Source organism: Corticium candelabrum, chromosome 7 (assembly GCF_963422355.1).
Source record: "Corticium candelabrum chromosome 7, ooCorCand1.1, whole genome shotgun sequence".
Taxonomy (NCBI): Eukaryota; Metazoa; Porifera; class Homoscleromorpha; order Homosclerophorida; family Plakinidae; genus Corticium; species Corticium candelabrum.
Genome location: NC_085091.1, coordinates 3961613 through 4105791, shown reverse-complemented (window position 1 = coordinate 4105791; position 144179 = coordinate 3961613). Strand labels below are relative to the sequence as shown.

Genomic DNA, 144179 nt, shown 5'->3' with positions numbered 1-144179 from the left:
ACAGACAGGCTGTCCCCTCTGATCTGGACATTCACACACTCGGCATACGGTCTGGTTGGGTGCTATTTCTTCAACTTTAACATCAACGAATGCATCTATGAAAGCCTCCACTTGTTCCTTAGAAGCATCTTTTAGCTGCTGTAGATCCCAAGCTGACCCATTTGTTTGCAATGCCAACTTAACGTAGTCTTCCAAGGTACTTTCGTGCCCTCCATCCTCCACAGCATATGCATTGCCAGGTTCACCAATGCTGTAACGACGAGACGATGAAGACTCGACTGCTTGTGAATATGATTGATTCTGGTAATCCATGCCCAACACATACTCGTCTAGGTCTGTCAATGTGTTGATGATGATGTCTTTGAAATACTGGTTGACCACAACATTCAGAGTAACATCATTGTCTATGAAATATTTAAGCATGTTGTCATAGTTAAGGTTGATTTGGTCTGGCAATCTATGATCAAGGTCATCTCGATTCTCATCTGAAATTAATATGATGACTTTTTTAGCATCACGGTCAAATGTGAAATTCCCGCTATTGTTAAACACTTTATACATGGCACTGTATCCATCCTCCAGTTGTCCAGTGTTTGTGAGATCAGCTACAACTTTTATGATGTCATCTGCACCACCTTTAACAAGAAATTCTCCTAGCAGACGGTTACTTGTCCCATAACCTACAAGGCAATAACGAACTTCTATTCTTTTGGCTCTCAGAGCATTATCTAGTTGTTGGATAGTGGTGTTGAGCCAATCATGTTCCTGTGTCATTGAGCCTGATTCATCCACTACAAAGCAGATGTCTGCCTTTCCAATTGCTTCCCCAGGATTGTCAGAGTTTCCAACAGTCACCTTGGTACGACTTGGTTGACAAAGCTCAGGAGAACGAGCTCTTTGACGACGACGACGAATGTGATCTGAAAGAGAAACAGTTGTCACTAAAACCTGTGACTTTCCTGCTTGTAAATTATGTGCTTTTGTGTATCATTTCTGATATATTGTCAAAAAAGGTCTATCCAATTTTTATCTATTTGCATGTGCGTTCTCTGCTTGCCCGTCATATCTTCCCCCCTCCCTCCTATGTGCCTACTATCATTCTACAAATTGGACTCCCTATTCAATGACTGCTACATCAACTTTTGAGTACTTTCTCCCAGCTTTAGTTTAGGATGGGTTCCAGTAATGGATGTCACGTGGATATGCATGGCCACTAAAGGTTGACTATTGGGAGCTTCTCATATTCAAAACTTTGGATTTTCCTAATGTATGGGCATATTATATGCAGGCTATATCAGACACCTGACTCTTCCTTCAAAATGAGGTGTGTTAAAGGTATGATCCACTGTATACAATTTGCTTTCAGGTATGACAACCAGAACTGAGATACCCCTACTTTAGTTCTAAGTTATGATTTCATTGGTTCTCTTTCCCAACCACACTAATTAACTAATCTAGAATAAAGCCCTGTCCACACTAGATCAGATTGGATCGCGATCCGATCGCGATAGCGAGCGTCCACACTGCACTTTGAAAACGCTACCTCCGCCTCAGTTTCGCTATCACGTGACTGATGATCGATGTGTACGTGTGGCTTCTTTGCTTGTGGAAAGTGTTGAAGGTGAGCGAGAACAAAGACGAGTGAGGAGTGCTAGATGTTCCGACTACACGCGTAGCGTACGTGAGGGTAACGCCCACTATTTCTAATTGGATTCAACCAATCGCGATCGAAACCACCTCGCAATGTGCATTGGATTTATCGCGACCATTTGCAAGTGTGGACAGCGTTGCGGTTGGATCGCGATCGGATCGCGATCCAGTTGCCAGTGTGGACAGGCCTATCTAAAAACCCTCAATACATACTGTACCACTAGCTAGTTGTTCAAAATTTTACTAATTAAATTTATTAGCAGGCATTTTCTTTATGTACCGTATTTAGCTAGTTTAATTAATTAATAGGCGTTGCGGTCGCCTTACCATCTCCTCCCCCGCGATTTCTCACAATGTTACTTTGCTTGTCAACGCGTTGTCTTTCATGCCCACACATGCAGTCGATTTCACTGAGCAGCGAATCTTGTTCGTCGTATTCACTCAACAGCATCGCTTCGCCTTTCTGGTACTCCCATCTTCCAATTTTGCACACTAGACAAAATGTAAATTAATTAGACAATCCCAGGCTATACACACAAATATGTGAAATGTGACACCAACTAGACTAACGACGGAGAGCTCTCTAGAGACACGCTTGACCCTCCGACTTTTGGGGAATACGCGAGGTAAGAAAACTGAATTTTGAGGTATTACGTGCGACTGCCTAGATTCAAGCGCCGTTTGTGTGTTCAACTACAAGAATCTAGCTGAGCAATGAATGAATCTGAGAATGCCGACCAGAAGTTGCCGGTTCAAGATTCAAGATTCAAGATTGGGTCTGCACGATTTGCGCGATTTCTCACCACAGACGGCCGACCCAGGGCTCTTGATGCACGGTGGACATTCGGTAGCGACCGAATCTGCAAGACATAATACACACAAAATCCTAGTTTCGAAGGCGGAGTTAGTGTGATTAGTAGTTTACTTGACGAAGTGAGCACAGATGCAGTAACGCTAACTGCTGCTAGAAGATGCAAAATGGCTTTTGCCATGAAACCGCTGCGTGCACACAAAGTCGCTTCTCGTCTGTTGACTGAATCCGTTGGTTGGAATGACCGATGTGAGCAGATAACTCTCCGGGAGACTGGAGGTGGTCACGCGACCCGCGGCACGACAAATCGGTAGTGACAGAAGTCCTACCGTGTGACATCCAGGTCGCAGGTCGCTCTATTTCTAATGTCATTGCATTGCCAAATTGCGTCCGTAAGCGCGAAATTCTCTATTTCATTTAACTAACACGCAAACACACCGCGCGCGTACAACAAACAGTGCACTCTAGAACTGCAAACGGAAGGCGTGGCAGCGTGTAATCTTTCGTCAGGACGTTTTCTGTGTAAAGACAATTATTTGGCTGCTGCTGTCCTAGCTTGGAAAAGTGTCGTGTGTCTCTGTTGACGCGCAGGAGGTCGAGTCTCCTACGCGTCTTCATGTGCAACCATTTCTACTGTGGTAGGAAGCGGGGCCTGGCCCCCTCGCTCGATGTAGGAATTGAGATTTCTTAACTTTGCAAATCTGTATATGGTCCGGCAAGCGAGGTAGTCTTTTTGCTTACTGATGGTGACATTCAGAATACATCCAGGGTACATCCACCCCATCTCCTCCGCTTCTGCATGACATCTTCCTACGCCACACGCCACTGATCTATGCATGTTGTACGGTAAGAGGGCGGTTAGATGTTGCTGGTTCTAAAACCGTTGCCATGCAACTCTATGTTTGGAGAATTCTCGTAGTAGACAGCAGACAATTAAGCGGTGGTAACGTCTAACGTTTGGCCAAGTTGTGTAGCGTTGTCTCCCACAAATCACGTGACTTCAGATTATCCTAATGATATGACGATTTGTTAGGTGTAGCAGTACAAATCACGTGATTACAAATTCTTCTAAACTATTTCGGTCTCTATTTCAATGTTCAAGTTCTGAGGAGCCTTTTGCTAGTTGTAGAAATTATAGGTAAGTACTTCGACGTCTAGAATAATTTGTACTCTACAAGACTTACCGATTATAGCTAGTGTCTGGCAGAAAACCCACATTCATTACTCACGTACTCACAGCTAGAGGACAGATGCAAGCAAACAGTGTTTCAAGTTCACATACTCAAACTCAATTTCTTGGACTTCATTACACCAAAATTGTATTAATTAATTACAAGGCAGGAATTTTACGCTATTGTCAAAATTTGAACACCTAAATTAAGAAGACATGCAACAGGTTAAGGTACGTAAAACCTAACATTTGAAATTTTATGGTAATAAAGTTGATGTATTATTAGTAATTGCCCATGGACAGGTTGCTGGTGGAATTTTGACAAAGAACCCAAATTGTGGCCTAAGAGACAATTCAGGGCCACAACTGTTGATATTGATATTAAATTAAAATATTTGTCATTAAATGTGGGTAATTTTTAATTGGCTTAATTAGGAACTTTAAAATACAGAATACTTGTATCCAAATGCATCTATATATACCACTACTCTGCTACAAACTGTTTAAATGATTTTAGTGTCTCAAAGTCATGTTTTGATCTGTTCTTGTATTAGCAATTGACATAAGGGCTCTAACATTTTTTACCGACGATGCCTTGCTGTGGCTTTGCCATACTTCAGTAGGCTGAAACAACTCTCTGCCTTAACAAAGTGTGCAGCAAGATGGTAAAGCAGCAGTGCTAGCTTTGCTATACTTCACTCTACATATTTGTCTTGAAGAGTGTTGTGGTGTATTGATGGTACAGCACATTCAAGCTTTCATCGAATAAGTACTTTGTGAACTGCTTTTGCACCAACTTTGGGTCAATTCACTTGTGTTGAAATTTATCATGTGTCTTGGTCAAATTCTTATGTGAACAGGATTTCATTCATGACATGATATTTGAAATAGTCAAGCTTTCAAAACTTTACAAACTGATAACATATACTGGTATTAATAGTTGATATGCCAGTTACTAGCACCATATGGATTACACGGAAACATGTACCTCTCTAGGACTTACCTGGCTGCCTGCTGCGTTGGTGGGCAAGTTGAGAATAAAGACCCCACTCACGGTACTGAGACAGTGATGACAACATATATAATAACTCATTCATTTTGTCGGGGGCCACACACAAAGTTTAGCCCGGGGCCACAATTTTTCCCCATCACCATGGAAATGGCAACCCTGACATTGGATTTCACGTCACTTGCTCTACATATATCTCTACAATAGCCAACTTTATAACCATTTAGGCAAAAACACGTATTTTGCTCTTTTGTAAACTGACAGAATTTGAACAAATCCAATTGAGGCTGATAAAGTAGAGGGGACCATAATGAAACAATTAACATGCATATACAAAGACATCTGGTGTGACAATGAAACTGCAGATAGCAGAGTCACCCGAATCGTTAGTAATATGCAAACAACGCCATGTTAGGTTATCTAACAGACTACATGATTTCTACAGGACATGATCCTACAAACCAAACACGTTACACTGTAATATCAAACCAGACAACAACAAAACTATAACATACAAATGCACTATCACAAGCAAGCTACTGTAGTTACCCAACAATGTTTCATATTACGGAAACTGACATGGGATTATTCACAGGGGAAAACATCAACTTTCTCGATGGCATCAGCCTCTAGCTCAACCTTTTTCTTGTTCACTTTCACTTTGCTGATACAGCCGGTTAGCGGAACAGCAACATCATTAATGTCATTACTGTTGGCCATACCTGTCAGGACAACATAAAATTACAAAATGAAAGAATAGTTACGTAGTTGTATGTGTATGTAAAGTAAACATATGCAAAGACAATATCAATCAGGTACTAACAGGAGCAGTTAGAATGTGTAATGTAGAATCCATGTGTGAGTACAACCAATGTATAGGCTTACCAAGGTACCACTTGTTGTTGGCTCTGAATGTTAGGGTTTGGTCATAGTTTTCACCGGCAATTAATTTAGGCCTCCTATTGCCATCCAATCGAAGCTCTATTCTGTTGCCTTTCCTATTGTTTTACAAAACTGATTATTTTGAAGTACATAATCAGTGTTATCTGTCTGTCTATTTGCATGTTCAGAACAATCAAAAATTTACCTCCTGAACATAATTTTATGCCATTGGCTGTCACTAACCACCAGATTATGTGTTAAAACTTTACTTCCAGCACCCAAGTTGACCCTACATATAGGAAGGAGAACGTCTTCAGTTACAGCTAAACAAAATTGGTTGACATGCCAGATCACCTTGCTTGAACTCTTCCACTCACTACTTGAATGAGAATGTGTGCTGGTTCTGGTAGCCTCTATAAGTATCTAACTCTGTTGAAATGTGTAGGAATATAAGAATCAATTGCTGTCAGCTTACCTGTTTTATCCATAGCAAAACGCCATCAGAATCTGATGTTCTGAAGCAGAATGTCACCACGTGTTTCCTGTTGTGTTGAAAGAAAATGCATTAATAGGCTGTTACACATATAAAATTATGTACAAGGTGACAGCCAAACAGTTTGACACACAGAAAGACAAATTGACAGAAAGATCAATTGAGTGTCTGTTTTACTTAGATCTTTGGAAAGTTTCGTTGGAGAAACTCAGTTTCGATGTTGAGGACAATTCAACTGCTCCTTTTGCACAAACCTTGCTCCAGTGTGTGTTGCGATTTGAAATGGCTGATGTCTGATCAGTTGGTAAACTCTTTCTCTGGCTATCGGGAACGTCTGGCTGAGGTTCCCCTATGAACACGATTATAGTAAGTTCCAGTGATGAGGTGTACATGGTGTGTGTGTGTGTGTGTGTGTGTGTGTGTGTGTGTGTGTGTGTGTGTGTGTGTGTGTGTGTGTGTGTGTGTGTGTGTGGTGTTGGTAATGAACAAATAGGTTGTTGGGTTCAGTTCCACGTGAATTACCATATTTCCACAAATAGAGCCCCACAGGACTGTATTTTCAATCATGCTGGAGGGGATGAATTATTATTTTGAGTACCGGGCACTATTAGAGCATGGGCTCTATAACTTCTTTCTCTGTGTTTGTATTTCAGGTAAGATAATGAAACCTTAGTGCCAGTAATAAGAGCACATGTTTGATGTCAGTCTTCTTCAGTGTCACTTTGCACTAAGATCATAGTCCTTGTAGTCTGTGGCATAATTTCTTTCTCTTCCTCAAGTAGCATGGTTGTACTGTTAGTAGTACCCACGTTTTCTCCTTCAGCATTTCCTGTCCTTCAGGTCAAGCCCAGTTGCTTTGTACAGGGCAATTTTTTAGCATGGGGCACAATGTATTTGAGCAAGGGGCTATATTATTATGCCTGAAAGTCTCCATGGGCTTTTATTTAAGCATGGGGCAGTATTCATGGAAATATGTATGGAAGTGGAAACATCCAAGGAGTCTTATAGGTGTTTATGATATCTACCAAGAGGTGATGGACAATCTTCGTGCTCCTGATAATTGGTGACACCGCTCATACACTGTTCTTTTGTAATGTTGTAGTTATCGTCTATATGTCCATCACATACTACCATTGGGAAAGCTGATCGACACGAGGACCAAGAACACCTAGGAGGTTCAGTGTTTCGCAAACCGCATTGGACATCACGAATCCTCTTGCTGAAATACTTTGTAAAGTCCATTCCAAAATCTTTATCGTCTGAGTCCGCTGTAAGTGTTTTCACCACATTGATGTCCCATGCTACTCCATTGCGATCCCATGCTAACTTCACATAGTCATCAAAAGTCTTAACATGTCCACTTTCTATCACGCTACGTCCATTTTTTGGCAATGGGTCATCACCATGGCGAAGAACAAATGCTGGATACTTATCACGAGACGTTCCAACACCTATTGCTTCCCTGCCATCCTCTAGCTCAAATGAGTTAGTAACCACCACATCAAGGCAAATGTTATTATCATCTAAGTGTTTTTTCAATGTTTCTTTAGTGAGAGTTTTTTTTACATTATCCCTATCTTCATCTGTTACCAAAACTATCAACTTCAGAACACGAGGTTCTGGAACAGGAGATGGTGATCGTTTGGGTTGGCGCAAGTAGTCAGCTGCTAATTTAATTGCCTCATATCCATCCTCTGTCTTTCCATTGCGATGTAACTCAACATTGGGAAAGTCTTCAGCCGTAACACTTGTCACAAGCACCTTTCCCATATTGTCTGGTTTTCGATCATGGCTTGCAAACACTAACAATCCAAATTTGTTTGGTGGGGATGGGGACATTCCAATCTGATAGTGTTGCTTAAGGAATTGGTCAGTTCGTTTAATAAAGTAGTTGTTCAACCAATCGTGATCACTTTCCATTGACCCACTTTCATCAATTACAAAAATAATATCAACAGCTGCAACACTTGGAAATGATCCACTGCTTTCTGGGATAAATGTCTTGAAAACGTACCCACCTTCTGGCACCTTCTTTCCATTAATACTGCATTCTGCACACAAACAAAAATTATGTATCTAAAGTCACAAACCCATAAATGACGCTGTCTGATGTTAGTAACCCCTCAATACAAATGAATAGAGCAATCTGTAGTGTAAATATTGTATACACTATGTTTTCGTACACACAACAAATTCGTAGTGCTTATGAATTGAATGTAGGGACAAGATGAACAATGCAAAGTTAATGGTGATCAAAGATTCAGATGCTTGATTTGGAAAGTTGAGATTGCGCACAATTTTGAATTTTCTCTACGCTATAACACGAGACATTACAATGCATGTCGTGATTACGCCATTTTCCAACAATACCACTTCATAAGATTGTCAAATCCAGAAGCAGCAAAGACTTGCCTAGGCTTCTGCAGTGCACATAAATTAAATGCAGACACAGTGATATAACAGTAGCAAGGATTTTGTCCGGCAACTGCCAGCTGTGCTAGTAATGCTGAGCAGCAGCAGCAGCTCTAATTGCTTTCGAGATTCTTAGCTATGATTAAAGCGCAACACATGGCCTAGTAGATTTACAAAGCTCGTGTACAGAGATACAAACCTGCATAGATGTAAGCACAGAATATACGGTAGAAAAAGCACTGCAGTAGTATATAGTAGATTAGATATGAACGTAAACGATGGACAAAACAACAATGAACTGATCCATGGTTAAATCATGGTGCAAATTGGCCATGAAAGAGCCATTTGTACATGCTGCACAAATGAAGTTACCTTTAGCTGTGACACATTGTTCTAGTGGTAGTGTTTCATCCAATGTACAGACGGGCTCTCCGAATGGATCTGGACATTCACACACTCTACATACAACTATTTCTTTAACTTTCACATTAACAAATGCATCTGTGAAGGCTTCCACTTGTGCATCAGAAGCATCTCTCAGTTGGTTCAGATCCCAAGCTGATCCATTTGTTGCTAATGCCAACCTAACATAGTCTTGTGAAGTACTTTCATGCCCACCATCCTTTACAGCATATGCTGCCCATGGGTCACCCACTTTGTAGCAAGGAGATGTTAAACATCCGAGTTTCTGTGAATATGATTGATTCTTGTAATTCATGCCTAGCACATACTCCTCTTCGTCTGCCAAAGTGTTGATGGTGTTGTTTTTGTCTTTGAAAAGCTGATTGACCACAACGTTCAGAGTAACATTATTATTTCTGAAATATTGTAGCATGGTCATATAATTAAGGTCAACATTCAACATTTCATCGAGGTCATCCCGATTCTCATCTGTAACTAATATGATAACCTTTTTAGCATCGGGATCAAATGTAAAGTTCCCGTTATTCTTGAACACTTTATACATGGCACTGTATCCATCCTCTTGTTGTCCAGTCTCCTGGAGCGTTTCTATGACAGCTCTGATTGCACTTGCATTGCCTTCAGTGACAAGGAATTCTCCAAGTAGATGCTCTGTTGTGCCATAACCAACAAGACAATAACGAACTTTTATTCCGTTTTGAATTGTCAGAATTGTATCTAGTTGATGGATAGTGTCATTAAGCCAATCATGTTCTTGCCACATTGAGCCTGATTCGTCTACTACAAAGCATATGTCCGCTTTTCTTTCAGTTCTTCCAGGACTGCCATCATTCCCAATAGTCACCTTGGTACGACTTGATTTACAAGAAGGACGTTCTTGACGTCGATGACGGATGTGATCTGAAACAGCAATAGTTGTCAGTCAAGCCTGTCACCGTTTTCTCTGCTTGCAAAGTCAGTCATTTTTACTAGACATTGTTCATCAATTTAATTAAGCTATTTGCAAGTACTCTTCTGCCTGCCTGTCACTTGAATTTGACTACTGTAATAAGGAATTGAGATTATGCCATTGGTGGATTGTGGATGGCCACTATTGGCAGCATGTCACATATCCACTGCAATGTTTCAGGCCAAGACACATGATTCGTAATGATAACCTCTAAAATAATATTACCTTCAATATGATGTATTGTACTGAAACCAAAGAATCGCACCTGACAGTACAAAACTCTGCCTCCACACAATATTTTCATAACTCTATCAATATTGACACCACTACAAGGCAAACACCATTCACCATCTAGCAATCTTTGCTGATATTAACGTGATAAGTGCACACAGTTCTACATGCAGTGAGGGCAATTGAAATGCAATATTATTCGACAGGGAAATGGTAACTTCTGCTGATCATTTAATAACAAGCAAACTAGGCTGAATGGTGTAACTTTGAGACACATGCACTGCAGTAACAAATTAAAAGTCAGAATGTGTGTACATGTATATAGTTGTAACAGAGGTAGGAATGGTATTTGTACCTGTTTAGTTAACAATAGTCAGTGTTATACGATCAAGGCACTACAATAAATTCTAGGGCTAAAGCTTTTTGTTTGAACTTTGAAAAAATAATTTCTAGGCTGCTATTAAATATCATGTGTCACTGGGAGGTACAACCTATCTCTATTTCAAATTGCTCTTTCTCTCCCCAATCTCGACTGCTAGTGGCCAAAGTATTTATTAGTAGTAAATTAATTAAGTCAAATCTGTAATTGTACAATACATCATACTAAATAGTCTTTTGCCAACGTTGCGGTCGCGGTCGCCTTACCATCTCCGCCGACGCTACTCATGTTTTTCCTGTCCACGCGCTGTTCCTCGCCTGCGCACGCGCACTCAATTTCGCTGCGCAACGAATTCCGTTCGTCGTATTCACTCAGCACCATCGTCTCTCCCTCCTTATACTCCAATCTTTCCAATTTGCACACTAACGAAGAAAGGATTTCTATATAGCTATTTCTCACCAATTATTAAATTACACACAAATCAGGGGCGTAGCATGCCCTCTAGCTAGAAATGGGGGCTAAACGGCTAGAACCTCACGACGCTACTGAACACGCTCACTTCTAAGCTTTCATTGGACTGATAAAGGTAGAATCAGTGGTAGATCCAGATTGGAAAAACGGGTGGTCTAGTTAATATTCTAGACAGCTTTCGTCCTCGCATATTTACAAGTTTATGACCACGCTTACAATATTAAATGTGATGAGGCCGGACTATTATTATTATACCAAAATTTAAAAGCCCGGTCTAGCCCATGCCACGCTACGCCCCTGCACAAATATGAGGAGATATGTGCGACGAAATTACACGTGCCACGAAATTAGATGCGCAAAGGGACTGGGAGTGCATGGTAGTGCTTGGACTCCTCCATGGACTCCTCCATGTCTGTGGGAAATTCAAATGATATGAGAGGCGACGTACAAAATATTTTAAGTGTACAGTATGAAAACACATGCAGCCGTCTGCGTTTTCGTGTTTTTAATTAAAAAATTAATCTCGGATTATGCCGACCGGAAGTTGCGGGTTTGTACAATTCACGAAATTTCTCACCACAGACGTCCGACCCGGCGCTCTTGATGCACGGTGGACACTCGATAGGAAACGAATCTGCACGGCAAACACACGGAATAATTTGTAGAGTCTAAAAGAAGAGGGCGGAGTAAGCGCGTTTGCACGTAAATCGTATACGTACCTGACGCGCAGGGCGCAGACACACTGACAATAACTGCCGTAAAAAACAGCTTCAAAATGGCTGTTGTCATGAGCAAAATGAGTGCAGACAGTCACACACAGTCGCCACTATACTGTTCACGCCGTTGGTGAACCTGATGTGACGTGCACGCGGCCTGTTTTTGTAATCAACTCTCCAGGAGGCTGGATGGTCACGCGACCCGCCATACCCGGTCTAGACGGCAACTATTTGTTTGGACCAGGCAGCAGAGGCTTTACGATATGTTCAGTTTAGCAATACTAATTCTAGTCTATAAACAGTCTCAAAATTGTGTTTCAATCACAGCAAATCCAAAAGCTGCAAAGTGAGGGCGTGGCGATGATGTTATCTTTGTAGTGTATACAAATGTAACGTTTAGTTTAGACATTTGGGAACGCCCTCGTCTTTCCCTTGCAAGAGATTATTGTGAAAGTGTGGATCTTTCCTGGCGTTTTCTGAGAAAAGGTTTTATTTATTTATAATATATTTCGTGAACGTATCTGGAGACACAGCACGCGGCAGGAGGTCTGCCACCGACGATTTTGAATCGGTGCTACACGGGTTTGGGAGGCCGAGGCTACCCTAGGCTTAGCCTCGTACCCAGGCCCTCTTGCGCGCCCGGAGAAGAGGGCCTGGTACACGTTGTATTCGCATGCGCGCATAAATTAGAAGGAAATCGTGGTAAGGCAAGCACGCATGCGGAACCGACGTTGTTTAGAATCTCGAGCCGATAATGTCGCGCGCAGTGAGACCCAATTTGGCAAATGGTGGATGAAGGCAGAGCTTCTGGTTTTGATATGGTGTTGCACTACGCTCTAGGCAAGCTTAGGCTGTGTAATGTCGAGCTGAAGGAGCAGCAGCGTGTTGTCGTAGAGCACATCTACAACGGAAACGACGTCTGCAGCTGGCTTCCTACAGGATACGGTAAATCGCTGTGCTATCAACATACACCGTATAGGGTTGACTGCAAGCTAGAGAAATGTGGTGAAGAAGATTGTGGATATGTCGTCATTGTCGCGATCGTGTCTCCTATAGTATTGCTGATGATAGAACAAGTCAAAGATTACGCGAACTCGGAGTTTCACTTGACCTTGGGTCTAGATCTAGGGCTTCATCACTACTGAACACGGAAGCTGTTTCACTGTCGATTGCGCGCGACATTATCGGCTCGAGATTCTAAACAACGTCGGTTCCGCATGCGTGCATATATTACCACGATTTCCTTCTAATTTATGCGCGCATGCGAATACAACGTGTACCAGGCCCTCTTCTCCGGGCGCGCAAGAGGGCCTGGGTACGAGGCTACCCTAGATCTAGAGGGCGGTCCGACGGTGTTACTTGCTTCACGCTTCTGTTCTTCTTGTCAGTCTGTAGTGAGAGGCTGGGAACGCAAGATCGTAGAACGAAATGAAGGCAGACACTTTTTAATTAATGTTGCTCACCTCTAGAGTACACTACTACAAACCACGCGACTATCTAGGATAGTAGTATACACTCTACAAAACCGCCGTTCAAACATCAAATCAGATCCCTTATGCTTCCTTGCTCGTTGTATTGCAGACCCGTAGTCTGCTTAATTAATTAATTCAAGAATGATAGAGGTAGAAAACTAATCTTGTGACGTCATTGGATGCTGTTGGTGACTAATACATGTATATATAAATTACTGTAACCATTTACAATTGTATGAATTAATTAGTTAACTGCATCGTGAATCCTCAGATTACTAGAAGACACATCCGTACACATGCAATCTAGCCAGTTCCGTTTGCAATTGTTTGGTATGCCAATTTATTAATTATTTAAACTTTATTTTACCTTTCAGTTTGGACTGTAATTTGCCCAAAGAAAATTACGGTTTTGTGAAAGTACTGTATCTACATGTACAGTTGTCTGAGACGCGTACATAATGCATACATGCCTATACTTTACATCTAGAGGGTGGTAGTAAATATGAGTTAGGTATTTAATTAATAAATATAATAAAGCGAGAGGAGTCGTTCTCATTTGAGCTTTCGTGTATTCATTCGTGTAGCCGCGACTTGGCGCATACAAAAGATGAAAAAGTTGGAAAAATCGATCGGTTCACACATTCTAATTTCTTCATGCATGGGTACGTCGCTTTATCAAAGTTACTGTTTAGCTAACCAGATGTTTTGAGGGCTGGTACCTCGGATACTGGATTGAAAAAAATGGATGTACACACGAAATCAAAATCTTGAAATCAGAGAAACTTAGTAAGACAACGTTGGAAGGACCACAAACTCTATACCGCATACAATTGTTGGACTTGTGCTGTATCGCGAGTTTGGACTGCGCTCAAACAGCAATCGATCGCGAGAGATAGCTTATTTTACTGATCCTGCGAGTTATGAAAACAGCAGGAGTTATGAAACGTCTGAAATGCCGTCCAGAAAGTAAGTGTTCACAGCGGTGTTTGTTCGTGCACAGATCGAGTGCATTCAGGACAAAAACGGTGGACGAGTGGACGCAGAACTGCAAGGACCGTGACAATGTTTCTACGCAGAAGATGTACAGCTAAAAAGAATGCTTTCACATTGACTGTGGTTACTTTAATTTAGCGCCTATGCAACAATCGTGGTAGATGTGACTACGTGATGACTACACCTAGCACTAGCTAGAGTATCGTGGTACAATCCGAATATCTACACATTCAGATTCTGTAAACTGGACCGCCTAGCAGCTAGAACACACGCCACGCTATTTCTTGACTCACAGCCTCCCGTTCCCGTAGTTCATTTAAAAAGTAAGAACTTGATTGCTACCTTGTTATAATTAGCTACTTAGCTATTATTGTACACTTAGTCTATTGTTGCATTATAACATGTCTTTCAGTGGTAGTAGTAGTGGTGGTGGCGGTGGCGGTGGTAGTAGTAGTGGTGGTGGCGGTGGCGGTGGTGGTAGTGGTGGTGGTGGAGGTGATGGTGGCGGCGGCGGCGGTGGTGATGGTGGCGGCGGCGGCGGTGGTGGTGGTGGCGATGGTGGTGGTGGCGGTGCTGGTGGCGGCGGCGGCGGCGGTGGTGGTGATAATAGTAGTAGACATAACATCTACGCAAATCACAGAACCTCTGACGAAACTTATCCTACAACCAGAGTATCATCCGTCTGACGCAAACAACCAACAAATTTTGCTCAAATTAACCTTCGTCGAAGTAAACGAGAAATAGAGAAGCTGACAGCAGATTTGGTAAACAGAGATTCGACCATTCAACAAAAAAGAGCGACTGAACCAGCAAGCGAAAAAAGGCATCAAATTGGCTTACCGTACTTCCACTGCAACGACTAGTCTCGCGTAGCCAGACCCCTTTCACCGCGGCCTCTCCGGCGAAATGGGGTCTGGTGTACAGCCTTTGATGTCGCTGTGTGCCGCGTAGCCAGAAATCGGCTATCTAAAGACCGGATTTTGTTTCTTAAACGCTTCACTAAAGACGAGACTGGTATGCACGCAATGCAATCCTATCTCAATAGCTTCTCTTGTTTCGTAGAGAACAACTCGAAGACTACAGCTAGAGTCGTTGCTGTTTGTGAAATCTGCATGTCTACGGCAGCGATTAAACGCGGCCGCGGGGTCGACAGGCTTCGATTTCATGCAGCCATGATCGACGTCGTACGATCTAGCGTTGTGCGCTCGTGTCACAACGGAAACTGAATGCGAACGTACTGGATGGATGCGAACGTACTCAGTGCTGTTTGCTGTACCTTTGACCTTCCAGTGAAATAAATAACTGCATGTTGTAATAACTGTCTAGAATTCTAGATCATGTAGCGCTGCGTGCATATCATAAATCATGCAATAAAACATAACTGTCTGACATGTCGACGTGCTTTTGTGTTTGATGAAACCACCAGATGCTATCACCTTGTTGAGCAAGAGAAAACAGTTGGATGGAAGTAGTCTCCCTGAAGCTCCACATACTCTGGAAGTTACGCTGCAGAAACACGCGTAATATCTAGCTCTTCCAAACAACACATCGAATCTGTACCATCTTGGGACGTCCAGGATTTCTGTCAACGTGGTCTCTTCCTGGTTGCTACTGTATGTGTTCACCAAATCAAAGCACAAAACACATGAAATGATTACCCAAACACAGAAAGACGACTCATCTTGTTTCGATGACGTCATGCAACTCCAAGCCCTTCCAGATATCGCTCACTCCGGACTGTCTGCGGTCGCTTTAGACGTCAAAAAACAGCAAACAGCACTGAGTACGTTCGCATCCATCCAGTACGTTCGCATTCAGTCTCCGTTGTGACACGAGCGCACAACGCTAGATCGTACGACGTCGATCATGGCTGCATGAAATCGAAGCCTGTCGACGTCAACGTCCCCGCGGCCGCGTTTAATCGCTGCCGTAGACATGCAGATTTCACAAACAGCAACGACTCTAGCTGTAGTCTTCGAGTTGTTCTCTACGAAACAAGAGAAGCTATTGAGATAGGATTGCATTGCGTGCATACCAGTCTCATCTTTAGTGAAGCGTTTAAGAAACAAAATCCGGTCTTTAGATAGCCGATTTCTGGCTACGCGGCACACAGCGACATCAAAGGCTGTACACCAGACCCCATTTCGCCGGGGAGGCCGCGGCGAAAGGGGTCTGGCTACGCGAGACTATGCAACGACATGGATTCCATTTAGACAAGACCTCATTTAGACAAGACCTCATTTCGTGACGCACTTTGCTTACGCTATGGTTGGCGACCAAACAACCTTACAAATCAATGTGCTTGTGGGTCAGCTTTTACAGTTGAACGCTCACTGTCATATGTCCGAAGGAAGGCTTCCCTACTATTAGACACAACGAAATACGTAACGTATTTGCAAACTTGATGAAAGAACAGGCCCGTAGCAAGCGGTCCGGCAGGTCCGGCATTCGCCGGACCATTTTTCAGAAACTGTAGTTTCAACAGCAGCAGAATGGCGTAGACTTCCGGTTAAATAGCTATAGATGATAAAATATATTATTTACTTTCTATTCTGTCTACGTTATCAGGCACAGAGAAATGTAATAATCACAGTGGACATTGATTATATTGTAAAAATTGAGATACGTACCAGAAATAGCTGGAAGAATGCAGTGTAAGAGTAGAAGGGTTCGAAGCCACATCCGGGATTTGTCCTAAATCTTCTAAGTAAGGCGACCAGCACATCGAAAGTCTTTCCTGATGATCAAGCCGTTCTTAACCAGCCTCACCAACCCCTAAACTTCGATTTTCCAAAGCGCCCCTTTGGGAAGAAGGCGGAGTTGCGTTGCTTCAAGCCATCTTGGTTTCATCAGTGGCCATTTGTTCACTACCACGAGGCTGACGACGTCGTGTTTTGTCACCGGTACCTGTGCGTGAAAGCATTGACTCTCAAACCAATCAAGTCTAAACCGGATCCTGCTTTTGTTAGTTCTCTAGCACATACAGAAGTAGGCTGTTGGTCTATAATTGTATTCATTGGTAAGGTTACTCGTGGATTTTCAAACTGGAAAGATGCAACCACAGGATTCAAAAACCACGTAAAGAGTGCGTGTCATCGTGAAGCAGTTGAAGTTCTTGTCACTCTTCCTGCCACCACCAGGAACGTTGGAGAACATCTTTCTCATGAGCATGCTGTCCAGAAAGTCAACAATCAACACGCGCTTTTTTAAGTACTGTCGTCTGTGAGATTCTTGAGTAGGCAGGGTCTTGCTTTTAGAGGAGATGGAGATGAATCAGATGGCAATCTACAACAGCTGCTTTGTCTACAGAGTGAGAAAGACCCTAACCTAGCACACTGGCTGAAACGAAAGGAGAAGTCTACACAAGTCCACAAATTCAAAATGAAATGATCAAACATTGGGCCTCCAAGTGCTACGAAATATTGCCACAGACATACATAATTCCCCATTTGTAACAGTGATGGCTGATGAAACTACTGATGCCTCCAACAGAGAGCAATTTACAGTCATCATTCGTAGGGTTTCAGAAGACTTGCAGGTGGATGAAGAGTTTATTGGACTTTACCAAACCTCAACTACTGATGCTGCAACCCTTGCAGCTCTGATCAAGGACGTCTTCATAAGACTGAATGTGAGTATGAAAAAGCTTCGTGGACAGTGTTTTGATGGTGCCAGTGCTATGAGTGGCTATAGAACTGGTGTTGCTAAACGCATTAATTAATGATATTGAGTCAAGAGCAGTCTTCACCCACTGTTACGGCCATGCTCTAAATCTCGCTGCAAATGACACCCTAAAGCAATCAAAGTTGATGAAAGATGTACTAGACACAAGTTGGGAGATCACAAAACTGATCAAATATTCCCCACGTAGGGAGGGGATATATAGGAAGTTGAAGGAGAGCTTGCCAGCTAGTAGTACAGGTATCAGAGTACTCTGCCCTACTAGCTGGACAGTGAGAGCTGATACGCTCTCAAGCATTATCAGTAACTATGAGGCATTGCAGAATACATGGGAGGAGGCCCTTGCAATAACAAGGGACACAGAGGCCAAGGCCAGAATCCAAGGGGTGTCAGCCCAAATGGATATGTTTCAGTATTTGTATGGTATCATGCTAAGTGAAATGATATTAAGACATGCGGACAATCTGAGTAGAACTTTACAACATAAGTCTTTGTCTGCAGAAGAAGGTCAACAAGTTGCTCAGATGACTGTTGATACAATCACATCGCTTCGAAATGATGATGCCTTTGACCTGATGTGGGAGAAAGTGAGTAGGAAAGCCAGATCTTTGAATGTCAGTGACCCACAGCTACCCCGAAGGAGGAAAATGCCTAGGAGGCTTTGTGAGGGTTCGTGTGAAGGGGACTTTCATGAGACCCCAAAAGAACACTATAGAGGGACTTTCATGAGACCCCAAAAGAACACTATAGACAGTGCTATTATGAAGTACTTGATCTCATTATCAACTGTATTCGATCTCGATTTGATCAGCCTGGCTACAGAATATATCATTCTTTGGAGACACTTTTGATTAAGGCAGCCAAACAGCAGGAGTTAGAAGATGATCTGAAAGCGGTTTGTGCATTCTATAAAGATGACTTTGACCAGGAGATGTTGTATGCACAACTTCAAACGTTTGGAGTCCACTTCCAACAAACGTATCAACTTCAATCAAAGGAGGCCAGCACAAAGATGACCATCTTTGACATAAAGTCTTATTTTCTTTTGTTGTCTCATGGTCAGAGGGTCCATTTATCACAAGTGAAACGCATTTTTCAACTTGTGTTGGTCATGCCAACCACCAATGCGTCATCTGAAAGATCATTTAGTGCGCTGAGACGACTCAAAAGCTACCTTAGAACAACTATGATGCAAGAGAGGCTAAACTATCTCATGCTACTTTATGTCCACAAGAACAGGACAGATGCACTGGACCTGAAAGCAATTCTAAATGACTTTGTGGGAGAATCAGAGCACTGATCAAACATTTTGCCAAGTTCTGATACATGTTGACTTTAGGCATTTGGTGTGCGATGTGATGTTCTGGCCATGTATTACGCTGAAATACACACAGTGTTCTGGAACAGTTTCTGTGAAGACTTGACTGCTTTCTAATTAAATGGTTGTACGATTTTGTTCTTTGTTGTTGAGTGAAATGCTTTTTGTCTCAGACATTAATATCAATCACAGCATATAACTATTAATTTTATCTTTCGCCGGACCATTTTTTTCATGCTTGCTACGGGCCTGAAGAAGTTTGTCCTGTTACAGAGACCAAACCACTACTACAGCCTCTGTCTGGGGAGATCTTCAGATCTAGAGGGGAAGTCCAACAAAAATGAACTTAACTTGTTTGAGTAGATCTTACGAAGACAAATCGATCGGTATAAGTTACTTCGTTATCTTCGCTTTTGTAAACGAGAACGAGCGATGTTTCTGTGATGTGCAACGCCCACGCGCCTGCTCCGCGCTTCCTGGTCGATTAAGCTCCGCCCACTGCGAACGAATCAATGTGTTTACGGATGACTGCTACGGATAAATCGAGAATGACGAATGTGAATGCGAAGATACTATAAAGATCTGCCTTCTTGCCATCAGTGGTTCCTCTCTAACGTAAAATGGCATCGGTAGAGTTGTTTCCGCGCCAGACTTTGAAGCAGAATTCCTCAATACCACAGCTTACCTAGAGAACACGCTTGTGCTTGAGTATTTGTCTATCCTTGTTCTTTTAATATCCGAAGAGAAACGTACAGCGCGCCGTCTGGCGTGAGCTACAGAAGATGATCCTATTTTACATCCGGGATTGTAACCTTCTACCAATCAGCGGCAAAAGAAAGTGAGCAGACCGGATGTGAAAATAGGGACGTCCTCTGTAGCACACACCAGACGGCACACTGAACGTTTCTCTTCGGATATTAAAAGAACAAGGATAGACAAATACTCAAGCACAAGCGCGTTCTCTAGGTAAGCTGTGGTATTGAGGAATTCTGCTTCAAAGTCTGGCGAGAAAACAACTCTACCGACACCATTTTACTTTAGAGAGGAACCGCTGACGGCAAGAAGGCAGATCTTCATAATATCTTCGCATTCACATTTGTCATTCTCAATATATCCGTAGCAGTCATCCGTAAACGCATTGATTCGTTCGCAGTGGGCGGAACTTAATCGACCAGGAAGCGTGGAGCAGGCGCAGAAACATCGCTCGTTCTCGTATACAAAAGCGAAGATAACGGAGTAACTTATACCGATCGATTTGTCTTCGTAAGATCTACTCATACAAGTTAAGTTCATTTTTGTTGGACTTCCCCTTTCAGAGACAGTGTCATTGGCCAACATACTGCAAAATCTCAAGAGAAAGTTGCAGCCTCGACCACAGAAAGTAATTGTGAGGAGAAACAATATTCTCAGTGATGCACTGAATGAAGCAGGGAGGAAGAGGTTTGAGTCCACAAAGATGTTGGTGGTAAGTTGTAACAATTTGTTTAGAACAAAGTAAAGTGCAGAAACAAATAAATACAGTACAACTGGCTACAATGTCTAAACCACAAATTCAATGTCCAATTTACTATACTATAATGCCACAGCAGCTGATGGACACACTGTGGCACCTCACTGTTGATGAAGTGGCTCATTTGCATAAGAAAGGGTTATTATTATTATTATTATTATTATTATTATTATTGACACTGTTCTAAAACTTCAGTCTGTCATAGAATTCGAAAAGTCTCAAGAGTATGAGAAAAAAACACGATGTAGCCAAGTACAATCATAGTCATATCGCGATGAATGTACAGAGCTGCCATTCCTACATATTTTTATGTATCCTGTGTAAACTGGTACTTCACAGCCCCCCAAATATGTAGAATGTCTAGGCAAATTTGCTAATTATTCCAATGGGTTTAGACATAACAAATATTCTGTTGTGTTGATTTATGGGTATTATAGCACCTTGCCTGTGGTATGTACCATTTTTATGATGACCAGTGACTGGCAAACTGGAAATAAACAAACGTTCAATATATTTAGGTGACACATGATATGTAGGTTTGCAAAACGCAAAAAGGAGTTGTCTGAAATAAACAGGTGGGCGTGGTTGAGCATGATATGCACAGACAGCATACATATTTTTCAAAAAGGGTTAGCAGCCCTGTATGTACAACTATAGTATAATAGTATAGTAATTGGTCTATACCATGGGACTTCAATTAATTAAATATAAATCTTCAACATAAAGTACAAATTCCAAGTACTGTGAAAGATTTCTCATTTTCTGGGGACACCACCTGTCTATTCCTATAAATGTAAAAGCATTGCTCATTTGCCATCATCCTGAATCATTGTTCAATGCTATACAGTATGTATGTATGTATGTAATAATCAGCGTTTTCCCTAGGCATCCTGTATCCAGGTGAGCTACTCGGTTTAAAAATGGGCGTGGCCCTTTTATAAGACATGATTGCTACATGGTAATCCTTGACATTTTGTGAGCAATTAATCTTGTACATACAGTTGCTACTCCTAGGGTTAGTGTTTGTAGTGATGTTGATATTGTAAAAGAACTGACTGACATCATTTCTTTAAGTATTTATTGTCATACTTGAGTCACGTGACTAGTTGATATTAATGCTAATCAGGTTCAAATAGAAACCTGGAGGAAACCTTGCTGTATGTATGTATGTATGTATGTATGTATGTATGTCCTAGGGTAGAGCTGTCTACTACTAGGCGCGTCCACAGGTGGCGGATAGTGGAATGGCCTTCAGATATGGAGGTTAGCTGCGACATAAGCAGGTTTCCTGTCGAATAAGCAGTCGTGGACCAACAGCGGTAGTGTTAACAGGGAGGAGTGATGCAGCATGTGGCAGTGCTGCTTCGTCTAAATGCTCCAATATCCTATTGACAACACTACGACATGGCGAGAGCAGGCCGCCATTTCAAGGCCTGTGCCAGCGCGTAGTTTTCTTAAAATGAGCGTTGGTAGTGCTCTGTTTGTGGTCAAGGATCTGTGACTTCAAGCAGTTTGGCTGATGAGGCAAATGTGACTGGACCTATTCTATGCAGTTCAATGGCTCTGAGGGCAATCATACCGAGTAGCTTGTGACATACTCAAATGGCAGTTACACAGATCTCTCTCAGGTGTAGCTGGCAAGTCACATGCATCTAGACGCATAAGTTCTCTTGTTGCATCTCTTGCCCCAGAGATCTGTTTTGTGCGTTCTGGACGAGAGAGTGGGTTTGGATCTGCACACCCCTGGCTCACTATAATCTCTTCATTGTGCAGGTTCCTTTAGTGTTTCCTATTACTGGGACTTCTGTTCTCTTTCTTTAAAGTCTTACAGCGATAGAGGAGGGGCGACGATGACAGGCATAGGATGGTGTCGGGAGTCATCAGTCACGAATCTGCATGTAAGCGGTGCTAGCAAGATGGTCGTTTGTAGTTTACCTGGGGTGAAAACTACATCCGGTCCTACTAGCACGACTGAGCAGCACTTTTCAGTGAGAGCACTGCTCACCTCGAATGAGGAAGGACCTAGAAAAGGTGGTCTAAAAAAAGCTCACCCTGTTGCCACTTACCAGTTTACCGCGGCTGGTTAGTCGTCCAATTTTGCGGTCGAACAAAGAGGAAAACGGAACTTAAAGTTGCTTGTTGGAATGTAAGGACTCTTATTGACTCTAATGATCGGATTCAGCGCAAAACGGCAATTCTCTCTCACGAGCTAAAGCGTTATAGGATTGACATCGCTGCCCTTAGTGAAACTCACCTTGCGGACAACGGAGAGTTACGTGAAGTAGGTGGTGGATTCACAATCTTTTGGAAAGGTCGACCCGCTAGTGAGAAGAGGCAGTCTGGTGTTGGTCTTGCCATTAGGACATCTCTTGTAAATCGTCTCGATACTCTTCCAAAGGGCATCACCGATCGCCTTATGACTGTTCGTGTTCTTCTGACTTCACACAATTACCTAACTATCATCAGTGCCTATGCTCCAACTATGTGTGATACAATCGAGGCCAAAGAAAAGTTTTATGATGATCTGAATAATGTGATAAAGTCTGTGTCACCAAAAGACAAATTACTGCTTTTAGGAGATTTCAATGCTCGTGTTGGATCTGACCATGAAGCCTGGGCTGGCATTCTTGGCCACCATGGCATCGGAACCGAAAACAGTAATGGCACCCTTCTTCTGACCCTTTGTGCATCTCATGATTTAACAATAACAAACACATTGTTTCAACAACAAGATAAATACAAGACAACATGGATGCACCCGCGGTCGTCTCGTTGGCATATGATTGACTTTGCTATTGTTCGTCGGGCAGACGTAAAATATGTCAAACACACAAGAGTAATGCGTGGTGCATCTGCTACTGATCTATCTGATCATAGAATGGTGCGGATCAATCTCTTGTATACTATCAAGGCTCCTGCACGCCATCAATCCAAGAGTAAACAACAGAAGTTGAATGTGGATAGTCTAAGAACACTTGGCGCCAGAGAGAATCTCTGTGAGAAAATTTCTGAAACTTTAGGGAGTGTGCCTGCTTGTACATCTGCGTGTGATATTGATTCACAGTGGTCATGCTTACGTGATTCTGTTTATGATGCATCAAAACAGGTTCTTGGCATCCAAGGAAAGAAACATCAAGACTGGTTTGACGACAATGACATTGATATTTGTAATCTCCTTGACAGTTTACATCATAAGCATCGGGCGTGGTTGGCTGACAGGAACGATTATAGAAAAGCCAATGCTTATAGATCCAGCAAGAGATTAGTTCGATCACGACTTGGTGCTATGAGGGATGCATGGTGGGATGAGAAAGCAAAAGAGCTCCAGCTAGCCAGTGACCGACATGACATGAGGACATTGTATACTGGCCTGAGACAAATCTTTGGTCCAGAATTCAGTGGAAGTACACCACTTCGCACTGCTGATGAATCCTCAATGTTGCATGGTAAAGAAGACATCCTGGATCGTTGGGTAGAGCATTTTTCATCTGTTCTCAATCGGCCTTCTCGTATCTGTGAGGAAGCCATTGAAGCAATCCCACAGATGCCCCTTATCTCACAAATGTCTGACCCTCCTTCTATACTTGAAATTGGCAATGTAATTGCCAATATGTCAAATGGCAAGTCTCCAGGTGCAGATGGCTTGCCTGTTGAAGTCTTTAAACATGGTGGCCCCTTGCTGTTAACCAAACTAGGTGATCTCGTCAGAGAATGTTGGGAACAGGAGAGAGTCCCTAAAGCATTTAAGGATGCTCACATTGTGCATTTGTACAAGAAGAAAGGTGATAAATCTGACTGCAACAACCATCGAGGGATATCGTTGTTATCTGTGGCCGGTAAAATTATGGCAAGACTTCTTCTAGATCGTCTCGTTGCTCACTTAACGGAGAAGATTCTACCCGAGTCTCAATGTGGTTTCCGTTCAGGTCGCGGGACTATTGATATGGTCTTCTCTGCACGTCAAATCCAAGAAAAATGTAGGGAACAACACATGGATCTATTTATCGTTTTCATTGATTTAGTCAAGGCATTCGACTCAGTCGATCGTACGGGCTTGTGGAAGATCCTAGCCAAACTGGGTTGTCCAACTAAAATTGTAAATCTCATTGCGGCTTTTCATGATGGCATGGAAGCTAGAGTCATAGACAATGGTTCTATCTCGTCCAGTTTCCCAGTCAGCAATGGTGCCAAGCAGGGATGTGTCCTTGCCCCAACACTGTTCAGCATATTGTTCTCGTGTATGTTGAATGATGCATTGAAAGATCTCCGACCTGGCATCCAAGTCCAGTTTAGATCGAGTGGTGGTATTTTCAATCTTCGACGACTGAAAGCCAAAACAATGGTTTCTGACGTGATAGTTCGGGACCTATTGTTTGCCGATGACTGTGCAGTCTGTGCTCATACGTTTGATGACATCCAATGTATCATGAAGTGCTTCAATAGATCTGCAGAGCGTTTTGGTCTTTCAATCAGTTTGAAAAAGACCCATGCGCTTTTCCAACCTAAGCCTGGAGGCAGTCCAGTTCCTCCACCAATCATGGTAGGTGATCACCCCCTTACGTATGTCCAAAATTTCATCTATCTCGGTAGCTCTTTGTCAGTTGACACCACACTTGCCACGGAAGTGTCCTGCAGAATTTCAAAAGCTAGCTCAGCTTTTGGCAAGCTTTCCAGGAAGCTGTGGAATAGACATGATATTAAGCTGACGACCAAAATATCTGTATACAAAGCAGCCATCTTACCAACTTTATTATATGGCTGTGAGTCATGGACACTGCTCCGTCGAAATTTTGCTGTGCTTAGCAGCTTTCACATGAGATGTCTTCGTCGGATCTGCGGTATTAAGTGGGAGGATATGGTTCCAGACACAGAGGTACTTTCTGTAAGCAATATGTGTGGTCTGGAGTACTACCTCCTTAAATGTCAATTTCGTTGGGCTGGTCACGTTGTCCGAATGTCCGATACAAGAACTCCCAAACAACTTTTTTATGGGCAATTGGGAGAAGGGGCGCGACACCAGGGAGGTCCAAAGCTGAGATTTAAAGACTCTCTAAAGGCTAACTTGAAGAAATGCTCCATCAACCCTTCCAGTTTTGAGACCCTTGCAAAAGATAGGGCACTGTGGAGGAACCGTTGTCATAAATGCATTCAAAGTTTTGAGGAAAGTCGTCTGAAAGCTGCTAGAGCTAAGAGACAGTGTCGCAAAGACCAGCAGCGACTCCACCTTCAACAAGTTCAACAGCAACAACATCTGCAACAAATACAATCATCACATGTCAGTCCTTCTTTTCGTTGTCTGACATGTGACTTAGTGTGTCGCTCAAAAGCAGGACTCATGTCTCACATGCGACACAAGAAACATTAAAGAGTCATCACTGAAATCAGTGGACATACCATCATGTATGTATGTAAACCAAGTTCCCATCTTGGGGCAAAACACATACAGAATAAGATTTCAAAACACTACTTCAACTATAACTCCCTCTCCCTCCCTCCCTCTCTCTCTCTCTCTCTCACACACACACACACACACACACACACACACACAGACACACACATCTATACACATACGTACAGACTCTTATATGTTTGAACCATCTTTGTAGTTGTAATATGTTTTCTCTGTCTGTAATCTACCTAATAGTGACTAGGGACCTAGTAGTTTTTCTTCTGTGCCATAGTTTTGTTTTAGTCTATGATGGCAGGGGTCACAGTTACGCCTCGTGTATGTTACGGGAAGAAACAATACATGAATATATTATGTATGTTGTATGTATGTGATGGTACGCATGTCCACCGAACTCAGTGATGACTTCTCTAATGCCTCTTTTGTCTTTGGTGAGAGAGTAGACCTGCTTTGATTTGCAATGGCTGTTGCACGTTGGTCAGAAATGCATACTGGCATTCAAGTTGCTTTCAATGTATATATGTACTGTATCAGTACCACTATGTGTGTGAGTATGTATGTATGTGTATGCAATTGTTAAGTTAATGCATAGAGTAGTTTCACTACATGACCACTAAGCTAGATGCAAAATTGTAATTGCAATAAAGGCATGGTCTGTAGTAATCTCATTTATTTATTCAATAAAGGTATCTTATGTATGTATGTATGTATGTACGTATGTATGTACGTATGTATGTTAGCCCCAAACTTCCAGACCAGAAAGCGCGCAAAGCGCACGACTCTAGTCTGGAACAGAACGGTACTGCTAAGCCAATCAGCGTCTTAGAATCGGAATGTTGGTTCTAACTTCTGATTGGTTTAGCAGTACTTGGTACTTGGTTATGCTAAATGCATGCACGCTCCAGTTCTTCGATCTCTCAAGCTTACGGTGACAGGACTTGCACAACAGCGTCGGTAGACCATCACCTTTGACAACTGGTCGAGCAGTTATACTAGCTAGCAAGCTAGCCAATCTCCCTGCTGCAGAATCAAAGAGTCGTTGTTTCATGCCATCCACCAAGATATTACCGCAAACATGGCAGACGTCTCTTCTTTCATGAGATCCCATGGCGTTTACAAATGATATGTTTGCATAATGCAAAAGCACGCTATCTTTTCATCTAATTATTCTACTAGGTAAAACGACCATACCCTGCTATACTACCATTTAGCATAGCTTTTATAAGTACTTCGAAATTACTTCAGTACCATTTTGGTCCAGACTAGATGGCCTGCTTCATGTGCTCTCTGGTCTGGTCTGAAATTCAAGTCTAGTATGTATGCATAGATTGCTGTGATGCATAATGTATCACAGCAATCTACTCATCACTGTCTACAAGAATTCAAAAGTCTCACTTCAAGTATAGTAATGTGAAGAGATAACTGGTCACAAACTGCACCGCACCTCTTTTAGTTTACCTGCCCTGACTACCCATATAACCATCCATAATTATCTACATACAGCTTCACATTCTACCCTTTGGCTAAGGGTACTTGTCAGCTATATGGTACTAACATACATTAAATATTGCTTTAATACTGCTTTCCACACTCAGAAAATATGAAACGTATGCAGGTTGAGTTGTAGCTGTAGCCGGAGTAGACACTGGAGGACTGAGGAGAGTTTTTTCGTCTCTTGGCAGACTCAGCAAATCAGAAAATGTGTTGGGGCCAGGAAAGAGGACGTGTGTTTTGCCATGATGTAACATCACTCCAAGTATGTATTGGTCCAGAGTTTTGCACCACCCAGTACTTTGCACACGCCCATGGTCTACTAAAGTAGGATGGCTACCATGCATGCACTTACCACTAGCCATTAATTCACTTGCTGCATCTAGCTGCACACAACTACCATGCATATGTATCTAAGTGCAAAAGGACAAAATAACAAGTAGATGAACAAATTAACAGACAGCCATGCATACCCATAGTTCCCATTTGGAGACAGCTTTCTATTAATTTTCTGTGTCCTAGAGAAAGCTAAATATTACAATCTTGGGAAATTAGTCGCCTTGTCAATTTTACATGATTGTGGAGGGTTGCCAGTCTTCGCATCTGAGATATATTCATATATCTGTGGATGCAATATTGCAAACATTGAAACTTCAATAGAACATATTCCGGATGCCAGCACTTTAAATATTGCTAGAGAGGTGATTCAAAATAGTCACATTGATGCCTAAAACGCATAAAGTATGTTTCTAGATCTCACAAGCAGACTCAAGCCATCTTGAGGAGTTAAAGTGCAATGACAGGGTACTGACTGCCTTGTCAATGACGGCATTGGACCAACCTTGTCAATGAAAAAAAGAAAGGCTTCACTCTCTGCCCTGACCATGCACCACACTGTGCTAGCCACAAAAGGTCCATCACCCCAATGTCGTATCCATCTGTGGAGCTATCATTGAGAACAAAGTCCCTCTTCATATCGCCATGGAGCTTTTGGAAGGATCACAGACAGATGTGATCAATGTTGCTATTGCAAGCAGATATCTGTCCATGAGGGAACAAGTGGATATAGCTGTAGGATGTCTGTGTGGTGTGATGTATCTTCACCAGCTGCAGCCTGCTCTAGCTTCTTCAGGGAGACATTCACACTACCAACATTCCCATCAGCAAGAATATCGAAGCCAAAAACGGTGATCTGGGCTCTTGTCGCATCTCTGAGTTGCTTTCTGTTGGTCCTCGCAGTCCAGAATACATTGCACCAGAACAAGTTGTGGAAGATGGTGCAGTGGCCCCACACAACACAACACAAGCCGACATGTACAGCTTGGGATTCACGTTTGTTGAGTTATTCACAGAAGTAACTGCAGAGAGGAGAGTGCGTCAGAGGCAGTTTTGAGCTGTTCCTTACATTCCACTGCAGGACATTTGCTATGCTATGGCAAGAGAGAATCCATGTGAGCAGCTCTTATTCAAGTGAATGCAGTGAACCAAAATGACGAGTACACTTCATGTTCTCCCAAAAGGATGGTGAAAGGCAAGAAATGCAAAGAAGACAAAATGACACTTGTAGAGATGCGGTGGATGTGACTTCGGAGCAGATAATTGTGATGAATTTGTTTGTCTGTTTGTCGCAATTCATCCAGCTTTGATGGTTTTTATAAATGCAATAGATGATATTTCATGTGTGCAATGTGAGTTGACATCGAACTGTTTGGTAGTCTAGCAGTCAGTCTCACAGTTTTTACAGTTTGTGTTGACGCGAATTACAGTAAAACATTGACTTTAAATGAAGCTTTTTATACTTATTTAATTAAAATGTTGTGTGGCAGGCTGAATGTCAGTCAACGCTGCTATAAGATCATTTATCCAATGTGTGTGTGTGTGTGTGTGTGTGTGTGTGTGTGTGTGTGTGTGTGTGTGTGTGTGTGTGTGTGTGTGTGTGTGTGTGCGTGTGGCAGCAGTGGCATAGCTGTATTTGTCCATTCTTTAATCTACAACAATTTTCAAATACAAATTTAGCAACTTTTACCAAAATTTTTAGCAAATTTAATATCAATAATTTAGAAACATTAATATCAACAGTTCTTGTCCCAAATTAGTCTTGCTTAGCCAGACCCTTCCCCGTGTCTCTTTAGGCCATAATTTGGGCTGCATTGTCAAATCCAACTGGCAACACTGAGCAAATCGAATGTCCATGTTTGGGATGATGTGACATGATGACATTTATGTACAACACTTACCATCATTATCTAGTTAATTCAGAAAAAAAACTGATGCAGAATTTGATCTGGGAGATTGGCGTGAGTTAGTTGATAACAGCAACAGCTGCATAAGTAGGATCTAAAGAGCTATGTTCTAATTGTGGTGTTGATCACTATTCTAAAATAGACATACTGCCACATTGCTCGATCCAGTGATTTTCTCAACAACACACATGCATGATAGTATGGATGCACGTACATTGCATGATTCCTGTTTCGTGCTGGTGTCTGTGGACTGGAGTTCTACCTTCTCAAATGTCAACTCTGTTGGGCTGGTCATGTGATTAGGATTCAACCCTAAACAGCTTTTGAAATTAAAGAATGAAAAAGACAACAAGGCGGGCCACAATCGAGATTAAAGACTCTCTTAATTAAAGATAATTTAAACAGCTGTTCTAACTATAATTCTAACTGACTCTCAATTTTGAGAAACGTTCACAGATAGAGTCAAGTGAAGACATTGCTGCAATGTGTCACTGAAAATTTCTGAAGATGAACGAACTGCTGTGCTAGACAAGAGAAATGCCCTAAACAAAATATACGGTGTGACTACTCTCTACATTCATGCCTTAGATACAAAAAATCTTTGTCTAGTTTCTGTACACCAGTGTCCGATAATTGATGTATGACTCTACCTCATTTCTAGCAAAAACAACTATCCAAGAATTATGGTGGATTTATGGACTGCATTTTATACCTCATTTCCAACAAAACAATTATCGTGGCTTTATTGTCAACAATTAATAAAAGCAGACTAGATTGCACAATTAATTAAGCTACTACACACAAAGCATATGTTTATTGTGAGACTAGAGAGTTGATTTCAACACTAATCGAAAGCTTGTGCAAGGACGATGATTAGCTAAATATGAATTGTCATTGGTCCTTTCTTACATTAATAATAGCTGCTTCCTGTCTAGACAAGTGAGTAGAGACTGCCTTCAATTTAAGCTATGGAAAACCACCTGGGCTTCAAAGCATACCGCTCAGGTGATGAAGTAATTAGCTTCAGTCAGAATCAACATTCTCATCATTTCCTTCACAGACATAGATCTCTTCGCTGTCTGAACTTGAATCGTCTTCTCAGCCTGCATAATGATTCCCTCTAGGGCTTAGAGCAACAAGTAATCAGAGGCAATTAGCGACACCTCCTCTAGCCACTCCCTAAGCATCTAAACACTTCACCACAATTCCCATGTTGTCTCTAACTTTGGTATGGACTTCAGTAAGGATAGAAAACGCAACACTTATAATGCTAGATTATACCTAGAGACAAGATGCCTCAGTCAGTAGATGACCTTACAAGACTATGAAATAAGAACTAATACTAATACCAATACTGTCTTACCAAAAACACAACCAGAACCTAAATGTACGAAGCTATTTTGCCACACATAAGCTACTGTAGTTATCCAACGCCGTTTAAAATTAGAGAAAAAGTCATGGAGGTGACTAGCAGGGGAAAACGTCGACTTTGTCGATGGCATCCTTTTCGAGCCTGATCTTCTTCTTGTTCACTCTTACACTGCTGATACAGCCAGTCAGTGGTTGTGCAATATCACCGAATATATTCTTGGAGTTAGCCTTGCCTATCAGAAAACAACAAAACTGTTACAAGTTGGAAAATCTCAGGCTGGTGAGAAGACCCACATCATGCAGCTTCCACCCTGTTTACTCCTCTGTGTCTAATATCTAACATGTGAATGTTATATAAAGACTAGATAAACGACAGACAAATCAGACTTAGGAATTAGTAGGTACTTACCGAATTACCTCACATAGAACAGCATGCCGTTATAAGCAAATTTTACCAGAATCCGCTACAACTCCAGCTGGTACCTATAACGACATGCCGTTACAGGGTGAGATGCATATAGAGCGAGGTACGGCAGTCACAGTAATACGAGGCCTATCTTTTGATATTAATATTGCGGTAATGGAGGAGAGGTGTCAATGTGGAGGATGATGCTAATGACCACGTTGACAATGTTGCCATTGGTGAAGACTTTGACTCAAGTCAGCCGAAAGCCAGAAGCAGGAAATCCTACACAGTAGGATTCAAGTTGGCGGCCGTGGACAAGTTTGATCAGCTTGGCAGCCTGGCTGGTAAAATTACCTCATTTACAACTGCATGCTGTTGTACCTCGAGGTATAACGGCACCCTGGCAAAATTCGTTCCATAACGGCATGCCGTTCTATGTGAGGTAATACGGTACCTTTAATTCATGTCTCTTTACAATATGCAAAAACAGTATCGCACATCCCAGTCACATCTTTGGGATAGTCACCAGCTGACATTATCTTCCACATTACTGTAGGCCTTTGAAACAATTGTGTACATCGCTGTATGTGAACAAGGTCATATGTGAGAAGACATGCCAAGAAACAAATGCAGTCAAAGCTGCATAGGATTCCATTTTTTGACCATACAGTAGACCCTCTCATATCTGACCCCAACCCCCTTTGGGCAATCCAAGGAGAGACAGGGGTCAGATAAGTGAAAAGAACGATAAGCAAAGCGTCAAAGCTCACCATACCTTGGGAGTTGCAGTCCACTCTGACTTCTGCCTAGTAAATCCTGATTAACTTTTGACAGCAAGGTCCTAGAGACACACTGAACACTTCATTTTAGAGCTCATGTTCATGCCATTCTTTGGGCGAGCATTGCAGATGAACTTCCACCAACTTTGTTATGCAAATTGATTAAGTAGCTATTCTAACCATAGACAGCCCTCAATTAAAATACAAACCTACCCTTATGCTAATTACTAATTGCTCATTGGAAAAATGCTGGGAACATCTGCCCACTCACCAACCACACAAGCTTGGGGGGAGTCAAAGTGGACTAACTTTAGTGTTAAATGATTGAACTCAAGTCACACAACAGCATTAAGATCAGTAAGTTCATATGAACGCTCACAGACTTTATAAAAAAGAAACGTATAAACTACAAAGTCTGAAACGACCACGCGAGGTGAAAATTTCTTAAGGTCTCACAGTCTGTGCTTTCAAACACAGTATTGTAAGCCAAGTGACTAACATCACTAAGTTGCTAGTGAACAGAACAACATTGCTCTTCGCGAGATACTCTTTGATTCCATCTAAGTGGAAATTGAAATAATCTTGTTGCTCTTGAATTCTAAATACCCGTATTGCCCTTGAATCTTAAAATTTATTGCTCTCTCACCTTCTAAACATATCACTTAGGGCAGGGATACTGCCACAAAGAAACAAGGTACTGCAACCACTAATAGACTGAACAGAAACACCGCCATATAGCAATAACACATCCTCGCCCAATCAAATTGCCATGCTGACTACATTCAAACAGAGCCACACCTAGTGGGTACATGACATGTTCAAGCACAAGTTGTACAAGAAACGTTCTGTAGCATTTCAATCTTGATCTCATTGACTCTCGTTACTGCCAAAATATTCTCTCTAGCTTACAAAATTTTGAGCAGGCAGATGTCTAACACATTTAATCCTCCCCAAACTTCTTTGTGCGTGTCTACTGTAAACTACAAGCATGGAAACGTGCACTGTAGATGCAGGGTTCGAAAAATCCGGTCGGCAATTTGCCAACTAGAAATATTGGTAGTTTCTTGTCTTTTGCTGCAGCGGCTCTTGGATGTGAACCACCTGCTTAGCAGATGTTTTGCGTTCCGCTTTCTACTTCTACCATTTAGTGGCACCCTGCGACGTATGCCACCTATTTAGCACCTTCGTACATATCGTGTAACAACGTATCACCTAGCAATCTATTGCGAGTCACAGCATCGTTTTTACGAACTCTAGTAGACGCAGTGTGGATTACAGCCTCGGATGCGCTTCCATCACCACTACGTCAGGTATTGGTACCGCCTTTCTGGGCGGGAGTAAGTATGTAATCAAATTCTTCAGCGCTAGTCATACTAATGTTATTAGCTAGGAATTGAGCTTTCGATTGGACTTTGACGTTGTTCTAGCCTCTGTACTTGTCGATATTGCGATCTTAGGCCGCTGTCAAGCGTTAGTAAGAGATTGCAGCTATGCTAGAGAGCGTAGCGGTGAAATGGCAGATCAGAAATGGCACGTGCAGTGCATCATACGCCTTTGAACGCGTACACAGGTTCTCAGTGGTGATGGAAGCGTATCTGGGGCTGCAATCCACACTGCGTCTGGGGCGAGGCTAGACTCTAGTGCCTGTGCCGATCTGATTGGTCTGTGCCATCAGCTCCAGACAAATCCAACTAAAGACCCGAAGGCGCGTATAATTTTTCAAACAATTGTGGTCACTCCTATCCTTCATAGGCTACACCAACAAATCCAAGTCAACAGCTCTAACATCGACGAGACGCCCGTTGCGCAGCAGCTTCTCCCGAATGAAACATGAAATTCGCAGCCAATCGTAGTTGAAAGTGACGGCAACTGCTTATTTAGATCCTTTTCTATGCTGTTCAAAGAATCTGACCATCTTGAATTGAGACAAATAAACACTATTATGCAGATCTTTGCAAACGGTGGGTGTAGGAAGTGGCAAAACAAACAGCTTTTTCCCAGCAAGCTGCCTGAGTGTCTTTCTATCAAAAGAACTAGACCAAGGTGTACGTCCAGAAGCTCATACGTCTCCTAGTGCTACTAAGAAAGGTTGTTCAGACAAAAGTTTCTGCATGTGAAATCTAGGTGTTGAATGAAGCCACGGCGTTTCAGAGATTAACACAGCTAGCCATAGGAAACCACGTTGGGTGTGGGGTTTTCCCTCGGAGAGTTACCGGATGTGCTGTTCTCAGCAAATCAGTAGTGGCACTGAGTCATATAGAGAATTTAATTAAAAAACGCTCAATGAATGCTCATGTCTTCTTGATGGATAGCCAGGATGTGGATGTGATGACAAACCACATAATCACATTATTAACATTACAAAACCACTCAACCACATTTTGTTTGGCTGTAGCTATACAATTAGTGGAAAGTTTCAATAAAATATGGATACTCATACTATTACATAAAAAGAACACCAAGTATCACACTGTAGATTAATGTGTTTACTAGCCAATGTTCATCCAACATTACTGCAAATTCCTAGTTAGGTCTTAATTTAATTAATGTCAAACATGATAATCTGGGAAAGGGTCTCAACAGTGATATTAATGACTTGTTTACTTCTGGAATCTCTGACTTAGAAACTAGTGAAAGTTTGGCGACCAACCGTTCCTCTAGGTGGCCAAACTGGCGACCAGATTCAAATACATTTTTCGAACCCTGAGATGTCTGGCAATCAAAGGGTTTGCATGAAAAATCAAGTTTTTTATAGCAAGTGGCACTGCACAAGCGTATTAGGGACTGCCTTGATCAAATAAGTCATTTAGGCTCTCTCCCACAAAGCTCTATTTGCAAAAATCAAGCCAACTACCTGCTAAAATGTCTATCTATGTTGTATATCGAAAGCTCTGGCGGCTGAGACTTAAAAACATGCATAATTAAGACAAGACAAACAAGACAGACAGACAGACACATTGGCAATCTACTATAACCCTCAAAGTAGATGCACATTGTGAGGCTCAGATAACTATTTGGCATCACGCACTTGAAACAAAGACTGAGATAGGCACACATCGACCACTGACCACACTAGCATAACTAAAGGCCAAGCCTTTTCACACCACACTCCAATGAGGATTGGCTATCAAACCGAATTCAATGTGCATTCGCTCAAACCACATACAGAAAGGTGGTTGAAGTGGATTCAATGCACATCAGCTGCAGCATGTGGCACCATGCCTACCCTGGTAACCCACTCAGCTCTTCATGTCGGTATGGGCAGCAGATCTACGTTCCCTCTCTATCCTGTGATTATTGCGAAGATGGACGTACTTGTAACCAAAGATAGAGGACTATCAGTGCAAAGAGACTAGCAGCCATGATGACTGCATGTTCTACATGGGTAGGCCTGTTTATGATGTTTACTCAGATTGCATTTTGCTAGTGTGAAATGGGTTAATGTGCATTCAATGTGCATCCAATTCACATTTGCTACGAAGTTGATCACATGCCAATTGAAGTGCTTCAAGTGTGAACAGGCCTTAAAGCTGCAAATTAAATTGTCATACTTAACTAAACACCACTCCACAAGATTACTTACTTACGTAATTAATTAATTAATTAATACTACTTCATCAACTCTAGATGCAGGGTTCTAGCCAGGCATGCCAAGGCAGCGGTTCAGAGCTGACTAATACGCCTCCAACATACGAGCTACGAATGTAGTAGATGTACTGTACGCCACACATGCACATGTGCACTCCATTTCCAGAAGTTATGACAAAGGGGAGGGATTAGCTGCATAGTGTCCATTCATTAGGCCACACCGAAAAAATTCTACGTTTCGAGTAACCCGTCAGTTTTTTCAAATTCTTTTTGCGACAACCGTTTTGGCACATGTTGCATGCAAGTGTGTGTATAGTTCCATTGTGCAGTGCTCATCGGTACAATGCCAGACAGCACATATCCCCAAATTTAGCGCATATTAGAAAATTCGCCCTGCATATTTTTAAACATTTTTACATATGCAAATGATCACCATGAGAAGCCCTACAGAATGCCGTCGGTTTTGACCATGTGGTTTGCAAGATAAAAAGTGTAGATTGGTGAACGCTGATTGGCTGTCTAAAGGGTGTGGCTGCATTGTAATGGTTTGGCACATCATTGCCGTGGATACCGTATTCTCTCAGTCCTCTCACTTCCATCACCAAGGACACCACGCGTTGGAGTAAGATGAAGAAACAACTAGACAGGGTTGCAGCTATGAATGAAAAAAGGTTGAAGCTTAGACCATTTGAAGAGGAAGGGGGCCCTTTGGAACCAGAGTGTCATGCAAAGGCAGGCACTGAAACATTAGACGGGGACAGCGATTCGGTGCAGTCTGTTAACGATGAAGATGTTTGGAGTTGTCTGGATGACTGGATAAGAGCTTTGAGAATTGTAGATACAAAGATGCTGTTGTTGTTGCTTTTTGAGTTTTACCGTAGGGAGACATCGCAGACTGTCAAGAGGGCCGTAGGTGTTGTGTCGCAGATAGTACACAAAAATGAGGGGACCATCAGAGATTGGCGGAACAACTTTAGATGCAACTGCGGTAAGTTTCTAGATGGCAAAGGTCACTATCAGTGGAGCAGCATCATGCATGATGAGGAGTGTCGACGGAAAGCAACTAGGTCGGCTCGACAGCACAGCTGCACGAAGGGAAGGCCTAATATCACCGCCTCTGACTTCTGCTGCTACATTAACACTGACCTTCTACCCAACACCTCCCATACTCCAGGTTTTTCGACGAGAATTAGTGTGAAAACAGCATGCAGGTTTTTGTGTGACCTAGGTTTTTAGCGAGTGGATTCGAGCAAAAAGGGCATGTACATTGACAATCACGAAAGGCAAGATGTTGTAGAAGGACGTACTAGATATTTAGACTGTGTGCATGCAATAGAACCTAACCATCTACCTCCTCCCAGTCCATCTGATGTTTTGCAGGAACACCAGTCTGATCATATGAAGGACCAAGTAGCCACTAAAGGGTTAGTTACAATCTTTCATGATGAGTCAACTTTTCGGTCTCACGAGGACCAGCATTACACGTGGTGCCAGCCAGCCAGACTGCAATCAAGCCAACGTCAAGAGGTTTCGGTAGGATGGTAAGCAACTTCATCGATGAATATAGTGGTTATCTAAAACTGAGTCCCTCAGAGGTGGAAGGAGCCAGAGTTATTAATCCAGAAATCACTAATGAGGCTAGGCAGATTATAGAATACGAAGGGAACAGGGACAGATACTGGACGGGTGACAAGTTTATGTCTCAAGTAAAACGTGCTGTGGCTATTGCAGAGATCAAATATCCTAGTCAGAGTTATGCTCTGTTGTAGATATTTGATCAGAGTTGTAACCATACTGCAAAATCACATGATGCACTAGTTGCTAGTCGCATAAACATGGGATTAGGAGGAAAAGAACAGCACCTTGTCACTGGGGAGGGAGTTCTGAAGGGTCTAAGAATGGTCTTAACAAAGCGTGGCATTAATGTTAGTAATGTGTGTAGAGATCAGATGGTGTCTGTCTTGTCTGAGCATGATGATTTTGCAAATGAAAATCTTTGTAGAGTTATATTTAGAATCTAGAGGCCATTATTGTTTGTTCATCCCTAAGTATCACTGCAAAATTAATCCTATAGAGAGAGTGCGGGGGAATGCGAAAAAGTATACTAGGACATATTGTAATTATTCAATCACTGGCTTGCGTAAAACCATGACACCTGCTCTAGGGACAGAGAAGGCAAGAGGACTGGAAAGGAAGTGGGAGATGCTGTAAAGTTGCACAAGAGTCATCGAAAGGTCAAGGAGAACAGATAGCTAGCATTTCTATTGAACTCAAGTGTTTAGACATGTTGTAATAATGTTTCAGTCGCATCTTGTATTATGTACATTAATCACGTGACCAATTGTATATTTTAGTATCATGCCTATGAGTGTCATTCACACTGCACCTAGAGAAAAATTTAAAAATGTGCGTCTGTGGATATTTCGCCCTGTGTATCTAATAGCGTTTGGTACACTTCTGAATTCGAATAGCGCGTGCATGAAAAAATTATAGGGCACAAAGTAAGACCTTTAGTGGGGCCCTCTTGCAGTTAAACTCAAAATTAATAAACAATCTCAAAAATTCACTTTTGCAGTTTTGTTGCACATCATGCTGACAAACTTTCGAGTTCTCAACCACTACGGCAATATTTCTATTTTTGTAGGAAAATACGGGAACCTGAGGAGGCAGTGTCACTTTTCTCGCCTTGAGAGAGTGAAACTCTTCTGTTTATCAAATTAAGCTCCATCATTAATTGTAGAATTCTGTGGGCCGAAGAGTCGTCTCTACGGAATCCTTAGCATGGTAATGTCAGTTGACAATGCACGGCGGCTGATGTCTGTGCACACACATCAGATTCAAGAACTCGCTATGATGTAGTGCCAGATGACGATGTTGGATTGCATTTAGAGTTTGGTAGATGTCACGTATTTTTTACTTTACAGGCTGCCACGGCATTGACTTGTCAACAACTTTCGGCTGAAAGTGTAAACAACGTGCTGATGTGGAATTTGTCAGAGCAGCGTCTTCCCTAGCCACCTACATCTGGATCTGGCGGCACAGATGGATCTTCTGGTTGCCGACGTTATTGATCTCCTCAGGACTCCTGGCCACACATTCCTGGTTACATCTCTGTGACAGTGAGGGTATGTAAGTCGTGTGGTCCATTGCTCGCATGCTGTGGATGATCAACAGCCACCATGAAAGTTTACTCTGACAGAATTTAATGTATGCATTAATTAAATGATTTGTAAAAAGAAAAAGGTTGAGGAAGTTAAAAAATTCCAACCAACTGACTGATTTTTGCGTTAGGTTACCCAAAACAAAGAACTTTTTCAGTGCAGCCTTACCTGTTGAAAATGAGGGAAAAGATGGAGACATGTCAATTCTGAGTCTCTAATCGCATACCTATAGTATTGTAATTGGATTTGTTGCCTAGTAATAGTAATGAGACAGGTTCTTATAGCGTGGTACAGTAGGTAGCCTAAACCACTCCCTCAAACCAGTGGTAATTTTTCAGAAATTTGCAGACATTGCATGCCATGCCCACATGCCAAAACTCATGTGCCACACCAATACCGATACGCCTTCCAAAACTCATGTGCCACACCAATACCGATACGCCTTCCAAAACTCCTGGCTAGAACCCTGCTGGTACTTAGCAAAGCCAAGTCAATGCTAAAAGTCTTTGACTATATGGTATCAGCACTGTAGATTATGCAACATTTGATAGCTAGTGCATTACTGGCTTACCAATGTACCACTGTTTGTTGGCTCTGAATGTCACTTCTCTGTCTTCACTGTCACCCACGACCATAGTGACTCTTCTGTTGCCATCTAATTTGAGTTCCGCCACATTACCTTTCCTGGATTATATACAAAAGAGTACTGAACAAAAGCTTGTTTGTCATGTAACGTTCCGCCTTTACCTTCTGAACATAACTTTATGCCATTTGCCATCGCTAACTGTCACACTGTGTATCAAAACGTTAGTTCCAGATCCCAGGTCCATCCTAACAAAGACAAACACCAGAGTTGAATACGTATGTCAATGGCTGTTTCACAACTAATTGTCAATGTTCCTATAACACAGTAGTCTATGATCCAACTCCAGAATTGTAACATGTCGCTACACCCCTTGTCCAACTTATATATTTCAGTGGATTTGTACTAACTTAAAGGTGCTTATTGCAAATCCGAATGTTGCCTTTTTATTACAGTGTCCTAAATAGGAGAAACAGTAGACGAGCTTGTTGCCATAGCAACCACACAGCATACACTTGTTTTCTGTGTAATTTAACCACTTCTTGTCAAGAAAACTTTACAACATCATCACGTATTCTACTGCAATTTATTTGTTATCTATACAGTAGCAATCATCTGAAACACAATAATTCACTTAGTTAATGACTTGACGCGATATGCGAGTGGTTGAGACGTGGCACCTGTCGTGATCAGTAGAGTACTATCTTTCTAATTGACTAATAGTTTTCTAATTTATTAAGAAGATCTACCAGTGTTCGAAAAATGTGTTTGAATCTGGTCGCCAGTTTGGCCACCTAGAGGAACGGTTGGTCGCCAAACTTTCACTAGTTTCTAAGTCAGAGATTCCAGAAGTAAACAAGTCATTAATATCACTGTTGAGACCCTTTCCCAGATTATCATGTTTGACATTAATTAAATTAAGACCTAACTAGGAATTTGCAGTAATGTTGGATGAACATTGGCTAGTAAACACATTAATCTACAGTGTGGTACTTGGTGTTCTTTTTATGTAATAGTATGAGTATCCATATTTTATTGAAACTTTCCACTAATTGTATAGCTACAACCAAACAAAATGTGGTTGAGTGGTTTTGTAATGTTAATAATGTGATTATGTGGTTTGTCATCACATCCACATCCTGGCTATCCATCAAGAAGACGTGAGCATTCATTGAGCGTTTTTTAATTAAATTCTCTATATGACTCAGTGCCACTACTGATTTGCTGAGAACAGCACATCCGGTAACTCTCCGAGGGAAAACCCCACACCCAACGTGGTTTCCTATGGCTAGCTGTGTTAATCTCTGAAACGCCGTGGCTTCATTCAACACCTAGATTTCACATGCAGAAACTTTTGTCTGAACAACCTTTCTTAGTAGCACTAGGAGACGTATGAGCTTCTGGACGTACACCTTGGTCTAGTTCTTTTGATAGAAAGACACTCAGGCAGCTTGCTGGGAAAAAGCTGTTTGTTTTGCCACTTCCTACACCCACCGTTTGCAAAGATCTGCATAATAGTGTTTATTTGTCTCAATTCAAGATGGTCAGATTCTTTGAACAGCATAGAAAAGGATCTAAATAAGCAGTTGCCGTCACCTTCAACTACGATTGGCTGCGAATTTCATGTTTCATTCGGGAGAAGCTGCTGCGCAACGGGCGTCTCGTCGATGTTAGAGCTGTTGACTTGGATTTGTTGGTGTAGCCTATGAAGGATAGGAGTGACCACAATTGTTTGAAAAATTATACGCGCCTTCGGGTCTTTAGTTGGATTTGTCTGGAGCTGATGGCACAGACCAATCAGATCGGCACAGGCACTAGAGTCTGTAAAAATGATGGTGTACTAGAGAATAGCAATGACTCGCAATAGATTGCTAGGTGATACGTTGTTCACGATATGTACGAAGGTGCTACATAGGCGACATACGTCGCAGAGTGCCACTACATGGTAGAAGTAGAAAGCAGAACGCAAACATCTGCTTAGCAGGTGGTTCGCATCCAAGAGCCGCTGCCCCGAAAGACTAGAAACTACCAATATTTCTAGTCGCCATATTGGTGACCACACTGTTCGTTTAGTCGTCAGTCATCTAGAAGTGGTAGCCATATGGCGACTTGGAGACCGGATTTTCGAACCCTAATCTACATTTGAACAACTCTAGAACATCCAACAGTAATTACCAAAAAGCAAATTACTCCAAGAGTCATCATCGCCGCTTGACATCATGTCGGTGTAACATATTTCACAACAGTCTACCTGTTTGTTACTGCATACCTCACTTCAGTGCACTCTAGTCCATTGCCATGACATCTGGCCTAGCTAGCGACCATGCAGGGAAGTGGTCCGACAAGATATTCAAGGACAGTTGCCAGATTCATTTTCCTAGTCTGTGCTACAACTACCATTCGAGAACATATAGCTTTATCTGCTTTCAAAACAACAGTTGCTTTGATGTTTTGACTCTGCTCTTTTGAGTCATTGCAACGAAGGTCTGGAGATTTTGCTTTGGTAGAGAGTCAAATATGCTTCCGCATCTATTCACAAATCTATTGTTGATAAACTCCGCACGTGATCGACCTCACTCGAATGCAGTTTCCAAATCCGCTCTGACTTTATCTGTAGCAGAAATTCCAGATGACAAAAAGACAAGATCATTACCATTTGCTACATCAAACAGGCTTTCATCTCGCTCGAGTCTCATAGGTTGTGTCTCTTTGTGCGCTACTGACGACTCTTCAACCAAACCAGCAAGAGTGCGACAAGATTTTGTCATATTGGCACGATCATGTGCTGTCAGAATCCAACGCTGAAATGCTCCTTGCTTCGTACTGAATCCTACTATTCCTCCAGTTGATTTCGTCTCTGTTAACAAACTGCTTAATCGTCTGATCTACTGCGACTTAAGCAAATCTGGATTCCTTTGATCTTTGCACTACAAAGTCTCCATTCTGAAACAAATTCTCTACTTGTGGATGACTGCTCTTCAGATTCAACATGTCACACCAATAAACAGATAAGTATCTAGCATAGTTCTGACGATCGTAAGCAAAGCACCAAGTTAGAAAATCCTTGATACATGCCAAGTGTAGATTCAAATTTCCGGTCTGCGTAGCCCTTATTAAATTTAGTACAACTTGTACCAGTTCAATATACGACAACCAAAAGCAACCTGTTGTCAACAAAGCAGTGCTGCAAAATTTAAGAAAATTTGTGTACAATTGGATAAAGCCATCGCACTGAACAACTCTTTCATACGCATACTCCGACTGTCGAGTTCTAAGGTCCTGTAGCCTATTAGTGACATCTTGTAGACTCTGCCCATCATTCTTGAAGTTGTACCAGTCAGCTTGCAGTATTGCTTCAAAGACTAACTTGTAAATTTGTATCCTTCGGTTGTAATGTTTACCAGATACTACAGATGAAACTGATCTTAATGCTAGAACTCTGGACTCCACTAGAAGTCAGAGAAACCAGAGCATTACTAGCAAAATGTGGAAGCTCCCCATCCTTAACACTACCGAACTGAATTGCTGTGCGTTTTTCCAGTTGCTTGATCTACAACCACTACAGTGTCTTCTTGTCCCAATTGCCGTGTCATTGATAGACTTGCATAAGAGTATACACTGTGTCGAGCTGCGTTGGAGGTGCATAAGTTACTGGAAGATAACCAACAGCACTGACTGGAGGAAGTTGCAATCAGATTCTACTGTTGAACCCAGACCAACCAGATACAGTTTGCTCCGCATTGTACTGAAGGAAAAGCCCAACACAATGCCTTTTTGGAGAAAACATTGGTGTGCTTTAAGTTAATTAAGAGAATTGCCAATGATTGAAGGATCCACTATGTACGGCTGTGGTTGACGTTTTCTGATGTTGGAAGGCATAGGAGTAGACGGTATGGCGTGCACTGTACGGTGACGAATACAACCATAGTGCATTGTCTGGTGACAGTCCATTGCAAGACGTAGACCTACATCTGCATGACAATACTGTTTTTGTGCAATGGGTTGTTCCTTTTCCAGACAAAGTCTCATCGCACAAGTCAATGTTATCCCAACAGAAGGTGGCGAAACGACCTTGATGGACAACACGTGGAAGTTTTATGTCTGCAGACTGCTGTTCAATAAGAACTCTTTCTGCTACTGCAGTCTCTATCTCTTGCAGCTGCGGCACCAATACTCCATGTCCACACCTGTTGAGCAATTTGACAACTTAGGTGCTTCCTGTTAAATGATGTATAGTCACAGGTAACGCAATGCGCCTTGGAGGTTTGATCCTTCCTCCAGAAGCGGTAAAGATCATGTCGTATGCAAGTGACATAACTCATCTATGCAGATCAGATTCAACTTTGACAAGTTCGGCAGATATTGGTGTATGACTTAAGCCACCACACGAAGTCTAGGCTAGAAAATTGTACAAAATACTTGGTACCGGGAAACTCTTTTGAGCAAGCTAAATCTGGTGGCAAAGCAACTTTAGACCATATCAACATCATCTCCTGACGCAAATAGGCTGCCACTCTGTATACTTCACGCACAGCAGTATTAACAGACGGTTCTTCAAAGGAGCTACAAAATTCAGGAGAAAACAAGACATCTCTCTCGCTTTCAGAATGTGTTTTCATATCAATTTATTCATCTTCCAGGTCTTCTCTAAGTATTTCATCAAGTTATTAATGTCAATAGTAGACATGTAAACAAGTGTTGAAAGCAAAAAATTTACTTGCTGGGAAAACATAAGTTGTTCCCAAACGTTGCCTTTAGTCTCCGTTTTAGCTTCTCGGCACGGTAAGACGAACCTTCTGCTCCATTTTCATTCAACAGAAATACGTAACGTCTTACGAGTTCTGGCAGAGGAACAATTTTGTGATAACAGTATCTTGTACTTCAGCAACTGAGGTGGCATAGGTATTCTGGTAAATATCAGTTTACTCTTCAGGACGGTCTCTCAATCTGTCTAGCGTTTTCTTGTTCTTGTAACAAGTGGGAAGATACAAAATATCGCAAGCGATTGCGTCGACAGCAGATCCACTCATAGCCAAAATCATTCGTTCATCTTGCCGCAAATTTGCTGCCTCACATAATTTAGAGTGCTGCATAGTCGCAGTTTTTCGTTAACCCACCTGTTCTATTTGTCTTTCTTCATCATTTGGCAAATTATGCATTCCGTGGGACTTGCCCATGTAATGACGCACGCGACAGAGGTCGACGTTCGACAAAGAGGATTTTCAATTTTAGTTTTAGATGTGTAATGCTGGTAACAGGTACGATGATATTCTGCTGCCTCCGGTTGCCTGTAGTGTACGTCTCCAAATTGCACCATAGGTGATCTTGTTGATCTTGTCATTTGGCAGCGGCATTGAGAACAGTAATCCAACTTTTGTCACTGACCTGAATAGTCTTTTACAGAGCGGCAATGGCTCACGTGAACGACTTGATTGTTGTACCATCTCAACTATAGCAGTATTATCTGCAGTACTGCTACCATCACGATCTGAGTCTGCACTGCGTCTTCCAATAGCACCACTTGTTTCTTCAGTTGACATGCGAATGTACCGCTGAAAAATCTACTGTTGTGGAGCTACTAGGCTACTGTCTCTTTATATATACGCCGCCTACTTCTTCTAGTAACATCATTTTAATAACCTAAATGCATCCATTACATTTGATGCTACAGCTGTACTCTGTACTTTGATTCTGTAAATGACATAGTTTTTAGATGCTGAGTGCACGCACCTCCATTACATAGCTCCAACGTGCTAGTGGTCTCTAAACACTTTCACAACGTCAGTGTAGTCGAACTTACTGGTTTAGTGATTTCCTACATCAGGCTGACGTCGCTTAATTCGCATTCCTAATTGAACTTAATATTTAGACATTATACTGTATTTAGCTGCATGAACAACTGTCAAACACGCGATGACCACGGTAAAGACTGCTAGTACTGCGCAACTCAAGGCCTCCGAGTACAGATCCCAAGTGCACAATTGAAAGTCCTCAAAATCTCTAGCTTGGGACAAAAATTGTAAGGGGCAACATTTGTAATTCTCTTTAATATGAGTCAAACAACATCATAAAAGCAACGAATTAACTAAAGTCGGACAAGGGGTGTAACAATGGTCATGTTTTAGACAGATTTTCAGCTTTGGATCATAAACTACAGATGTCATTACACCAGCTCACCTTGCTTGCACCCTTCCATTCATCACTTGAATAAGTATGTGGCCTTGTTGTGGTCGTCTCTATAAACAATTCTGTTGACACCTTTATCAACATGTTTGATATTAAGTCACCTGTTGCACCCACATCAGAACACCATTGGGGAGTATGGTCTTAAAGCAGAATGTCACCACGTGCTTCCTGCAATGTCAAAAATAAAGGTACACATAAGCAATTGGACAACCAGATATATAACAGCCAATAGAGATAAGAAACAAACAAGCAAACAGGCAGGTGGGCCATGCAGACAGATCAAATTGGCCAAGACAAGTAGCAGTGCTTTTACTTTGATCTCTTGAAGAAATGTTGATCAAAGTTCAATGTTGAAGATGAGAACAGTTTAACAGCCCCCCTTGAGCAAACCTCATTCCAGTCCGTTTTATGATCATCTTCATGTGATGTATGTTCAGATGACGACTCATTTGACTTATCAACTACCTGTATCTCTATGGTGTCGCCAGTCTCTTTCATATGTACATGGGTCCCATCATGATTTCCTTCTCTTACACCCGGTTCATCACGCAATTCTTACAGACACACCAAAACACGATTACGTTGTTATTAAAACACGATTATGGTCTAATGATAAGCAGTTGTGTGGTGTGTGCAAGTACGCACACATGTCTTTCTGTCTGTCTGTCTGTCTGTCCATCTGTCTATCTATCTGTCTGTCCATCTATCTGTCTGTCCATATGTCTGTCCATCTATCTGTCTGTCCATATGTCTGTCTGCCTGTTGCAGTTTACCAGTTAGTGCAAACACTCAAGTACCATCATAGTCACTAATACTTGCAGTAGCAATCCAGCAAGTATTACTACAGGAACACGGTCACGATTGTCCTCAGACTCATGTGGATGTGCTCACCTTCCCGCCGAATTCAAGTTTCTCCCAAATAAATAAAGCTTTCATCAAAAGCACTCTTGGAATAAGTCTTGTCTTATCTTTTTCGGCACATTTTGAATTAGAACACGTGGCATGCAGCTAAGACGTCCACCATGCACGCTTCTTTTATTGAAACATATGATTCCTCGTCTAGAAGCAGTGGCAATGCCCAAAAAGGGCTGGACAATCATGACCTTATGCACCTCTTGGGATTTGCGGTTCTTGCACATTCCAGAGTTGTAAAGTAGAACACAGCCTCACTTACACAAAATTAGAGTGTCTTTTGTCTAAAGAATGCTCAAGAGCCGACTGACTGACCAGCCAAAGACCAGCAAAACCCGTCATCCCGTATATAGCAATCCACTACAATTGACTGGTCCAGCTACATCATCTTTTCTTTAGCTTCATCATCAGACTTACTTGACAGTACCTCGAAAATGCCATGCAGATCTAACTTTGCACAGAATCTAAAGGGAGACTGGAACAATCCACATGCGCAAGCAGTGTCAATGAGCATGCACATAATCGTGACCATGTTCCTTTAATCCTATAAAATGATTGCATATATCTAATGTATAGTATACTTACGTTTGGTCTCAGTTGGGGCTCCATCAAAAAAAAAAAAACTAGTACCAGAAACCTCCACTTGCCGTACTGTTGGACTCGCTGTGGCAAACTGTATAAGCACCTCTTCAGAGGGTGGTTCATCTGAAAGTAACCCTTCAATAGGCAGTATATCTGAATGTGCACGTTGCACCTTACCTATTCCTGCAATTTGACGATAACCAAAGCTGCCAGCTCTACACTCTCCATCTGAAATGCCATCTGTTGAACTACAATACTCTGCTAATCGAGGACTTGACTGACATGTGCACCAACGACAAGCAGCGGCTACAACCGGTTCTGGAGAACCACATTGGATATCGTGGATTCTCTTACTGAAGTACTTTGTGAAGTCTCTTCCAAAATGATCTTTATCTGATGGACTGTGCCTTTTCACCTCGTTGATGTCCCACGCTACTCCACAAAGCATCCATGCTAAATCGATGTAATCGGATAAAGTGCTGCCATGCCCAGAATCGTCTATACTTTTACCACCTACTGGTAATGGGTCATCACCGTGACGAAGAATAAATGCTGGATAGTTTGCAATTCTAGGTCCAACACCAATTGCTGCTGTGCCATTGTCTGACTCAAAAGAGTTAGTAACAACTACATCAAGTCGAATGGATGATGCACCAAGGTAGGCCAATAGTGACGTTTTGTTGACTCTGTTCATCACATTATCCCTGTCTTCATCAGTCACTAAAACTATGATTCTTTCGACTCCGCTCACCTGTGGTGATCTATTTAGATATTCGGCTGCCATTCGAATTGCCATATATCCATCCTCAACCTTTCCATTGTGATACAATTCAACGAAGTCGAACTCGATGGCCTCACTACTCTGTACCAACCAATAACCATGTTCATGTGGTACTCGATCATGGCTTGCAAATACTAATAATCCAAACTTGTTCTTTACTCCTGACACTCCAATTTGATAATGATCTCTCAGCCTACTGTTGGTTTCATCGATAAACGCGGAGTTAAACCACTCATGGTCATCTACCATTGAACCACTTTCATCAATGGCAAAAATAATCTCAACAGCAGTGCTTTGACGAACGCCTCCTGTTTCTGGTTCAAACGAACGGAAATGGTATTCTCCTACTTTCACGTCCTTGCCATCAATGAAGCATGCTGGCAACAAAGCATGACAAAAGGAATATTAGAAATCAAATTCATAAATAGAAGTGTTGTTGCAAGTGCGTCGCAGAAAATGTGCATGTGCATGATCTAGTGGTAAATAGAGAATATATACATATATATATATATATATATATATATATATATATATATATATATATATATATATATGTATATAAAGGAGCTGTCGTGTTGCGCATGCGTGCGTGTGTTCGTATGTAGAAGGATCTCCAGGACAGCGAGTCCAATCACCGCCGAATTTGGCCCATGCACGCCGAATTCCTAGCAATTGAAAGTGAAGCTGTCGTCGTCTTCCGTACTTCTCCCGCGACGACACGATGTAATGGCGTATCGGATTTGCATGGAATTTAAACTGCCCGTTTACATGCAGTAGGGCATTACCTAGAGAGTACGTGTGGAGCGTGTTGATTATTGACAGGAAAGGGAAGATATTTCTGCCGATGTCCGAGTCTTGAAAAAGAATGCCTACAGTCATTTACCCATCTACGCCCGTCGAAGAGCTGCCACGTTCGATACACCTGTTTCTCGCAACGTCTTCGAATTGACGACATTCACCGGGACTGTCGAAATAGCGAGAGTCAGCACAAGTCGTGACTTAGTTATATATGAGGACCGGATTATCCAAGTGAGTACGTAACTGCACGACACCCACGTTCTTATGCTGCTTGGATATATTTCCAAACAGGATTCGCGTCGAATAGATGTCAAGTTCGATACACCTCTTCCTCGCAACAGCAGCAACGCAGCATCCAACGAGACTGTCGAAATGGCTTAATTCAACCAATCAATAATACAATCAACGGGATTTCTGGAAACGAGACACCTCGTTACATTATCTTTGTCTTCAACGGGATACTAGCTATATCACAATCAATAGTCTCAGAATGGGATACCATTGCCCGGGATAACTCTGAATGAAATTCTTCATGAGAATTCTGTCCAGCAATTTTTCAGACACAATTCATAATAAATTAGAACGGGATACTCATGCAACAACATATAAATTTGCATACTCTATTCTTGCTAATTTCTCAGAATGGGATATAATTAAACGGGATACAATTCCATCTGGCTGCTAATTTTTCAGAACACAGTAAAAATGCATGTGAACCCAAGCAACAACATAAATTTGCATACAACGTTAGACTAAATAATAACTTCACTACCATTAGTAATATTAATAGCTAATCTGCCCGTGTGAAGAACGGGATGGTGGGCTAGTCTATGTATAAAGGAGAGCTGTCTGTCTGTCTGTGTATCTGTCTGTAACAGTGTACCTCCATAACAGTGAGTCACAGCGTTGCCAAATTTTGCTCATGCACGCAATCTATGGAGCTTGACAATGAGGCTGTAGCCGTCTTCCAGAGTTCTCTCGGGACGACATGATTTCTTGCCAATCGACTTGCGCATGAATTTCTCTGAAACGGCGCATCAGCTCTTCACAAAATTTACAATGCCCATTTGATACCTCGAATGGTATGCACCGGGTTGTTTACTGCCGGCGACATTGATAAGGCAAGATTTTCAAGTATATCTGGGTCCTTGAAAAATATGCCTACCTTCATCTGCCCGAGTACTCGAGTCACATGGGTGCCACGTTTGATACACCTGTTCCATGCAACAGCAGCATCGTCTTCAAAGTGACGACATCCAACAGGACTGTTGAAATGGCTGTGAGACGAGACGTGTTTTATACATATATGGGGAAACAATCATATGGGTGAATAAGTAACTGCAAGTGAGTTCCAGTTCTGCTGCCCTGATATATATCTCTGAACAGGATTTCTCAAAACAGGACACTCGGTTGAAAATTTTTGTCTTCAACTGGATATTAACTAACAATCAATAATTTAATCAGCCCGGGCAAAGAACAGGATCTCATCTAGTGATAGATGACGGAGACAAATACTGAAAATAAATGAATTTTACAATGTGTAGTGTGCAAAATCAATCTGACATTGTATATTTTCCAACTAACTAATGGAAATGACCAACCACGGCCTCAACATGGATTACAGTACCTAGAAGGCAATGAGATCAGTTGTCTCAGTAGAAAGAATCAAACTCCTAAGGCCATTGTAAAAAAAGCAATTGACTTGCACACATGCACACACCAATTTTCAGTTTGTATGGGCTTTTAACATGTTGATATTCTTGTCACAGTAATTATCTCGTCCCCTCATCTGTCTACTGACACAAACACATACACACATGCATGCACTCACAAGCACACACATGCGTTCACACCACACACATGCACGCATGCGTTCACACCACACACACACACACACACACACACACACACACACACACACACACACACACACACACACACACACACACACACACACACACACACACACACACAGACAATATTGGCTTGTAATAAAGCCATGGACTTATAAAAAGTACTTTGTTTCAAGGCGTATAAAAGGACTGGGCATTATTTTGGTTCCAGACGTGTACATGGTTACAAAATGCTGTCATTCGACCAGTCATCATCTAAACAGTCAAAGACAGAAATACTACGAATGCCTGCAATTACCCGTTTGCAAGATCAAAAATACTGGCATTGCCACAGCATCAACATACACGCAACCACTAAACATTACACATAAAAACCGGAGTTGTCACCCTTCAGCCCGTCAACAGCATCAGTATCAGTCATTGCAAAAAAGAAATGAGTGTAGCGGTAAGCACTTTCACTCAACACTGACCAGCTTATCAAACGCACACACATGGAGGTGATTGTTCTGCAAACACCTTTCGTCTATTCTGCGCATGCATGAGTATCTAAGCATATATTTGAGCATGGGCATTTCTTTTGTGCAGGAAGTCCTGACCTGCTGCACAAGGGTGTACTACAAACATGGACATTACTTTCGTATGGGCGATATTACAAGTGAATACGGTATCTATAAAATCACAATGCACTCTCAATCATCTGATATCTGCAGCTGGTAAGTACAGGTAAATCACATGTGAGCATGCACTGGTCAGCTAACAATGAGTGAAGAGAAGTGATGAAAGTGTGATTCTCTCTATATTTAGTATCAACAGTGTGAAAATAAACTTCACGGCTCGTTCAGTATGCCACAAAAGAAATGCCACAATAAAGCAAAAGTAGAAAAAAAGTCACTTTTGCCTCAAATATACCATTGCTTAAGTCCCGTCCACACAGGCAACTGGATCGCGATCCAACCACAACTTCCACACTTGCAACTGGATCGCAATCCGATCAAGACAAATCCAATCCACATCAGGTGGTTTTGATCAATATCCGATCGCAATCGGTTGAATCCAATTAGAAAATGAGCGTTACCTCCACATATGCTAAGCATGTAGTCAGAACATCTAACTCTCCTCACTTGCCTTTGTTCTCGCTCACCTTACCTCACTGTATTAACACTTTCCACAAGCAAAGAACCCACACGTACACATTGGTCATCAGTCACATGATACTGAAAATGAGGCGGAGGTATCGTTTCAAAGTGCAGTGTGGACGCTTGCTATCTCGATCGGATCGCAATCCATTCTGGTCTAATGTGGACAGAGCTTTAATTAAGCACCAACAGTCCTGAACTTTGAAGTGTCTGTGGGACAATCTAGTACTTTTGTTCATGGTCACATAGGTCATTTATATATTAAAAACCAGTAAACCAAAAAGTGCCGCCATCCAGATTTTGCGCATGCTGTAAAACAGAGAAATTACCACAGCAATATGGCTGCTGCATAGTTTTAGAATTGATTACATTATTTGCATATGGCTGCTGCGTACTATTAGAATTGATTACTATTTGCATAATTAATTAATTAATTAATTAAAGGGCAAAATCAAAAATTATTTTTAAAGCTAAAATAAAGACCTACATGTGTCTAGTCTAGAAAAATATAATTAAATTTTTAACAGGCATTTTGAGAGAATGAGATCAGTCCAAAGCTACTTCCAAAATACTATTTCCGGAATGGGGTGGTGTTAGCACGCTGATGTCAGTGGAGGCAAAGTAGTGCTATCATACCTACTAATTAATATGGCAAGTGATTCAGAAACGGCACGTTGCAGCAACCTTGCTACGCGTAGGAATTCAGAAAGCGATTCAAAGGATTCGTCGTCGTCGCATTCTTCGTTGAGCGAAGTGCTAGAGCACACAAGAGGGCAATCTCAGTCCGTTGACATCGTCATCTGAATGCAGCAGAAGACTTTGGATCTGTGAAACCGTGTATGTTTGAGCCACTTGCTGGCAGTGCATCTACTGATGATTGCCCTCATCTGCCGATGTTGACGAATGCAGTGAACGGCTGTCTGACATGTCACGGGTAAGTCCTATTATGCAGAAGCGGAAGTTGCCGACAGCTGTACACAAAATGACTCCGCTAGATGTGATTGCGGTGACTATAATCATGAGTATTGTGCAAGTGTGCATGTGTGTGTGTGTGTGTGTGTGTGTGTGTGTGTGTGTGTGTGTGTGTGTGTGTGTGTGTGTGTGTGTGTGTGTGTGTGTGTGTGTGTGTGTGTGTGTGTGTGTGTGTGTGTGTGTTGCAACGACATCTCAGAAGTTCTCTCCAGAATGAGAGAATACGATGCTAGTTTGCAGTGCATCGTAGATCACCCTAGTTTTCGTTCCAACTGTCTTGACGTATGGGTACTGTACCGCAAACAGTGTACTATCAGTATCGACAAGAACATGTGCTACAGCCGTCTGCACATGAGTAATACATAACTCATAGTAAGTGTTCCATTGTAAATTTCGCTTTCCAAAAACATGGCAGTTTGTGAATGTTCATGTCTCTCTTCTTCGACAGAGACAAGAGCTTCTTCCAACAACTGAAAGTGAAACGATTACTTATTTGTTCATTTTGGTGACCAACAAGCAACTGCGCTTACTCTAGCTCTTTCTCGAAGCCAAGCCTCTTCTTCTTCCGGGCCGGTTGCGGAGTGCAGGCACTTCCAAAATCAGCCTGCCATACAAAAATGGTTGGTACTACATCAGACTGTAGCTTTCTCTTCTTGCTGCTGAGTCCAAAGCTTTGAAACAACTTACACTCTTTCTCAAAACAGTGTTCTTCATAGTGACAGCTGCAGATTCCATTGTGCTCTGTTGGACTTTGCCAGTCTTGTTCGTCAAACTTGTTTTTCCTAACTTTTACAAAGCTATAGATTTTTCGGAAACCGAAATACACTAAGTCCAGACTGACTAGAATTCTTACAGCCTGCTAAAACACGCCACTGCACCATACTCGAATATCACAACAATGGATAGGGTGCCTCCAATGATGTCAATGTGCTAATTCGCCCAATTCCGGAAATGGATAACGGAAGTAACTTTCAACTGCTCAGTACATTCGCAAAAAATCTAATTTTATTTTTTCTAAAGTACACATATGTAGATCTTTTAATTTAACTCAATAGTCCGTGGGCCAAGTCCAGAATTGTGACTTTTTTGTGCATCCCATGGCAAACCAATTACTTTCTAGCCTATCATATGCACTTTTTTGCGTTGATTATGAAAATTAAGTCTATTTTTGCATCAGAGCGTCCAAAGTTGATGAAAACAGGGTTCTTTAAATTAACTGTTTTTTAAAAATTAAAAAAGGTTTAAAATGCAAAAACAAGTGTGGTTTGCATTTAAAAACTTTTAGGTATGGTTGATAAGCTTTATTAAAACAGAAGTTTGATCAATTACATTAGGAGATCAAATATATGATATATGTGGAGAGGGCTCTAGAGTCTCTCTGTACCGCTACAACGTCTAATTACTCACTATCACTGCTGCTGTTCATTGTAAGTCTACAAGTGGCTTCACATTCATCACCGTCGCCGTCATCTTCTCTAGATTTATTGATAGGTTTGTCATTCTTACAGTCCACGCATGTACATGCTGCAGTGCAAGGAAAGAGCTCTTCACGCAGGAGCAACGTCTGGTCTCGCAACCTTTGGCACAACTGCAACGAGTAAGCTGTAACAATGCTGCAGGAGCTGGCGGATTTGTCATCCATACGATATTGAGCAAGGAATTTTTTGACTTCCCAGCCGCAGCCATTTGGTGTAGGTGCTTGATAGTCTGCTATCATAGCGTTTCGCCACAAAAGTGCTTGATAGTTTGTTCTATTTACATGATGACTGAGGGCATCAATTGTGGGAGGTAGCAGCATTGAGTCATTGGAAGGATTCTGCACCCAAAGCTTGTACCGGAGATTGTTTACACCATTTGCAAAAATCTTCTTACTGTACATCTTACATGTAAATCCTCAGAGTCGGAGCAGTTCACAAGAAACTGTCGGTTGACATCCCAGTTCTTGCGTAGCGTGCCAAGTTCCATTTTTGACAAGTTCAAAAGCTGTGCTTTTTCCCTGGCCGAAGAAAGCACTAGTGTTGTCGCATCCAGTAAAGGCATGCAATCTCGGAAGTGCTTTACACACATCTTCTCCTAGTGAACAAGCAATAGCTGTCATGCTGATGCAGCGCCTTCGATTTTTTGTACCTGTCTGCCATATTATCTCTGCTGGGATCTGATGTGCGACAGAGCAGCCTATCACTAAAACGTCGCTATCTGGTGAACAGATGACAATGCGAGATGCTCCGTGTTTGCTGCATGGTTGGCGTGCAAAAACATTCGGGTGTCCGCTTCTTCTGCACTGCACGAAAGTGGTGGAATCAATTGTTCAGTGATCGTCACAGCATCGTTTGTAGTAAACCTTGAGCAATTGCTGCCATGACACACAAATACACACTTGCCACTAAGGAGACGTGCGTATTCTGGGAGCTGCCATTCCTTAAACAGAAAATCAACAAGAGCAATTCTATTTGCTGCAGCTGCCAAGAACCTTTTCCAGTCGCGAGGAAGCTTCTGGTGACGATGCTGTATTTGGATCACAGCAGGCGTGACAAATGATGTGCAGCAATTTCTCTCCCAAATTTTTGATTGATAAATTTGGATAACGATCAATCATGAAGTCAATCCGATTTCCAGTATGAGTACCTTGGGTAATGCAAGTAAAGAGCTGAAGAGCAAGATGAGCGTAACTTGTTCCGGAATGAGTGCTAGCTTGTAGAAGAGCCATTTCGTCAAGTATCACTGTAGAATTTAATGGAAATTGTATATGAGTGAGGTATTTTTCCAGTAAAGATATCATCTTGGACTTGGCTGTCTTTGAAGCCCTCCATCAACAGTAACTAGTGACCACGGAAGAGCGCTAAGTTCAAAGCAGAACACCTCTTCAAGCTTTAATGATCTTGTCTGGATTACAACTATCAGTCGTGAAAACAATGATCTGTCGGATCGAGGTACCACTGAACGAATGCTTTTTGCTTTTTGCTTTTGGTGGATGCAGCACAGTTGTAAACGTTTTCAACTTTAGTTTCTCTAAGACGCCAAAAAAGTCTACATCATCGTTAAGCAAACGTTGTTGAAAGAACTGGGTCATTTTTGCCTAGCCCTTGCTGCAAGCCAATAAGAGATCATCTTTTACTTCACAGGGAGCGGTTACTCCAGAGCAAAGACCGACGAAATCATCCGATTTATCAGCGAACAGATTAAACTCCTAAGCAGTCAAGAAACGCATTCAGTCTTAACATCGTTTTCGTCTTTACGTGATTCTGCTGACAGCTGTTGACTTGCCAAAGTTGCGTCAAGTGCATCATCAGTTTCTTTGGAAAACGAGCAGCTAGTTGTCTACACTGGCGTGTAAACGATGATCGATAGTGGGCACCTAGAATCCACCGATGCACAGCCCCAGTTTGCTGACTAATGCCGATAACACCTCTACTAGTCTTCATGTCTCGGTTTATGCTCTACTATATAGCATGATCAACGGCAACTCGTGAAAAGGAACGGTCTGACCTTTGTACTGCAAACTCACCACGTTGCATCTAGTTATATGCATCTGGATGAGTTACTGGCAAACAGCTCATCTCATAATAGTAAACTGACAAATAACAGAGCATAGTTGACACGATCATATGCAAAAGTCCACGGCAAGATTTCACGAATACACTGCAGATGCAAATCCCATTGAGCTTCACGTGTTGCACGAACAAATCTTAGCAGTAGGAATATCATGTCTATGTACGACGTCCATAGTGAAGCTGTTGGGGATACACTTATGGAACAAAATTGACGGTAACACGACTCGATTGCCTTAAATTTGTCACTAGAAAGAACTGAAGCAATTGATGTCGGTGATAATTGCGTACGAACCTCATTCATTAGCTCCTTGAAAACTAGCAGATCAAGTTGAGCAGTCTTTATATGTTCCTCAAACTGTAACCAGTGAACACGAAACAACGCTTCAGCAACTGTCTTGTGTGCCCGAATAGCCCGGTTAGTGCTTGCCATTAAGGACACCGTCTACTGATCCCGCACTTACAACTCCTGTTTCAAGTAAAATATCCCTAAGCCCAGCATCTCCAAAACGCTTGCCAAGAATAGCTAAAAATGTCATTGATGTGTGGAATATGGACTAGATTGCTCTTCTTCGGTGTCTATTAGTTTTTCTAGATCTTTCCTATTTGTGTATCGTTTATAGCAACTCCTATGGTATTTCACGTCTGCAGCTACATCATCGTCACCTACAAGGTATACCAGCAGTCGCTGGTCATCTCGTAAAGTTGCAGCATTGCGTAGTGTAGTGTACCATGAAGACTTGTGCAAGTTGTCAACTTTTCAGTACAGCGTCTGTCTTTGCTGTCTCTTTGCTCGACCTCGTTTTTCTTTCTGGCAGATAATGCACAGACTGGGATCCGTTTGAAATTGAACATCAAGACGTTTGCTTGTTCTTTTTTGCGATCTGTCCAACTGAGGATTATTACCGCAATTCGCAGATGCTGCTGGAGTTTCAACAACACAAGTATCAACATTTCTAGATAGACGCCTCTGTTTCCTACGCTTCCTTGGAGATCGTACATACTCTGGGTCGTTGTCTTCTCGGTCTGTTTCCGTTTCCATTGGAGAAGCAAATTAAAAAATCACGTCCTCAGAGTAAGCACTAGTTAGCTAGCTCGCGATCGTGGTCTTATCTGATCTGTTCTCGTAGAGTGTCTTTGTATATATATAGAAGCTGTAGCTTCAATTACATCACCTAATCAGTACGGTTCACTGACACTACACAAACTAAACGATTTTACTAGAGTTCTAGTATGCCAGTGCAGTGCAGTCTAGGCTAGCTTGCACTCTGTATCTGCATCTAGCTGTTCTCCTGGTTGCAGCGTCATAGAAGTTAATTAAGGAGTTTCAATTGCATCATGTTATTGGTAAGGTTTACTGAAACTACACAAACTGCACTACACTGTACAATATTTGTGTACATCTGTGCAGTACTACAGGTACAAAGGTCAAAGTACGCCTCCTCACATCCTGTTGACGTCACCTCTTGGAACAAATTAGAGTTTCTACAGCCGTATTTATCACGTAATTGCAAGAGGTAACGTGCCGGATGCTTCACAGTAACCTACAGGTAGCAGAAACCGGCAAAACGTAAGCGATTTGCCTCGTATAGTGTAACGCACGTTAGGCTTCATTGTTGCACGGCTAATTTACAAAACGGTATTTTTCTAGGTGATCGGACGCGATCTGTCTCGCCAAACATAGATATTTTCAAACATCTAAAGTCATACGGCAAGCTACAAGTGCCAAAAATTGGTTTGCCAAGGGGTGCACGGGCGGCATTTTCTGAAGCCTTTTCGCAATTGGCCCACGAACTACAAAAACAATTTGATTTTGCACTGCAGTAGCCCTTTAATAATAATAATAAACCTTTAATCTTGCTAACAGTGAAAGGTGGATGATTGCCATTAGCAGGAGCCAAAGACAAACGAACCGTTGCCATAGTTCATTTCTAACTGTCCAAGCAGGTACCCCACACTACTTCAGTGTGCCAGCTACGCTCTTTGAGCAATGCACAGCGCTGTGCCTTGGTCTCAATGCATTGTATTTCATGCAAGAAATAATTATTTACCAATGGCCGTTTAGACAATGACGACACTTCATAGATCTCAGGATCCGGTCCAGGTAGTGCAATAAAACTGATATCGTACTAGAAGAGGATAGGCCACATATTGACCACTTTACAACTTGTTAGGCTCAAGTGTCCAGCCGGCCATCTTCCCCTAAAAGAAGAAAAGACCGGCTGGAGACGTCTGTGACTCAAAGTAAACTGCTGCATGACTGTCTATTCTCCAATCAGGATCCTACAATTTAGTTGATGTTTGCACATCCACAATAACTATTGTGATAGTGATGAACATCGTCACTATTGGCTCTCTGCAGATGTAATTTGTAACTGAGCAGTAAATCCCTCAACTGATACCACATTTCATTACTGTGTGAATTGCACCTGCATGTCGTCTTCTTTTCCTTCCTTTTCTTACTTCAAGAAATAGGTAGTGCAGGCAAAACGATTTCTAGTTGCTGAGGGTGACGTACGTCGCATGCATTGAACGAGTAGACTATCTACAAAGCATGGCATCTGCACTCAAAGCAGAGAAACGTGCAAAGCTACGATTTGATAAGGTTGCAGGTTGCAGTCGGTCAACCCTTCGTTGACCTTTGTCTTAGAACGAGAGACACAAAACGAGAAACACTGAAAAAAGTTGACTGTTGTTTGTAAGACTTGGATGGCATGTTTCGAGACTAGATAAGGTGTGTCAGAGCAAAATGACATTAGCAAAGCGCCAATAACAAGGTGCACCCCTATCGTGGATACACAAACAAGGCACTCTGACTGGAGGATTAAACGACAGAAAGTCATAAATTTGTTTGAGTGGCAAATGTCTTTAGCTGGTCTTTCTCCTCCTGGCAAGGGGGAGGGGGAACAACCAGCTGGACACTCAAGGTTAACATATGTTTGCACACTACATTTCCTGGTCAAAAAGTATGACGGCTGGAGAGGGCGTGATGTAAGACTACCAACTGGCCACACCCACCCGATCAAGCAGCGCAATGCCTCTTCGGATTTTGGCTGGAACACTAAAATTTCATTAATAATACATCAGGCTAACTCAATGACTATATTGCTGTTTCAATCCTAGTGGTCAGTGTTGACTTTGTTTTGGCTCACAGGATCAGAAACTACTAGGACCGCCTTTAGAATGCAAAACACTCGTTTCAACACCAATATCAGTTTTAGATAAACAAAAAAATTGGGCACAATGATCTTCTAAACAACTCTAGCTAAAATTGTTGCACTCAGTTGTTGAAGTACATGTCTTTAGATGCCTCACTCAATTATTTCCACTCAGGTTGCTCTCTGTAACAAGCACTTCCTCAATGAACAAAACCCTAACTGAACAAACCATTTGCTCTGTTCCTCTATGCCTTGGTTAGCATAACCAGCCCTTACTGCTGACATAGATAAACCTGGACCATGTGGAAACGCAAGTTTCTTGTATATACTTACTGACATTTTGATTCTTTAAGCAAAAAGATTTTTAATGCTGCCTAGGATGAGTAAATGTTCTTTGGTCAGTCAAACTTGACGATGACATCAAAATTCCTGGTTCATGTCCAATATTATGTGATGTTATACACCAATACACCAAAGAACTGATCTTCCACACTGCATTTGACTTCGTTATGTTGTATTGCAAAATCTACATTGTAATGTGTGTTTCACAAAGTTACGACATTCTCCAACACGGTATTCATCTGAATTAAAAGCATCAAAAAATCCACCAGTATGCAATTACACTTCATTGTACATTCACAGAACGTATAGCAGATTTTGACAGGTATAATTTTTTACTCAGCTCACAGTTCTTCTAAATGGAGTCCAAACATCAAAACTAAAACAAGTTGTTACTATCAAGTTTTTAATTGAAATTCAAATGACTTTCACTTTGTTTTCTCTACAAATTCCAACATATCATCATCATCAAAACATTACAGACTGAACAGATTAGTAAAGGGATAGCATACACTCACTTGACATTCATGCATCATGTAACACAAGCAGGGTTGCCACACTTTTTTAAAACAAAAATTAGTCGAATGTCACTGGTGGCGGCATGCCCACCTGCTATGGTATAACATATCATTTTTGGTGTTATTCTATTTTTGATAAATTCGGCGTAACTTTTCTTTACCTAAAATTTTCTAAGTACTGTACATCACGTGCAGAAGGCATCAATAGAATTAAAGTAACCCAGATACTTCACAAACTCCAGGAAGTTTTGTACATAGTGATGAGAACCACATGCTTGGAGAAACAAGTCTCCTCAGTGTAACCCACAAATGCAAGAGCTAAGGTGCACCATGTTCATGACACTATACGTAGTGGGCAAGCAGTACTGGATCTCACGTGATGCCCAAAATCACATCTACTTCTGCCACACCAAATCTATGCCTTGCCTTACCAAAACTAGGTTACACCAAAAGGTATTTGCTTCTGAAATACCAAAACTTCAAAACACCAAAAATAACACGTTTTACAATATTGTTAGGAACCACACCCACTACTGTTTAGTGAGACAATTCCACCATTGCAAACTGTCTTTTTCGAACTAAAGCATTCAGTACTGTACTGTTTTGCCTAATCTATAAAACACAAATCACTCGCACCGTGCTTGCTTTAATGTGTGTACTTGCTACACGTTTGGATCTTCATTCCGAGTCAAAGTGCTGGATTTTCTATGCTCAACACCTCATCAGGGTTCGAAAAACCGAAGAAATGTTGGCTGGAAAAGCAATTCTTATTATGCCACGCCCCTTAATAAATGTATGTGGCCATGCCTACTTGTGATGCTTAGAATTATTAGTCAAACAGTCTTATAGCTACTTACTTTTTGTTACACTCATCCTAGTTCAATAGTATGATGACTACATGCAGGCACAGAAGGCGCTTCATTCCCTAGATTAATATCTAGGTTCAAGGGTTTGAACATTCTGAAGTTTATAAACTGACCACCTGACCAACAGTTTGTTACACTAAGGCCACGGTCTCTTTTTGCAGACATCATGCACACTTGCCATATTTCGTTATTCTCATACTTGAAGTTCTTACCATAAGTAACACTAGACAAATAGATTGTGAGGCAGAGAGAAGCCAGACTCCATTGACACCTTGTCAGTGCATTCCTTGCAGCAACTGATGTAATTGAGCATGAGCTCAAGAACAGTGCGAAGCCGTAGTTCTTGATGGCAATTTTTGTGCCCCGCAAAAAGCAAAGATAGAGAAAGATAGAGGTAGTTTCCGTCTGCGCCCACAGCTACTGGAAGCAGATTTGCAGGAGCATTGTCTGGTATTAGATCACTAGCCAGCAAATCTAGTTGGAACCGATACAAGAAACTAGTAGCTGACTTCCAGAAATATTGGTATTCGCTGGTCTCGGCTAGAATTTCTCTGGCTTTGACTTCTGTTGCACATTTCAAGTTTGGTAAGTGCTGCTCATGAATGCACGCCATTGTACGGGAAGCTAGTCAAAATCGAGCCTATCACCTAAGTGTTACCCCGGTGCAGGTAAGTGTCATTCCTTGTGCACATGCTTCAGCACATTAAGATCGCGGAACACACGGGTGGACAGTTTACATTCATGTAGACGGCAAAGTTGAGGTTTCTGTGTACCCAGATTACGCCTCCTAGTTTTCAAGCTCCTACTACGGAAATCTGAAAAGTCTACATTCGTCATAATTTACCATTCCTACGGCATGGCGACTTCCTAGGCTTGACTAGTCACCATTCCTGTGACAGAGATCGCCTTTGGCAACTTGGCGACCGGTTTTTGAACCCTGCTTATAATCCTCCATAAGAAGAAGCTACTAATGTCTTAGCTAAGATATATTCTAGATGCCTCCAAATTTTCTTAGGTTTGGTTTTATAGTCTCGCGAAGTCCGGGAATCACACAAAAGGTCACCACAATGTGGTCAACATGATGCTTGATCACAAAACTACGGTCTCAGATTTCAGAAACCGTTCTGCAAACAGTAAACTGGGCATAAAGACAAATAAAACATTCTACACGCAGTTTGGAGACGCTGTGCTCATGAGATAGCTAGGACTTATCCCACGATCTATATACAGCAGTGGACAAAAGTATTTGCTGGGCAAGAAATTTCAAAGGTTTTTCAGGATGTTTGTGTTTTAACCTAGGTGGGTTGGTCAGTAGTGACCTGACGAATAATTAGAACCAACATCTGAGAATACAATGATATGAAATACTTCAAAATATTCCTCTGCCGGTGATAGGACTCAATACAGTTTTTGAAACCGGTTCAGAGAATGCCATTTATGATTACTATAGTGACTGAAATTGGACATTTTGACCCACAATAGTGCTAATTGGTACAGAATTGAGTCTAAATCAGTTGGTTGTTGCAATTTTAAGATTATCGTTACAACCGAGTTAAAAGCCAATTAAGTTTACATTACAACTTATCAAAGCATATTCAACATAAACAATATTCCAACCTTTGAAAACAAACTAACTCATCAATTTATCCTCATATCAGCACTTATTTCCATTCTGTAGGCCAGAATATGATGAAAAATCAACAAAAAAACTACGGGGCAAATACATTTGTCCACTACTGTATTTGTAGAACCACCCGTAACTTTCATAATTCGCTTTTTGCAGCAAAAATTTGTAGGTGTGGCAACCCTGCACAAAACATAAGCAATAAAAACATCTGCTAATTAATCCACAAAGCTTCCTGTGTGAAAAAGGTAGAATCTGTGAACATACTCTTAAACAAAGTCATGACTGTAAATAGAACAAATGGAAAGTATTATGCATATAAGCAAAATGATTATGATGTCTATTATACAGTGTAGAGATAAGTTGCCTACCAGGTGTTGCAACAATGTTTCACCTTACCTTCAATTTTGCATTGATCTCTTGGTATTTGGTCATCTTCCCTGCAAACATGCTCCCCATTCGAACAGTCACACACCCGACATGTTTCAAAAGTACGTGTAATGATTTCTTCAACTTTCATGTCAATGAATGCATCTGTAAATGCAGCAACTTGTTCTGTCGTGCCACTTCTCAGCTGCTTCAGATCCCAAGCTGATCCATTCGTTTTTAATGCCATATTGACATAATCTGTCAGTGTAGTACCGTAGCCACCATCATGTACTGGATATGCTGTTTGAGTTTCAATTCTCGTATAATTTCTTTGACTTAGGAAATAGGATCGATTCAGGTAATCCATGCCAAATGCAAACTCCTCCGTTAAGCTGTCCGTCCTGTTTGTATCTTTGAAATATTGGTTGACCACAACATTCAGAATTACGTCATTGGTCGTTAAATAATTAAGCATCTCTTCATAATCAAGCTTAACGTTCTCAGGCAGCATATCAGCTAAGTTGTCTCGATCCTCATCTGTAACCAACACAATAACTCTACTAGCATCAGCACCAGTAGTGAATGTGAAGCTGCCGTTGTTGCTGAATGCAAGATACATTGCAGCATATCCATCCTCTACCTTTCCAGTCTGTAGAAGACTTCTAATACCATTCTTGACATCTTGTAATTTGCCCCCATTTATAATAAAACTTCCCAGTAGATGTTCTCTTGCGCCATAACCAATAAGGCAGTAACGGATTTCTTGTAACCCTTCACCTCTTAGTTTTTTATCCAGTTCCGCGACAGTGTCTACAAGCCATCTGTGTTCCTGCACCATTGAACCCGATTCATCCACTACAAAGCAGATGTCTGCCTTTGTTACTGTTGCCCCATCGCTTCGTTGTAAAACTAAAAGGGTACGACTTGGTTGACATGCATCAGCTTGACGACGAAATCGACCTGACACACAGCAACATGTACAACTGTTGACAGTAAAAAATTATGCATATAAATGCACTACTTGTATCTACAGTTACGGCCAACGTCCTACTATTTGCCTGCCTGTGCACATGGTTCGTCCTAACTATCAACCTATCCCCATTGCAGATGGCATCATCAGCAAATCTTTCTACACCATGTAGAGATGCAGCCTTCAAATTAATTGTTCATGGTCCACCATGCAGTGAAGCAAAAGTAGTACACTTGCAGTATCTGTTTACATCCCTATTGCACTATTCCTGTAAATTAATCCTTAATTAGCAAGGCATTGTGAAAGGCTTCTAGAGTTCTTTCCACGGCTGTTAATACTCAAGTTAGCAGATACCAACAACAGTAACAGGTTTACCAACTTAATATTCATGCAAATATTTTGTTCCAACCCAGTCAAAGCAATTCGACAATGCAGAAACACTGACTGGTGCACTAGACTTTCACACTGTTGATGACATTACAATAACCTAAACGTTCAGATATTACAAAGTTACATGATACCTGTCACATCCCAGAGAATCTCATTCAATTTCCTTGCATCCATTTAAATACCTATATGTATTCCCATATGTATGCTGTTTGTTCTATAATTATCATAATAGTAGAAAGTGGTATATAGTATATACCGTATTTTCCAAAATTTAACAAATCAAATGCATACCAAAATTCTACAACTTTTCAACCTGTTTGTTAATTTTTGGAAAATAAAGTAAGGAGAGACGTCTTAGGCAGTTGTTAGGAATAGCAAAAAAGTGTTAAAGGTAAATGCAGGCATTTAGTGTATACATGCATGCATAGTGATACTAATCTCTATATCTAGGTTCCTCATCTAGCTGTTCTTCTTAGCCATCTTCTTAGTTCTGACAGTCTACTTATGTGTTATCTACCTTCAGACCAGCAGTATTTCGATCTATCAATAGCTTAAGTGGCTGCCACTCCCACATTCTCTGCCACCATATACCATCTTTGTTCCATGTGAGAGTATGTTAATTATTTGTTGCTAAGATTACAATTACAATAATTATTGTACAGTGCATCTAGGCTTACTGACATTGAGCATGCTGTCAGCAGTGCTCATGTAGGCCTCAATTAAAGGGGAACTCTCACCAAAATCAACTACTATCTCTCAGACGAAAGCTGTCACTTCATGACACAACCCTTTGCAACCGTTTACTGCAGAAGTTTACTGTAACAAAGAAACAAAGCATTGAAAGTACCTGCGTAGGCGTGTTTAGTACCCTATGTGGCATAAGCGTAACTCTGATTGTTGGTTAGCAAGGAAGACCGATATCTGTGCACATTTCAAGGTAAGGATTGTGAGACATATGGCGTCAAGTTGTGATTTATTGACTAAAGCAAACTGGGACCCCAAAGTTATCACGCAAGTATTGACTGTAGCAATACAACCTCAGAAGGAGACCCTTCTTAGATTAGTTCATAGATCATGTCTCGCTGAATTTTGAGTGCATTAGGAGCACTTGGTATGGTTAAACCTAAAGTAGTTACTTCGAGAGAGTAAGACTTTGTGTACATACAGGGAATCGTCTGAACTCGTTGCTGATTCTCTGCTTCTGTAGCTGTCCGGACAGTAGGTTTCCTGCAGGAAGATACCAGGCCTTGTATCTTTCTTTCAACAAATTTTAGTATTTGGTGAGAGTTCTCTGTAACACCTTGCACTAAATCTGAGGTGTTGCTGACATTTTCTTTAGCATTAACAAAAAATTAAACCTTTGCAGTCATAAAAACCGTACAAAACATGCATTTCGTTACTTTTCGGATTCATTAAACTTTGGAAATATGGTATGCAGAAAGTTCACTTCAAATGACACTCTATGTTTACATCACCATCTGGTGAGACTCCCAAAGTATGAGACTCCAAAATATGTTTAGTTTCCCTTTGAACACCTGTTAATCCACCTGCATGACAAATATAGAATAGTACATACACCAATGACATTCCCAGTTTACCCTAGCTCCCAACCTGCAACCCGCTAATTAATTAAGCAATTAGGGGGAGAGCAGAACCAAAATGTTAATAGCTTGCAATGGTGCACGTTGTGGGACAGGCTGGCTCTCTCTTAGCAAGTGTTGTGTTGTGCTGTTGTATGGGCGTCTTTATGACAGTCTAGACGAGTTTGTTTTCGTGACTTAAGTACATATGTACACTACCTCCACCTGTGACGTAGTTAACCACTCCAACCGATTCTGTACGCGCGTTATATCTACGCAGTCCGCGTGCCTTCACTGCGTTGTTTAATTACCAGAGTATACAGGGAAGCATCAGCGGCAGCAGCCTTACCGTCTCGAGCATTGACGTTTTGCATGGTTTCCTTCTCACTGTCAACACGATCAGGGCGTACACACGTGCACTCGGTTTCGCTCAGCAACACATGATTCTTATCGAGCTCACTCAGCAGCATCACTTCTCCCTCCTTGTACTCCCATCTAGCAACTTTGCACACTAGACGAAAACGCACACGTCAGAGGTAGGCAAATAGGAACACATTAATTAATTAAGATAGATAAATTCAAAAAGTAGCATTATTGTCGCGAGAACGCTGTATGTAGTTACAACGTAGATTGATATCCGAGAGCCGGAACGCGCTCGTTAGTGCAACGCAGACGGACGTTGGACTCCGCATAGCGCTGTCTGCTTGCGATGTGGGAAGAATATAAAGACGGCTACACGAGACTAGTTAGTTGCGTACGTGATCATGATTGACCATTCAAGCAGTTCCTTACCGCAGTACGGCAGCCCAGGCTTTTCAATGCATGGAGGACATTGCTCTGCGACTAGCAGACCTGCAAAACATTACAGTTAACGTCGTCGCAGGGGTAGACTAGTAACTTAGTAACAACGTGGTAGTGCTAGGGTGTTACCTGACGCAGCTAGGGCAAATGCACTAACAAAAATTGCAGAAAAGATGATAGCTCCTGCCATGAGCAACGTGTATCCACTCGACCGCACTCCCAACTCGACCTTACAGCAGACGGTGGTGGAATGAAAGAGATTGGATCACTCCAGAAGTTTATAGTCACCCGACCCTACGTAGGGGACTACTCTAATTGGCTGATCGAGCAACCGTGAGTCATCAATTGTCCAATAGAAATGCGACAATTTTCTGTTATTTTGCGATAAGATTTGTCCGTTTAGGAATGCCAGTAAACTGGCTATGCAAATGCAGCATGTGGTAATCTCGACTAGAGCAGGTGCGTACTGCATGTGCATGTACGTATATATCTAGATGTGTGGGTGAGTATGTAGTTGCACAACTAGACAAGCAAAATGCATAGATACCTAGGCTGTGTGACAATGGCAAATTGTGCGACAATATCAAGCGCATGCAGTGGAAGGATTTGTCTTAGTAATGGCTGCGGCGTGAGTTAGAGTCCTCATCCATCTCAAGAACCCACAGCTCTCGTTTTTTGCACCTGGTTGTGTAACTTGATACTGATTCTTTCCTTTGTTCAGAGAAACGAACAAGCTACCAGGTGTTCGGATCGAGTGTAAGCAATGAAATATGATACTTGCGTTGACTTACATTGCTTGCATATGTACTAGTAGTTGAGGGTTGGTTAGTATGAATATATTGGCAAAACATTTCCTATAAGACTGATGTGAGACATACACAATGCCATGCCGTCAGGAAATATATATATATATATATATATATATATATATATATATATATATATATATATATAATTATATTTTATAACAAACTACTAACAGACAAAACCGGCAAATCCCAAGCAATTACATCAGCATCTAACATTAATCTACTTTGTATCATACGAGCATTAAATTTCCACAAATTAACAGACAATTGTTGCAGTAAATTAGAATACGTTTGTGTAAAAGGAATACTAGTCGCAGTCACTACTTTAGACGCAATAGTTTTAATAGTATCTAGACTAGCAGGAGTCCAACAACCATACGTTTCCACTGCTAGTGGGAAGAACAAGGCACCACTGTCATGCAGCGACTGCTTCTTGGTACTTGAGATCTTTTTCAACTTCACCTGCTGCTGCATCTGAACCGGCAGAATTTGCACTGTTGGCAACAAATTTCAATTGGACTGTGTTACGGATGGTAAGGTCAAAATAGGCAGGACGTCCAAACAGAAAGTTGGGATGGTAAACATCACCAGGGCGATTGTTATTCTGTGACGAAAATCTCTGTTCTAGTAAAGTCCCTTTGTCATCTATCAACAGCGCATTATAGATGGTGTCCCTCAAAGCATCGTGACGTTTTGATCTCAACTAGTTCTTACGACAGCCGAGAAGATGATCACCAAATTTGTCAATCAATTGACCACATGGGCAGCGTACAGCGTTTGGATTATATATATATATATATATATATATATATATATATATATATATATATATATGAATATAATTAGCAGGAACAAATGTAATACTAAAGGTAACCATAAAATACATACCTACTATGCTATTGCTTTATTGACATATATTAATTTTAGGTAGCTTCTAGAGCATCGATCAACACCGTACCATTGAAGTCATTTAGGTTACTTGTAATCAGCAAGGGAAAATAAGAGTTATGTCAATTGCATCGATATCTTCTTCAGCTTGATATTGTTCTGTTCACTCCTACGTACCAATTAATAGACCAGATAGTGAATGGGCAATATCATCATCTCAGTTATTTAGTATTGGCTTCACTTGTAAAACACTAAAGCCGCATCATGACTGTTCCTATATGTACCTATTTGCCACCAATTGTTGTATATATACTTCAGAGAAGAAAGAAGGCACCAGAAAAATGATGCCACAAAGTTTGGATCAAGATTGTATGATTATCCATTTCAGTATTAAAAGGGGAACTAGGAATTATACAAGACAACACAAGACAACACAACACAACTATGCAAGTCAACGCCAGCTTGTTCATTTATCTCCCACATCATCTTCTGTTTCTTAAGTTAATCTCCTGAGTAAATGCCTAAAAATTAAGGAGAAGGTAAGTTTGCAAGGAGGTGATTTTGCTGGTATTACTGACGTACGTCCTCCAACTGAGCTAGGATGTCACTAAAAGAAGGATGGTAATGGCATATGCATGTTGCCATTACTCTGTTGGCATCCACTAGTTCTAATGACTCTTGCTGACAGTTTGCACAAATGTGCAACTCAGCTAAATGTTGATTTTGACAAGTGCTAATCCAGGTAGTTGTGGCTTTAAAGAAACACTTGCAGGTTGCATCCTACAATATGAACTGGTAAAACTTCATGTAGATTTGTCAAAAAGGTTTCCTAGTTAACTTACTTCTTGCTTAGCTGGTATTATACATAGCTATTGGCATTCTTCAAGCCCTTTTGCTGTTTTTTCTCTTCCACCCACTTTACTGAAGTTATTTAGAGTATTCATGCAAGCTGCAGTATATTGTCCAAAATGTGTTACAAACCATTTTAGGGCTGAAATTAGAATTTTTGTCACCAAAAGTGCACAACTCACCAATCAAGTTTGAACGTGCATGGTACACTGCATAGCATATGTACAATCAATGTACCACGTGTTTTAGCATCATTTAGACGACCTTCATCTTTATTAATTAATTAAGAGCTCTTGTTTTGGTGGTAGGGGATATGGATTACTAGTGTCACACTGCTTTTTAGCATGCACTGATCGATCTTTCAATGTCTTGAGTTCTATGCTATGAACACTTGCTAACATGAAACACACAGCGGAATTTTTAAATACAAACGTGATGTGTCAACTTCATATGGCCACATGCATCCTTACATTACAATGACAGATAACCAAACGTATATTAATCCAGACGCTATGAAGTCTAGCAATTCTTTACTACTGCATGGCTTAAACTAATAGACTACTAGAGTGCATTACTGGCTTGCTGACATTCCACTTCTCGTTGGCTTCACAGATTACATTTTCATCATATTGTTCACTAGTGACTATTGTAACTTTCTTGTTGTCATTTAATTATTTATCCTCTGTTTTCCTGGTGTTACATTACACAAATGCACTGTTAGTTCAAATAAGCCAAAACAATGACAATCACATTGACAATTAGTTGTCTTTGTCTGCATGTCTGTCTTAAGTAAAATCTGCCAGGTGCTGGAGATGTTTATATATATATATATATATATATATATATATATATATATATATATATATATATATATATATATATATTTTATATATATATATTTATTTATTTCTTACACACCTACTCACATACAGGGAAGTCCCAACTAAGGACTTCAGCTACTTCCGCAAGTATGCGGCTAGATATCATTCTAGCGTTATAAATCCATAATCTAACAGAAAGCTGCTCTAGCAAATTCTTTAAAGCCTTCCAGAAGGGAACAGCTAACACAGCACATACTTTTGAGGATATAGACTTCAAAGTCTCTAGACTGTCTGGTGACCAAAGGCCAAGTGTTTCAACTACCAACGGATAAAATGTACCACCAGTCAAAGATACTCTTGCATGGTGACAATCATCCTTGCCCATTTCTGCTGCTTCTGCAACAACTCCTGATGTTTCAGCAACTCGAGCAATGTAAGATGGTTGCAACGTGTTTCTTACAGTGATGTCAAAATATCCAGGCCGTCCATTCAAGAAATTCGGATGGAAGACATCACCTGGGCGGCATTTGGATATATATATATGTCCAGGCCTTATTGGTTGAGAACAGAGATGTTATGACGAAGATGAGGTGCAATGGTTCTACTGAAAGCTGTCCTGTGATGTTTTCACCCTGATTTCTTGGAGGGTCGACCTGCCTATTTCGACGCAACAGTTAGAAACTCTTTGCAGCCATTATATGTGACAAAATCAGCTGTAAGGGCTGGAGCCGCAGCAGAGGCAGGTGAAGAACAAAAGGATATTTGCCATGAAGACAGAGTTTGTGCAGCTGGTGGTCTCTTTTACCCCTTAGTGGTTGAGACATTGGGGCTCTGGTCATTATTCAGCATCAAAACTCTGAAAGCTATAGCTTCCAAAACCTCAGCAGTCAATGGCCTTAAATTCCACCAGGCTTTCCAAAATATGATGCAGCAACTTTCTATTCAATTATAGAATCATAACTCGAGAATGATTCATAAGAGAATTCAGCTTGAAGTACAGGACGTTGATAGTTGGGATATACCTAGTGTAATGTAAGACTTGTTGGTTTGGGGATTTGGGGGATTTGGGGGATTGTTTGATTTTGATATATATATATATATATATATATATATATATATATATATATACACAGACTTGGTCAAAATTATAGGGACACCTAGCATTTTTGCGTCTAGTCTAACTTTGACACTGAATTTTTCTCTAGCAAAACCAAATGTTTTTCGAATTTCTTTTTCATGGATTGCGCCATTGTTAGTATGTAACATAGCTTGAGTTCAAGACTGCAGCTGTACTTACTACCTACTGCGCATCTAGTTTGCTTTGAAGAAGACGGCCATTCCTACTTTTCTTGTCTTTGTACACGTTCATTGCTCTTGGATGCTCATTCTTGGCACACCATCTAAGAATGCTCTGTAGTAGAGAGTGAAAGCAATTTTGTGGGTCCTTTTATCAACATCGTGAAAAAAAGGCGAATCATCTGTTTTTGCGCATTGATTTCGCACATGTCATCACAATTTGAATTGTTTTGCCATTTTAATCAATAAACAAACTTCAACCTATTCAAAAATCATGTGACACTAATTAATTACAAAAAAATCCTGCTAAGACAAAGACTAAAACAGTTATAGCAACAAAAGAACATTGACATGCCACTTCCGGTCCACGTTTACATGTGGCAAATCTCAAACTGCTACCGCCAAAATGTCAGCTGCACTAAAACCGCTGCCCTTGAGACCGCCAAACTTAGACGATAAGTTAGCCTGAACGTTCAGCTGCATGCAGTTGCAGAGTCTTGTTCCGTGCGATATTTCACGAGTTGCAGCGATGCCTCGAGGCAAACAATTGTGTCCAAAAACGCGAGGGAAATTGAAGCCCTCACTCAGTTGGCCATTCTGTGCGTCAGATCGCAGCTTTTGTCCGCCGCTCCAGGAATTCGGTTCATCAGTGCCTGCAACGGCTTTCCCATAGCAGCAGCGATTACGAAAAACGACCTGGACGTGGGAAGGCAATGACGATCCGGGAAGATCATCGATTGAAGAGAATGGCACTGCAGAACCGACGAGCACCATCACGACTGCTCTCGTATCAGCTGGCTGATGAAACCGGCAAGCAGGTGTCAAGTAGAACAGTCCGTCGTCGTCTCAGTGAGACAAGAGTAAACGCTCGGAGGCCTAGAAAAAAACCACTGCTAACAGAAAACAATCGGCGTTTGCGACTGGGATGGGCAACCACTCACACACAACGGACTTTGGATGACTGGAAATCTATTCTTTTACCGATGAGTCAAAAGTCAGCATAGGATACGATGGTGCTCTGTACGTTTGGCGTCGCAAGGGTGAGGAATTTCTCCCTGAATGTTGTGACCGTACGGTCCAGCACGCGGCAAGTGTGATGGTGTGGGGATCGATGTGTTGGCATGGCGTGGGGTCTCTGGTGAAACTGGAAGGTTGTTTGGACAGCACGGCGTACCAACAGGTTCTGGAGGAGCACATGCTTACAGACGCAGCGGCACTGATAGGAGACGACTTTGTCTTCCTGCAGGACAACGCGCCAATCCACACGTCTCGGTTAACAAGACTATGGCTACGCCAGCATGACGTCACACTGTTGGACTGGCTGCCAAACTCGCCTGATGCGAATCCAATCGAGAACTTGTTGCATGAACTTAAAACTGCTGCCAACCGTCGCGAACCGAGAACTGCAGCTGAGCTCTGGAATGCTCTACAAGAGGCGTGGTAGCAGATTCCAGCCGCGCATGTCTGGAACTTGGCAGAAAGTGTTCCGCGACGTTTGGACGCAATCAGGAGGGCGAGAGGCGGGAACACTCGGTACTGAGGAACTGGTGAAGGGCTTCAATTTTCCTTCGCGTTATTAAAACCGGCTTTGTCAAAACCCACTAAACAAAATCAGAGAGAGTCTAACTTACGACGCTTAATTCCGCAGTCATGACGTCATACACTTTTAGGTCTCGTTTTCCGCAATGCGAAACGTAAAGAAAGCAATTTAGGGTCTACAGTATTCTCAAGAAACCTAACAATCAACGCGGTAACTATTAAGTTCTTAACAATATTGATAGTTGGTAAATTGTGACCTAATTATTGAACTTCTGAATCCATTCTATTGCAGTTTAACTAACATTGTGTGCATTATAGACACACTAAGGTTCAAGTGTTCAAGATTGCTGGGTTTGTACCTATATATATATATATATATATATATATATATATATATATATATACTTGACTCCACAATGTGGCACTCAATTAAAGACAACACCAGCTTACGTGACTGTGCCCCACTTAACATGATAAGTGCAGAGCACACTGGAGCATAGCTGCGGGCAATCCCCAACCCCAACACTGGCCTCGCCATGCCTCATAGAGAGTTTGTGGTATCGTTGCACATCTGGTTGGGCATCCTACTTTTCCTGGCAGATTTGGGTTCCAAGCACTGTTCCTGTGGACAAATCTTAGATAAATTTGGCGACCACCTGCTTGGATGTGGCCAGAACCACATAAGAACACGCTGACATAATGCCTTAGGCCATGTACTTTTTCACGCTTTGCTTGCGGATAATGGCAACTGCCATAAGAAACAACGCTGCAACACTGATACTTGTGCCAGACCGGGTGATATTTTTCATCCCGACTTTGAACAAGGCCATGCCACCTATTTTATTTTGATGTAACAGTCAGGAACATAATGCAACCATCATACGTTACCCAAACAGCTTACAGTGTGGGAAATGCAGCTACAGCTGGAGAAAGGGAAAAAGACCAACGTCATGAAGCCAATGTCATATCAACGGGGAGTATTTTCCACCCTTTTGTGTGCGAATCTCTTGGTCTGTGGTCACCACACAGTTTGAAAGTATTGAAGACCATCGCAAGACGTCTATCTTTCAAAAGAAATTTGACAGTCAGCCAGGCAGTCAGTAACATACATGAACAACTGTCGGTGAAACTCTGGCTATAAAACGCCAAAATGATATTGCATAGACTGGCTTTAGATTGTACAGACATGTTTTTGGATAATGTGTGTTAGATAGCCACATAGGTGGGTTTATAATATATATATATATATATATATATAACCCAATAAACCAAAACATCTATCTATTTTCAAATTTGGGTTACCAGCTGGTACAATGCAATAACAACTAGCTTCTTACATCTGCTCTCTGAAATAAAAACAACACTAGAAACATCTAACTACTATAACCTAAAGGGATCGTATGATCGTCTGTCCTTAAAAATGTTAAAAGTAACAAGAACACTCACTTTGTCACAAACTCTAAAATCTTGCATACGAGCACACAGTTCTGTCTATCTGTTTACTTAATTAATGTACCTGTCAGTCTGTCAGTGCCTTTCAAGGCGCTGTTCAGTAGAATTGATCGAGAACTACTGTTTGCACATAGTTTTAACTTGTAGTTTTGCTGTGACCGTGATTCTCCTGACTTGAACTTTTAGTGTTCTGTATGTAGAATTTAAGTTTGTGTCTAATAAATGACGACAGTCAGTCAGTCAGTCAGTCAGTCAGTCATTCATTCAAGGCGCTGTTCATTAGAATTGATCTTCAACTACTATTTGCAAGCGTATAGTTTTAATTGTAGTTTGCTGTAACCGTGATTCCACTGACCTGAACTGTCATGGATAATATTTCTACGTTTAGTGTTCTTCTGTATGTAAAGGTTTGTGTGTAATAAATGATGTCGGTCAGTCAGTCAGTCTGTTACAATTATCTCAATGCTCTCACTCAACAGCCGGTCAAGAAACATCTTTGGTCAAAGGAATAAGGCAGAGATTAAAGAGTATTGGGGAAAAATTCTCACTTTTCCTTCAACATACAAATGTGAAAGTCATCTTTCACAAATTGCCGCGTTTGCTTGATGAAGTAGACACAAACACTTTTGACAGAGTTATGCAAACTTCTATCCATTAGATGTAATTTTCAGTTTTAAGGGTCATACATATGTACATGCTTTTATTGTAGATTTAGCTGGACACTCTTACTTTGCACTTACAGTCTCTGAATATTATAAGTAGAAGTTTGTGTTCAATAAATGAAGCCAGTCAGTCAGTCAGTCACTCAGCCAGTCTGTCTGTCTCTGTCAATACAGTGTACATACTGTATATTTTCATAAACAGACAGACAGACAAACAGATTATTTTATTGTTACAGATCCTCTACTTGTACACATCCTAAACTTCTATAATGAACCAGTCCTTCACAGCGAAATACTTTAAAACATTAGTGGACTTGGATCTGTACATTAAAGTCAAAAAGCTTGTCCATGTCATTCTTTGTTTCTGAAACTCTTGACAACTTTTTGAGGATTACTTTTGCGTTACATCTTTGAAGAATCAAAGAGAACCGTTTCCTCAAAAAAGTTTTGAATTGTTCTGCACTACGAAAGGGGTCTTCCTCAATACGGCTGCACTGTTTTTGAGAGAGTGTGTAAGAAGGCATCAGCTTGCAGGCCCCATCTAAGTGCTCGAACACTAGTGGTATACACTATGATGACATCCCTCCTGGTAGAATTTCTCCTGTATACTTATTGGTCTTCTTCTCTTCTCTTGTGCGGGCAGCAAACCCATCCTCCCTGCTGGATCGTTTTAGGATGCCTTGACTCCACGGGTGTGCCAATGATATGTCAACATCTAGATTTTGTCCTGATTCTGCATCAAAGAATGTAATGTGTGGGCGATCCTCAGTGTTAACGTATAGATTTCTTGGTTCTTTCTCATGTAGGATATGTAGGTCACTCATGACAGACAGATAGACAGACAGACAGACAGACAAATGACATGAGGTTAAATTGTTACTCAAACCAGTTGTCTTTGCGGGATTAGTATACAACCCTGTTGGTCGAAGGGAACATGTAGTATAGTAGTATTTGTTCTGAGATTGGTTAGCCTGTAATAGCCCTGATGTAAGAGAATATATGTAGTATTGACAGACAAACAGACATGGCATCCTTCCTTTGTTTGGGTTTGCCCATATCTTTCTCCCCAATTGGACAACGACCTGCAACTGTGGTGCTGATATAAATGACAGCGATTATCATTTGTTGCCTTGTAAAACAGGTGGTGGGCCCCGGTATGGTCTCAAGTCAATTTTGTCCACCTGGTCAGGTTGTTTTCATAGGCTACATATCCATTATCGCAGAGATCGAGTCGAAGAACAGGTACATCACTGTACAAACAACAGACCAGACATCGTCTTTTTCAACTCCGACACTGGATACAACATCGATCTCAACATCTCCTTTGCCCACACGTGGAGCAGTGACATCCTCCCCACATCTGCTGCTGGTGTTGATGGTGCTGCATGCCGCAGAGACAAGAGCAACCAGGAAGAAAGCAAACACAACAAACAACAGTTACCAGGAGGTTCAATTGTCAGTGCAATTCCATTAGTAATGAAACACTTTGAAGCATGGGGATTGACGGATGGAAGATAGCAAAGAAGTCATCAAATGAAGTCGAAAGAATAAATGCAGTGGAGTTTATCAACTTCTAGAGCAAACGCTTTTCAGTCCAACTCCAAAAGTTCAATGCAAACGTTGTCTTTAAGAAGTCATCTTCATTGACTGGAGACAACTTTTATGCCACTCCGTACTTCAGCCACTATATATATATAGCTGACACAAGGCTTTGCACGTAGTATAGTTGCTTTTAGAGTCTTTAGAATTATTATACTTCCTTCAAGTAGTTGGACAGCATATTGTTATTTGCATTGTGGAAATGTATGATAGATAAATGTTCAAACAATGTGATTGACAGACACACATGCAGACAAACAGACAGATGGAAGCCCAGTGAGTCTTAATGGTTCGATTTTTCTGGGTATACTGGTTGGTACGCCTAGCTTCGCGTGTCTACAATGTGTACTAAGGCTGCACATTCTGGACCAACTTTGCAACCAACTTTAGCAATTAGAAGATAGGCAGAGTTCAATGCTACTTTTAAGGCATTGTCATATTCCTAGACTTGATCATTGGCAGTGTTCGTCAAATCGCTACACCTGTTAGTTGTCCCTGGGCTACCATGTGCCCATGTGTTGGTAGCCCGGGAAAATGTTAGGTTGCCCGTCATAAAAGTGCAGAAGCTGCTTAATTTACTAGCCAATTAAAATAGCCAAAATATTTTGGGTATTAAAAATTTATGTCTAATTGTATCCATAATGACATCTACATATGTTGCTGCCTTTAATAATAAGAAAAGCAGATAGACTACCTATTTTGAAATTTAGACTAAGAATTGAGACGATCTGAAATAGCTATTGGTGCTCAGTAACTGCAAGAGGTGTTATGCTCTAAGCCTTAGCAGCTACTTTGCAATATGCAACATAAAGGTAGACCTAACTACTGTCTGATCCATCAGACCCGCCACTACTTTTCACATTTGTTTTCTTTCTGGGAAGACGATGACCATGAACGTGTCGCCAACCAGTTGACCCAAGAATCCAAGCATTTATGGCGGGATCAGGGTCAAACTTCTGAAATTCTGGACCATCACAATGCACCCTCATAAGGTCGTTCAATGTGTCTTGCTGTAGACAACATCGCCGATTGGCCTTTATAATTTTCATGCCTACACCACATAACAAATATATAGAGCATAAATTTACCAATGTAATGTACCATGGCTTGCTTTACCTGAGAACTGCCGTTCACATTCAGCAGTGCTGGGACTCATAGTGAGCATGATGTGCACAAGGTGCAGAATATTCGAGAGGTCACCGTCGGGGTTGCTGAATTCACCTTTCAATAGATCAGTGTAGACTGAAAGTATAGGAGAGGTTCGAAGTGAGACTACACGGCGTTTCAGTTTCCCCCACTCACTGCGAACACTTTCCACATTGCAGCTGGCATTTTTCAGTGCTAACTCAAAAGCTTTAACTAAACCGCTGATGTCGTCATGACCAAAGCTCTTTCTCTCGGTTTCATCGTATGGCCATTTCTTAAAGTTTAATGCTGCGAAATGTGACAATGGTGGATTTTTGAAGCAACCAAAGCGCATTTTCAGATATGACAAAGCACCCTTCACAAACTTCTCTGCGTCGTCATCTAAGTCGACAGTGGTAACAGTGTTAGCATGGATGCCACCTCTGGTTGATCGCCGAGAACTAAGTTGCAATGTACCAAATGTGTTCTCATGTGCATTGAACATAGCATTGAACTTCTTACGATAATCTCCACATTGCTGTAGAAGGTCTGATAAAGCATCAATGCAATCATCAATAATGATTGGCACTTCCATTAAAACAATGTCGTTCTGTTGGAATTTTCTTAAGACTTTAGTCACAATCGCAAGAAAATCTAGCATCATGTGAATCCAAAAGATAAAACAGAGACTCAAGATGGTATCTAATATACCTCGAGCTCTAGACTTCTCTTCGCTACTGTTTCCGGCGCCAACAGCCATATGCTCCAGGTGGGCAGCTAAAGATGACAAGTTCTGCAGGATTGCTTTGAGAGCCCGCTCTTTACTAGCAGCCCACCTAACTTGCTTGATATCAGAAAAGGACTTGAGCTCTTCGTCAAGAGTAGATGCAACTTGTTTCAGCTCTTGTTGCCGTTTAGGTGAATACCGATATATTTTGAAAATTTCCTTAATACTTGCTTCAAACTCTGCAAGATATGGAACCACTTTAACTGCATCAAGAATGCCAAGCTCTAGTTTGTGAGCAACACAATGAATTACAACTGCGCAAGGATAGTCTCTGACCAGCTTTGCTTTGACACCGTTGCGAGCACCCATCATGACAGCAGCACCATCGAAATTCCCGCAAACAATGTTGGCCCCATGCGTACAGAGCCTGAGGGTATCCTCGGGTTGTTCACTAATAACTCTTCGCAAACCATCCTTTAGCGCTGTATATACTCCATCTGCATGAGCGTGTTCCAACTCTATCAATGCAGCCAACCTAGTCACTGGTCGACCAGTCGTAAGATCAATGTAGCGAACCATGACAACCTCCTGTTCCACTACAGTCAAATCTGTTGATCCATCACAAATCACGAAGAGATAGTGACACTGCTTTAAATTATCAGCAGTCTTGCACCTTAGATCATCAGCAATATACTTCGTGAACAAGGCTGCAGACTTATCGCGCAGATAGTTCTTACCTAGATCAACATCATTGGCCTGCTGTACCTCACAAATGTACTCATAATCAAGAAAAGGCTTGCATTTCTTTTGCAACAGCGTATGCTGTGCGAAACAAATACTGATAACGTTGCCGTTCTTTGCTATGAAGAGAAAGAAGGCCAGCTCCGATCTTTGTAATCTCGACGTTCATTGGTCCTGCTCGCATTTCTTCAGCACATACACATGCAATATGCTGTCTTGACAAGTTGTGTTTCTTGATGGGATCTATTCTAGAGTTCGTTGAGCCAATAAAAAATGCACTACATTTGTCAGCAATGAGTGGATTGTTTACACAGACTCTACATTGCATAAAATCAGGACAAACGCTGCCGTCATTGTACTTTTCTTCCACGCATATTTGTAACCAAGGGTACTGATTTCTCCATGTCAAAGCAAACTTTCTCTGTCGCTTTACAGCATCATATTCAACATCATATTTGCCTTTCATAGTTGGCAAAAGAGAACACCCTGATGTTGATAATCGCAATGCTGTTGTAGTTGTTGTTGTTGTTGTTGTTGTTGTTGCCTGTGTTATTGCCATAGGCGAGGTTGCTAGTAATTGCAATTTCTGGTCATGTAGAGCGTGGCTACTTTCATCAAGTGATGAGATGGAATATTCAGGTGATGGAATCTTCACATGAGATTGTTCTGTTTCTAGTCCTACAAAGCCAAACTAAGTTTGTTGCTTTGTCTTTTTTGAAACTGAATGAGAAGATTTATTTCTTGCTGAGAGGCGTTTCCTTTAGCAAAGGACTCGGTCGTTGACTTTCCTTTGGTTCCAGTTGAGACCGTCATTGGGATGACCAAGGGCACAAAATGGTTTGGACTGGGTGAGTTTCCCGCCGACATTGTCATGCAAGACCACATGATTATTGCGGGGATTTGTTCCTACTGCAGTTCTTGTTGCACTAGCTGACGAGGATAAAATGTAGCATTCATGAAAGTATGGCAAGCGAAGTGAAACTTTGTTGGGTAGACCAGAGCGTACTGGGCGTCCAAAGACAGTAGCCAAGCCAGCTAATTCAAGCATGCCACACCAAGTACCCAACTTTGAACATAATCTCACTCCTGCTTCTAGGCCAGCAATGTATGAATCCCGAAGAGAAGACTTTTGCATCAGCAATGAGGAAAACGTGTGGCTTGGTCCATCGCCAAGAGTTTGGGAAAGTAGACCTACACATTGACCGTCACCACTGGCTTGACGCGCATGGCCTAGAAACAGATCAGCATAGTGCTCGACGTTGTCATCTACCTCTGTCATCACATCAGCACGAAGTTGGTCATGGTGGTCCTCTTTGCCTTAAGCTAGAAAGCTTGCAGCCCGAAAGAGACAGTTACCATCTCCTAGCACTTTCACTGGTACTGAATTGTCAGGAGCATCCTTTGGCATTAACTGAGTAGCAACGTGAGCAATTTCAAAGCTACCAATGGTGGGCGTTGAAAACCAAAAATCAGCCATACCGCACTACTAACATTCGTGTTGAGCTTGCTGAACAGTAACAACTACTACTTCTAATCCTAGTGCTAAAAACTGTGTTCTTATATAGATTGTGTACTTGGCATAGACCATCTGGATCATTATCTCTCCATGCCCCATACTCAGTGCATACCCTAGACTCTAGTCATCCGGTTGAGTCAGCCACATGAGGGAGCATAATGGGTCTACATGTGATATCAGGTTGCCTATTATATAATTGTAATCTGGTGGGTGATAATTACTAGGAGCTTTCCTTGTAACGTGATGTTAGTTACACAGTCTCAAGTAAGAAGAAGAACAAAACCAACCAAGAGCAGAGAATGGCAAACAATCATAAAACAAAGGACTATGCTTCAGCTGTGGAACTTACAATACTTGCTCTACTTACTAACCACAACTACTAAGCTCACAAGAGAGGAAACCATTAATTTGAAGTCACGTCAGCTTCTAGGAATCTGACCTTGCTGTCTTGGTATGTAGCTGTACAGTGTATTTACAGTAAGAACCAGTTTTGTGACTGTGAACAAATCAAACGTTTTATGTTATCTACAGGATTTATCTACATGCCCTCTACAATGACTTATCAATATCTAGAAAATTAGGAGCAATATACTTGCTGACAGCAACTGTTGACAGCAGTAAGTCACTGGGTAGGCGTTTTCATAATGGATGCCACCTGCTAAGGCTATTTGCCACAAGCTTACATCACAAGGCACCCGTAAGTTGTTGTTACTTGTTGCCCCATGACCTACTTAGACCAGTATTGTAATCGATACTGAGAACAGTAGACGCTATTAGTAGTCACACCCTTCACCCTTGCTGATTACAAAGAAACGAAGATAGAACTACACGACTAGCTAGACCTTTAGGAAAAAACAGAATGACGCTTTATCGACAACAGAAACTATTGGATCTTAGCAAAGAACAGCTATGTTGCCCAAACATTGCGTAGTTGTCCTGGGCTACCTGCAGATGCATTTTTGGTTGCCCATCCAATATTTGTGGTTGTCCGGAGCGCCCGGGCTACCAATTTGACGAACACTGATTGGGCTAGATCTGTAGAGCCTAGTTTGCTATCTGAAGCTGCCTCCATCCAAGATTTCAATCTTGGAAAACATTGGTCATCTTCTTGGTGAGAAACTTGTGAGTGATCAGGTTTGCAAACAGCATATATGAAAGTCATCATGAACAAATTCCCTTGCGACGCATCCAGCCCTACTGGATGTGCTTTTCCACCACACCTTCCAACAAAGAAGAAGACCTCAGATTACAAGAAGAAGACCTCAGAGTACAAAGGAATTAAAAAGCTACAACTGCAATTGTCCGTTTCTAATTCCAATAATGATTTCCAGAACTTGGTTGATGCAGCTCCAACTGCAAGAGATGAAGCAATATTTCGCTCTCTCCAAGAAGAGCTAGGGCGTAGGCGCATGGTTCCATGCACTACCAACCTCACACGGATTCGCACTCAACCCTTGTAAATTTCGCTTGGTGCCGTATGAGATTGGGTCTGCCTATTGTCATTTCAGAATGGGTAGAGTCTTGTAACTGCAACTCACCTCTAGTCAAAAGCGGCTACCATTTTCTTACCTGCAAGACCAACAATGGTCCTGTTTGGTCACAGGAATGCGTTGCGTTGGTTTGGTCAGAATGCCTGCAAAGTCTCAGAATTGACAGTCGTCGTGAGCTACGTCATTGATACTACTTTTGATGATCGCCCGGATATAGTCATCTTTTGATTCAAAAACACGGTCAGATATAGCCTTGATCTAGATATTGCCCTAGCTCATCCGTGGAGCTCAGATATTTTTCCAACATTGAGTAGTGTTGACAGAGCGACATCCACAAAGCGAGAAGAGAGAAACATGCTAGATATAATAATGAGAAGCTGCAAGGAGGAAGATCTATAAAATTGATTCCACTTGTTATGGAGCAATTTGGTAGATGGGGAGATGAAGCTAGAAATTTCTTCAACATCTAGGCAAACGAACCGTAGATGAAGTTGGCAGACCTAACATTGACAAGTTCATGGATTTTGGGAGGAAGAGATTTTCAATACAATTAACTGCAGAAACGTAATGCAAAGGTTATTATAAGAAAATTGTCATTGCTCAAGGCTGAAGATGTGAGTGTTGAACCATTCAGCAACCAATTTTTCAGTCATTGAGTATAGGACTTTAGTTTTTAGTTTAAGTTAGATTTCTTCAGTGGTTGCGTTTTATTTTGGCTTTATATCGTAATGCTTTTAGTTTACTTGCTAGTTGTGGACTCGTAAATTTTGTGATTCAGCAGCAATGTATGATAGTTTGATGTTGGAAAATATATAAAAACAGACACACAGACAAACATATAATACTATTGACAGACAGATGGACAGACATAATGGTACTGCATGTTGTATTAGTGTTTTGCTGTCAACTTTTTCTTGGTAGTTTCTTTTTAGTTGCTCATGGTGTAAATGCTTGATTAAATAAAAATGTATGTTTTAACAAACAGACAGACAGACAGATGTGGCCGCCACCTTCTTTTCTTCTTCAAGACTGATTGCACTGCCCAAGCCAAATGTGATGTGAGACCCATTGCCATCGGCGAAACTTACAGCCAAGACTATTTGTTCACAAAAAAAGGAAGAGTTTACTAAAGTTTTCTGTCCCATTCAGCATTGTGTGTCTACGAAATGTGGTACAGAGTTGATAGCGCATCATATAAGTCTCACTTTGGAATCTAATCCCAACTGGATAGTTTTGAAGTCAGATGTTAAGAATGCGTTCAATTCTGTCAACAGAGACCAGATCATGGAACAAGACTTAGTTTTCTCTTACATTTCCTGACTTGTACAACCATGTAATTCAAATGTATGGCAAACCTAGATCCCTTGTCTTCATGCAGGGTTCCTCTAGGGTAATAATTCCCTCTGAGGAGGGAGTTCATCAAGGAGACCCTCTGGGTCCTGTTCTTTTTGCCACGACCATTCATCCAGTTTTAACTAAGATTCAGAAATCCCACTCTCAAGTATGCGTACTGCCCTACCTGGATGATGTATTCTTGCTAAGAGGGACGAAATCTGTTCTGGCTGCGTTTCATGACTTGAAGGAGACCTTCTCAGCCATCAATCTGGTCATAGCAGACAAAAAGTGCGAGATATTCTCTCCATCGTCCTCAACTGCTGTTGAAGAGTTTGAAGGAATTCCTGTGTCTTGTGAGAGTGCACTCTTCCTTGGTTCTCCAATAGGTTCGATGTCATTCGCTACGTCCTCTTGTGCCACCATAGGCCAGTCAAAGCCCTCACTGTGCGATCAGCTTACCAAATTGGATGATGTTCAGAGTGCAATGCTGTTATTATGATGCTGTTACGTTCCCAACCTTAACCAGTTGGCCCGGACAGACCATCCTGATTTGCTAGTTCATGCTTCTACAATCCATGACTCTAGGACACAAGAAACCTTTTCTTACCTCTTAGGTTATGACATGCTCGATGACAGGATTTGGCATCAGGTTTCTTTACCATCAGAATGGGCGGTTTTGGAATGATTTCTTTGCTGTCAGTGAGACAACAAGCTTTTGTTGCATCCTGGACCAATGCTTTTTACAGAGCTGCCATTCCGATTCCCTGTTTTACGACCTATCACCGACAGTCTCTTAAGCTCTTCAACCTCTCCAATCAGTGAGGCCATAGCACGGTCTGTTCCTCCAGGAAAATGTATCTCTGACTACCTGCCATGTGCTGGGAAAATTCAACAAAGGCTATCTTCTATCACTGCTTCCAACGCTTAGTATCTATTCAAAATGCCACCACTGCCAGAGATGCAGCCTGCCTACGCTCAACAACAGGTAAGGGCGCTGGGGCTTGGCTTAACACTATCTCTATATCGGAAGAGTTCACACTCAATTCTTGCGAATTTCGCTTGGCGTCCTTCCTTTGTTTGGGTTTGCCCATAGCCCTCTCCGGCTGGACGACCTGCAATTGTGGAGCTCTTATAGATGACAGTGGATACCATTTGCTGATCTGTAAGACTGGTGGCGGGCCGGCATGGTCTCATGAGTCAATTTCGTCCATCTCATCTGATTGTTTTCGTGGGCTGCATATTCACCACCGGGTAGCCGAGGAGTCGTTATACAACTACAGACAACAGACCGGACATCATATTTTTTACTCTTGGTGTTCTTCCTGGCCTTTTTCCTAGTGTTGATAAAATAGTTAGCAAGTGCCAAGTGTGTCGTTCTATTGTACGGGCACAGTCTGCGCATGCCCATTACTCAACACACCCTTCAAAAATTCTGACTCTTCCTTCTAAGCGGAAAGGCAGAGTCTGTGCATGCCCATTACCCAACACTAAGCAAATAAAAGGATTAACCTAATTAATGATGCAGCACGTCAGATCAGAGTATGAATTAATAGCCAGTCTCTTGCTATTCCCGCACAAACAAATTTGAAATAATAGGATGGTGATTCTGCGTACGCGTCTGTTGCTGTCTAATCGTCGTCGTGTAGCTATCTCACCTTCCTTAGCGTGCGCTCTGGTCTCCCTCTCGCTGTTGCTGCCTAGACGTCGCTCTTTCGCTAATTCGTCTTCTTCTAAACGTCTGCGCTTTGTCTAGCAGCAGCTGCGGACGAAAAAAGCGTCCTTCGTCTCTTCGGAGGCATTGTGAGGACAACAGAAATGATAGCACTAACTCCCGGATATCCTACCAAACGCACGCGCGAGTAGCGTAGAGGGGGCGGTGCACGCTGTTACTTCGAAGACCTTCCTGCCGATGTAGGAAACAGGCGTATCGAACGGGACATGTATTCGACGCTCTTACATGGACAAACGCAGAACGGCGTATTCTTTAAGACCTGGATATAGGTCGAATTATCAGTAGGTTAGAGTCGCCAAACCGTGGACACCCTTCGAAGTAATTAGAACAAGTCCAAAAACATTTTGAGAAAATGATGGCTATGGGTGCGTGACCATTTCGTCCATTCCATTTTCAATTTCCAGCAACAATTGAATATTGAATTAGAAATTGAAAATAGCCTACAAGTTGCTTGCAATTTCAATATTCAATTCTATTGAAAATTGAAAATTGATTGATCGACTGAGTATAATTATTTACAGATTAAAACGAATATTGAAAACACACTTAAATTTTTAACCAATTTCCTTTTTTCAATGCAATGGAATATTGAAATTACAAGCACGTTAGTTCAATTTTCAATATTAAATTCAATATTCAATTTAATTTAAAAATTAAATATTAAATTTTGAATTTGCGTGGCCAATTCGTCCATTCCATTTTTACTTTTTGAAACAAATTGAAAATTGAATGTCAAATTAAGAATTGACTGGCGTTGCTTGCTCTTACAATATTCCATTACATTGAAAATAGAAATTGATTAAAGAACAATTGTGATGTCAATATTCGTTTACTTTGCAAATAGATTCAATCTTTCCATCCGTCCACTTTTCGTAAATTATGAATATTAGATTAGAGCCTCTGATGCAATTTTCTTTCTCCGTACTAAATGTAAATAGAAAGTTACCCGCAGCTGCTAGCGCGAGCCATATTTCATAAACGACATAATGACACCGCGCGGGCGGTCGCCGGTGACTTCAATATTCAATTCTATTGAAAGACGAAAGTTGCATCTAGCTTAGCCACGCCCAGCCACGCCTCTGGCACGCATGCAATGTAATGCAATTAAGAGATGCACGAGAAAGCCTCGACAGGCACGCGACCGACCTCTCACAACAAGTCGGTAAGCACTTGCACCTGGCTCTCGTCAACCGTCACGCTCAGGCGTGAGACATTCCTTGCGGCGATGAGCGAGGGAAGCTCGTTGCATGGAGGCACGCGTCTAGAGCATCTATAATCAACGAGATCAACGTCTAGCCTACACTGGAAAGTTGACGTCTAGTCGATTTGGAAAGACTCCAAGCAACTATCTAGCTAGAGGACATTTGCGTGGATCATCTAGACCACGCCTCTAAAGATCTGACGGGTGTACCGTTCTCAGTCTTGTAACGTGTTCAGTCTCAAGCAGACAACCATAGAATTATATATCAACAGGTCCCGTATACTCACACTATTTAGTCTACCCTACATCCCCTTTTCTTTAAAAACAAAAAGAAAAGAACTTCCTAGAGTGTTCTACAAACTCAACGCAATTCGAACTACTTATAACAAACATAGTCCTTCAGATATTTCGGCACTTTCACCTCTCGACCACTTCTAGTAACTCTTGCTGGTCGCAATCCCTCTTCTTTGGGTACTTGTTTCACTGTCATTTCTTTTGCTGTTGGTCTTACTGTTTGGTCTTTCGGTTTCACTGTTAGCCGAATTTGAGTTGGTTCTTCGTCACCTTGACTTGTGCTATCACATTGCTTTGGTGGACTTTCCTTTGTCTTCTTTAGATGAACTCTATTTCGTCTGTATAATTTGCCTGACTCCGTATTGAGCTCATACGAACGGTTGGGTAGAGTTTTAGTAATCACCGCCTTTTTCCATTGTGATGGTTTGCTCTTGCCTGTCAATGGCTGTACTCTTACTACCTCTCCCAGCTCCAATGATGGTAAATCCTTTGCCCGTCTGTTGTATCTTTCAACTTGTTTCTCTTGGCGTGCCACTAATGCTTTTGCAGCACCTTCCGCCATCTTTGGATGTAGTGTTGTGTCCTTTGCTGGAAGCAATGTCCTTGTTCTTCTATTATACAATCTCTGTGCTGGACTCAACCGGACACCCTCGGTGGGAGTGTTGCGATATTCCAATAATGCAAGCCAAAAATCCGTCTTAGCATCTGCTGCTTTCTTCATGAGTGTTTTCACTACTTTGACCGCACTCTCTGCCTTTCCATTGCTCTTCGGATATCCCGGGCTTGATGTTGTGTGTTTGAATTCCCAGTTTTGTGCAAATTCCTCAAATGCCTTAGACACAAATTGTGGGCCATTATCAGTGATAAGCTCATTTGGAATACCATGTCTTGAAAACTGTTTCTTTAGTGCTCGAATCACTGCACCTGATGTTGTCTTTTCTAGACGGTCCACCTCTATAAAACTGCTTAAGTAGTCTGCAATGACAAGGTATTCATGATCAGCAAAACTACACAAATCCGCTCCTAACTTCACCCATGGTCGTTCTGGAATGAAGTGTGGTTTCAAGCTCTCTTTCTGTTGCGTAGTCTCAAACTTTCTACATGTTTCGCATCTTTCTACTCTGTCCTTGACTTGTGAACTCATGCCTGGCCAATAGAGGTTATCTTTGGCTCTTCGTATGCAGCTGTTTACCCCCATGTGTGATGAGTGTATTCGTTGTAACATTAGAGCTCTCATACTCTGAGGAACTACAACTCTCTCTCCTCGAAAAATTAGTCCATTCTGAACAGCTAATTCATCTCTGACACCATAGTACGGTTTTATGAGACTCGATATCTTGTGCTTTGTTTCTGGCCATCCCTCTAGTATCACCTTCTTTAGCTCTGTCGATGTCTCATCTCTTGCTGTCGCTTCCTTTATCTGATTCAGGCTTTCCTCTGAAACTGCCAGACTTCCTCCTGTAGCCTGCGAAATCTCGTCGTCTTCGTCAAATGTGAGAATTTTACCCTCACTGCCTCCTGTCTCATCCTTGAGGTAGGCTCTCGATAGCAAATCTGCTATATACATTTCACTTCCTTGTTTGTATTTCACTGTCACATCGTACCGTTGTAGTCTCAACAGCATTGCTTGTAAACGCTTCGGAGCTGCTGCTAGTGGTTTCTGCTGTATCATCTCCAATGGTTTATGATCCGATTCCACAATGACTGGTAGTCCATAGACATATTGATCGAATTTTTCCAGACCATAAATTATTGCCAAAAGCTCCTTTTCTATTTGAGCATACCTTGTCTCAGGATCTCTCAATGCTCTACTTGCGTAAGCAACAGGTTGTCCAGATTGGAGTAGTGTTGCTCCCAACCCTTGGCTGGATGCATCACACTGCAACGTCACTTGCTCCCTGGGATCAAAGTACCTCAAAAGTGGTGCTTTTGTCACTGCGTCTTTCATCTTCTGATATGCCTCATCTTGGACTGTTGTCCATACAAACTCCGCATCCTTATGAGTAAGCTGTCTCAGCGGTTCTGTCACGTCTGTCAGGTTTTTCAAATACCTGGCAAGGTAGTTCACCATACCCATTATCCTCCGCACCCCAGCTACATCCCTGGGTTTGTCCATGTCAACTATTGCTCTGATCTTTGCTGGATCTGGTTTGACTCCTTCGTTGGTCAGTATATGACCCATGTACTTGACGTTATCTAGCTTCAACCGAAATTTCTCCTTGTTCAGCTTGATTCCTCTTGATTCACATCTTTGCAGGAAACGAATTAACTTCTGATCATGATCTTTAATCGCCTCCTCCTTTGTATCTCCGTCACCAGTAATCAAGATATCATCTGCCAATGCCCAGATTCCCGGTAGGTCTTCTACGGCATCACGAATTCGTTTTTGGAAGACCTCTGGTGCGATATTTATGCCGAAGGGCATTCTCTTCCACCTATAGCGACCAAAAGGGGTTCCAAAGGTGGTCATCTCACTTGCTGCTTGATCCAATTCTACATGCCAAAAGCCATTCTTTGCGTCTGCCACAGTAAAGACCTTTGCTTTGCTCAACTGAGGGAGGACTTCCTCAAGTGTTGGCATCTGGTAGTGACTCCTCTGCAAAGCTTTATTGAGAGGCTTTGGATCTAAGCATATTCTGATGTGATTGTTTGGCTTCCGAACCACAACCATGTGCGACACCCATTTCGTTGGTGCTTCTTGCTTCTCAATTATTTTCAGGTTTTCCAGTCTCTCCAATTCTGATTTCAGCTTAGGTTTCATTGCAACCGCAACTCTTCGGACTGGCAACTGTACTGGTTGCACAGTCTCATCAACTTCAAATCGCAACTTCTCACCCAGTCGACCTACTTCACCCTCAAATACATTCTTGAATCGTGCAGTCAGATCTGCCAATGTCAGTCCTGGGTGATCAATATCTCTTTGTTGCTGGTCTCTTCTCTGGTCCTCCATTGCTCGTATCTTGTCATACTTGATTTCTATTAACCCCATTTGCTGTACAGACCTAGCTCCGATGATAGAGGATGTCACCCCTTCAACGACAACAAAGCTGCCCCTGTACTTCTTGTGATTCTTCAGGTTTCGTAGAGAAATATTGCATTTGCCTTCTGCTTTGAGCTTGGTCTTGTTAAACATAGACAATTGTTGCTCGGTGGGCTCAATTTTTGTTCCTGGTGGCACATCTTCTTTGCGAATGACATTACACGTTGCCCCAGTGTCTAACTGAAACTTGACGTTTCTTCCACCCACTTCCATCAATGCAAATATCTGTTTCTGATACCCTTGTACCGAATTGACCCCTTCTTCCTGAGTAAGAGTCAATGACAACAGATCGTCTTCATCACTACTCTGTTGTGTGCAATGGACTGTTTTCTTGTCTGCTGTGCCTGATCTACATTTCCTCGCGAAATGATTCATCTTGCTGCACTTGCTACATTTCTTCCCATTCGCTGGACAGTTATTTCGTCCTCTTGCATGTTTCAATCCACAGTAACTGCATTCATATCTGGACTTGTCAGGTGTTTTTGGTTGTCCTGCTGTCTTCCCAGGCTTGGACTTCACCATCTTCTTGTAGCATCTAACTACATGTACATCATCATCTCCATTTGCTCCCATATCCTTCATTTGTTTCACAGTTGCTTCATGGGCTCTACACATGTCTACACAGGATGCTAGAGTTAACCCCTTCTTCTGAAGCAATTGCTTCCTCAGGCTATCATCAAGAACTCCAAAGACAATTTTGTCCCTCAACATTTCATCAGTTTTATCTCCAAACTGACATCTGTGCGCCATTTCCTTTACTGCTGTTAGGAACGTATCAAATGTCTCACCTGGCTGTTGTTGTCTCCTATCCATGAGAAATCTCTCATACGTCACGTTTGTTTCCCCAATGCAGTGGGCCTCCATTAGCTCCAATACCTTGGCCATATCTCTCTTCTCTGCATTGTTCGCGAACGGCAAGCTGTTATATATTCTCAGTCCTGCATGCCCAATACAAGTTATGAACGTCGCCAGACGGTAATCATCTGTCTGGGAATTGAGTCGCGCCACTATTTCATAGGAATTCCAAACCTGCTGCCACTCTCTCCAGTTCTGGGATAACGATCCTTTCGTTCTGAGTGGTCCTGGCATCGGTACTGTCGCTTGTACTAGGACTGCGCCTGCGACTGCAGCTGGCTGCACCGCGTGTGCGTCAACTTCCGGCTCGAGCGCTGCGGGGACCTCTGGCTCATGCTCATCGCCTGACATGTTGTGTCGATTGTTCTGCGCTTGTCGCAAGTCAATCCAGCACTCCTGACACCATGTACCGTTCTCAGTCTTGTAACGTGTTCAGTCTCAAGCAGACAACCATAGAATTATATATCAACAGGTCCCGTATACTCACACTATTTAGTCTACCCTACAACGGGGAAGCCCCAGCCGGTATCTATCATCTCACGATATAACGGCAGGTCGTGCATTGTCTCCACTCTCGATCTCCATGGACGAAGTTGACGAAGATTTTGTTCGGAAGCGAGTCGAAGAGGGTAATAGTCATGCTGTCATTACTGAAGAATTACAGACGATGTTTCCAGGACTTCGGGGACTCAGCGAACGATCTGTTCGACGTTTCTGTACAGACAGAGGCATAAGTCGACGTTGTTCTCTGACTAAAGAGGAACTAGAACGCTGCGTGTCTGACGCCGTAAGCGAGGTGAGCACTAGCTATATATCTCTAGGTAGCTGGCTGCATGCTCATAATAGTTAGATTAGGTCATGATTTGCTCATGATCACTATAGCTAGGTCATGATTGTACACTGCATGTATACTGTGTGCATGGCCTATAATTCCTGTATGCATGTATATTTATATTGACTTTGACAGGTCGGACCATCTTGCATCTTCAGATCGTCAAAAAGCAAGAAGAAGGCAACGGCTACGCAATGCAAGTTTAAGATTTCTTGTACTTGTAGGCGGTCGCCAGTAAATTTTTGATTTGCTTTGACTTTTACAAAATAATACAACTTTACATATTTTAACTGCTAATATGGTCTTGTTTCAATAGTCAAGATTGTAACATGGTGGTGTAGCGGACGGAAGCCGTATAATTTGTACACCTCACTAATTAGCTAGTGTGTTGCGAACCTCGTGACTTTTTTGTGTCATTTTTTTACCGGCTCTGACAGTTGTGTTTTTTCGTTGTATCAAGTAGTTAGCCTTTTGCTACATTGGTGACCCTGAAGCCAGGAACGTTGTTTCATGGCACACGAAGAACATGCAGTGTCGCTCAAGCTGCCAACTTTCTGGACTTCCCATCGGAGGTTTGGTTTGTACAAGCCGAAGCTCAGTTTGAACTCCGCAGGGTGACAGCCGACGAGACGAAGCATTTCTACGTCCTTGCGGCCCTAGACCAGGAGACAGCAACGAGGGTTCTAGATCTCATTCGCCGCCCTTCGAATGAGGACAAATACAAAGCACTGAAGGACCGACTACTTGACACATTCGGCTTAAGCAAACACGAGAGGGCTTCTCGTTTGCTCCACTTTCGCCTACTAGGTGACTCAAAACCCTCTGCGCTGATGGATGAGATGCTAGCGCTCCTCAGCGACCACACTCGGTGTCTACTCTTTGAGCAACTTTTTCTAGAGCGTCTGCCCGAGGACATTCGCATCCAACTGGTGGATGGAAAGATTGAAGACCACCGCGCACTAGCAAGACGGGCCGACGCTCTCTGGTCAAGCCGTGATATGGAGCCATTTACAGCGAGCGCCGTACAGCGTAGACCACTTGCCACGAGACAAAAGCAGACAACGTCCGGGACAAGACAGAAGCAGACAACGTCCGGGACAAGACAGAAGCAGACAACGTCCGGGACAAGACAGAAGCAGACAACGTCCGGGACAAGACAGAAGCAGACAACGTCCGGGACAAGACAGAAGCAGACAACGTCCGGGACTTCCGGTTTCGACACCCCGGATTCTAACCGTTTGTGTTACTACCATCGCATCTTCGGCGAGGCAGCTCGACAATGCAAGCAACCATGCAACTGGTCGGAAAACGGCAAAGCCGGTCGCTAGTGGCCGAGGCGACCGGCCATAATCGCGGCCTCCTCTTCCTACGTGACTCAGTTTCCAAGAGGCAGTTTCTCATCGACACTGGAGCAGAAGTCAGTGTTCTTCCTGCTACTGGATTGGACACGCGTACGAGGCAACCAGGACCACCGCTACTGGCAGCCAACGGTAGCTCAATCAGGACGTATGGAACTCGCAAACTCTCTTTTCATTTTGCTTCAAACAGATATCAGTGGTCTTTTATAGTCACCGATGTGACTCGTCCTCTGCTAGGAGCCGATTTCTTGCGCTCCAACTCTCTACTAGTTGATATGAATGGAAAACGTCTTGTGGATGCAGCAACTTTCCACTCTGCTCCACTTATGCAGACCTCGACCAAAACTCCTGCACCTCACCTTGATGCAATTTCAAGATCTACCGACAAGTACGACATATTGCTGGCGGACTTTCCAGCTATCACGACACCTAACTTTGTCCAACAACCTACCAAGCACGGTGTGGAGCATTTCATCACTACCAAAGGTCCACCAGTTCATGTTCGTGCCCGTCGCCTGCCTCCAGATAAACTAACAGCTGCTAAGGCGGAATTCTGCAGTATGGAATCCATGGGCATCATACGCAGATCGTCCAGTCCTTGGGCATCACCATTGCACATGGTGCCAAAATCTTCGGGAGGTTGGCGCCCTTGTGGAGACTACAGGCGCCTCAATGAAGCTACTGTTTCAGACAGATACTCAGTGCCTCACTTGCAGGATTTCTCTTCTCACCTCGAGGGTATGAATGTATTTTCTAAAGTCGACCTTGTTCGAGGCTATCACCAGATTCCTGTGGCTACTGAAGACATTCCCAAAACTGCTATCATCACTCCGTTTGGACTTTTCGAATTTCTCAGAATGCCGTTTGGTCTGAAGAACGCTGCTCAAGCTTTCCAACGCCTGATGGACACTGTCTGTTATGGCTTAGAGTTTGCTTTTGTCTACATCGATGACATCTTGGTGGCCAGTAAGGACATTGAGACTCACAAGCAACACCTTTGCTTGCTGTTCCAGAGACTCCAAGAACACGGCCTGGTGATCAACGTTTCCAAATGTCAATTTGGACATAACAGTCTGGACTTCTTAGGCCATCGCATTACTCGTGCCGGTATCATGCCACTTCCTGAAAAAGTAGATGCCATCACCCAACTCGACCAACCAATCACAGTCAAGGGCCTGCAAGAATTTGTGGGTATGGTCAATTTATACTGCAGGTTCATTCCAGCCGCAGCTCATACAATGTTACCACTGTTTGAGGCATTATCAGGAAAACCGAAGACGCTGACCTGGGATGAGACCATGTTAAAAGCTTTCCACGACACTAAGAAAGCTTTGGCAGACGCAACTCTACTTTCACACCCGCATCACGATGCACAGATTTCACTCACCACTGACGCTTCAGACCTGGCAGTAGGGGCTGTTCTTCAACAGTTTGTGGACGGTGTCTGGATACCCCTAGCTTTCTTCAGCAAGAAGCTAAGACCACCTGAAAAGAAGTACAGCGCTTTTGATCGTGAACTGCTCGCTCTATACTTAGGAATACGGCATTTTCGCTACTTCCTAGAGGGTCGACAATTTATTGCCTTCACCGATCACAAACCCCTCACTTTCTGTATGTCAAGTGTCAGACCCTTGGTCAAACTGCCAGCAACGTCAACTTTTATACATTTCTGAATTCACGACTGACATCCGACATGTACAAGGGAAAGACAATCCTGTAGCAGACACGTTGTCGAGAGCCACCATCGTGGACGTACAACTGGGGATTGAGTACGGTGCCATGGCAACAGCCCAACAACAAGATACTGAAGTACAGGCCTATCGCACAGCAACGTCGTCGAGTCTACAAGTAGAGGATATTCCTTTTGGAACCCATGGTGTTACACTGCTGTGTGATATGTCAACCGGCCGGCCTAGACCGATCGTACCTGCCAGTTGGAGACGCCAAGTTTTTGACCTGATCCATGGTCTATCACACCCTTCTGTGCGCACTACAAGAAAACTTGTAGCCAACAAATTTGTATGGAATGGCTTGCAAAAGCAGATAGGAACCTGGGCCAAGCAGTGCATTGCTTGCCAGTCTTCCAAGGTCCAAGCACACATCAGGGCCCCTCTGGAGAAGTTTAATGTCCCACATCGTCGGTTCGACCACATCCATGTGGACCTCGTAGGACCACTTCCACCTTCCAATGGTTTTACTCACCTACTTACTTGTATCGATCGTTTCTCTCGTTGGCCTGAAGCGATTCCTCTGAATAATACCAACTCCGCCAATTGCGCTCAAGCTCTAGTCTTCCACTGGATTGCTCGTTTTGGCGTACCACTTGACATATCATCTGACAGAGGGCCACAGTTCACTTCACAACTTTGGACATCTATTTCTCGGTTGCTAGGTACACAACTTCACCATACAACAGCCTACCACCCTCAGTCGAACGGCCTGGTAGAAAGGTTTCATCGCCATTTGAAGTCTGCCTTGCAAGCACGCCTCACTGGCCCAACTGGGTGCGGGAGCTACCTTGGGTACTTCTGGGAATTAGAACAGCGCCTAAAGAAGACTTGGGATGTTCCTCAGCGGAAATGGTGTATGGCTCCACTCTTACAGTGCCTGGAGAATTTATCCCTGGCTTTGCTGACACACTCTCTGACACCAGTTTACATCTCCGTCAACTGCGCGACCAAGTACGCTCACTCATCCCAGTTCCGACATCTCAGCACGGCACCGCACCTACGTCTGTTCCTCACAATCTGCTGCAGGCCAAGTTCGTTTTCATTCTCGTGACGCTCATCGCACTCCTCTCCAACTGCCCTATGAAGGCCCTTTCAAAGTCATACATCCTGGCCCCAAAACCTTCCAGGTAGACATTGGAGGCAAGAGCGAAATAATCACAGTAGACCGACTCAAGCCAGCTCACATGGACCTGGAACATCCCGTCAAAGTAGCTGAGCCCAGACGTCCTGGACGACCGCCTAAGCATCCACCATCTTCGCATGATTATGTACTTTGGAACAAAAACCTCTAACGGCGTTCAACCGCGGAGCACCCGTTCAGGTCGTCAAGTCAAGGTCCCACTGCGTTACATCTCGGTTCTGGGGGGGAGTGGTGTAGCGGACGGAAGCCGTATAATTTGTACACCTCACTAATTAGCTAGTGTGTTGCGAACCTCTTGACTTTTTTGTGTCATTTTTTACCGGCTCTGACAGTTGTGTTTTTTCGTTGTATCAAGTAGTTAGCCTTTTGCTACAGTAGCACCTAAATATTATATACTCATGATCAGTTAGAACTCTTGATCACAGAATGTCATGGCTCTAGTTTGTCTTCTTTAGTCTTTTTAACTTTTCTTTGGAATGAAAGCTTGCATATGTCCATTTAATATATATACATATATATATATATATATATATATATATATATATATATATATATATATATAAATCTCATTGCATATTTTTTGGGAACAACTGTATTATTTATATCAATATGTTCATTATGTTAGAAACTGCAGAGAAGATCTTCAGCTTTAGAGATGTCCACAACTTTGAACGACGAACAAAAGAAGACGTACCCTAGTGCCACGAAACTGGAATTGATGTCGTCAGAAGTCTCTGAAAATAGCAGTGATAACGAGCCACCCTCTGAGGGAGCCTACACTGCTGGACGTTCACAACTCCTGATCCGACCTCTTCTGTGGAGAGCCATTGAAGCAACAAAGGTGTTTGAGGTTTTGGACAGAAAGTACGCCAGAAGGCAGACTCAGAGAGGAACGGTACCAAGAGTAAACGGAACTCCATCTACCAGAACACGTCCGGGAATGACATTGTACCAGAGTGGGCTCTAGAAGACTTCTGCTAATTACAATACGTTTGATTTTAATACATGTCAAAGAACATGGATATATAGAGCTAGATCATTCAAATTTGCTGTTAACGTTGTTGTCCATCGCCAAAGTTTGTTGAACTAGAGAAATAAATCACATGACAATTAATGTCAATCACCTGGTTTGTGTGTCTTAGGACTACCTATAGCTCATATTTGGAAAAATATGTATCTGGTATTTAGGACTCCAAATGTGTGCCTAAATGTAATCCTAAAATTGGTATTCGATCTATATAGGCCGTCCTAAATGTGTTCTATACACCATATTAGGATCGGTCTAAATATGTCTAAATATGATTAATTAAAGGTGGTATTTAGTACACATTTAGAATAGGTTTAGACCATGCTATATTTAAGCTTTCATGCAGTGCATGCATGATCGAGTGTCCGTCTTAATTCTCACAGTATACATGCAGTGTACAATCATGACCTAGCTATAGTGATCATGAGCAAGTCATGACCTAATCTAACTATTATGAGCATGCAGCCAGCTACCTAGAGATATATAGCTAGTGCTCACCTCGCTTACGGCGTCAGACACGCAGCGTTCTAGTTCCTCTTTAGTCAGAGAACAACGTCGACTTATGCCTCTGTCTGTACAGAAACGTCGAACAGATCGTTCGTTGAGTCCCCGAAGTCCTGGAAACATCGTCTGTAATTCTTCACTGATGACAGCATGACTATTACCCTCTTCGACTCGCTTCCGAACAAAATCTTCGTCAACTTCGTCCATGGAGATCGAGAGTGGAGACAATGCACGACCTGCCGTTATATCGTGAGATGATAGATACCGGCTGGGGCTTCCCCGTCAGATCTTTAGAGGCGTGGTCTAGATGATCCACGCAAATGTCCTCTAGCTAGATAGTTGCTTGGAGTCTTTCCAAATCGACTAGACGTCAACTTTCCAGTGTAGGCTAGACGTTGATCTCGTTGATTATAGATGCCCTAGACGCGTGCCTCCATGCAACGAACTTCCCTCGCTCATCGCCGCAAGGAATGTCTGAGCGTGACGGTTGACGAGAGCCAGGTGCAAGTGCTTACCGACTTGTTGTGAGAGGTCGGTCGCGTGCCTGTCGAGGCTTTCTCGTGCATCTCTTAATTGCATTACATTGCATGCGTGCCAGAGGCGTGGCTGGGCGTGGCTAAGCTAGATGCAACTTTCGTCTTTCAATAGAATTGAATATTGAAGTCACCGGCGACCGCCCGCGCGGTGTCATTATGTCGTTTATGAAATATGGCTCGCGCTAGCAGCTGCGGGTAACTTTCTATTTACATTTAGTACGGAGAAAGAAAATTGCATCAGAGGCTCTAATCTAATATTCATAATTTACGAAAAGTGGACGGATGGAAAGATTGAATCTATTTGCAAAGTAAACGAATATTGACATCACAATTGTTCTTTAATCAATTTCTATTTTCAATGTAATGGAATATTGTAAGAGCAAGCAACGCCAGTCAATTCTTAATTTGACATTCAATTTTCAATTTGTTTCAAAAAGTAAAAATGGAATGGACGAATTGGCCACGCAAATTCAAAATTTAATATTTAATTTTTAAATTAAATTGAATATTAAATTTAATATTGAAAATTGAACTAACGTGCTTGTAATTTCAATATTCCATTGCATTGAAAAAGGAAATTGGTTAAAAATTAAATGTGTTTTCAATATTCATTTTAATCCGCAAATGATTATAGTCCGTCGATCAATCAATTTTTAATTTTTAATAGAATTGAATATTGAAATTGCAAGCAACTTGTAGGTCAGTGGGTCTTTCGGCCATTTCAAATTTCAAATTTCAAATTTTTAAATTTTGAATTTTTGAAATTCAATTTCCCAATTTTTTGTATTGAAATTTAAAATTTTTAATTTAACGTTACCATTTTTAAAAAAATTGCAATGAATTTTAAAAATTTAAGTTCCGATTAAATAAACGTAAAGTGGCCATTTACGAACAAATACGTCTATTTACGAATGAATACGCCTATTTACGAGCACCATCGGCGTAATTTACGGTTTCAATACGATGATCGTAAATTCGATTTACATGCTATTTACGTCGATTTACGAGCGTGCGGGCCAGTAGTGGGCCGATCGAAGGTACGCTTTGGAAAGACGAAACCGGACATTGGCTGATACAGCTGACTTGGAACTTCAGGTAGACAGGACTGAGAAGATTCTGTAGAAGACGACATACTGTCCAGTGATCACGCACGTGCTGAGCTCTTACCTGACTGGGGCACACCTACTACTTCCGGCAAGCTGTCTTCCTAGTGACTTCCGGAACGTTTCCGTCTACTTCAGGCACACTGACAGTCTAACATGAACTTGGTGAGTTACTTCGATTTGGCCCTGCCAGTAATTAACTGCTGATAGAATTCTTTCCTTTCCTCCACCAGCAGGGCGATTAAATACAAATATATTTAATTACCTATACCGCTTACCGGAAGTTCTTTGCTTTTGTCTCCTGGTGGAACTACTACTTTCAAATATTGGTCCGGCCAACCTTACAGGCTCCGCCGGCCCTGATTATTCAACTAGAACGTGACGTCCTAAGGAGGTTGATATTAACGCTACTGTCGCTGATGGTGGACAGCGACGTTTTCGCACTAAGCCAACGATCTATTACGGTAAACAGGACCGGAACTGGAAGCTACGCTTGCAACAAGCTTTTCGCGTCTCCTAGACGTCTATGCAGTCTGGACAGCCCCAGAATTTGCTAGGTTCTGGCATCTCATCGAGCATGGCGCACCCAAAGTGGAACCAATGGCTACAGCCGGGATTGTCGCTGCCTATCCATCCTTCTTTATCTTTCTTTAAGTCTTCGTAGTACGATTGACTGTAACTGCTACAAAAGGAGTCATTCTCGTCGCTGCTTGAACCAGCCACTCCCATTTCAAACGTTGTCTTGGACTTCCCTGATAGGAGGCGAGTTTCTTGACGTTGTAGCTTTCCTTTCTTGCCATTTTCTGTACGTTTTTAACCTTCCGTCTTTCTATAAATCAATCTGCAGTGGGAATTTCACCTGCATGAGATGGCAGCAGTCGTCTGTCTCTTGTGTTCTGTCCTTGTTTTGGATCTGAGTCCTGTGCTGCAAAGAGCTGTGCAAAAAGTGGCGTATCTTTCTCTGCATGGATGTATGTTGAGGTCTAATTAGAGAGCAACTTCCCAGACCCGCCCACTTTTGATTACAAGTTGCTCGATTCTAGCCGTTGCTCGTAGAGGTGAATAAAGAAATCTGCATGGTACAGTAGAGTAAGGCATAGGCTGTGCAACCAACGTACAACGGTGATTGCTTGCGTTGAATATGTAACGCTGCACGATTGTTATGATTTCGCATTGGCAGGATAGTCGAGGCTACTGTCTAAACATACGGGGAAAAGTGAGAAAACGCGGCGTCAACTGGAAGAGCGTCCTGTCCCGAAAAGGTACGACGCAGTGCTTGCTACTGCAACAAACCGCGTCGTGGTTGATGACCAATTCGTCCGTGGTAAGAAGTGAAACTTCAGCTGTCCACCTTTAGGGGGTGTTCATGGTTAGGCGACTTTACCCTAACAAACGACACGCACCACGGTGGCTGTAGAACGCAGACTGCAGCCACCGTATATATACGGCATGGAAAGTATGCAGCTTGTCTACGTCCGCCTACATTTCTCATTCCTAGAAATGATGGATAATTATCTAAAAGTGAAACAGAGTGGCGTGCACGTAATCACTGCCTTCTAATATAGTCCCAGCCACTGAAAGAAATTTAGAAATAACACAGAAAACATGTTTGGGTGTAAAAAAAACTCCTTCCAAAACTACACATAGGTCGGCGGTCTGGCTTGAGTTCTGTGTAATTCAAGAAAGGATATTGATGTGCAATGACGAAATTTCAGTGAATGTTTAGAACAGTGGAAAGTTTATTTAATATCCTGTTTGCTACACTTTGTCATCCGGAAGGTGTACAGATCATTTTCATCATGTCTATTTAATTAGAGCTGTACACCTTTCAGTATTGCCTCTGTGTGCGTTGTGTGTGTGTGTGTGTGTGTGTGTGTGTGTGTGTGTGTGTGTGTGTGTGCACGCGTGTGAAATGTAGTTCTTGGAATCCTGAGCTCCTTAATTATACTATGTCATTACAAATAGTAGTATAAATATTACATCAGCGTTGAAGCCAGTAGCTAATTCTATCAAAATGCAAGAAATATAGCAAAAATCATGTAGAGTATGGCTAACCATGTATAGAAGTTCGCAGTGTAATGTGAGTGTCGAGGACATTTCAAACTTCTTGCCACCATCAAGACTCCAGCTATACTACACTCCTCTCCTTAAGCATTTTCCCTTGCACAACTCGCTCAAAGCCAAGTCGTTTAAGGTCAAGAGACATAGACTGTCCATCAACAACAATTTCACTAACAGCTCGAGCTGCAGCTGGTGATTGCTGGATTCCATGCCCACTAAATCCATTACAAAATATGAAGTTTTGAATGATTGGATGGGCACCAATGATTGCATTGTGATCAAATGTGTTGTATTCATAGTAGCCGGCCCAAGCATGTTGCACCTTCAATGAATTGAAAGCTGGCACATATTGAGCAATATCAGGCCAAACTTTTTCATTAAAATAGTCATAGTCAACGGTCAATGGAGAAAAATTGAAGTCAAGTTCCTGCACATTAATTAATAATGACTAGACAAACCAATCCAACACAGGCAGTATCTAAAAAGTGTGATGAGTATCATGATCTATGTCAGTGACACATGCCACGTAAGTAAACATGTCATATGATGAGAATGTTGTGTCGTGTGTGTGTGTGTGTGTGTGTGTGTGTGTGTGTGTGTGTGTGTGTGTGTGTGTGTGTGTGTGTGTGTGCATCTCATTCACATGCACATTCACCACACCTACTACTAGCATACAGCATGTCCTATTCAAATACCAGAGACGGTCCTTGACCAGTCAGAAATATGCCACTTCCTTTTCCCTCCATTCTGAAATAAGCACCACTTGGCAACACAACAAGAGGACACTCATCAATTCCTGCATCTGGACACTTGACAACAAACACCATTCTCTTCCTGGGACGAACAGGTAGGTCCACTTTCATTACAGAATTCTCATCATCACCTAAACCTGTTGATGTAGCAATTCCAATACCAGCCATTTGTGCTATTTGTGCAGCATGAGGCCCAGCACAGTTGACCAAATATTTGCAAGTGATGGAAACAGGTAATTCGCTACTGTAACGTAAAATCTAGACCAACAGCAAACATTTACTAATATACATACACAAGTCTTGATCACACAATAAATGCAGTGCATTCATAAAGATAAATCATGCAAAGAGATTATAAAACCAACTACATACATAATTTAAATAATCTTTGATCCACCTCCCAAGGACAGCTGGCATGCTGTTGTCTTAGTATTTGGTACAGTACATACTATGGACACATTCAGAGACTGACAAAAAACAAATTAAAGCAGATTCACAGCATATAAACAAGAGAGTACAAACAAACCGATAAATAGATAAACAGACAAAGTGCAAAGACATATACTAAGCACAACATGCTTAATGGCAAGCAGTGTCTTCTAAAAACATTAGTTTTCTTAGTGTCGCAAGAGAAACAAGCGATCTAATGCAAACAACATAGTGGGCACACAGATAGACAGACAAACAAACAGACAACAGACAGACAGACAGACAGACAAACAGACAAGCTCCACGTGGATCTAATGCTGGTTGGCGTTTCAAGCATTTTAAAATATTACTGGAAAACTAGGATACTGCAGATGGTCTTTTCTCCGCCTGTTCGGCTTTTGCTAAGGGAATATATTGCAAGATGTAGCTGTCACACTCTTTTCTTCTTAAAGACTGATCGCTCTGCCCAAGCCAAATGGTGATGTGAGACCCATTGCCATCAGGGAATCTATTCGCCGACTTACAGCCAAGAGTATTTGTTCACAAAAAATGAAGAGTTTACTGAAGTTTTCTGTCCCATTCAGCATGGTGTGTCTACGAAATGTGGAGCAGAGTTGATAGCGCATCATATAACTCTCACTTTGGAATCTAATCCCAATTGGATAGTTTTGAAGTCGAATGTTAAGAATGCATTCAATTCTGTCAGCAGAGACCAGATTATGGAACTAGTTTCTCTTACCTTTCCTGACTCATACAACCATGTAATTTCAAATGTATGGCAAACCCAGCTCCCTTGTCTTCATGCAGGGTTCGGTTCCTCTACGGTAATAATTCCATCTGAGGAAGAAGTTCATCAAGGAGACCATCTGGGTCCTGTTCATTTTGCCACGGCCATTCATCCAGTCTTAACTAAGATTCAGAAATCCCACTCTCAAGTATACGTACTGCCCTACCTGGATGATGTATTCTTGCTGAGAGGGACGAAATCTGTTTTGGCTGCGTTTCATGACTTGAAGGAGACCTTCTCAGCCATCAATCTGGTCATAGCAGACAAAAAGTGCGAGATATTCTCTCCATCGTCCTCAACTGCTGTTGAAGAGTTTGAAGGAATTCCTGTGTCTTGTGAGAGTGCACTCTTCCTTGGTTCTCCAATAGGTTCGATGTCATTCGCTACGTCCTCTTGTGCCACCATAGGCCAGTCAAAGCCCTCACTGTGCGATCAGCTTACCAAATTGGATGATGTTCAGAGTGCAATGCTGTTATTATGATGCTGTTACGTTCCAAACCTTAACCATTTGGCCTGGACAGACCATCCTGATTTGCTAGTTCATGCTTCTACAATCCATGACTTTAGGACACAAGAAGCCTTTTCTTACCTCTTAGGCTATGGCATGGTTGATGACAGGATTTGGCATCAGGCTTCTTTACCATCAGAATGGGCTGTTTCGGAATGATTTCTTTGCTGTCAGTGAGATAACAAGCTTTTGTTGCATCCTGGGCCAACGCCTTTACAGGGCTGCCATTCCGATTCCTTGTTTTACGACCTATCATCGACAGTCTCTTAATTAAGCTCTTCAACCTCTCCAATCAGTAAAGCCATAGCAAGGTCTGTCCCTCCAGGAAAACATATTTCTGACTATCTGCCATGTGCTAGGAAAATTCAACAAAGGCTATCTTCTATCACTGCTTCCAACACTCAGTATCTACTCAAAAATGCCACCACTGCCAGAGATGCAGCCTGCCTACGCTCAACAACAGGTAAGGGCGCTGGGGCTTGGCTTAATGCTATCTCTACATCGGAAGTGCTCGCACTCAATTCTTGCGAATTTCGCTTGGCGTCCTTCCTTCGTTTGGGTTTGCCCATAGCCTCTCCAGCTGGACAACGACATGCAATTGTGGAGCTCTTGTAGATGACAATGGATACCATTTGCTGACCTGTAAGACTGGTGGCGGGCCAATATGTTCTCATGAATCGATTTCGTCCATCTGGTCTGATTGTTTCCGTAGGTTGCATATCCACTGCAGGGAGTCGAGGAGTCGTTATACAACTATAGACAACAGACCAAACTTTGTATTTTTTGACTCGGACATTGGAAACAACGTTGACCTAGATATCTCCCTCGCCCACCCATGGAGTAGTGACATCTTTCCATCATCTGCTGGTGTTAGTGGTGCCGCTGCAGAGAGGAGAGCAGACAGAAAAAAAGAGAAATACAGCAAACAATTACCAGGTAGCATAATTGCCACTGTAACCCCACTGGTAATGAAGCATTTGGAGTGTGGGGGATTGATGGATGGAAACTCCTGTGCAAAGTATCAAAGAAGCCATCGGACAAAGTGGGACGACCAAACACTGTGGACTTTATCGAATTCTGGTCCAAACGCTTTTCTATTCAGCTCCAGAATTGTAATGCTAGAGTCATCTCTAAAAACCTATCTTCGCTGTCAGAAGGCAACAGATGTGACCACTTTGCCACCCAGAACTTCAGCCACTAGCTGGTATTGGAGGCTTTGCTTGTACACTGTAGCTTTTAAGTGTAGTCCTCACTTTGTTTTACACGAGTTTCAATTTTAGCTTAGTTTAGTTGATGAACACTAGTAGTAGTTGGACAGTACATAGTACCCTGCATTGCAAAAATGTATCATACATAAAAGTTCAAATATATGTAATTGACAGACAGATAGACAGACAGACAGACAGACACAGGCAGGCAGACAGACAGAATTTCATCATTATGTAGTTTGCATCGGTATAAGTTGTAGTGATGTTTTATAAAAAATGATTTGAAGAGAAGACAGACAAACAACAGATGGACAGATAGTTAAACTGACATACAAACTGAGAGACACACAAACGAATGAGTTAGTGCAAGGGAAGGAAGTTGGCTAGCTGGCTAGCTGCTGGCACACCAAACTGTTGGCACACCAAACGTGTACCTTGACACTTTCCACTTGCTTTCCTACAGTTTCTATTGCCTTCACAGTACCATGAAGATATGAGACACCAAGGGACAAAACTTTCTTCTTAAATGCAGTTAGAAACAGCCAAGGATCAAACCATCCCTCATTACGTACTCCTAGACAAACAAATTACACACAAACAGTTTCTATTCCTAAACGAAACTTACCAAGACAGCCCAGAGCTAGATCATCTGTCTGTAGCCATGGGTACTTGTTTTTCAAGTCAGTAGGTTCCAAAAGCATCACCTGAGCTCCAGTATCTCTATACATATAAAAATCTACTGTAAAGTTAGAGAGTGGAATATAACTATCAGCTATACATCTCACTGCACACTCAGCTGTATCACACTATATGCAACACTATCCCTAGCCTCAAATTTCCAGACCAGAGAGCGCGCGAAGCGCACGACGTGCACTCTCTGGTCTGGAAGTTCGAGGCTACACTGTCCCTATCAGTTTGCCCATTCCTGAAATGCCACATTCCCACCATAATTACAGCCACTACCAAAACAACTAACTAGACGTTACTGATGTTTAGTTCTCTCCACTGCATATTACACCTCTTACTGCCTTTTTGATTGGGCTGTCTCATGTATCAGCAAGCAACATATTTTTGAGTTACCAATTTTCACCATATTTGGAGAAGTCGGGATGAGCTTAGACTGACGGAAGTCAAATGACTGAATGCCGGTTGCCATTAATGTACATATTCTAGTTACTTGTAGATTAGTTTTGGTTAGTTGCTGTTATTGTTAGACTATAGTTGCATCAGTCATACGCTGATTCTTTTTGTTCATTGTGTTTCTTCCATTGAAGTATACTCAACCATACTTCAAACGACCCGTGACATGCTGTGAGTTAATTGTATACCAAACAAACAAAATACATGTAAGACATGTTTTGAGGTTGTCTGATGCTCGGAAGATGTGAACGTTGCTCCAAATATTAACTGAATCATGTAATCATTGTATCTTGCCCACCACAACTGCAGAGCGTAAGACGTAACTAGTCTATATCAGTCTTAAGATGCCTCAAGGCCTATCTGTATTTATGACAAACTACACTTCGTAACCCAGCTATATTGTACACCCACTAATCAGAAACACCCACAAGAAATTGATTAAAGAACCAGTCTCAAATGCTTGAACCTTCAGTGTGTCTATGTGATGAGTCCTAGTATGTCTACTGTAGCTACCAAATGTTAAATCTCTTAATTAATTACAATGAAATTACAAATGATTGAAGACAATGTCTAAATCTCTGCAAAACACCATCAGTTTCATTATCAGTGCTACTAATATCAACAGAACAAAGTAATATCAATTATGTTTAAATTGATATCAATTTGGAAACCCCACAGGAAACTTTAGGAATGCACCTGACCAACAACCAAGTAGCCACCAAACGGTGAGGAAAGACTACCACATATACTACTAAGCTGATGCTACATGTACCCCATCACAATTGTGCGCAAGCATGGCAATCACTAGCCTCAACTTCCAGACCAAAGAACGCACAAGCATGCTACTCTAGTCTGGAACAAACCAATACTACGATTAATTTCTGAAGTACTTATAAAAAGCTATGGTAAGCGGTAGTCTAACAGCTTAGGATCGTTTACCTAGTCCAATAATGAGATGGAAAGATGAGTGCTTTTGCATTACAAAAACATCATTTGTAAATGCCGAGGGATCTCACAAACAAAGAGACATCTGCCGTGTTTGCAGCGATATGTTGGTGATGGCATGAAGCAACAACGCTTTGCATAATTCTGTGGCAGCTGCCGAACGTTACCTAGTCTAACCACTCAACCAGTTGTCAAACATGATGCTCTAGCGATGCTGCTGTGCATCTAAGACGCTGATTGACTTAGAAGGCTATTTCTGAAATCATTTTAGACCTGTTCTGGTCCAGACTACTAGTAGAGTGTCTGGTCTGGAAGTTTAAGGCTAGGCAATCACCTCTTGTTTCTAAGAGTGCTGCCTCATCTCAATTACGTGGTGGTGTCCAATGTAAACTGTATCTACAAGATATCACACATCCAGAAGGTTTGCACCTGCTTCGTTGAGACTGGCACTGGTTTAGCTGTGTCCAATGTAAACTGTATCTACAAGATATCACACACATCCATACCGTCCAAAGTTTGCACCTGCTTCATTGAGACTGGCACTGGTATAGCTGTGTGCCTCAAAGTCCACTCTTCGTTGCAACAGTGCACTTTCCACGACTAATAGTCTGGGGCTCCAAGGCTAACATAAATAGAATAACAAACTACTTTATCAGTATTGTCATGTGAAACAGGCATGCAGAATGTGACCGATAGTGAAAGAGCTATGGGTCAGGGCATGTCCTACGAATCTCAGCTGTTTATTCCTTTGGTGTATTGCATAATTTGTGTGACCTGGTGGATCCCAATTACTGACAGCTAGACTCCCATCAGAAATTGAGAAAACCCAAGTCAAATTGTAAAAATCCCGACAAAATCGGAAGACTTGGACACCCCACACATCACATCTCATGACAGTGGTACTTTTTGCTATGAGCTGGTTTCATGTGCACTCCCACAAATAAAAATACATCATTTGATGAACAAACACAATTACAGACAGATGAATAAAGAAACAGAAAGCATGCAGAGGTAGATAGAGAGTAACCAAGCAGCAATTAAACTTGGGACACAGTCCAGATGTTTTGCAAGCTGGTGCATCAGATACCGGTTGGAAAAATGTATCCATGAAATCAAAATCTCATGATCAGAGAAATGTAGCACAACACTGGGAGGATATGATACAGATACCATACCACAAACTCTACATTCTTCCTGCACAGAATTTTGGCCCCATAAGATATTGCGTGGAAACATGTGAAATTGCCATTTGGAATCTAAGTGCACAATACTGTTCGTTCGTGCACTCAGAGTGCATTCAGGACAACAGTGGACATATCGTATTCTGCAATTGCACGTGACTGGAAGCAGAACTGCAAAGCAGTGACAATGTTTTCGGGCAGAAGCTATGCTGCTGCAAAGAGGCACAGTGGCTCAAGCAAAGGCCTGGCCAACCTCACAAGAATGAAAATAATGCAAATAGCTACAATTGTGTTAGACTTATACTACGTAATGACTACATCTAGCACTAGCTAGAGTACAATCTGCATCTCTACATATTCAGATTCTGTAAACTGAACTGCCTATCAATTAAAACACACAGGACTCTACTTCTTGATTCACAGCCTTCCATTTCCATCTAACTCGTGCACTAAAAGGGTGTATCTTCATAATCTGGACTGTGTCCCATTAAACATATAAACAATCAATGCCATGAAGAGTTCTGAAAGCAAGTGTTTGCAGCAGCACCCACCTCTGAACCTCATAGTTTTCTTGTAGAATATGTTTCTCCTTCTCTGAAGCCAAAAATAAATATCCACCTTCATAAAAATTGACATCTACACGATCTCCGCCAGGGACACGCAAGTGGTGGTCAACATTTCGCAAAAATTCAACACCATACAGTGACATGAGTATGTTTTCTTTAATGCTAAACTGCTGCCGTATGCTGCCAATTGACAGAACAGTTGATGCTGTGGAATACTGTACAATACGAAAAAAATGTCAGTACATACACAGTCTAATACAAAGAAACAAGAATCAATATTGATAAAACAAAGTCTTTGCACAACAATAATTGTGATCAACAAGAAACAGCAAACCCATTGTATAAAAAATATAAACAAAACAACTGAATGAATGACTGACTGACTGACTGACAAACAAAACGACACACAAATAATAAACACAAACAGAAATACAAATACAGTCGCGTGTCACTTACCAACCCCTTGGGACCAGACACCGTTGGATAATTGAATATGTTGGATAACTGAAGCTGTTACGTACTCAACTATTGTTCATATTATACGGCATATTTTCCATATAGGTATACTGAATGTAGATGTGAATCTAAAAGAACCAAATGTCTTATTGGTCTAGAAATAAAAATTATACTTTTCACGGTTGATTGTGAATTTATATAATTGCAGGATGCATTATCTGTCATGTCATCTGTCATATCATCAGTCATATCATCACCCACGTGGCAAGCTTGACCTGTCGGATATTGAGGTGTTGGATAAGTGAACCTCGGATAAGTGACACGCGACTGTATAGACTGTGTCTGCACTAGATCTGCTTTAAACTAGTTTTAGAATAAAACTTGTTTAGAATCTAAAGGTTATTAGTTGAGGGCGTCTGCACTTGAGAACTTGGCTTTCTCTCGTACAAGACCTGCCCCTACATTGAGATCTTTATTGCAGCAAAGTGTTTCACGGTGTACAGTTTCTACGTTGTAGCAACTCTCTTTCGTTCCTTGGACTGCCTGAGGGACACTTTTTCCAAAATGTCCCATTAGAGCATAAATGAGACCAAGAAGAGAGATGCAGTTGCAACAGCTATCGTTATTGGAACGTGCGTTATCATCATGAGATAGTTAAACCTAAACAACCATTAAACTAGTTTAGTCACTAAGGCTCATACAGACAAACAGGTAGACCTACATATACGAACACTGAACTACGAGCATGTCTTAAGAAACATCCAATCCATGAAGTACTGTGATGATGACCAGCAGCGACAAATGTCAGACTTGAGAATGATGACAACAGCAACAGTAGAAAGTACACCAGACCAGAAGGTCAAGGTATGGCAGTGATGACCTTGGTACTGAAGCCAAGCACTGAAGACAAAACATGAGAAACTGTACATGAGACTAGTAGACAAGCATGCTGAAAGCAGAATTTCTGAAAGACCACATAAAAGTAGCCAAGGAAAAGCTGCAATCATCTCAGAAGATGCTGAAGTCAGCAAAAAGGGTGTCAGATTAAGACAGCAAAATAATATACTCAGCAGAGAAAACACAAAGCATGATGATACAAGACAAACCTAAAACGATCAAAGGAACGGTAAGATGCAAACTAAATCCCAGAGTAGATGAAGAAACAACAAATCTCAATAACATTCAATTGGACTGACACAAACAACAAAAATGGCGAACGCCGCTGACATCACAATAACTTTGCCGCACAACTTGCTCTTTAGCTGTGATGTCCACTAACTTACTCCTCAAGAAAAATCTTACTGCCACCTGCCTTTGTCTGGGACCAAACACACAAACAAACAGACAGACAGTGGCTGTGTCTCCACCTGTTGCTCTTTAAACATGTTTAACGTTAAACACGTTTAAACTCTAAACATGTTTAGCTAGACAGCGTCTCCACTTGTCCATTTATTCCCCGGCTATTAAAAGAATTATCTGAGACTTTGTTGTACCACCCACGTGAATTCGTTTCTTGTGCACCAGACAGTCGGAGATCGCCTTCTGGTCGTTTCGAGAACAATCAGAGACACAAGTCTCTGTCTTCGCCAAAATTGCTCTCTCCAAACACTCTGCATCAGTCTACGCCGTCTCTGACATTGCCTAATTCTGTCTTCTTCCAATAGTCTCCAAAGAAAGAGAAGAACAGCGCGAAAGAACTAACATCTATCGTTGTGGAACGGACATTACCATCACGTGACCGTGAAACCTACACCACTTTCGTTAAACTACCTCTTAAACATGTTTAGTAAAGCTGTTTAGGTTTACGGTCAAACAGGTTTAATGCTAGTGGAGACACGATTATTCTTGAACATGTTCAGACTTAAACAGGTTGTAAACATGTTTAAGCCCTAGTCGAGACGTGCCCAGTCACACTGAGACAGGTTAGCTTCAGTTTACCTGTTGGTGACCAATTTGTGGTCACTCACCTTCTTGATGTAATTAGCATATTGGTGTGAGTCGTAGTAATGATTTATGAATATATATGTATGGACAGACAGACAGATACTTTTATAACAGTAACCAAGGAAAGGCTGCAATCATCTCAGAAGATTTTGAAGTCAGTATAAAGGGTGTCAGATTAAGACAGCAAAATAATAGACCCAGCAGAGAAAACACAAAGCATGATGATAAAAGACAAATCTAAAATGATCGAAGCAACCGTAAGATGCAAACTAAATCCGACAGTAGATGAAAAGAACAAATCTCGATAACATTCAATTGGACTGACACAAACTACAAAAGTAGCAAACGCCGCTGACATCACAAAACTTTGTCGCACAACTTGCTCTTTTACCTGTAAAGTCCACTAACTTACTCCTCAAGAAAAACCTGTCTGGGACCAAACAAACAAACAAACAGACAGACAGACAGTCAGACTGAGACAGGATAGCTATAGTTTACTTGTTGGTGACCAATTTGTGGTCACTGACCTTCTTGATGTAATTAGCATATTGGTGTGAGTCGTAGTGATAATTTATGAAAAGATATGTATGGACAGACAGACAGATAGACAGATACTTTATTCTCATATCATATTTCATATAATATTCGCCCGTAATAACACCCATAAGGAAATAACGCCCATGCCCGTATACGCCCAAGTGCAGCAGGTCAGAGCTTTCAGCCAAAAACGTCCATGCCCAAGTATATGCCCAGATAAGCATGCACAGAATAAACAACATGGTGTCGGCAGAACATCCGTCTCCGTCAGTGTGCGTTTGATGAGCTGCATGGTGTCAGTGTTGAGTAAAAGTGCTAACCACTAGACTCATTTCTTCGGTGCAATTACTGATGCTGATGCTGTTGATCATGACAGGCTTCAGGGCAACGACTCTGGTTTCTATTGCGTGTGGTAGTTTCTGCCTGTATGCTGATAATGTATGGATACCAGTACCTTTGATCTTGAAAACGAACAATTGCTCGCATTTGTGGTATTTCTGTCTTCGAGTGTCTAAATGATGACTGGCAAAGCGACAGCATTTTGCGACCATGTATATGCCTATGACCAAAATAACGCCCATGCCCTACTATACGCCCAGAAAAGTGTTTCTTTTCTATATGCCCAGGGCATTATTAAGGACGAATATGGTATAGACTCTACTTGTACACTGTACAGATGCTAGGAATTTGTGAAAGCAAACCAGTCTTTGCAAACAACAAAGTCATAGACTAACTAATGGACTTAGCCTTGAATGTCAAAGTCAAATAATCTATCTAAATCACCATAATTAGGCAACAGTTTTGAAAGTTTTCTGAGGACAACTTTGGCATTACATCTTTGTAGAATTGTAGAAAAACATGGAGGCACTAGAATTGGCTTCTGAATTTACTGACTGTTGTGACAAATGATGTAAAAAATTCTCAGCCTTTGTGCCCCACCTAACAAGATGTTCTATCACAAGAGGATCACATCTTGATACATACCCTCCTGGAACAGGCTCTTATGAATATTTTTTCATTTTCTTTTCTTCTCTTAATTGTCGTGGCAGCATAACCATTTTCCCTGCTAGCCCTCTTATTAATGATGTTCTGACTCCATTGATGAGCAAGTGAAATATCAAGGTCCAAATTCTGTTCAGTACTTGAATAAAACACTGTAATGTCTGGACAGTCTTCAGTATTTCATGTATTGATGTGTTCTGTTTGATGGGGAAACTGAAGGTCAGGCAGGCACTCACTCCACCCATTCAAGACTGAATTATGAGCCACACAGGTCCACCCCATATTTACAGGTTAAAATATGGTATCAGTATTCGTCCAAGTCATGACCACAATCACACTTTTAATTCAATTGGTGAGAGGTAGAGCCATTCCCAACCTCAGGTAAGATGCCAAGAAAATTCATTTGTTTTTAAAGCGTGCTTAGCAGAAGTGGGGATGACATCCAGCCATGCACCAACCCCTCGTCCTTGCAGAGATCTCAACCGTGCTGCATCTCTATCAGACTGTGCTTGTATAATACTATCAGTAGCACTGTAGCACTATCACTGGCCATCTTGGTGGACAATCGATACTGTTATTTCTTTGAATATGAGATATCGTCTCCAAGAGACTGTTATTCTCCATCTTCGCAGTTTGACTGGGCATTAGTGGTAAAGCTTGATAGGAAGAGGCCACAGTGGAGGGGACTGACCCTGGCAGTGATTCACTACTTTGAAGATAGTTGACTAAATCAGAAAACGACGAAAATCTGTCAGGTAAGTTTTTCATGGCTTGACACCATGAAGATAAGAAAACAGCTGGTAAAATTTGAATGATCCGTGTCAATATAAAACTACCCAATTTGATCTTTGAAGTTGCTTGTTACCAACTGATATCATCCAGATGATTGTAACCTATAACACTTTCAAACGACCATCTAGTCATATTATCAGAGATGTTTGCCGCTGCTTCTAGATCAACAGGAAATACTTGTCTTGCCATGTAATTCAGTCTAGGAACATGGCAGTGACGTAAAATCAGCATTGAGCTTGGACTGTCATTCAACTTGACAAGTTCAGAACAAAGACGATCACCAGATTTGGCTATCGAGATCGCATGAAGTCTGAATTCCCTATAGGAGTGCCCAAAATGATAGCTCCATCGTGTGCAACAGGAGTTGGAAATGTGCAACACTAACCAGACTGGCAATACAGTTCACACTTTTTCTGTCACAAATATCTAACCTCACTATCAACAAAGAAGCTTTGAGATCTTCAAGAACTGATTTAAGGCTTTCGGTTGGCCCAACACCACATACACATCACCCAAATATGCAAGTTAGTGACTTCATGTCGAGTCAATAATCACATAGAATAGGGTGAATAATGGCAGCAAATAGAGCAGATCCAAAGGGTTTTGATGGTATTGCTGAACCCCTTCACTTGATGAGAGTACCTGTACACTTTTGCTGGTGACATAGATCAAGGAACTGGGCTCTCCATACAGTTGGTTGACATGAGGCTATATATCTGCAAACTGTTGTGCAATTTGTTGTAAAAGGGCTCTCTGGACACTGAGCTAAAAAGTATTTCTGACGTCCGTTTTAAGTATTGACCAATCAGGGTTAGTTTCAAGTGGAACTTGAATGTGGTGTGTAAGCAATTCTCTTCCCTCAGGTGTAGCAATACCATGTTGTAGCAGAGAAAAGGATGAAAATCAGACAACTTCTCATGACAAATGGTCTTAGCTGTAAGTCGCCAAAAGCCTTCTCCAATAGCTATTGGTCTTACATCACATTCAGTCTTTGGCAAAGCTATTAGCTTTGAGGCAGAAAGTAACAGAATGATTGTATAAAGTCACCTAAGGTATTACACACTGAGAATAATGACTCAAAAGTAATTTCATTATCAAGTAGAACTCGAACAAGTTCATACCTCCATCCTGAGGATCCACACCCTGATCCTCTTGGACAGTTCTTAATACCATTGATAAAAGCAGATTTATCAAGGCCAATCCATAACGAATCCTACTATCAATGCTTCCTACAAGATGTTTTTGCTTCAACAACTGAAGAACGTCATCACTTTCTGGAGCCAAACCTTGACTTGTCAAAACCCTAGCCACCCTAGAGAATTCACCTGACTGAACCTGACGTAGAGCAGCTATTCTGCTGTTGTCACCATGTGACGGTTGTTTTCGTGTACTTATTCTTCAAATGGACTACCTCTTTCTAATGAAAATTTAGGAAACGTTGATACCGAGCTTTCACTTCTCTAATGCCAACTTTGCCACCACGCACATGAAGTTGCAACAACATTCTAAGTAGTAAAAACAGAAGCTTCCGTCCCACATCAGTAGACAGATCATTTTCAATCTTTCTATGAGGAATGATGCAGATATCTTGGAACAGGGACCGAAGACAAGGTGGAAGATTGCTAATAGAACATGGCAGTAAGAACGTGAGAATGTCCTCAACAGACAGACAGACAGACAGACAGACATTCCAACTTCAAGTAATCATAATGACATAAATGACTTTGTAAGTCAGTTTTATGTACATTAGATTGATAGGTATAATGGCCCTATAGCACCTATAGAACTCGATTTTAAAGTCTAGTGGGTAATAGTGATCATGTTTGAAATATACTACCACTGACAGACAGACAGACAAACAGACAGACAGACAGACAGACAGACAAAAACATTAATTATTCAACTTCTATCACTATGTGTAACATATGCAACCAGTACAAAGAAAAGAAAATCAGTAATTACAATTTAACAGCACTTCAAGACCACAAAGCTCCGCCAAGACAGCTCAGTTACCTCAGAATGCCATTAATAATTATTTCTATGGCAACTACCATATTTCTGGGCATTTAGCTGCAGGGCTCTTATTAGACCCTTTTGGTTCTATGCCTTGTACAGTGTGGTAGGGAATAGGGTAGAAGCCATGGAATTCCCTGGAGGATATTGCAGACAAAGGAAACATCACTGTTACAGTAATTATTCTAATGTAATAAAATGTAATTAGCTTTTGCACTTTTACAAAATCGTTTCTAGAAATTAAACCAACAAAAATTAAACTATTATAGTACCTCAAAATAATAATTATCAATCTAGATGGCTCTCCAATTTGTGCATAAAAATAATTATGGCTCCACAAATCGCTTCACGTAGAGGGGTGCTTAGGTAATTAGAGTCATAGGGGCTCATTGTAGAATGTAAGCTACAACACAACACTCAACAAAAAATCAACTTATATTCTACTCTACAACAGACTGCATGTGCTTTGCAAATCTACAAATAAAGCTGTTCCTCAATGAAAACGTTACAACATACAGAAGTGAGGCACCATTTAGAAAAACAAAATTATTCTTAAAAGGCACTTAATTAACTAATTAGAATCATTGAAAAACAACTAACAATAGGTCTTGATTGTTTCCAAAAGCCACTCTAATTAGAGCCTAATAAATAATTGCAACTCCACATGGCATTTTGGTAAGAGGGGTCCTTCAATTAGAATAATTAGGGTATACAGTTGATGAAAGTCTGCAGCAAGTGCGACTGATGCATGAGGCCAGTTCCTACTGACAATTAACCTGTAGAGGAAGCAACCAAATCAGAATCAGAAATATGGCTAACAGTGATGTCTTCCTTTGTCTGCAATCCTCCAGGGAATTCCACAGCTTCTACCCTATTCCCTAACCACATTGTACAAAGGCACGTAATACAGTACCAAAGTGTTCTAATAAGAGCCCTGCAGCTAAATGCGAGAAAATACAATATTTAAAAGACTTTGCATTCATCTTAGCATGTGCACACACTATTTAAATGGCATCGAATTAATCCCAAACTAATGGATTGTTCCTCTATCATTCTGCCAAATTTCATCAAAATCCATCGACTCATCTCGCCTCAATGCCTCATTAGTCCCTACCATTCACAGTATATCGATCACAGTGATCATACTCAAAAGAAGCTCAGGAAACAAAAGACAACCCATTTACTCTTCACAGAAATGGTTGAATGTGCAGGAGTAAATTGGAAGTCATCTCACTTCTCTCACCAAAAAGTTCTAAGGGAAGGCTCCGAGCTGACTCCTCGAAGTGGGACCTTGATTTGGATTAATTCCCAATTATTAACAGAGTTCTAACCACGCATGCTAAGGCATATCGGCCCACTACGCCTTCAGAACTGCCCGCTATACCCACTACGCATTCAGAGCTGACCACTATGCCTCCAGTATACTGGCTACGCATGTAGGCACAACTGTACGCCACACATGCACACGTGCACTCCATCTCCAGAAGTTACAACAAAGAGGAGGGACTAAAAACTAGATAGTGTCCCTTCACTGTACCTGTTGAAATGTTTATCAATAGTGATCATCAGGGAGAAGATGGAGACATGTCAACCATGAGTCTCTATTGCATACCTATAGTATTGTAATAGGATTTGTTGCCTGGTATGGAATGAGTAGTTGGAACGACTAATCTCAATCATGGCTTTGTCTATGTCTGTATAAACCAATCCGAGCACAAAGGATTGACCACATATATCAAATATGTAGCTCATTTGCGACAGCTGAGTGACTTTTCTCTTCTGTCTTTTTCATTTAAATGAGTCAACTCGTTGGTCCTCAAAGATTGTTGCTGACTCCTTGCAAACAGCTTTCCATAACGTCCAATCTGATGCTATGTTTTCCCATTGGGATACATTCACAACACCAAATCCTTTCATGGATTTCAGGGTATCTTTACAGAACAAATTCTGTCCTCCAGCTGATCTACTTCCATCTTAGCTGACCGTAAAAGACAGCTTTGGGCAGCCTCTCATCTGTCATGCGACACATATGTCCACACCAACGAAATTGGGACTGCACACGAAATGCTTCGATTCTCAATATTTTACATTTTTTCAAAATCTCCATGTTGGGTAGTTGATCTTGCATTTATAGTCATCTTGCAGAAACAGTGCATGTGGAATCTGTCTAATTGTCTGATGTGTCTCCTGTACAAAGTACAGCTCTCACAACCATAGAGTAGAGTGCAATAATAACAGCACAATATATAGTACCTTCACTTTCGTAACTATGCTGATTCCATGTTCATTCCAAAGCCGTCTTGTTAAGCTACCCAAAGCAACACTACCTTTGTTCAGACGCATAGCTATTTTGTCATGTAGAACAGGTTTTTGTGATAATGAACTTCCCAAATATGTGAACTTCTCTGATTTGAGTACACTTTCATTCACCTTCACAGTTGAAGGTGCATATGTAGCACCAGGCTTTGGCTGTAGCAAAAGTCTGTCCTTTTCAAACTGATAGTAAGTCCAAACCTTTGTGCCGCATTGGCAAAGCAGTCCATGATAAATTGGATATCTTCTAGAGAATGAGCAACAAGAGTGCAATAGTCTGCAAAAAGCAAGTCCCGTACCAACATGTCTCTGATTTTTGTCTTAGTGTTGAATCAACAAAGGCTAGAGATACTTCCATCAGCACGAGATTGAAGATAAATACATTTCTTACAATTCTTGAATGCAACATTCAACATCATTGCAAAGAACACATTGAATATCAAAGGTGACAGGACACATCCTTGTTGACAGTGTTGGTGACTTCAAATGAATTTGATGAGTCTCCATTGTGTATCACCTTGGCTGTCATATCGTCATGAAAAGATCCTATTATGCTGACAAGTTTACTAAGACAGCCAATATTTCCACAAAAGGTTTCTATTCACCGTGTCAAAGCCTTAGTAAGGTCGACAAAAACAATGAACAGATCTTTGTGCTGTTCACAACATTCTCCTGCAATGCCTGGCTGCAGAAATCATGTTTGTAGTCCAACAACCAGAGCGAAAGCTACATTGGCTCTGGAAGTATGTTGCTAGAGACATGACTGGAGAGCCTGTTCTGTATGAAGCGAGCTAAAATTTCTCCTGCAATAGACTAACAAGGGAGATGCCACGATGGTTGTCACAGATAGAACGGTCACCCTTGAGCTTGTATAGGTGAATAGTTGTATCTTTGGAACTGATTCTTGTTGCCATATGGCTGTATATAGTTGAAGTAACTTTCCTGGTAATAGTAATAAGACAGGTTAGCGTGGTACAGTAGGTATCCTACACCAGTCCCACGTGAATGCCATGCCCATATGCCAGACTCATGTCTCCACGTCCATATGGCTACGCCTTCCAAAAATCCTGACTACATAAATCAATTGTTCCTCCATTAAAGTTCTATCATCCAGACAATACCTTGAACCAATTAATTACTACCAGAACCTCAGTTTGGTTTCAGATCTGGTTGTTCTATACAAGAAGCTATCACTCTCTTTTAGCTGACGAGCTTTTGAAAGCCAAGGATAAAGGCTTGTTTTCTGGTACTGATCTTCAAGTTGCTTCATTTTGCACAATAAATGACTATGATGAACTGTGTCAAAGGCCTTTTTGAGATCAAGAAAAATCCAAGGAATTGTTTATATTGGTTTGAGGATTGTCTACATGGTCGTATGTAGTCAATCAGAGTTGGTACCGAAGTGTCACCACCACCTTCATGTAAAAAGGAGTTCCACACGAATCCAAATTGGGTCCATTCTAGACACAAGAGATCTAGATGCCTGATGTTGTCACAAATTGTATACCATATTTCCACGCATTTAGCTGCATGCCGGTTTAAGCCGGGGATTACCAGGGTGCAAGTATACCCCGGGGTATACCGGCATGCCGAAGAAAGAGAGGTGATTTGACCAACCTCCTATAGACTGGACACATAGATCTACGCTGCATCCGTTCTTAGATATTGATTGAACTAACATAAATAAACACTAAGACGTATACTTTTTCATCTAGATGTAGTACATAATCAACCATATAATGTTTGGATTTCTCTGTCTTCATCCTCCTCCTCCTCTTCATCGTCTCCTCTCTTCCTTATCTGTCAGTGCTGTGATTTCTTCTGCTTGTTCAAACCTAATCGCGTATGCACTGATGAGACAATCTAATTCCCTGGCGATTTTCATTTTGTTTCCACCGAGCTCATCATGCTTGCGTAGTACCACTAGCTTTTCGATTGTGTATGATCTTCTGCCACACAGCGAAGATCCACTCTCAATACCTTCTGGCTGTTCAACTTTTCTCTTTTCTAGCTGGGCTTTGGAGGAAGCTGCATTCTCTAGGTCAACGAATCGAATTATGGCGTGTATGCAGTAGAATTACCTGTGTAGTTGCTCCCCCGCCATTACCGGCACTCACTCGTGCTATACCGGTATGCCGGTATTGTTACCAGAGTCCGACAAGCAAGTTTCTGGTAATCCCACTTATACCATGCAGCTAAATGTGCAGTATGTCTCAGGTCCTACACCTGCAAGTGTGTGCAAGATCTTAAATGCGAATATTGAAAAAATGAGTAAATGGTTTCAAGACAATCTACTAGTTGAATGCAAAAAAGTCCAAGTTCTTGTACTTCAAAAAGTTTAAAGTATAATCATCCTTCTGTGCAACCTCATATCTGCATTGGCTCAGATATAGTTACTGCAACAACTACAGCTAAGTATCTTGGAGTCAATTTTGACTGTAATCTTTCTTGCAAACATCATGCTGCAGCTATCATTAAAGCTCTAGAAAGATTGGAGTTCTCTGGCGAGACAAAAACAACATGACTAAAAAGGAAAATTCCTTATTCCATAAAGTTGTGATGCAGCCTAGCATTGACTTTGCTACTGTTGCGTACGTGGTCATCATTGAATACGACACAGAATCAACGACTCCATCGGTTGGAAAAGAAAGCTGTACATGTTATAACAAATAGCCTCACTTCATGAAATCAAGCAAACTATTGTTTCCACACTTAAGATTTGCCAATTTTCAATGCAGACACGGGATACAGCTGGTAAAATTCACATACAAAAAAGCTACTAGTGGTTCTCTGGCCAAGTCAATAACGGACACCGAACAGATAACTTAAAGATGCACTCGTGCTAGTACTACCAACTCCCTCTCTATATCCCTCAACCCAAAACAGAGACACTGAAGAGGACGGTTGAATATAGAAGAGCAACTCTGTGAAATTCATTACCATGTAGTTTATGAACTACAGTTATTTTCGACTCTTCGAAAATCTATCATTAGAGAGTATTACCCCATATAGAAAATTTTTACTTATATTTGTTACTTTATATGTTAGTGTGCTGTAGTCTTGCTGTCTATGCATATAGTTTATCTTGTTAGTTTGTATTTGTATATATTATTCTAAGGTAGGGTAATCCGGGGTAATTCCATACACGTTTGCCTTTGATGACCCGTATCGTGTAGGCAACACACCGTTTTAAATTGCTCTTGGATCTGCCTTCAGCATTGGTCACTGCACTACATACAGGAAATTTGGGGTCGTGTCCTTGCTCATCTCGATTAGAAACAGGATATAATGTCGAAGCTCAGCTTGCGTGGGTGGGGCAATTCCATATACTTACCAATACTCGCTTTCAAAGGTTTGGGGTTTCTAACACTGTTCAATGCACACTAACACTTACAAATCAAGTCTGCATGTCTTTCTGAGATGTACAATTAGCGGGGTCGTAAGAATCGATCCGGTTTGTCCGGACCATATTTCAAATTTTGTACTTCCGCCAGCCGACGATTGGCTAACACTTCTGGTTGAAGGTACAGGTAATTAAATAACTAATATATAATTTCTAATATATAACTAATATATAATATAAAGTTGAATGTTGCTGATGTTGCAAACGTGTTTGTCAACAGCTAGCACAGGCTGAGACAATTCAGACGTTTTGTCAATGAAGATTTCGTCTCTGATTTGAATAGTTTGCATTATAGTATTTGTTGGTAAACGAAAGTAAATAATAGATATGGGTATACTGGGAGACTGCTCCCTTCGTGCAGTACCTGTGGACCACACTCTCTTAACGTACTATCCTTGGACCACGCCCTCTTAGCACACACTAAACCGGACCATTTCGAAATGCTTCCTACCAGCCTAATTAGTGTTTAGTCAGCACAGCGTAGAAATTCATTGTCGCTGAGATGTACGACCTGGAAGCTAAACTTACTCTATTGTCACCTATTTTACAGTTATCGGAACTAGAAGTTACAACATTGTCATGATTGAGCGGAGCGCTAGTGAAGTAGTTAGGGATATGCCCAGCAACATTGCATGGATAGCTCTTTACTAGCAAGTCTTATCTCGTGAGTGAGTTTACCACTGACAGATCGTACCTACCGAATGCCAAATCCTATGGCTACAAACAGACTTGCAAAACAACCTTTGTTCTTGAAAGTTAGAAACCAAACAGGTCAGCAGATGTGGTACCTTCGCTCAGAAGTTGCTGTCTACAGTCTACAAACGATAACACTGGTCATTTCTATTGTTCCATTCGGAGGGCTAGACAATTATCTCTATTCAACAAGTGCTTACTTACTAGAACAGAGCTTGGTTCAGAGCCGTGATCAGCCATTGAAATCAAACTGTACAGAATTACCCCGCATACGAAATTACCCCGGATTACCCTACCTGGAAGACCCGTGTGACAGTATAATTCATCCCACCACATTTTTATCCCCCTGGATAGAATACACTATCCTCTCGCATAAAATATTCAAGTATTTGTCTCTCAGATTTCACGTTCTGCCGTAGCAACAGCATGACGACCACTAACATCACCCCGTAGGTATAGTAGCCAGCGGTGATGACTATAACATTAGCCAAGAGAGCGCCTCAGATCTGCGTCTGAAGAGAGAAAATCACTCGAGATCAGGTGACTGAGATTATGTCCGTGAGTCATCCGTCTTTTTCGTTGGCTGCGAGAGTAGAGGTTGACAAGACAAAACCAACAATTTGGCGGAAGGAAGTCATATAAGGAGCCTATCAAGAGAGATGACTTGCATCTCAAATGGAATTATAGAAACGAGATGGCAAGCACTGACTGAGATATGATACTCTGTGACTGAGAATAGGTGCAATCAGTTTTCAAGTTCTACAGCAGCAACATTACGACGACGGATGCTGACGTGACCTGCTCTACCTAGTTGCTATCCAGTAGGACTATGATGCTAGCGTAGCAGCTAGGTCTGGCTGCAGCTATTTGGCAGAGAACAAGTGACCGACATAAGGAAATGTCCGAGATTAGATCCGGAACTCTACTATACTATAGTATTTTGTGTTCAATTATCCAAATCTGGCATTCAATTATCTGAACCCAGCGTTCAATTATCCGAACCCAGCGTTCAATTATCCGAATCCCGCGTTCAATTATCCGATTCAGGAGTCCAATTATCCGAGGTAGTTGTTCAGACGGTTTAGTTTGTTCAGTCATTCATTAACTAGAACACCTAAGAGTCTAATTATAAACCGTGCACATTTCTTTCATATCGCACCTTGTCATCGAGGTGTGGAGCAGCAAGTGGTTTTCAACACAGCTGATGACAAGCATGTATCAGACTTCTGCCATACAGCTGTTGTCTGAATCCAAGGGAATATTGCTTTCAGGTCGTGAAAGTGTATATCAAACGTAGCCTCAGACAACATGCATGGTGATGTTGTGAATACGGAAGGTCCAACTCTATCACCAGCTAGACAGCAACTGTGTTACACATCTTGCCGATGGAGCCACCCAAGTGATAGTGCCCACTTGTTGCCTGAATTCTTCTTAACATGTTCTGATGGTGAAGGCTCTAGATGGATATTAGGCTGGAAGACATGTAGATTATTTTAGTTTGTGTAACTACGGTACGTAGTTTACAGTATCTACATGCGTGCAGGTAAACGGACCGTTGCACAGTAACTGCTGAGCGTAGCGGGGCTTCTAACCCGGGTCCACAACAGAAAGGGGCGTGGTCCTATATGGCTCTCCATCAAGCTCTGTGTGCATGCGTGTGTGTGTGTGTGTGTGTGTGTGTGTGTGTGTGTGTGTGTGTGTGTGTGTGTGTGTGTGTGTGTACACAAATCTCAAATTTCTCCTCCCCACAACCACATTTCATGATAGAACCTACCTTAAAAATTGTTTTGGTGTCCGACTACAGACGAGTCTAAGAACGATTCGTTTAAGTAAGCAAATGGCGACAAAAAAGCTTCATGAATTTCCGTCGCACCATCCTTTTGTATTGTAGCTAGGGATTGTGTGTACTTGACAACCAAGAAACACCTTCAGGAGTTGAATGCCACCTACAGTCAACTATTCACACGTCCCATACTATAATCAATCCTTTACTATACTGTGCAGCATCTAACACTGTTGATAGTCAATGTTTGCCGATATCAATTTCTACCATACCCCTGTCGTTACAACAAAACTGAGTGCATACCTAGACTGTACATTTCAATTGTCTTGATCACGATCGCAAAACGACGACTACCTATACCAGGCCTATATACCTAATCTAAACTACTAGGAAGTTTGCATGTTTGCTTCCATGACAGCTAGGGTTTCAACAAATACGTATTGTCTAGCTAGGACTCGGTGTTTCAGTAGACGGTCTGAAAACTCCCTTGGACGTGTTACTCACAAACGCGAGGCGCCTACGAATACCATACAACTCGTATGTAGTGTTATGTAACTAATTGTATGGTATCCGTAGGCACCTCGTGTTGGTGAGTAACACGTCCAAGGGAGTTTTCAGACCGTCTACTGAAATGCCGAGTCCTAGCTAGACAATACGTATTTGTTGAAACCCTACCTGTCATAGAAGTAAACATGCAAACTTCCTAGTAGTTTAGATTATGTATATAGGCCTGTTATAGGTAGTCGTCGTTTTGCGATCGTGATCAAGACAATTGAAATGTACAGTCTAGGTATGCACTCAGTTCCGTTGTAACAACAGTGGTATGGTATTTACTGACATAGAAATTGATATCGGCAAACATTGACTATCAACAGTGTTAGATGCAGCTCAGTGTAGTAAAGGATTGATTGTAGTACGGGATGTGTGAATAGTTGACTGTAGGTGGCATTCAACTCCTGAAGGTGTTTCTTGTTTGTCAAGTACACACAATCCCCAGCTACAACACAAAAGGATGGGGTGACAGAAGTTCATGAAGCTTTTTCGTCGCCGTTTGCTCACTTAAACAAATCGTTCCTAGACTCATCTGTAGTCGAACATGGAAACGATATTTTAAGGTAGGTCCTATCATGAAACGTGGTTGTGGGGAGGAGAAATTTGAGATTTGTGTACACACACACACACACACACACACACACACACACACACACACACACACACACACACACACACACACACACACACACACACACACACACACACACACACACACACACACACACATGGACAAATGTTAAGCCCTCCACGTCTTTCGACGTCGACCTTGAGATCAGTTGCGGAGATAGCGCCCCTGCCTCTAGAGACAGGGCCTCCATGCACTACGTGGAGTCTTGGGGCCAGCGCTACAATCCACCTGGAGCTTGGCCAGAGTCATCCAGGGGCACTGACAATGGCACAGCTCTGGGACTGGATACCAAGGCCCACACGTACCCGTCTGCTGCATGATGTTGCTGCCAAGCCAGTGGCCTTGTCCACCCCAGTCAATGACCAGGTACTCATTTATACTCATGAGTCGAGAGAAGCAAGTGTGTGTGAGTTTCTTCCTCAAGGAAACTGCGACAGTGTCGCCTCCACCAGGATCAAACCTTCAACCCTCATCACGGAATACAAGATCCCGGCTGTCATCACCAACGCTCTACCATCTCCTCCACCACACCCCACCCACCCAGCCTCGCTACGCTCGGCAATTACCATTAGCGTAGATGTCAATGTACAGACGCGTTCTTGATGGCGCGGTTTGCTGCACGCTCTGGCAGGCAAATCAGACGCTTGCAATGCGCATGCTCCTTGTCACGTGAACACCACCTGCGCTAGCCTCAAACTTCCAGACCAGAGTGCGTGCGAAATGTTACAAATTAGGGCGCATTTCCACTAGTGCCTAAACCGGTTTAACAAGTGGTTTAAGCTAAACTGGTATAAGAATTCACCTGTTTCCACCTGCACTAAACCAGTTCTATTTTAAACCTAAACTGCTTTCCTAAACCCACTTCAAAGTAGGTTTAGCAAAGTGATTTAGGTTTAACTGTCACGTGACAGTAGCGCGCTTGTTTTGATGGCTCACGACAATGTCGTTTTGATGATATTGACTATTTTGCTGAGATAGGATCGCCCTAAAAGATGTAAGGGTCGTTAACAAGGGGAAAGAAATCAGTAGCTATGGAAAGAGACAAAACGGTGTCCTTGGTCATCGTCATGCAAATTCCTACTAGCAGATGCTGAATCAGTGACAACCAACAGTTGTTCTGACTCAGCGACAAAGCAGCCCAATAGTTCAAAATAAGGCGTTCCTAGACTGTTTGTTTTGCACATCCCGGATGTGCAAGTTACTAGTGGAAACAGTCGCTTTCTTGAACTGGTTTAGTTCTTAAACCTGTTTAAGCTAAACTAGTTTAAGGTGCAGCTAGTGGAAACACGGCCTTAGCGCGTAGAGACGGCTGATACATCGATGAATGATAGTATTTCAGCAGCTGCTCAACCGCAGACTATCTAGACTATTTTAGCTCTTCACGCGTATTAGACGCAACGGATAATTGAACGCCTGAATCGAATAATTGAACGCCGGATTCGGATAATTGAACGCCGAATTCGGATAATTGAACGCCGGATTCGGACAATTGAACGCAAACTACTAGAGTAAAATAAAATCTCTACCACTACTACTAGAGACAAACTGCATATAAAGGAGTTCCACACGAATCCAAATTGGGTCCATTCTAGACACAAGAGATCTAGATGCCTGATGTTGTCACAAATTGTATACCATATTTCCACGCATTTAGCTGCATGCCGGTTTAAGCCGGGGATTACCAGGGTGCAAGTATACCCCGGGGTATACCGGCATGCCGAAGAAAGAGAGGTGATTTGACCAACCTCCTATAGACTGGACACATAGATCTACGCTGCATCCGTTCTTAGATATTGATTGAACTAACATAAATAAACACTAAGACGTATACTTTTTCATCTAGATGTAGTACATAATCAACCATATAATGTTTGGATTTCTCTGTCTTCATCCTCCTCCTCCTCTTCATCGTCTCCTCTCTTCCTTATCTGTCAGTGCTGTGATTTCTTCTGCTTGTTCAAACCTAATCGCGTATGCACTGATGAGACAATCTAATTCCCTGGCGATTTTCATTTTGTTTCCACCGAGCTCATCATGCTTGCGTAGTACCACTAGCTTTTCGATTGTGTATGATCTTCTGCCACACAGCGAAGATCCACTCTCAATACCTTCTGGCTGTTCAACTTTTCTCTTTTCTAGCTGGGCTTTGGAGGAAGCTGCATTCTCTAGGTCAACGAATCGAATTATGGCGTGTATGCAGTAGAATTACCTGTGTAGTTGCTCCCCCGCCATTACCGGCACTCACTCGTGCTATACCGGTATGCCGGTATTGTTACCAGAGTCCGACAAGCAAGTTTCTGGTAATCCCACTTATACCATGCAGCTAAATGTGCAGTATGTCTCAGGTCCTACACCTGCAAGTGTGTGCAAGATCTTAAATGCGAATATTGAAAAAATGAGTAAATGGTTTCAAGACAATCTACTAGTTGAATGCAAAAAAGTCCAAGTTCTTGTACTTCAAAAAGTTTAAAGTATAATCATCCTTCTGTGCAACCTCATATCTGCATTGGCTCAGATATAGTTACTGCAACAACTACAGCTAAGTATCTTGGAGTCAATTTTGACTGTAATCTTTCTTGCAAACATCATGCTGCAGCTATCATTAAAGCTCTAGAAAGATTGGAGTTCTCTGGCGAGACAAAAACAACATGACTAAAAAGGAAAATTCCTTATTCCATAAAGTTGTGATGCAGCCTAGCATTGACTTTGCTACTGTTGCGTACGTGGTCATCATTGAATACGACACAGAATCAACGACTCCATCGGTTGGAAAAGAAAGCTGTACATGTTATAACAAATAGCCTCACTTCATGAAATCAAGCAAACTATTGTTTCCACACTTAAGATTTGCCAATTTTCAATGCAGACACGGGATACAGCTGGTAAAATTCACATACAAAAAAGCTACTAGTGGTTCTCTGGCCAAGTCAATAACGGACACCGAACAGATAACTTAAAGATGCACTCGTGCTAGTACTACCAACTCCCTCTCTATATCCCTCAACCCAAAACAGAGACACTGAAGAGGACGGTTGAATATAGAAGAGCAACTCTGTGAAATTCATTACCATGTAGTTTATGAACTACAGTTATTTTCGACTCTTCGAAAATCTATCATTAGAGAGTATTACCCCATATAGAAAATTTTTACTTATATTTGTTACTTTATATGTTAGTGTGCTGTAGTCTTGCTGTCTATGCATATAGTTTATCTTGTTAGTTTGTATTTGTATATATTATTCTAAGGTAGGGTAATCCGGGGTAATTCCATACACGTTTGCCTTTGATGACCCGTATCGTGTAGGCAACACACCGTTTTAAATTGCTCTTGGATCTGCCTTCAGCATTGGTCACTGCACTACATACAGGAAATTTGGGGTCGTGTCCTTGCTCATCTCGATTAGAAACAGGATATAATGTCGAAGCTCAGCTTGCGTGGGTGGGGCAATTCCATATACTTACCAATACTCGCTTTCAAAGGTTTGGGGTTTCTAACACTGTTCAATGCACACTAACACTTACAAATCAAGTCTGCATGTCTTTCTGAGATGTACAATTAGCGGGGTCGTAAGAATCGATCCGGTTTGTCCGGACCATATTTCAAATTTTGTACTTCCGCCAGCCGACGATTGGCTAACACTTCTGGTTGAAGGTACAGGTAATTAAATAACTAATATATAATTTCTAATATATAACTAATATATAATATAAAGTTGAATGTTGCTGATGTTGCAAACGTGTTTGTCAACAGCTAGCACAGGCTGAGACAATTCAGACGTTTTGTCAATGAAGATTTCGTCTCTGATTTGAATAGTTTGCATTATAGTATTTGTTGGTAAACGAAAGTAAATAATAGATATGGGTATACTGGGAGACTGCTCCCTTCGTGCAGTACCTGTGGACCACACTCTCTTAACGTACTATCCTTGGACCACGCCCTCTTAGCACACACTAAACCGGACCATTTCGAAATGCTTCCTACCAGCCTAATTAGTGTTTAGTCAGCACAGCGTAGAAATTCATTGTCGCTGAGATGTACGACCTGGAAGCTAAACTTACTCTATTGTCACCTATTTTACAGTTATCGGAACTAGAAGTTACAACATTGTCATGATTGAGCGGAGCGCTAGTGAAGTAGTTAGGGATATGCCCAGCAACATTGCATGGATAGCTCTTTACTAGCAAGTCTTATCTCGTGAGTGAGTTTACCACTGACAGATCGTACCTACCGAATGCCAAATCCTATGGCTACAAACAGACTTGCAAAACAACCTTTGTTCTTGAAAGTTAGAAACCAAACAGGTCAGCAGATGTGGTACCTTCGCTCAGAAGTTGCTGTCTACAGTCTACAAACGATAACACTGGTCATTTCTATTGTTCCATTCGGAGGGCTAGACAATTATCTCTATTCAACAAGTGCTTACTTACTAGAACAGAGCTTGGTTCAGAGCCGTGATCAGCCATTGAAATCAAACTGTACAGAATTACCCCGCATACGAAATTACCCCGGATTACCCTACCTGGAAGACCCGTGTGACAGTATAATTCATCCCACCACATTTTTATCCCCCTGGATAGAATACACTATCCTCTCGCATAAAATATTCAAGTATTTGTCTCTCAGATTTCACGTTCTGCCGTAGCAACAGCATGACGACCACTAACATCACCCCGTAGGTATAGTAGCCAGCGGTGATGACTATAACATTAGCCAAGAGAGCGCCTCAGATCTGCGTCTGAAGAGAGAAAATCACTCGAGATCAGGTGACTGAGATTATGTCCGTGAGTCATCCGTCTTTTTCGTTGGCTGCGAGAGTAGAGGTTGACAAGACAAAACCAACAATTTGGCGGAAGGAAGTCATATAAGGAGCCTATCAAGAGAGATGACTTGCATCTCAAATGGAATTATAGAAACGAGATGGCAAGCACTGACTGAGATATGATACTCTGTGACTGAGAATAGGTGCAATCAGTTTTCAAGTTCTACAGCAGCAACATTACGACGACGGATGCTGACGTGACCTGCTCTACCTAGTTGCTATCCAGTAGGACTATGATGCTAGCGTAGCAGCTAGGTCTGGCTGCAGCTATTTGGCAGAGAACAAGTGACCGACATAAGGAAATGTCCGAGATTAGATCCGGAACTCTACTATACTATAGTATTTTGTGTTCAATTATCCAAATCTGGCATTCAATTATCTGAACCCAGCGTTCAATTATCCGAACCCAGCGTTCAATTATCCGAATCCCGCGTTCAATTATCCGATTCAGGAGTCCAATTATCCGAGGTAGTTGTTCAGACGGTTTAGTTTGTTCAGTCATTCATTAACTAGAACACCTAAGAGTCTAATTATAAACCGTGCACATTTCTTTCATATCGCACCTTGTCATCGAGGTGTGGAGCAGCAAGTGGTTTTCAACACAGCTGATGACAAGCATGTATCAGACTTCTGCCATACAGCTGTTGTCTGAATCCAAGGGAATATTGCTTTCAGGTCGTGAAAGTGTATATCAAACGTAGCCTCAGACAACATGCATGGTGATGTTGTGAATACGGAAGGTCCAACTCTATCACCAGCTAGACAGCAACTGTGTTACACATCTTGCCGATGGAGCCACCCAAGTGATAGTGCCCACTTGTTGCCTGAATTCTTCTTAACATGTTCTGATGGTGAAGGCTCTAGATGGATATTAGGCTGGAAGACATGTAGATTATTTTAGTTTGTGTAACTACGGTACGTAGTTTACAGTATCTACATGCGTGCAGGTAAACGGACCGTTGCACAGTAACTGCTGAGCGTAGCGGGGCTTCTAACCCGGGTCCACAACAGAAAGGGGCGTGGTCCTATATGGCTCTCCATCAAGCTCTGTGTGCATGCGTGTGTGTGTGTGTGTGTGTGTGTGTGTGTGTGTGTGTGTGTGTGTGTGTGTGTGTGTGTGTGTGTACACAAATCTCAAATTTCTCCTCCCCACAACCACATTTCATGATAGAACCTACCTTAAAAATTGTTTTGGTGTCCGACTACAGACGAGTCTAAGAACGATTCGTTTAAGTAAGCAAATGGCGACAAAAAAGCTTCATGAATTTCCGTCGCACCATCCTTTTGTATTGTAGCTAGGGATTGTGTGTACTTGACAACCAAGAAACACCTTCAGGAGTTGAATGCCACCTACAGTCAACTATTCACACGTCCCATACTATAATCAATCCTTTACTATACTGTGCAGCATCTAACACTGTTGATAGTCAATGTTTGCCGATATCAATTTCTACCATACCCCTGTCGTTACAACAAAACTGAGTGCATACCTAGACTGTACATTTCAATTGTCTTGATCACGATCGCAAAACGACGACTACCTATACCAGGCCTATATACCTAATCTAAACTACTAGGAAGTTTGCATGTTTGCTTCCATGACAGCTAGGGTTTCAACAAATACGTATTGTCTAGCTAGGACTCGGTGTTTCAGTAGACGGTCTGAAAACTCCCTTGGACGTGTTACTCACAAACGCGAGGCGCCTACGAATACCATACAACTCGTATGTAGTGTTATGTAACTAATTGTATGGTATCCGTAGGCACCTCGTGTTGGTGAGTAACACGTCCAAGGGAGTTTTCAGACCGTCTACTGAAATGCCGAGTCCTAGCTAGACAATACGTATTTGTTGAAACCCTACCTGTCATAGAAGTAAACATGCAAACTTCCTAGTAGTTTAGATTATGTATATAGGCCTGTTATAGGTAGTCGTCGTTTTGCGATCGTGATCAAGACAATTGAAATGTACAGTCTAGGTATGCACTCAGTTCCGTTGTAACAACAGTGGTATGGTATTTACTGACATAGAAATTGATATCGGCAAACATTGACTATCAACAGTGTTAGATGCAGCTCAGTGTAGTAAAGGATTGATTGTAGTACGGGATGTGTGAATAGTTGACTGTAGGTGGCATTCAACTCCTGAAGGTGTTTCTTGTTTGTCAAGTACACACAATCCCCAGCTACAACACAAAAGGATGGGGTGACAGAAGTTCATGAAGCTTTTTCGTCGCCGTTTGCTCACTTAAACAAATCGTTCCTAGACTCATCTGTAGTCGAACATGGAAACGATATTTTAAGGTAGGTCCTATCATGAAACGTGGTTGTGGGGAGGAGAAATTTGAGATTTGTGTACACACACACACACACACACACACACACACACACACACACACACACACACACACACACACACACACACACACACATGGACAAATGTTAAGCCCTCCACGTCTTTCGACGTCGACCTTGAGATCAGTTGCGGAGATAGCGCCCCTGCCTCTAGAGACAGGGCCTCCATGCACTACGTGGAGTCTTGGGGCCAGCGCTACAATCCACCTGGAGCTTGGCCAGAGTCATCCAGGGGCACTGACAATGGCACAGCTCTGGGACTGGATACCAAGGCCCACACGTACCCGTCTGCTGCATGATGTTGCTGCCAAGCCAGTGGCCTTGTCCACCCCAGTCAATGACCAGGTACTCATTTATACTCATGAGTCGAGAGAAGCAAGTGTGTGTGAGTTTCTTCCTCAAGGAAACTGCGACAGTGTCGCCTCCACCAGGATCAAACCTTCAACCCTCATCACGGAATACAAGATCCCGGCTGTCATCACCAACGCTCTACCATCTCCTCCACCACACCCCACCCACCCAGCCTCGCTACGCTCGGCAATTACCATTAGCGTAGATGTCAATGTACAGACGCGTTCTTGATGGCGCGGTTTGCTGCACGCTCTGGCAGGCAAATCAGACGCTTGCAATGCGCATGCTCCTTGTCACGTGAACACCACCTGCGCTAGCCTCAAACTTCCAGACCAGAGTGCGTGCGAAATGTTACAAATTAGGGCGCATTTCCACTAGTGCCTAAACCGGTTTAACAAGTGGTTTAAGCTAAACTGGTATAAGAATTCACCTGTTTCCACCTGCACTAAACCAGTTCTATTTTAAACCTAAACTGCTTTCCTAAACCCACTTCAAAGTAGGTTTAGCAAAGTGATTTAGGTTTAACTGTCACGTGACAGTAGCGCGCTTGTTTTGATGGCTCACGACAATGTCGTTTTGATGATATTGACTATTTTGCTGAGATAGGATCGCCCTAAAAGATGTAAGGGTCGTTAACAAGGGGAAAGAAATCAGTAGCTATGGAAAGAGACAAAACGGTGTCCTTGGTCATCGTCATGCAAATTCCTACTAGCAGATGCTGAATCAGTGACAACCAACAGTTGTTCTGACTCAGCGACAAAGCAGCCCAATAGTTCAAAATAAGGCGTTCCTAGACTGTTTGTTTTGCACATCCCGGATGTGCAAGTTACTAGTGGAAACAGTCGCTTTCTTGAACTGGTTTAGTTCTTAAACCTGTTTAAGCTAAACTAGTTTAAGGTGCAGCTAGTGGAAACACGGCCTTAGCGCGTAGAGACGGCTGATACATCGATGAATGATAGTATTTCAGCAGCTGCTCAACCGCAGACTATCTAGACTATTTTAGCTCTTCACGCGTATTAGACGCAACGGATAATTGAACGCCTGAATCGAATAATTGAACGCCGGATTCGGATAATTGAACGCCGAATTCGGATAATTGAACGCCGGATTCGGACAATTGAACGCAAACTACTAGAGTAAAATAAAATCTCTACCACTACTACTAGAGACAAACTGCATATAGGCACAAGACAAACTGCATATAGGCACAAGACAAACCGAGACACAAAACGGACAAACTACCAAACACTCAAACACGAATTGACTGACATACGTACAAACCGTTGTATCTCTTTCTATAACGCATATTCCTGTTGGGTCCAATTTGTTTGCAAGAAAGAAAGCACTAGCCATTCCCATAATTCCACCGCCAACAATACAAATATCGTAGTGCGACGGAGACGAGCTCGCTCTTCGTGCCCATAACGAAATGAAACGATTTGCGTGCTGTTCCAGCAGCCTCAACATTATCCGGGAACCTAGATATGACATACGGGCTACAGCCATGGCGGATTCAGAACTAGCAGGAAAGCTTGGAAGGCAGAGTGACATAAATGAGGGCCAAATACAGCCAACTAAGGTTTCCCAATCTGTGTACGCAGAATTCAAGGAGTTCTCCATACAAGAAATCAAAGAGTATCGCAAAGTCTTTCAGAAGTACGACATCTGCAAATGTAAATGAAAAATTGCTTTCTGTTTATCTTTATTTTAGGTACGATACTGACCGTAGTAATTTTATTGACTTTATGGAGTTGAAGTTGATGATGGAAAAGCTAGGGTCTCCACAGACCCATTTGTCACTGAAAGCGATGATCAAAGAAGTCGATGAAGACAATGATGGTCAGATCAGTTTTAGAGAGGTAAGAAAGAAATAACTAGATTAATTAATGCTCTGAAGATAAAATTGCAAAGAATCTTTAGTACTGCCTATAGTTACTTAATAAAGGGAACTCCCACCCTAATACAAGTTAATGTTTAAAGGTGCCCGCTCACGATTCACCACGCACGCGCAGGCACACACACGCAAACTTGAAAACGTGCCACCATTTGATTTCAAGTTGTGTCATTACGAAGCAGAACAAGCGAACATCTTCGGGTGCACCACGTTCTATGACTTACAGCCTTTATTCCTAGTACAAAGAGAAAGGAGAATCGCGTTCTTGTCCGCCACGGCTGTTTTGCTCCTCATACTGGACATTTTGGGAAAGCTAACAACAAGTGTGAGGTTCTTTATCTACATTTACCATTTACAATCTTGGGATAGCTTGCTGTTGAACAACGAAGCCCTTTCTCAATCGTTTCTAGTTGCACGTGACCTGGAAATGGGTGGAGCACAGAGCATCACGCGATGGCTCTGAAACTCGCAGCGTGAAATAAGCCACAGAGAGGTGCCGGACACCACCAGCAACACAGATTGTGCATCTATCTTTACACGGTAGCTACAAAAGCTGGCTAGAATTGAGGACTAGCCTATACCCGTAGCGACAGACGATGCTCCGGTAGCAGTGTTTCTTGTACAGAAATTCAACAACTGCAAGTCAGATGTATGCGTTGGTACACTGACAGCTAGTCTACAACTTCATACATAGTATATGTCTGTCTGGATGCCATCGCGCTAGTGTGCGCTCTGTGCTCCACCCATTTTTGGGTCACGTGCAACAAGGAAAAGATCGAGAAATCGCTTTGACGTTCAACGGCAAGCTATCTCAAAATGTTAAATGGATAAATGTGTGCATAGTATTGCGATTGTGTTTTTATGCATACCTTTGCTTTTATTTTGTGTAAAGTGGCAATACTTATGCCACTTGACATTAATTTAGTGTAGCATTACAGCCTAAAAATTATATTAGACAGTTTAATGATGCAAAATCAGCATATTCTATCAAAAGTATGTTTTATACCTATCTTCATCTCTATTTTGGTTAGATCAGCTTGCCTGCACTGCTTGACAACAGTGTCAAACACCTACTTGCCATATACTGGCATATACTTGCCACAAGCAAAGAACTGCACATACTGTACATCTGTCATCACTCACGTGATACCGAAAAAGAGACAGAGGTATCGGTTTCAAAGTGTTGTGGACACTCGCCAGTCAGATCAGATCATGATCAGCACGATCACAGTCTATTCTGGTCTAGTGTGGACATGGCTTGAGTGTCCGAGGTGAGGTCTGGACCTCCGAGGCTACGCGTTTTCTAGTCCGGACAACTTCACTAATCTGAATAGGGCTTGGCATGGGGCTGTTTGGATTAGCAAGGTTGTACTGTATCGCTGTTTGAGAGATTACTTCTATACACATATATGGTAAACTGTATAAATGGAAGGTCATAACTATAAATAATAATAACGTCATATCTTTTCTACATCATAACAGAATCCTATGAACGAGTAATAAATAAGTTTTATTATTTATTCAGTCACGTGTTATGTCGTTGCCTAGCCGGTCGGTTATATGGTTGTACATCACGTGACCGGCCAGTGTTACTATCTCTATGCATTTCACCCATCGGTTAATGAAGTAGCACTAGAGTGCAATGCAGCTTGAATGTAATTAGTCAAAGCCAATTAGAAGAGCATGAGAAGGGAACTGGACACATTGAGTGGCGATATACATTGTAAAACGTATTGCAATGGACTTTCTTACTCGGTTAGCAGCAGTAGATATGATTCCTAAACAATTGCAAACCATCTTCTACTACGCCGGTTTTGACGATGAACGAATGCATGGCCGAAACGCATACTAAACTTGAGCTATATATAACGTATAACCAGTTATTTCTGCGATCATTATATTTCTGTGAATTCTGCTTAGAAATCACGGAGCGCACAAATATAATTTGCAGATGTTTAAATCTATGCTCGGAGTCCCAGGCAGTCACTCTTTAGAAACATGTACATGTGTGTACTTATAGTAACTGTCTCCCTGGTTGAAACGCAGAAATTTGATTAGCAGTAATTTAAGAGTGCAGAAATAACCATGTGTACATATCGATGGCTCAAACCTTTTAGTATTGTCACAAGAAAGGGTTGGTTGGGTGACTGAAAACAGAATTATTTTTGAACTGGCCTAATTTTGGCTGTCTTGTACATACGTATTTGTTTATATATCTAGTTTTTATATGTCATCATCTACAGATCCGTCCGTCCCAAAGTGTATGTTACTGACATCTACTTATGCTTTACAGTTTATGCTTATTTTTCGTAAATCTCGTTCCGGGGAACTGCAATGTGAAGGTCTTGCACAGATTGCACAAACTTGCAATGTTGCTGAAGAGGGTGTGTCAGGAGCCAAGAGTTTCTTTGAGGCTAAAGTAAAAGAGCAGACTTCTGCAGCAAAATTTGAGCAAGAAATCAAGGAAGAACAAGAAAGGAAGAAGAGAGAAGCTGAAGAGAGTGCACAAAGGCGAGCTGCATTTAAAGAAAAAGCTTCTATGTTTAAGTAGTTTAGAAGTATGGCACTGTCTTATATCTAATTGATTTCATTCAGCAGAATATTGCTGTAGGACACAACACTGCATTGCTTGATTTATTCTGTTCTTGCACGTTTGTGATTTTTGAAATGATTTGGTTTAATATTTGCTTGAGCAGCTGTAAATCTGGTCATTAGGTTGGTATTCAGCAGTCTGATGTATTGGCCAGTGGTTATTAATGTGCATGGCATGTAAATTAGTAGCTGGATGCTTGTACCTAATTAGGAGACAGAGCGACAGACAGCAGACCACGCAGACAGACAGATACTGTAGATGGCAAAACCAGATACACACCGGTGGAGGTTCTCCTTACCTCAAGGCACGCATGCGCTCTCTCTCTCTCTCTCTCTCTCTCTCTCTCTCTCTCTCTCTCTCTCTCTCTCTCTCTCTCTCTCTCTCTCTCTCTCTCTCTCAGCCGGATGTGACAGATGTGGGCGGTATTATCTATTCCACTTATTAATTAACACAAGTACTACTCAAGCTTTTTATCTGTATCTTATATGTCCGACCCAAATCGTGTAGAGTTAAACTCCGAGGGTAAGACCTACTTCTTGAGCTTCCCGGAGGCATCGCCAGATGCAACCCGTCCTTCTAAACACCAGAAGACTTCATGATCATGGGTGATAACGCGAGATATTTGGAAAGGACTGCCAGAAACATTCCAAAATCCAAACTTACCACCAAGCAGACATCTGAGTTCATCATGCGATATGACAACATCTCATAGGCCTGGGATACAAACACCCACAGAGGCGAACATATTATGAGAGGTAACTATTTATTCAGTAAAATACTCAAGGTGATTGATGGGTTTATCCGAAGAAGCCAGTTGATGCAAGCCCGTTGGAAAACCACTTATTAAAAATACAATACATACAACGTAGTAACCGTTTGAGAACGGGTGATAAACTGTAGTATAGAGCCACATAATCGTGTGGTTCCTTTGTGGTAGAGCGAAGTACACTCTATTAGAGAAAAGAATACATATAGATATATACCCTCAGAATTTGTGTGAGTGAGTAAGAAAAACCTCCTATTAAAGACAAGACTCTTCTATTAGATAGCACAGTGATGAATCATGTTATTGCAAAGCTGAGTTTGATTCACCAAGGACATATTTAGCCTTGAAAACGTAAATGAATGCAATCCCCTCCTAGAGGAGGCAGCTGTACCAGTGGTTGTTACCACTCTACGTGCGTAGTCGACCTCAGCTCCACGTGTGAAGCCGATCCCACCTCCACGTGTGAAGCCGATCCCACCTCCACGTGTGAAGCCGACCCCACCTCCACGTGTGAAGCCAACCCCAAATCCACGTGTGAAGGCGACCCCAGCTGCACGTGCAAAGCCGGTCCAAGCTACACGCGAGTGAAACCAGTGGTTTTGACCACTGCACAAACAGTGACTCCAACCACTTCAGAACCCAAAGCACTGGTCACACACTGCGTGCCGCCTAAGAAACCAGTGGTTTTGCACACTCCACGCGTTACGACCCCACTGCCAAAGTGGCAACCTATGCGACGTGTAATAGAAAACCATATCTGAGGTTGGCAGATGGAAATACCTGCATGAAGACAACCACGACCCCCAAACACCTGTGTCTGATGGCCATCCGCTCATCACTCTTCCCGGCTCAACGCGACGCCCAACGACCAAAGTATCCCAAGGACGACGGACTGTGATGTGATGGCATCGACGAGCCGACCTCACTTCGAGACATACAACCTCGATATCAAGGTCTTTCGATAGTACAAAAGTGTGTATCCACTCAGGATATCCTAATCCGAGGCACTCACTAGACCTTTTCACAGGGCGTGGCACTAACGACGTCATCGTCTACCGCGCGACGATTTGGTTCGCTTTTGATGCGTTGGCGTTTGTTAACAGCTTGAGTCTAGAGCCAAAGCAACAATATTTCTTTCGAACTTTTACCGGTGCGTATAGCGCGCGATGCATCGAATCTGGTGAGGCCTTATTTGGGCTCGGCTCTTGTGTGTTTTGCGTGTTTGCAGTGATGAACAACTTCTTTCTGATCTCTTTCGCGACTCTGTCGCGCCATTTTGAGTGATGATGTAACATTGAGACTTGACAGACGTCAAGTGCGGGTACAAACGTGCGTACGTAATCTATGATGCGTGTTCTATGTAGTACGCACTTACCAAACGGTTTGGTTTGTACCTCCTGAACCTAGAAAGTGTGACGTTTGGGGAATGAAAGGACCTTAGGTAGCAAGTAGATAAAGTTCTGTTAATTAATTAATACTATTAATGTCGTAGTAATATAATTGAGTATTACTAATAAAATGGTGTACACGACGAAAATGAAATTGAACAGCAAGTGCTAGTGTATCCTGGAGCATTACACACAAGAGTACAGAATGATAACAAGAGCCAATATATTGACCTTTGCAAACTAAAATTGATATCTATGACACTAATTAATATTAATTTACCGTGCAAAAATTAAATCTATCGTACAATAGGTGGATGCAAACTTGTTAGATATGAACAAACAGTAAATACCTTATATAAGAGATCCATGCTTGAACTAAGTGTTATTTATACCTTGCAAAATTCTGTTGTTCGTTATCCATCTGATCACCCCTCTACGTCGACTCTAAGAGAAACCACTTGCCGGCATTGACTTGCTCCTCAGTAAACTGACCTCCTCCTTTTAGAAAAGGAGGTAGCACAAGAGATGCCCAACATCCATGAGAATGTCAGCAATAACAAACCCTTTGTTTGCCATGACTTGATCTCCAGGCACAAATTTATTGAGAAAACCAAACTGCTTGGTAAGTTCCCTGTCTGATGTGGCACCAGTAAATAGTCGTGACACAAACATAACATGACCACATGATGATATTGCAACCAATGCTTTCACATTGTGGTGGTGTTTGTAACTGGAGAAGAAAGCTGATTGCAAACCCCTATCAGAATAACGTTCTGTAAATAGTTCTGTTGCATCAATGACGCAGGTCTTTTTGGGAAAGTCTCTCTAAATGACTGTGGTAGACTTCGATGTAGAATATCCCTTGGTAACCACCAGTCAACGTCATTCAAATGGCAATAAAGTTTATCCATGTGACAAAGTTTCCATGTGAAACTTCAGATATATTGGTACATCCAGGAACACAGCAAATAACCATGGATAATAGCATTGCAACTACACACTCCAAAAGGTAAAACACAGTACAGCAACACTGAGTGACTGGTTCATTTATAGGACAGCCACGTACAGCTGAGGACATCATATCAAGATGAAATATTAATCAAGCATTCTCTTCTTATATATACCTCTAGATCTCAGTACCACCAGACTTGTCTAAAGACTTCCTCTTCACGTCAATCATTTCCTAAACGCCGCACGTTCTAGGAAGTATTCAGGAGGTACAAACCAAACCGTTTGTAAGTGCGTACTACACAGAACACGCATCATAGATTACGTATATATATATACGCACGTTTGTACCGGCATTTGACGTCTGTCAAGTCTGAATGTTAAATCATCACTCAAAATGACGCGGCAGAGTTACGACAAAGATCAGAAAGAGGTTGTTCATCACTGCAAAACACGCAAAACACACAAGAGCCGAGTCCTAATGAGGCCTCACCTGATTCGATGCATCGCTGTACGCGCCGGTTAAAGTTCGAAAAGAAAAATTGTTGCTTTGGCTCTAGACTCACGCGGTTAACAAACAGATATGCATCAAAATCGAACCAAATCGTCGCGCGGTAGGCGATGACGTCGTTAGTGCCACGCCCTGTGAAAAGTTCTATAACGACCTTCGTGACTTCGTCTCGTAGGAAAAGGTGAGAAACATGGATCAAGGACCTCAACCGTCTGCTGCACAACACCAGCAAGAACAGTCATCGTATTTTCTTTTGTGGAAGATGCCTCCACGGATACATGAGTATTGGAAACAGAGCCATCCGAGCAGAGATGCCTGAGAAAAGAACATCGGTGTCACGAGTCAACAAGCAACTATTTTTGATGTTGCTCTATTTGAAGAAATGGGCGGAGTTTGTGTTGACTGAAGTCGAATAAATGAACACCGGTCGCCGATAACATATATATTCTAGATACTCATAGTTAGGAACTTAGCTGCGTGTATTGTTTCAGTACAAGTATAGTGGTGTGAGCTATACGCCAGGTCCTCTTTCTTTGTTATTAAGAATGTAAGTCCAGAGTTAAGACGCGATGTTATGTATGTGATAAAGTGGGTCACGAGGCAAAGAACTGTTGACTTGTTCGACGTGGGACAAACAGAGATGCCACTCCCTCCAAGTTGAAACTCTGGAGATTCAAGTTCAATTCCTAGTCACCGTCGTCAAGCGATATCGACTTTAAGAAATCGGCGGCGCTGGCGTTGTTGTCGAGCCTCTTGATCCGCATTCTGAATCCTTGAAGATACAAAGCCCAGTGCATCACGTGATTGTTTGATTGGTTGATGGTTAGGATTAGGGTTAGGATTGGAGTTGAGACTTTTGATTTCATTAATTGGACATCGCATCGGTAAAGGTGTAATCGGGACAAACGAAGAAAACATTCGTAAAGTGCGCAGTGCACCGAGACCAACAACTAAGAAGGAGCTTCGAGCCTTTATAGGTCTTGCGGTGTTTATAGAGAGTTCATTCCCAACTTTTATCGCGGTGGCAGTGCCTATGACGGATCTTCCCAAAAAGGCAGGCTCGTAGCAAGCGGTCCGGCAGGTCCGGCATTCGCCGGACCATTTTTCAGAAACTGTAGTTTCAGCAGCGGCAGAATGGCGTAGACTTCCGGTTATATAGCTATAGATGATAAAATATATTATTTACTTTCTATTCTTTCTACGTTATCAGGCACAGAGAAATGTAATAATCACAGTGGACATTGATTATATTGTAAAAATTGAGATACGTACCAGAAATAGCTGGAAGAATGCAGTGTAAGAGTAGAAGGGTTCGAAGCCACATCCGGGATTTGTCCTAAATCTTCTAAGTAAGGCGACCAGCACATCGAAAATCTTTCCTGATGATCAAGCCGTTCTTAACCAGCCTCACCAACCCCTGAACTTCGATTTTCCAAAGCGCCCCTTTGGGAAGAAGGCGGAGTTGCGTTGCTTCAAGCCATCTTGGTTTCATCAGTGGCCATTTGTTCACTACCACGAGGCTGACGACGTCGTGTTTTGTCACCGGTACCTGTGCGTGAAAGCATTGACTCTCAAACCAATCAAGTCTAAACCGGATCCTGCTTTTGTTAGTACTCTAGCACATACAGAAGTAGGCTGTTGGTCTATAATTGTATTCATTGGTAAGGTTACTCGTGGATTTTCAAACTGGAAAGATGCAACCACAGGATTCAAAAACCACGTAAAGAGTGCGTGTCATCGTGAAGCAGTTGAAGTTCTTGTCACTCTTCCTGCCACCACCAGGAACGTTGGAGAACATCTTTCTCATGAGCATGCTGTCCAGAAAGTCAACAATCAACACGCGCTTTTTTAAGTACTGTCGTCTGTGAGATTCTTGAGTAGGCAGGGTCTTGCTTTTAGAGGAGATGGAGATGAATCAGATGGTAATCTACAACAGCTGCTTCGTCTACAGAGTGAGAAAGACCCTAACCTAGCACACTGGCTGAAACGAAAGGAGAAGTCTACACAAGTCCACAAATTCAAAATGAAATGATCAAACATTGGGCCTCCAAGTGCTACGAAATATTGCCACAGACATACATAATTCCCCATTTGTAACAGTGATGGCTGATGAAACTACTGATGCCTCCAACAGAGAGCAATTTACAGTCATCATTCGTAGGGTTTCAGAAGACTTGCAGGTGGATGAAGAGTTTATTGGACTTTACCAAACCTCAACTACTGATGCTGCAACCCTTGCAGCTCTGATCAAGAACGTCTTCATAAGACTGAATGTGAGTATGAAAAGCTTCGTGGACAGTGTTTTGATGGTGCCAGTGCTATGAGTGGCTATAGAACTGGTGTTGCTAAACGCATTAATGATATTGAGCCAAGAGCAGTCTTCACCCACTGTTACGGTCATGCTCTAAATCTCGCTGCATATGACACCCTAAAGCAATCAAAGTTGATGAAAGATGTACTAGACATAAGTCGGGAGATCACAAACTGATCAAATATTCCCCACGTAGGGAGGGGATATTTATGAAGTTGAAGGAGAGCTTGCCAGCTAGTAGTACAGGTATCAGAGTACTCTGCCCTACTAGATGGACATATAGAGGTAGTTGCTTCGGATGAGAGAGTTTCTGATGGATGAGAGAGTGGTTGTGATTCACTAACTGTAGCACTTCTTGGCTCTGTCAATATAGAAAACTATTCATCAGCGAACACAATGTATTAAACAGCATGAATGTTACTTAGCATTCAACAATAAGAGAATTGTTTTGAGAACTTACCTGAACAATATTTTCAGTAGGTGCATACTGCTTTATTCTTTGCAAAGTTTGTTTTGTCTGATTTTAGTGAATGATCATCTGCTGCAATACACATAATTGTATGGAACTTGTTAGCCTAGTTTTTCTTACAATAATGTGGTTTGTTGTCTGTGTCAAGAGAGGTAATATGTTAATGCATACATGCAGGTATGTGTGCAGTATGTATGTCTGCACAGTATACACATATGCATGCGTGCAAAGGGTATATATGTTGTGTGTGTGTGTGTGTGTGTGTGTGTGTGTGTGTGTGTGTGTGTGTGTGTGTGTGTGTGTGTGTGTGTGTTTTGTGTATGTGTGTGTGTGTGTGTGTGTGTGTGTGTGTGTGTGTGTGTGGTGTGTGTGTGTGTGTGTGTGTCTGTGTGTGTGTGTGTGTGTGTGTGTGTGTGTGTGTGTGTGTGTCTGTGTGTGTGTGTGTGTGTGTGTGTGTGTGTGTGTGTGTGTGTATGTGTGTGTTCATGCATGTATGTGCCATATTTCCTCAAATATTAACACATGGGTTACTATTATTTCAACCTAATTAGCTCCATGGGTGACTATTCAAACACAGGTTTACTAATTTTTCAACATCTGGTATTATGCCTTTTCCACTCATTTGTTTTCATTTTTATGTAGATTTATTCGAATTTCTTTTTTATCCACTGACGAAGGTTCTGTTTGTCGATTTTGTATTTTGTTGCCACACATTGTTCAGAGATGATGCTCTACCTTCCTTCACAATATTCAATTTTTTAGATCTCTTTTTCTCTTCGTGCACAGTTCTTGGCAAATGGCAAACTAAGCAATGAGTGTGTACAATGTCGGATACCAGTCTTCGGCTCCAAGGCATGGGTTACTGTTCAAACATGGGTTACTATCATTTCAAAA

At 41.9% G+C, this 144179-nt stretch overlaps 12 protein-coding genes and 1 long non-coding RNA gene across 17 annotated transcripts in view; 5 read left to right on the top strand and 8 right to left on the bottom strand.

Annotated features, from left to right (window-relative positions):
- Positions 1-2709, bottom strand: part of LOC134181891 (uncharacterized) — an 11470-nt gene extending 8761 nt beyond the window's left edge. The window contains exons 1-4 of one of the 2 annotated variants that reach the window (XM_062649171.1): positions 2576-2709; positions 2454-2510; positions 1978-2142; positions 1-920 (exon numbers count right to left, since the gene is read on the bottom strand). The exon at positions 1-920 is cut by the window's left edge and continues 40 nt beyond it. In XM_062649171.1, the coding sequence (XP_062505155.1) occupies positions 1-920; positions 1978-2142; positions 2454-2510; positions 2576-2642 (1209 nt within the window). In that variant the 5' untranslated portion in view covers positions 2643-2709. Of the gene's footprint in view, positions 921-1977; positions 2143-2211; positions 2228-2453; positions 2511-2575 lie in introns of those variants that run through there. The other variant, XM_062649172.1, reaches the window with a different exon arrangement.
- Positions 2710-5096: 2387 nt separating this feature from the next.
- On the bottom strand, positions 5097-11728 carry LOC134182141 (uncharacterized). Of its 2 annotated transcripts, XM_062649493.1 has the most exons (11): positions 11601-11728; positions 11459-11515; positions 10677-10832; positions 8801-9751; positions 7042-8067; positions 6194-6365; positions 5999-6065; positions 5878-5936; positions 5729-5812; positions 5527-5639; positions 5097-5363 (listed from the first exon to the last, which is right to left on the bottom strand). In XM_062649493.1, the coding sequence occupies exons 1-11, from the start codon at positions 11668-11670 to the stop codon at positions 5227-5229; spliced, it is 2892 nt and encodes a 963-aa protein (XP_062505477.1). In that variant the 5' UTR covers positions 11671-11728; the 3' UTR covers positions 5097-5226. The 2 variants fall into 2 exon arrangements, with proteins under 2 accessions (XP_062505477.1, XP_062505478.1); XM_062649494.1 differs by lacking the exons at positions 11459-11515; positions 11601-11728 and adding an exon at positions 10026-10126 and having other exon boundaries at positions 10677-10805.
- A 3618-nt stretch (positions 11729-15346) lies between these two features.
- Positions 15347-19844, bottom strand: LOC134182762 (uncharacterized). Its single transcript, XR_009970412.1, has 3 exons — positions 19747-19844; positions 15623-16049; positions 15347-15568 (listed from the first exon to the last, which is right to left on the bottom strand). It is a non-coding gene; the product is annotated as an uncharacterized LOC134182762 (long non-coding RNA).
- Positions 17755-19293, top strand: LOC134182761 (uncharacterized). The gene has a single exon (XM_062650200.1). The coding sequence runs from the start codon at positions 17872-17874 to the stop codon at positions 18592-18594; it is 723 nt and encodes a 240-aa protein (XP_062506184.1). The 5' UTR covers positions 17755-17871; the 3' UTR covers positions 18595-19293.
- A 1971-nt stretch (positions 19845-21815) lies between the features above and the next one.
- LOC134181704 (uncharacterized) lies at positions 21816-24357 on the top strand. The gene is made up of 6 exons (XM_062648972.1): positions 21816-21834; positions 22064-22153; positions 22200-22292; positions 22345-22469; positions 22754-24266; positions 24347-24357. The coding sequence occupies exons 1-6, from the start codon at positions 21816-21818 to the stop codon at positions 24355-24357; spliced, it is 1851 nt and encodes a 616-aa protein (XP_062504956.1).
- Positions 24358-30956: 6599 nt separating this feature from the next.
- LOC134182148 (uncharacterized) lies at positions 30957-48518 on the bottom strand. The gene is made up of 8 exons (XM_062649504.1): positions 47458-48518; positions 47284-47403; positions 46100-46340; positions 45888-45954; positions 45778-45836; positions 39765-39848; positions 39589-39701; positions 30957-31316 (listed from the first exon to the last, which is right to left on the bottom strand). Exons 1-8 carry the CDS (start codon positions 48308-48310, stop codon positions 31180-31182), a joined length of 1674 nt encoding a protein of 557 aa, XP_062505488.1. The 5' UTR covers positions 48311-48518; the 3' UTR covers positions 30957-31179.
- LOC134182208 (uncharacterized) lies at positions 35508-38275 on the top strand. The gene has a single exon (XM_062649585.1). It carries the CDS (start codon positions 36484-36486, stop codon positions 37090-37092), a length of 609 nt encoding a protein of 202 aa, XP_062505569.1. The 5' UTR covers positions 35508-36483; the 3' UTR covers positions 37093-38275.
- A 10679-nt stretch (positions 48519-59197) lies between the features above and the next one.
- On the bottom strand, positions 59198-67713 carry LOC134182357 (uncharacterized). Of its 2 annotated transcripts, none has more exons than XM_062649755.1 (5): positions 67113-67713; positions 66975-67034; positions 66532-66693; positions 63273-64202; positions 59198-63056 (listed from the first exon to the last, which is right to left on the bottom strand). In XM_062649755.1, exons 1-5 carry the CDS (start codon positions 67171-67173, stop codon positions 63013-63015), a joined length of 1257 nt encoding a protein of 418 aa, XP_062505739.1. In that variant the 5' UTR covers positions 67174-67713; the 3' UTR covers positions 59198-63012. The 2 variants fall into 2 exon arrangements, with proteins under 2 accessions (XP_062505739.1, XP_062505740.1); XM_062649756.1 differs by having other exon boundaries at positions 59198-60307.
- Positions 67714-77602: 9889 nt separating this feature from the next.
- LOC134182688 (zinc finger protein 862-like) lies at positions 77603-78740 on the bottom strand. The gene is made up of 2 exons (XM_062650118.1): positions 78015-78740; positions 77603-77949 (listed from the first exon to the last, which is right to left on the bottom strand). Exons 1-2 carry the CDS (start codon positions 78685-78687, stop codon positions 77717-77719), a joined length of 906 nt encoding a protein of 301 aa, XP_062506102.1. The 5' UTR covers positions 78688-78740; the 3' UTR covers positions 77603-77716.
- An 8258-nt stretch (positions 78741-86998) lies between these two features.
- On the bottom strand, positions 86999-91399 carry LOC134181703 (uncharacterized protein K02A2.6-like). The gene has a single exon (XM_062648971.1). The coding sequence runs from the start codon at positions 91303-91305 to the stop codon at positions 87142-87144; it is 4164 nt and encodes a 1387-aa protein (XP_062504955.1). The 5' UTR covers positions 91306-91399; the 3' UTR covers positions 86999-87141.
- Positions 91400-91524: 125 nt separating this feature from the next.
- Positions 91525-92137, top strand: LOC134181851 (uncharacterized). The gene is made up of 2 exons (XM_062649121.1): positions 91525-91750; positions 91922-92137. The coding sequence occupies exons 1-2, from the start codon at positions 91538-91540 to the stop codon at positions 92030-92032; spliced, it is 324 nt and encodes a 107-aa protein (XP_062505105.1). The 5' UTR covers positions 91525-91537; the 3' UTR covers positions 92033-92137.
- Positions 92138-101111: 8974 nt separating this feature from the next.
- Positions 101112-110027, bottom strand: LOC134182059 (FAD-dependent oxidoreductase domain-containing protein 1-like). The gene is made up of 6 exons (XM_062649383.1): positions 109940-110027; positions 108748-109878; positions 105556-105650; positions 105365-105504; positions 101942-102256; positions 101112-101673 (listed from the first exon to the last, which is right to left on the bottom strand). Exons 2-6 carry the CDS (start codon positions 108903-108905, stop codon positions 101314-101316), a joined length of 1068 nt encoding a protein of 355 aa, XP_062505367.1. The 5' UTR covers positions 108906-109878; positions 109940-110027; the 3' UTR covers positions 101112-101313.
- Positions 110028-133887: 23860 nt separating this feature from the next.
- On the top strand, positions 133888-137002 carry LOC134182075 (EF-hand domain-containing protein D2-like). Of its 2 annotated transcripts, none has more exons than XM_062649407.1 (3): positions 133888-134040; positions 134117-134264; positions 136593-137002. In XM_062649407.1, exons 1-3 carry the CDS (start codon positions 133910-133912, stop codon positions 136848-136850), a joined length of 537 nt encoding a protein of 178 aa, XP_062505391.1. In that variant the 5' UTR covers positions 133888-133909; the 3' UTR covers positions 136851-137002. The 2 variants fall into 2 exon arrangements, with proteins under 2 accessions (XP_062505391.1, XP_062505389.1); XM_062649405.1 differs by having other exon boundaries at positions 133889-134061.
- Positions 137003-144179: the final 7177 nt, after the last annotated feature.

Coding starts and splice junctions, on each gene's coding strand:
- LOC134182059 (XM_062649383.1), bottom strand. CDS start 108,905: ATGTCACTGTATGGTGTTGAATTTTTGCGAAATGTTGACCACCACTTG. Junction 105,505..105,555: donor TCTAGCTCTGGGCTGTCTTG/GTAAGTTTCGTT, acceptor TTGTTTGTCTAG/GAGTACGTAATGAGGGATGG. Junction 102,257..105,364: donor AGCAAGTGGAAAGTGTCAAG/GTACACGTTTGG, acceptor CTGTTGGTCTAG/ATTTTACGTTACAGTAGCGA.
- LOC134182761 (XM_062650200.1), top strand. CDS start 17,872: ATGAAAGATGTACTAGACACAAGTTGGGAGATCACAAAACTGATCAAA.
- LOC134181703 (XM_062648971.1), bottom strand. CDS start 91,305: ATGTCAGGCGATGAGCATGAGCCAGAGGTCCCCGCAGCGCTCGAGCCG.
- LOC134182141 (XM_062649493.1), bottom strand. CDS start 11,670: ATGACAACAGCCATTTTGAAGCTGTTTTTTACGGCAGTTATTGTCAGT. Junction 5,937..5,998: donor TTTTGCTATGGATAAAACAG/GTAAGCTGACAG, acceptor AGATACTTATAG/AGGCTACCAGAACCAGCACA. Junction 5,640..5,728: donor CATAAAATTATGTTCAGGAG/GTAAATTTTTGA, acceptor GTAAAACAATAG/GAAAGGCAACAGAATAGAGC.
- LOC134182688 (XM_062650118.1), bottom strand. CDS start 78,687: ATGATGCTAGATTTTCTTGCGATTGTGACTAAAGTCTTAAGAAAATTC. Junction 77,950..78,014: donor ATGTGAACGGCAGTTCTCAG/GTAAAGCAAGCC, acceptor TATGTGGTGTAG/GCATGAAAATTATAAAGGCC.
- LOC134182075 (XM_062649405.1), top strand. CDS start 133,910: ATGGCGGATTCAGAACTAGCAGGAAAGCTTGGAAGGCAGAGTGACATA. Junction 134,062..134,116: donor TATCGCAAAGTCTTTCAGAA/GTACGACATCTG, acceptor TCTTTATTTTAG/GTACGATACTGACCGTAGTA. Junction 134,265..136,592: donor GTCAGATCAGTTTTAGAGAG/GTAAGAAAGAAA, acceptor TATGCTTTACAG/TTTATGCTTATTTTTCGTAA.
- LOC134181704 (XM_062648972.1), top strand. Junction 22,293..22,344: donor TGTGCGTTCTGGACGAGAGA/GTGGGTTTGGAT, acceptor TTCATTGTGCAG/GTTCCTTTAGTGTTTCCTAT. Junction 22,470..22,753: donor CATCAGTCACGAATCTGCAT/GTAAGCGGTGCT, acceptor GATCGGATTCAG/CGCAAAACGGCAATTCTCTC.
- LOC134182148 (XM_062649504.1), bottom strand. CDS start 48,310: ATGGTAGATGACCATGAGTGGTTTAACTCCGCGTTTATCGATGAAACC. Junction 47,404..47,457: donor TCGTCAAATTGCAGGAATAG/GTAAGGTGCAAC, acceptor GGTTACTTTCAG/ATGAACCACCCTCTGAAGAG. Junction 45,837..45,887: donor TTCTGATGTGGGTGCAACAG/GTGACTTAATAT, acceptor AATTGTTTATAG/AGACGACCACAACAAGGCCA.
- LOC134182357 (XM_062649755.1), bottom strand. CDS start 67,173: ATGGCAGGAGCTATCATCTTTTCTGCAATTTTTGTTAGTGCATTTGCC. Junction 66,694..66,974: donor GCCTGGGCTGCCGTACTGCG/GTAAGGAACTGC, acceptor GTTTTCGTCTAG/TGTGCAAAGTTGCTAGATGG. Junction 64,203..66,531: donor AAACGTCAATGCTCGAGACG/GTAAGGCTGCTG, acceptor GCTGTGTGTCAG/GTCGATTTCGTCGTCAAGCT.
- LOC134182208 (XM_062649585.1), top strand. CDS start 36,484: ATGAAGAAACAACTAGACAGGGTTGCAGCTATGAATGAAAAAAGGTTG.
- LOC134181851 (XM_062649121.1), top strand. CDS start 91,538: ATGGACGAAGTTGACGAAGATTTTGTTCGGAAGCGAGTCGAAGAGGGT. Junction 91,751..91,921: donor TGTCTGACGCCGTAAGCGAG/GTGAGCACTAGC, acceptor TGACTTTGACAG/GTCGGACCATCTTGCATCTT.